The 144179-nt window shown below is 35.4% G+C and overlaps 3 protein-coding genes and 2 pseudogenes across 3 annotated transcripts; 3 read left to right on the top strand and 2 right to left on the bottom strand.

Moving 5' to 3' along the window:
* The first annotated feature begins 24403 nt into the window (after positions 1-24403).
* On the top strand, positions 24404-66458 carry LOC102661823 (translocase of chloroplast 120, chloroplastic-like; annotated as a pseudogene).
* An 87-nt stretch (positions 66459-66545) lies between these two features.
* LOC121172658 (translocase of chloroplast 120, chloroplastic) lies at positions 66546-67103 on the top strand. Its single transcript, XM_041009000.1, has one exon. The coding sequence runs from the start codon at positions 66546-66548 to the stop codon at positions 67011-67013; it is 468 nt and encodes a 155-aa protein (XP_040864934.1). The 3' UTR covers positions 67014-67103.
* A 4125-nt stretch (positions 67104-71228) lies between these two features.
* LOC100305609 (TRAPP complex subunit Trs120-like protein) lies at positions 71229-103442 on the bottom strand. Its single transcript, XM_006595430.3, has 10 exons — positions 102846-103442; positions 102062-102268; positions 101727-101909; positions 88357-88460; positions 88138-88197; positions 87462-87750; positions 80819-81114; positions 73179-74056; positions 71809-72762; positions 71229-71718 (listed from the first exon to the last, which is right to left on the bottom strand). The coding sequence occupies exons 1-10, from the start codon at positions 103254-103256 to the stop codon at positions 71498-71500; spliced, it is 3603 nt and encodes a 1200-aa protein (XP_006595493.1). The 5' UTR covers positions 103257-103442; the 3' UTR covers positions 71229-71497.
* A 23222-nt stretch (positions 103443-126664) lies between these two features.
* On the bottom strand, positions 126665-127609 carry LOC112999330 (uncharacterized). Its single transcript, XM_026125381.1, has 4 exons — positions 127490-127609; positions 127326-127403; positions 127070-127246; positions 126665-126949 (listed from the first exon to the last, which is right to left on the bottom strand). Exons 1-4 carry the CDS (start codon positions 127607-127609, stop codon positions 126665-126667), a joined length of 660 nt encoding a protein of 219 aa, XP_025981166.1.
* A 4726-nt stretch (positions 127610-132335) lies between these two features.
* LOC102661696 (aberrant root formation protein 4-like) lies at positions 132336-139273 on the top strand (annotated as a pseudogene).
* The last annotated feature ends 4906 nt before the right edge of the window (positions 139274-144179 follow it).

Here is a 144179-nt window from a genome sequence, read left to right as displayed (position 1 = left end):
TTTGTTTCATGTATTTTTATTCTCGTTTTCATTTGCTTTTTATGCCCCCTTTTGACGTGCTTAAGCCATTTATTTAAGTCATTTCTCGCCTAATCTAAAAATAAAATAAATTTCCACTGATCGTTTGAATTGTATCATCCATTAATTTCGGTTAAAATGAATTCCGACCGTTCGGTCGTGCTGTAACCACGTTGGAAATAAAAAAAGAGGTAAAATAATAATATAATAACCAAAAAAATATCTTTTAGTAAAATGAAGCACAAAAATCAATCGGACGTTTTCTCTTTGGGATTTCTCATTCTTAATTGAATTGACTAATAACTAAAGTGAAACTAAGGCTAAAATCAACTCGCCTAGTCAAACTCGTCCACAAAAAATAGGATTTGAAAGTTTTATCTCAGCTTTTCTTACCAAGTAAAATGGATCATTTTTAAGGTCCAACGCCTTAAAATGATCACCCTTCAAATAAAAAAGAATCGCTTGATCCACGCATAAGGAAGAACTACGTAGGTCTGAATTCCTCTTCGATGGAGGGTACGTAGGAGCAAGAGCCCCGCTTTTGTCGACCTCAAAAAATAAAAAGAAATAAAAGTTAAGGTAACACAATTTCCACAATTCTAAAAAATAGGCTGTTGTCCTTTGAGACAAACGTGAGAGGTGCTAATACCTTCCTCAAGCGTAAATACAACTCCCGAACTTAGAATTTTCATTTTGACCGGTTTCCTTCAGTTTTTCTGACATTTTCCACAAATAAACGTTGGTGGCGACTCCGCGCATCTTTCCTCCCTTGGAAAGTGCACCCGTGAGCCTCGCCTCGCTCGCCCGCAAAAGGGCACGTTGCGACAGATCCCATATGGTTGGAGCATTCTCGCAAAACACTGTGACCCTGACTGGTCTCCCTATGATATTACCTAGTGAGAGTGACTTGACTTGCTAGTGTGTGGTTTGTCTTGTCATGTACTTTTAGGCGCCCGATGAGGTTTTTCACTGACATGGTACCACATTGCATATAGGATTGAGTCTTAGTGTATATGTTGCATAATGCTTGTGTATTGATCGATATTGATTGACTTGGTGATATTGTGTGTTGATCATTGAGTAGGTGAATGTTGTAAAGATGAATGAGACGTGTTGTGTTATGATGTGATGTTGGGTGACAAAGTGGTAAAATGATGTGAGCTATGTTTAAGTAAGTTTTATTTTGTTTTTATGATATTTACACCTACATGTTGTCTCGTTACTCTTCATTGTGTTCGTGGGAGCAGATGAATAGGTGGATGACTATGAAGAACTTGATGCTAGAGGACAAAGGAACACAATGCTCTGATAGGATGTGACATTAGGGTATAGGTTCTATATTAATTGTACGAAGTTTTAGACGACCTTGTTTTCAGCCGAAGTGAATTTATTATTTATTTGGACAAGTTTTATTATGATGTTAGAAAGGTAAATGAGAGCCTTTTACCCTTTTGAAAGACTTGTATTTAAATATGTTTTAAAAACTTTTAATTAAGATTGATTTCTTATTTCTTTTATTATTAGTACATATATGTATGGGGTAGAGGGTGTCACAAAGGTGAAACTGGAAATAAAACATGGATGTCAACAATCCTTAATTTTGTAAATTATTTAGCTCAATCATGTGTTGGCAATAGACAAAGAAGCGATATAAATCGATTCATCTTTTGCCCCAACTTTTGCAAGCTAGTTACTTCCATACTTGACCTTGACTTGATGAACCTTTCCTTAAAAACATGTGCTTGGTTCAATCCCATAATCCAAGGAATAGAAATTTTGATTGTCAATACTTCGACAACATATCATAAAGATGAACGATTAGGGCATACTCATGCTATGCTTGACACATGTAGTTATGAGATTGACATGAGATGCCCGAAGAACCATCATTTCCTAGTTAACCATGCATTAGGTACCATGTTCACATGAATTTCAATCATTTTTTAAGAGAAATGAGTGTATAATCCCAACATGGTTGGTTTATAGCCATCATCATGGTACTCGACGCACGTAACCAAGAATGTGGTGTAAACTTTCATGCCTTATTGTGACTTTCTTATGTTTTTTTTTGTTTTTGTTTTTTGTTTTTTTTTTTGCAGAGGAAAATGCAAGAATCGTGCATGAGTGAACATAACATGTGAACTGTGAAAATAGAATGTATGCAGTTGGCAGAACAAAAGCATGCTAAATGAAGATCTATGATAATGCAATGACTTATGCAAAATGCAATGCATGAATATGATAAATGATAAATGCAAGAATGATATGTCCATTACGATGCCATGAAGAGATGCATGATGCAATCGAGGAACATGCCAGAGTAAGTTTGCTATGTGCCCCTAATTTAGGAACCTAGTGGAAATGATCCAAAAGTCCACTTCTAGTGACAACTCCTAAGGGTGGTTTCATGTAACTTTATTGGCTTCTAGAGATATCAACGACAATGCATCACTAAAAGAGGAAAACTATAGATAAGGCTTCACTGTTATCAAGCGAGTCGGAGACCCAACATGATCACAGATCGACCTCCACTCCTTATGGCTCACACAGACCCGGATATAGGGCCTAATATCTCAATGTGTGTGCGAGGTGTAGGTGTCATGTGTGCATAGAAAAAATATTTCTAACTATGAATGTAATTGATAGACAAACACACACCAAACACAACAACATGGCAAAGGTTATATACAAATATGGACAAAACAAAAGATAAAAGGAAAAATGGAACATAAATAAAGAAGAAGTCATGATAAAAAAACATTGCACACTGATCAAATGGCCTAACTCTCTAACAAGTCCCTAGTAGAGTCACCAACTGTCGCAACCTACCCTTCGGTGGAAGGGCGAGGCGAAAGGCCAAAGGTGTGTCTTCCTATGAAGAAAACGTGCGGAGTCGCCACCAACGTTTATTTGAGGAAAACGTTAGAAAAACCAAAAAGAAGAAGGTCTGTGGATTTTGAAAATGAGGGTTCGGGAGTTGTTTACGCATGGGGAAGGTATTAGCATCCCATGTGCGCGTCACAAGGGACGATAGCCTTTAATCGAGTGTGCGTAACGTAACTTCAAAATTATGTATTTTCCCTTTTTATGTTTCTTTATTTTTTTTGGGTCGACAAGGGTGTTTTCCCTTGCTCCTACGTATCCTCAAGTGCGATGAGGAATTCAGACCTACGTAGTTCTTTAAGTCTGAAAGTTTGTGTGTTAAATTGATTTTATGTTTTTTGAAAGATTGATTTTAATTGCGAACAAAAGTCGTTTAAGCTGTTGGACCTTGAAACGATGTTTAAATTTTGAAAAGTGGAGAGAGAAATTAAGGCGTTGGATCTTGAAACGATCTCAAGCGATATTTGATGAAATGAAGAAGTTTGTGAGTTGGTTTATTTTGTTTTTGCTTATTAACCTTCAATCTTTTTTAAAGATAACTTACGGTACTAATAATCAGTTAAAACTTACTTTACAAGAAGGAAATGAGATTACTGATGATAGAAGAAGGAGATGAAGATGCACAAAACAAGAAAGAGGACCCTTAAGGGTGCATAGATCGCATTCCAATGCTTGAAACAAAACTAACCAGATGACGAATGAAGAATGATGTAGAACTCGATTACGGTCGCAATTCGGTAACGCCTCGGCCTCGTTTTTCTCTTCTTTCTTCTTCTTCTTCTCTCTGATTTCTCTCAATTTCTCTCAATGTTGGACCTTGGAACCCTTTACTCAAACTCCCTCACGCCTATTTATAGCAAAAGATGGCATTAGCGGTCATGGCAGCTCGCCCAGGCGAGCTGGTTACTTCACCCCTAAGCTATTTGGGGGCTTAGGCGAGCCAGAGGCTAGCCTGGTGAGCCAGGGTTCAGAAACTCCCCTGAAATGACCCTTTTGCCCCTCCCTTTCGGTATCTTTCGCATTCTTGATCAAAACATTGAATGATCATTTGTTTCGCGCCGTACCTAGCATTCAACACCATAAGTCAACTAACAAGGATCAAAAGATCAACAAATGATAGTTCTCGAATGAAATTAGGGTATGAAACCTAGTGGGAGGATATAGTGCTACCTTCAAGCTCTCTGCATAGCACTATCATGCTTGCTTTTGGTCGGCCGTGACGGTTATAATCTCCTCAGCCAGGGTAGGGTACTTCATTTTCAAATGAGGCGTGGAGAATATGGCTCTAGGCTCGTTAAGTGTCTTTCTGCCGATCAAAGCGAAATATGATGTGTCTGCATCAAAAAGTAGATATCGTATGGTGAAGCTCCTAGAGAGCTTTCCTTGATCGAAGATGGTCATTAAGTTCACGGAGCCTCTGGTGTCTACTCTCTCGTCTGCAAAGTCGAGGAGTGGACCACCGTGAAGAGGGACAGTGTCGAGGGAAACCTCGAGTCTTTGGAAAGTTTTCCAATATAGGATATCAGTGGAATTGCCCAGGTCGATGAGGACCTTGGACACCATGAAGTTTGAAATGGTTATGGAGACAACTGCGGGGTCCTCCTAGTTGACAGGGTTGATACCCTTGAAGTCCCTATTCGTAAAGGAGATGGGAGGGAGACTTCATTGTGATGGTCCGTCAACAAAATTGATGTTAATGTCCCGAATGGCGTAGAGATGGTGCTTTTGGGACTAGTTGGACTATCCTCCATAGGAATATCTTCCCATAATTGTGTTGATTACACCTCTGATTTACTAGGTGGGTTCTTATTCTTATAGAGGTTGTCGCTCACACCATTATTACTGGTGTCTCTATCTTCCTCGGTCTTCTGCTCTATCTCTTCTTCTATCTACTTCGTGGTTCCTATGCTGCTCCTATTGGTTTCCTTTAGGTCTTGCTCCTTCTTGGTGGTTCTCCGGCCTCTTAACAAATCAAGCTAAGTACCTAGCTTGTGTAAGTTCTTCAATCTTATCCTTTAGGTCCCAACAGTCTTTTGTGTTATGACCAATACTGTGATGATACCTGCAGTATTTGGTTGCATCTAACCCCAGGCCGAGAGGTTTCGTCGGGTGTAGCCTGATGGGTACCTCCAAGTTGAAAGCTTCCTCCAGAATTGTAATGCGATTGGCCATTAGAGGTGTGTAACGCTCGTACCTTGGCCATTTTAGGAGAGACTGGCGCTTGTCTGGCTTGTGCCTCTTGTCCGACTTGTGTAAGTAAGTCTTGGTGCTTCCTTCTCACTTGTCACGCTTCTGTCTGGCTTGTCTGAGTTCATTCCTAAATCTGGACATTTCTTCCATCTAAATGTAGCCCTTGGCTCGTTCACGCAACTCATCCATGCTATCGCAGGTTTTTTTTCACAGACTCTCTGCAAACTTGTTGGGCTTTAGGGCGAGGAGCATGGAATGCAACACTACCTCTAGGTTAGGATTTTGGGTCTGGAAGGCTATGAACCTAAATCTATCCATGTATTTTCTTAGAGAATCATCGTCTACTTGTGGCAGACTGGCCAAGGTGGTTGAGGTCGCCGAGGTCATGCAATGAGATTTGCTAATCGCATGTTTCGCGCTGAAGCATTTGACAAGGGTATCAAAGCTATCTATGGATCTTGGTGGGAATCCACCATACTAGCTCAATGTCACCCCCTTGTGGGACATTGGGAAGACATGACATAGAATCGTGTCGTCATTAGTGTATAGGTTTGCCTGAGTCAAGAAGGCATCCAAGTACTCATCTGGATCTATGGTCCCATCATACGGCTCAAGGTTGAGTGGTTTCCACCCCAAGGGTATGTCAGCCTCCATAATGTGGTCGACAAAGGGATGCCGACAAGTAGTCGGCCCTGCTGGGTGGTGCATGTAGGAGAGACTTAAGTCATCTGCAGTGTTAATTGTGCATCGGGGGTGCCATTCCCTTTGGGTGTGCTCAAGCAATGTGTGAGCGGAGTGTTCTTCGCCCTAGGGGCGTTTGATACGAGCCTCTAGTTGATTGTGGTCAACCTTTAGCTTTCTCATCTCCTCCTTGTGGCATCGCTCCATTCCCGTAATGCGGTTTTGGAGTTGTTGTAGAGTATCTATGTTTGTCATAGTTGTTGAATGAGGATGGGAGTCTTCGAAAGGAGTCTCGCATTTGAGGCCAGACCGAGTGCTATCCATGGATGAACAAGAGATGGTTGATGAGAGACCGTGGGATATGTTTTATCGCGGCCCCGCAGTGGGCGCCTAATGTACTTGCCAAAATTCGGAGTTGACACACGTCAGGATAGACGTGGCTAAGGTGGGCTCCCAGACTTCACACGTAGCCTTTGAGAGGTACCTTTGTTAGGAGAATAGGAGGGGGGACCTGCAAAACAAAAGACTCTTACGCTCAAGTAACTATATGAGTTAGGAGATAAAGCAAGTATATGCTTAAATATAGGCTCGAGTGAAAGATAGAGAGATGTGCACAGGCTTGTTGCTCGTGTGCTAGTGTGTATGATGTGTTAAAGGTTCAATGGAACTTGGTATTTATAGGAGTGGGGCGTAGCTACGGATCCTTGTTTGTAGGGGTTGTTATAGCCTTTGCAGATAATTCCTGACTTATAGATAATAGTCAATAACTTGTAGATAATGTTAGAGATAAATTGTAGCTTAGAGATAAAAGGTAAAAGATAATTGTACCTTGTAGATAATGTGTGCCCTTGTAAATAATTAACTAACTACCAATAGATAAAGAGATTCAAATATATGTAAATATTAATAGGTTAGAGATAACCTGTCAGTTAAGGAGCCCAACTACTAAGGGTCGAGGGTTCATGCTCTTGTTGCAGGGCTGATGTGGAGGGTTGACACGTATCTCAGAGTGCCATGTAGGGTGTCACGTGTATTTTGTGTACCCTAGACAGTACAACCTCAAATACATGTGATGGCTTCCAGATGAATGTGGAATCTCTCTTGCATTTGTTTAGGGACTGTCATGATGTTAGCTTTTATTTGGGAGTTTTTCATTCGTAGGAAGCATGTGGCACCTTTTATTATTGTTTGGAGTAGGAATAGTGGTTAATCTAGAATGTTTCTAAAAATCATGAGGTACATGGAGTTCAATGGAATTCCTTATTTGGAATTTTGAACTTCCTATAGCGGAGTCCTAATAAAATAATCTTTAGTCAAGAAACTTGGTTTGCCATGGATGTGATTCATAAAGAGAACAATATAGTTGTGGCATATAAATCCAACATTTCTTTTTTTTGGAAGGTTTAGAATAATTCATTGTTTGACAACAAGTATCAGGGTATTAGTTGGGTCCCTTCTAGTGAAGATGAAGTAGTTCTTAACTATGATGGTGTTGTTATCCTTACGAGAAATCAAACTACTTGTGCGGGGGGTGGTTCATGACCAAACTGGAAGGTTCATTTGTGGGTTTGGGACCAAGCTGGAAGGTTGTTTTGTCCTAGAAGATGAATTGTGGAGTATTCTTCTGGGTTGAAAGATGGCCTTGGACATGAGGCTTCAGAAGAATTAGAGTCGATTCTAACTCCTTAAATGTTGTTAGGCTCTTGACAAGTACGTGTGGTAGACTTCATCCTTGTTACAAGTTAGTTATGGAGATCCCTGATGTTTATAGCTCTAGTGGGTGCATTAGTTGGAGTCATATATTTAGATAAGTGAATCAGGTCATTGACAAACTTACAAAGGAAGCTTTGGAGTCCTATAGGTTGTATCACATTTTTTATTTTGCACCAAATTTCATTTTAAATGTTCTTAGAGCTGATATGGCTCGTGTAATTTTCCGAAGGGGTTTCTAGGCCTCCCTTTTTCTCTAATTCATTAAAAAAAAGTCAACTTATTTTTCTTAAGCAAGTTGAAGTAGCTTATATAAATAAGTGAAAAACTACTAAAACAAGTGTGTGTATCAAATAAGTTTATATCTTCTAGCTTGTTTGTGTTAATTAAATATTGATATAGTTAATTCGCCAAAACAAATATTGATATAGTTAATAGTATCAATGTATTTTGAAAGGGAAGGAAGATACCATTAAAGGCCATACATATTTTTTGGTGATCTAAATTAGTCATTATTAAAAATGGTAGATATTTTACACAACAAAATAGTGAACAAAAAATAAATTGAGATTTCATGTTTAATTCATATTATATAAATCTGGTCCATATAATTATAATTATATGATGCAATCCTCCCTAGGAAGGGACCAGTCACTAGAGCCATGAGCAAGAGGCTCCAAGAGGATTGGGCTAGAGCTGCTGAAGAAGGCCCAAGGGTTCTCATGAACCTCAGGGTAGATTTCCGAGCCCATGGGCCAAGTTTGGGTCCAATTCTCTTTGTACATATTAGACTAGGATGTCATTATATTTGATCCTTGTATTTAGGGCCCCATATTGTAGGTAGGGTACCCTAGAAATATAGGAATTTTCAGCCCTTGTATTTTAGGGCACCTAGACTAGTTTTTATATTAGGGGTAGTTTTGTAATTTCACATGCACTAAGTGAATATTTGATGTGTGTGGTTGGAAATAAATTTAATTGAAATGGTAGAAGCTCAATCTAATTAAATTTTAGAGGGGGAGGTGAGCATTTGCTTACTACACCCCATTGCCACATCATATAGTCACACTTTGTGCATGTCCTTCATGCTTTACATGCCTCATGACACCTAAGCACACTTAGTGGAGAATCTTGGAATTGATCTTGGATTAGTGGGCTGAACCATAACTAAAATTCACTAATCATAATTAGTGAAATTTTGGCTCCAAAGTTTGGCTCCATAAATTCAATTTCAAATTCAAGTGAAATTTGAATTGAAATTCAAATTTCCCTCCAATTTTGTGTGACACTTAGGCTATAAATAGAGGTTATGTGTGTGCATTTTTTTCAACTTTGATCATTTGAATATTAACTTCAGATTTCAGAGCTCTTTTAGAGCACAAAATTTCATGCTCTTCTCTCCCTCTCCCTTCATTCATCTCATTCTTCCTCCAAGCTCTTATGCATGGCCTCCTATGGTGGTGAGCTTCTTCTAGACTCATCTTCTCCTTGAAGTGGCGTCTCCTCTCTCTCTTCCTTCTCCATTCCGCTGCCATTTATCTTCCAAGAAGCAAAGGAATCCATTGATGAAGAAGATCCTAGGCCTACAAGCTCCAATGGAGCTTACATCATTATATATTAATGGTCAAAACTAAAATTAGTTAGTATTAATAGACGATGTCTAGGGTGAATCACTTTCATAAGTGGTCCATCAAGCACCATTTTCAGGAGTCCCTAGATTAATCTAAGGCACACACTCTTACCATTCATCCTCCACACTAAAGCAGTTCCCTCTTTACTCCCACTTCTTGTCTAGCAACTTTTTCTCCCTTTCGGTGGCTCCTCCATTGTCTCCAGTGACTTGTCACCACACACCATCGCCATTCCCCTCCTATGACCATTGATCAATGCCCATCTAAAATCCTATGCTATGGAAATCAAATAAAAAATTGTTCATCAAATAAACAAATAAAAACAAATCTGAATATACAAAATCAATCTAATCACCAACAACATCAAACTCTAACAAGCAACATCAACATATCAAACGTGTGATGGGTTTGGGCGATTTCTTGACCTCAATGAGAAAGCAAGCCACAATTTAAAATTAGTCTCCTAAAAGTGCAGAAGGAAAGACAACAACACACACATCCAATGAAACCAGGAGTAACCATTTCATTCACCAATAAAAATAAACACATCGTCACCATAAGAACGTTAGCGATCGACGATATTTGATTTGAAAATTAAAATAGGAGAACTAATAAATGAACCAAATAGATCCACAATCAGAACAAGTTTTCAGCAACACAATTCCAAACCGAATGCACGAAACTTAAACACTAAACAATCAATGAAAGCACAAAGCAAAAGATTCTCCAATACTCAACGAGAATTCCCTTAAAATTCGTTCTGCAACAATGACTATGCTTCCAACTATTGGCGAGACTCTATTGTGGCAAAAATTTAGAGATGTTGATGTTGATCAACGATCTCACAAGCCTATAGAACGGTCATTCCCTTTGGGATTTTCATGGCACCCGATGGCACAACTGGGGTTTATGAACTGGATGCATATGTCGGTGAATGGTGTCCATGGAGGGTGCTCTGATTGTGCGGTGAAGGCTTTTGGATATCCAATCTCGGGTTCGGAAACGATGGTCTAAAGGAGGAAGATGTTAGGGTTTTGGGATGTGAGGAAGAGCCTTAAAGTGTGTCTCATGGTCGTGAGGAGGAACATTGATTTGGGGAAAAGGGGAGTGAAGAAGGTGGCATTTTTGGCGATGGTGTGTGGTGACAAGTCACTGGAGACAATAGAGGAGTTGCTAGAGTGGAAGGGAGAAATAGGTGCTGGAGAGGAAGTGAGAGTAAAGAGGGAAACGTTTTGATGTGGAGGTAGTAAGAGTGTATGCCTTAGATTAATCTAGGAACTCCTAAAATGGTGCTTAATGGACCACTTAAGAAAGTGATCCACCTTAAACATAGTCAATATTAATATGATCATTAGAAAATATCATGTGTATTATCTTTTAATCTCTACCATTGTAATATGATCTAATAATTAATATTTATTATTTTCATCTCTTAGAATAAGTGCCTTTCAAAAAAAATTCTTATAATAACTAATAATTTTCATATCATAAACTTTATATACAAAATAAAAAGAATGAATGTATATAAGTCAACCTTAATAAGTCAAATGAATTATTAAGATTAAAATTAATTAAATAATATTATTAATTAATTAAGTTAAATATAATGTTAACTTAATTTATAGGTGATAAGGTCAAAGTAAAAAAAAATCATATCAACTTCCTATTCTTATCAAGCAATTAAGGAGTACTAAGTAGGAGTACACTAATATTTTTACATGAATACAAAAAAATTTCTATAAGAAAAACATTTTTTTAAATGTCAAATTTTATAATTAAGATTAAGATAAAACAAATATAATGATAAAAATAAATAATTTAAAATGAATTATTAAGATTTAAAAAAATTGCATTTCAACGTTGAGAACTCGGGTCCCCAAAACCCGAATACTCAACGTGTTTTTTGCTTTTATTTAATTTTAATTTTTTTAAAAAAAATAGAAATATATATAAATAGAGGAAATTAATAAAATTGGAGAAGATTATAATGTAATTTTTTTAGTTACGATGTAGGTATTTTTAGCTAAATTTATGTGTCGTTGACGGTTTTGTTTTGTTATGTACGTTAATTAAAAAATGAGAAAATTAGTTAGTAGTATTAAAAAAAATTAAAAAACACAGTGAATAAATAATTAATACATCTTTCTTATATAATACACATAAAATTAAACAATGCGGTGACTGAAATGATAGACGAGAATAACGAAACATACTAAAAAATACAATTGCAACACAAATATGACAAAACTAATGATAGTCTAAAAAATGTTGTGCAGGAGGCATGTCTTCTCCCATTTGGGTTACTGCTTTGTTAAAAATAGCTAAAATTTGTAGAAGCACATGCTGTCTGAAGCTTTTGATGATGTCAAAGATGAAAGCTATTCAAGGTTGATCAAAGTCAAGATCAAGAATTCAAGAGAAACGATTAACAATTAGTCCATAGTATGTTAAAAGAATTCCTTAAAAGAGATTGCACAGGTTTGGCCTTATGTTAATTCCTCAAAACATCTTACAAAGTTTTTTAAAGTGAAACTCTGTTTCTGAAAATATGATTTTCTCTCTAGTAAATGATTACCAGAAGCTGCAATCGATTACCAGAAGCAAAGATAAGTTTTACGAACTTTTGAATTTGAATTTTAAACTGTGTAATCGATTACAGAGAGATCTCTGTAATCGATTACCAGAGACAAAACTGTTTTAAACAACTTCTAGAAATTTTGAATTTAAATTTTAAAACCTGTAATCGATTACAACAGTTGTGTAATCGATTACCAGTCACGAAATCTTGAATTTTCAATTTGAAGAGTCATAACTTCTAAAAACTAACTATGTAATCGATTACCACATATATGTAATCGATTATCAGTGAGGAAATTTTGAAATTAACTCCCAAAAGTCACAACTGTTCACAAGTTTTTGAAAGGCCACCAAAGGCCTATAAATAAGTGACTTGGGTTCGAATTTCTTTAGAGTTTTTCAGAACAATAATTGTCCTATCCTCTCAAAAGAAAGCCTTGGCCAAACACTTGCAAAATTGATCTATAAGGATTCTGATTAGATCTTCATCTTGTAACATTCTTCTCTTCAAGAGAGAAATAATCTTCTTACTCTGAAGCAAATGATTGTTGTTCAAGAGATTATGGATCTCTTGAGTTGTAAAGATTTCTGAACACAAGGGAAGGGTATCCCTGTGTGGTTCAGACATTGTAAAAGGATTTTACAAAACAGTGGAAATCTCAAGCGGGTTGCTTGAGGACTAGACGTAGGCACAAGGCGTGACCGAACCAGTATAAAAACTGAGTTTGCATTCTATCTTCCCTCAAACTTCTTTAATTTATTGCATTTTATTTTTGCTTTGAAGAAGTTTCATTTGAATTATTCTTTACTTAATTCATATTAAGTGTGCATATTCTAATTCAAGAGAGAATTAAAATTTAATTAGGGAAAGTTTTTAAACTTAATTCACCCCCCTCTTAAGTTATTGAGGCCACTTGTTTAACAAGTGGTATCAACTTAATTCTTGTACAAGGTTTAGAAACTTTAAGAATATGGCCTCATCAAACTTTTATTTCCCGAAGGAAACTCTATAAATAGGCCTCCTATTTTCAATGGCATGGGTTACCATTATTGGAAAACCCACATGCAAATTTTCATAGAGGGCACAGATTTAAATATCTGGGAAGCCATAGAAATTGGACCTTACATCCTTACTATGGTAGCAGAAAAACCTAGGGAACAATGGGATGAGGAGGAAAAGAAGTTAGTACAATATAATCTAAAAGCCAAAAATATAATTACATCTGCATTTGGAATGGATAATACTTTAGGGTACCAAATTGCAAAAGTACAAAAGATATGTGGGATACCTTACAAGTAACCCATGAAGGAACAACAAATGTGAAAAGTTCAAGGATAAATACCTTAACTTATGAATATGAGTTATTTAGAATGAATCCTAATGAAACTATACAGGACATGCAAAAGAGATTTACACACATAGTAAATCATCTTGCATCTTTAGGAAAAACATTTCCAAATGAGGATCATATTAATAAAGTTTTGAGATGTTTAGGCAGGGAATGGCAACCAAAGGTAACGGCCATTACTGAATCAAGGGATCTTTCTAACATGTCTCTTGCTACTTTGTTTGGAAAGTTACAGGAACATGAAATGGAATTAATGAGATTGAATCAGCATGAGAAGAATGATAAGAAAAAGAAAGGAATTGCTCTTAAAGCTTCATCTTCAATCCAAGAAGGAAGTGATAAAGAGGATTCAAATGAAATAGACGAAGATGATAATCTCAGTCTTTTTGTAAAAAGATTCAACAAATTTCTAAGAAACAGAGGAAATCAAAGAAGATCAAATTTCAAATCAAAGAAAAGGGTAGAAGATTCATCCTCTATTCCAAAATGTTATGAATGCAATCAACCAAGACATTTGAGGGTTGATTGCCCAATTTTCAAGAAAAGAATAGAGAGATCTGAAAAGAAAACTTTTAATGATAAGAAAGCTAAGAAGGCCTATATTACTTGGGATGACAATGATATGGACTCATCTGAAGATTCAGAAAATGAAGTTGTAAACCTAAGTCTAATGGCCAAGAATTATGAAAGCGATGAAGATGTAACATCTTATGACAACAACTTATCTATTTCATTTGATGAATTACAAGATGCATTCACTGATTTATATAAAGAATCAGTCAAACTTGCAAAACTAGTTTCATCTTCTAAGAAAACTATTTCAAACTTAGAAAAATAATTTTTAAAATTAAATGAAGAGTTAGAAATCTTAAGACTGAAGTTATAACTTTAAGATCAAATGACACAAATCATTCTTCTACCATAAAAATAATGCATGATAATATAGAAGCATCTAACTCATGTAATTGATGTAACAAGTACATAGAAGAAATCAAGGATTTGAAAAATTCTCTTGCCAAATTTTCTATTGGCAAAAATAATTTAGATATTATATTAGATAAGCAAAGATGTGTTTTTGATAAAGCGGGATTAGGATATAAAACTGATAAACAACAAAAATTTTATAAAAATTTCTTTGCATCTACACAAAAGTATAGTTCTCCTTTCTTAACCTGTTTTTATTGTGGAAAGAAAGGACATGGTACATCTACATGTTATTTTAAGAAAAATAGCAATAATATTAAAATGATATGGGTCCCAAAAGGATCTTTTATTAAAACTAACACACAAGGACCCAAGAAAGTTTGGGTACCTAAGTCACAAATATGATCATATAGGTTTCCTTGAAGAAAAGTTTGTGGAAGCAAAGCTTTCCAAGTTTATTTTGATGATGCCAAAGACTCAAGTCAAGAATCAAGAGTCAAGCAAGTATCAAGAATCAAAGACTTGTTCAATCAAGAATCAAGACTAAAGTGAAGATTCAAGACTCAAGATGTACAAGAACTTCAAGAAAAGCATTAAGATAAGTATAAAAAGATTTTTTCAAAAGAAAATATTGAATAGCACAATTTGTCCAAGAGAATTTTTCAAAGAATTTTTTTTTACCAAGAGTTTTATTCTCTGGTAATCGATTACCAGAAGGTAGTAATCGATTACTAGTAGCCAACATTCTTTTCAAACTGATTTATAAAGCAGTAATTGATTACCATGAGCATGTAATCAATTACTAATGTTTTAAAACGTTAGATTTCAAATTTCAAGAGTCACAACTTGTGACAAAACATTTTCAAACTTGTGTAATCGATTACACAATATATGTAATCGATTACCAGTGTTTCTAAACATTGGTTTTCAAATTTAAACATGAAGAGTTATATCTATTGATGTGTAATCGATTACACTATGATGGTAATCGATTACCAATCGATTACCAAAAGTCACAATTCTTAAAAGTGACTAGTTTCTGAAGATTTTTTCAAGAGTCACAACTTTTAAAGTGACTAGTTTTCAAAAAGAGTCACAACTTTTAAAGTGACTAGTTTTCAAGAGAGTCACAACTTTTAAAGTGACTAGTTTTGAAGAAATTGCCAAGAGTCACAACTTTTAACTTGTTTTTTCATGAGCCATCAAATGGCTATAAATATGTGACCATGACACGAATTTCAACTAACTTATTTTCATTCAATTATTCTCAACATCTTTCTAAAAGTTTTTATTCAATACTTTCTTTGTCAAGAAAAGTTCATTGGCCAAAAAACTTGTGCTATTCTTCTTCTTTATTCCTTCTCCCTTTTGCCAAAATAATTCAAAGAACTAACCGTCTGAGAATTCTTTTGATTCATTCCTTCTCCCTTTTGCCAAAAGAATTCAAAGAACTAACCGTTTGAGAATTCTTTTGATTCTTTCTTTCTCCCTCCTGCCAAAAGAATTCAAAGAACTAACCGTCTGAGAATTCTTTTGATTCCCCAAACAAAGAATTCAAAGAACTAACCGTCTGAGAATTCTTTGCCCAAACACTAAATTCAAAGAACAAACCGTCTGAGAATTCTATGTAAGAAGCGGGTAGCTTCTTGGCTGTTATAGTGAACACAAGGGAGGGTACATCCTTTGTGGTTCGCTTCAAGTAGAGGGTACATCTACTTGGTTGTTCAAAGAGAACAAGGGAGGGTACATCCTTTGTGGCTCTTTGCTTGTAAAGTATTTTACAAGGTTATTGGAAATCTCAAGAACCGTGGGTTGCTTGGAGACTGGACGTAGGCACACGTTGTGGCCGAACTAGTATAAATCTTGTGTTTGCTTTCTTCTTCCCTACACTCTTTACTTTTCCGTTGTGCACTTTTTATTTCCGCTTTACTTTTGTCTAAGTTATTGTTTCTATTCTTTAATTTCTCATAACTTAGTAGTAAAGCCTAATTGAATCTAGTAATATTAAGAAGGATAAATTTTAATTAGTCGAGACACATTACTAATTAATTCAACCCCCCCCCCCTTTTCTTAATTATTTTGAGGCCACTTGATCCAACAGAGTTGGTATATAGATAGCGGATGCTCTAAACACATGACGGGAGATGCATCAAAGTTCATTCATATCTCTCCCAAGAAAAGTGGACATGTGACTTATGGCGACAACAATAAAGGTAGAATTCATAGAGTCAAAAAAATAGGTACGAATTCATCTACCTCCATTGAAAATGTTCTACTTGTTGATGGTCTTAAGCACAGTTTGCTTAGTGTTAGTCAATTATGTGATAAAGGCTATCTAGTATCATTTGATTCTCATAACTGAGTTATTGAGAACAAACATGATAGAAATTTAAAGCATATAGGCTATAGAACAAATAATGTTTACATGATAAATTTAGATCAAACATCAAATCATGATCAATGTTTTCTTAGTAAAAATGATGATCCTTGGTTGTGGCATAGAAGAATTGCTCACATAAACATGGAACATTTAAATAAACTAATTTCTAAAGATTTAGTTATTGGTTTACCAAAACTTAAATTTGAAAAAGATAGATTATGTGATGTCTGTCAAAAAGGAAAACAAGGGTTTCTTTCAAATCATAGAATATTGTATCTACATTTTAACCCTTACAACTTTTACATATGGATCTCTTTGGTCCCTCTAGAACTATGAGTTTTGGAGGAAACTATTATGCTTTTTTTTATTGTTGATGATTACTCTAGATATATATGGACATTATTTCTCACTCACAAAAGAGATGTTTTTCATGCTTTCAAGAAACTTGCTAAAATTATTCAAAATAAGAAAAATCTCAAAATTGCATCTATTAGGAGTGATCATGGATGAGAATTTGAAAATAAAGATTTTGAATCATTTTGTGATAAACATGACATTGAACATAATTTTTCTGCACCTAGAACCCCTCAACAAAATGGAGTTGTTGAGAGGGAAAATAGATCTTTAGAAGAGATAGCCAGAACATTGCTTAATGATACATGTCTTCCAAAATATTTATGGGCTGAAGCTATAAATACTGCATGTTACATCATGAATAGAGCTTTAATTAGACCTATCTTGAAGAAAACTCCATATGAATTATATAACGGAAGAAAACCAAACATTTCACATTGATGAAACAAAAACAAATGCTGATCTTCCAAGAGAGTGGAGAACTTCTAGATATCATCCTCTTGACAACATTATTGGTGATATATCTAAAGGGGAAACAACTAGGCATTTTCTCAAAGATATTTGCAATAATATGGCTTTTGTTTCTTTGATTGAACCTAAAAATTTGAAAGAAGCCCTAATTGATGAACATTGGATCATAGCTATGCAAGAAGAGTTGAATCAATTTGAAAGGAATAAAGTTTGGGAATTAGTTGAGAAGCCTGATAATTACCCAGTTATAGGAATAAAATGGGTATTTAGAAACATATTAGATGAAAATGGGATAGTCATTAGAAATAAGGTTAGATTAGTAGCCAAAGGATACAATCAGGAAGAAGGAATAGATTATGAAGAAACATATGCTCCAGTTGCTAGATTAGAAGCCATTAGATTGTTATTAGCCTTTGCATCCATAATGGATTTTAAACTTTACCAAATGGATGTGAAGAGTGACTTTTTGAATGGCTTTATCCAAGAGGAAGTATATGTAGATCAACCCCCTGGTTTTGAAAACTCATAAAGCCTAATCATGTTTTTAAATTGAATAAGGCTTTATATGGCTTAAAACAAGCCCCTAGGGCTTGGTATGATCATTTGAGTAAATTCCTTTTAGAAAAGGATTTTTCAAGAGGTAAAGTTGATACTACTCTTTTTATTAAAAGGAAGTTGAATGATATATTATTAGTACAAATCTATGTTAATGATATTATTTTTGGATCCACTAATGATTCTCTATGCAAAGAATTCTCTCAAGATATGCAAAGTGAATTTGAAATGTCAATGATGGGTGAGTTGAATTTCTTTCTAGGGTTGCAAATCAAGCAAACCAAGAATGGAATATTTATCAATCAATCAAAATATTACAAAGACTTGATTCACAGATTTGGGATGGAAAATGTTAAACATATGGCTTCTCCAATGAGTACTACTTGCTACTTGGATAAAGATGAAACTGGTCAATCAATTAGCATTAAGAAATATCGAGGTATAATCGGATCTCTTCTTTATTTATCTGCTAGTAGACCTGATATAATGTTTAGTGTTTGTATGTGTGCTAGATTTCAAGCAAATCCCAAAGAATCACATCTTAGTGCAGTTAAGAGAATTATGAGATATCTATTAGGCACTATTAATATAGGATTATGGTATCCTAAACATTCCACTTACAATCTAATAGGATACTTTGATTCTGATTTTGCTGGTTCCAAAACCGATAGAAAGAGCACTAATGGAACTTGTCATTTCATTGGATCTGCTTTAGTTTCTTGGCATAGTAAGAAACAGAATAGTGTTGCTTTATCCACTAATGAGGTGGAATACATTTCTGCTGACAGTTGTTGTGCACAGATACTTTGGATGAAACACCAACTTTCTGATTATGGAATATTGCTTGATCATATTCCCATAAAATGTGATAACACAAGTGCTATAAATCTATCTAAGAATCCTGTTCAGCACTCAAGAACCAAGCATATAGAGATAAGACATCATTTCTTGAGAGATCATGTTCAAAAGGGAGATTGTGTACTAGAATTCGTTGATACAAAGAATCAGTTAGCTGATATCTTTACAAAACCTCTCCCTAAAGAAACCTTCTTTGCAATTAGGAGAGAATTAGGACTTTTAGATATTAATGACTTAGATAAATAGGTAACTCGATTGATTATTATCTTCTTTCTATATGATTGAGTTTGTTTCTGATGGTTAATTGTTATTTGTAGTTCAATGATTGTCTTTGATTGTCTTTTGTGTTTATGTTTTGATAGTCATGTTAATTGTTGTTTGTAGTTTAATAATTGTCTTTGATTGTATTTGTTTGTGTTTTTGATAATAATGTTAATGGTTGTTTGTAGTTCCATGATTGTTGATTGATTGTCTTTGTTTGTGCTTGATGATTGTAGTTAAGAAGTTTATGATGCTTGCCTTTTAATGTCTATTTTTTTTATCTTTGATTGTGATTGATATTAGTTACAATAAGTCTGTAGATTTTATGACTTAGCAATAGTTAGATTTTGTAGCAAAAGCCTTGTTTTAGGGACTGGTAATCGATTACCACTCCCTGTAGTCGATTACCATAGAACAACAGGCTGTAATCGACGACCAGTAAGCATAGTTAGTTATAAGATATGCCTGTAATCAATTACAAGAGGATTTAATCGATTATAGATCATCCCTGTCTATAAATACCTCGTTTTCTCTCTCTTTTACGCAAAACCCTCATTCCTCTCACTCTCTTGACGGCGCCCAAGCTCTCTCAAACATCAAATTGTCATATCTTCCTTGTTTCTTAACCAAATTGCTTCAAACAAAGCTCAATCTTCTTCTTTTTTTAAATCTCTACAAAGCCCACTAATTAAAATCAACTGAAACAATTTCAAATGGCAGAATCGTCAAAGAAACAAAAGGGATCATCCTCCACCACCACCGCTGCAGTCCACCGCCGCCATGGAACCTCCGAAAACCAACCAGCACCAATTCCTCCTTCTCTTTCATCTCCCCGGTCATCCACCTTGTTTTCCTCCGATGATCAGTGTCAGAGGTACTACTCTCAATTTTGCAATCGCGTTATTCTTGACCCTAAGTACATAGACCTTGAATTCTTTAATGGTGAAACATTTGATTGCTACCAAGTGTTTCAAAACTCTGAACTGATTGAATTCATGTCTCTCAAATTGCCTTATTTTCCTAAATTAGTTAAGGTCTTCTATAATAATTTTAAAATTCAGGATGACGTCCTTTATTCTGAGGTGCATAAAATTCCTATCATTGTTGATCAGTCCTTTTTTTATTCACTGACTAAACTTCCCAGTCAAGGTGTTCCTTTTGAGGGCACTCTTGTTGATGACTGGAAAATTGATTATTCAAGTCATGATGCTCGAAAAATGGTCTGCAATGACCATGCTGACATGACCGGCAAATTGCTTGCTGGGTCATTTACTTTTGAGTGTCGCATCATGCACTATATTATTTGTCGAATTTTGCTTCCTAGGTCCATTAACCTTGCCCAAGCCTCTAAGGAGGATTTAATCTTATTGTGGGCTCTTCAAACTGGTTATCAGATCGACTGGGCTCATCTTGTTCAGTACCAAATGCATAAGGCATTACGGGCCAATGCACCTCTGCCATATCCCTATCTTGTTACCTTATTTCTCCAGCATTTCAATGTCCCCTTGGATGATGAACCTTTTGCCAAAGTTAAACGTTCTTTCTCTATTGGTGCTGGTACTGTTACATCTTTTGGTTACCGAAAAGACATGGACGGTCACTGGGTGCGCAATCAAGACCTATCGCCTCCTATTCCCGATGAGCGTACATCGTCTCCACCACCGCAACATGATGTCTCTTCTTCTCTTCTGACTGAAGTCCTCATCAAGCTTCGCGATCTTTGAGCGTTTGTTGGTGATCGCTTTGATGCGATGGATTCTCATATCACACGGCTTGAAGACAATATGAGTTTCATCCAGCGTTCCTTCGATCCACCGACAGATTCTTAGTTGTTTTCTCATGTTTAGCGTCATTAGTTTTATGGATATTTTTAGCCTTGTATTTTGGCTTTAGATACTTGGTAGTTTGGTTCACCTTTGGATTTTTTGCTTGCTTTATGCTTGGCTATTTTAGTTTATGATTTATTTTTGTTTGGATATTTAGCCCTTGATTGGCTTTTGATTTGGTTTGGTTATTTAGACTTTGATTGCCTTGTAATTTGCTTGACTTATGCTGTAATTGATTAAGTTTGTGGATGGTTTAATCTACTTGCTCTGAATAAGTTTCTGGTTTTGTTCTTTTCTCCTATCGTTTTTGGCTTTTTTATGTTGCCAAAGGGGGAGAGAATAAGGGTAGAGTTTATCTAAAAACTAGGCCATAAATTCCAATTTAAGGGGGAGTAAGGATGAGAGCACGCATTACAAATTGTATATCGTTTATCTTGTTTTCAAATTGTTGTCATCATCAAAAATGGGGAGATTGTAGAAGCATATGCTGTATGAAGCTTTTGATGATGTTAAAGATGAAAGCTATTCAAGGTTGATCAAAGTCAAGATCAAGAATTCAAGAGAAATGATTAACAATTAGTCCATAGTATGTTAAAAGAATTCCTTAAAAGAGATTTCATAGGTTTGGCCTTAGGTTAATTCCTCAAAACATCTTACAAAGTTTTTTAAAATGAAACTCTGTTTCTAAAAATATGATTTTATCTCTGGTAATCGATTACCAAAAACTGCAATCGATTACCAGAAGCAAAGATGAGTTTTAAATAGTTTTACGAACTTTTTGAATTTGAATTTTGAATTGTGTAATCGATTACAAAGAGATTGTAATCGATTACCAGAGACAAAACTGTTTTAAACAACTTTTAGAAATTTTGAATTTAAATTTTAAAACTTGTAATTGATTACAACAGTTGTGTAATCGATTACCAGTCGCGAAATCTTGAATTTTCAATCTGAAGAGTCATAACTTCTCAAAACTAACTGTGTAATTGATTACCACATATATGTAATCGATTACTAGTGAGGAAATTTTGAATTAACTCCCAAAAGTCACAACTGTTCAAAAGTTTTTGAAAGGCCACCAAAGGCCTATAAATAGGTGACTTGGGTTCGAATTTCTTTAGAGTTTTTCAGAACAACAATTGTCCTATCCTCTCAAAAGAAAGCCTTGGCCAAACACTTGCAAAATTGATCTATAAGGATTCTGATTAGATCTTCATCTTGTAACATTCTTCTCTTCAAGAGAGAAATAATCTCCTTACTCTAAAGCAAATGATTGTTGTTCAAGAGATTGTGGGTCTCTTGAGTTGTAAAGATTTCTGAATACAAGGGAAGAGTATCCCTGTGTGGTTCAGACATTGTAAAAGGATTTTACAAAAAGTGGAAATCTCAAGCGGGTTTCTTAAGGATTGGACGTAGGCACAGGGCATGACCGAACCAGTATAAAAACTGAGTTTGCATTCTCTCTTCCCTCAAACTTCTTTAATTTATTGCATTTTATTTTTTCTTTGAAGAAGTTTCATTTGAATTGTTCTTTACTTAATTCATATTAAGTATGCATATTCTAATTCAAGAGAGAATTAAAATTTCATTAGGGAAAGTTTTTAAACTTAATTCATCCCCCCTCTTATGTTATTGAGGTCACTTGTTTAACAAAATTTCTATTGGGCAGAATCGTTTCCAGTAGTTGGATTCTACTAACACCTTTAGCATATCTTCTCCGTTTTTCAACTCTGTTATTTCATATTCGATTAATTTTTCTGAATACTTAGCATGACCTGGTTGTCTAAAGAACAATCGTCTGACCACCTGTAATTCGTGAATTCCATAAGGGGGAACTCCTAGAGATGCAACTTGCTTGATTATATCCTTGAGTTTGTCTATGCTACATCCCGAAAGAATGTCAAATCTTATTGGATTTGTTCCAGTGAAGGAGTAATCCAAAAACCCACCTTGGCGTGGTATTTTCCATTTCTCGTTGTACTACAACATTGCATCATGAGTAGGAGTAATAGTGGATTGAAGCAGGTTGAGTATACCATCCGATGTTCTATTGATGGTACATAATAATTCTATAGGGTCAACACATGAGTATTGCTCATTGCATATTAACATTGTGTAAACATCATCAACATTTTTCAATTGTAGAGATTGAAAAAAATATTGTTGACCTGCATCTATGAATGGTTGTCGATAGTAGATTTCATCCACTAATTTATCATTGGTTAGCTGAAGGGTGTTGTGCATTCTACTCTTGAGTGTCTCGGAAGAACAATCATTAGGAATTCGCATTGGTGTTGGAGTGAAATTTGAAAATAAACACCAGTTTCGTTGTGAGTGATTGAACCATTTGGAAAAATGAAGGCTAATCTCGAGTTAGCAATGGTCTAACTGCTTGTTTCTCTCAAGAATGGCATAGTATTAAGATTGAATTTGGTTTGTGAAGGTATGTTGTGTGAAATTGTGTGGTTGTATTGAGGGCGGTATATTATCTTACAACTACTTAAGCTTAATGGCAGAGCCTACTATTGCTTTTCCCTTTGGCGGAACAACACCCAAATATTACTCACACATTTCCTCCCAATCATAGTAGGTTGCACCAGTGATTGGCCTACTGTCCACCCTTATGCCAAGCTGTAGTGCTACATCCTCCAGTGTAATTGTACATTCTCCAACAGAAAGATGAAAAGTCTGTGCCTCTGGTCTCCATGATCAATTTTGAAGTGGCGTAATTTTGCCACATCAGCAAACTCAGTATGAGCAAGCAACAACTCAATTAAAGGGTGAGGAGCGGGCATCAAATGAGAATACAAAATGATTATTGCTACTTGTCCCTATAAAACAAAAGATACATTTTCATAATTGTCACGACAATAAAAGGTTATAATATCAATTAATTGGTACTTACCATGTTTCGTATCTTTGAAGCTCGACGTTAATCTTATTTCCATAACAATGTTGTTGCCTCTATTCTCCCTTTACACAAGCAAATGATAGAAAATTTAGTTGATGATATTCAAAAAGAATAGGTGAGTATAATAAGCTGTATGGAATAAGCCGTCTAAGATAGTTTTTATAAGTGGAGAAAAATTTGCGCGTGCCACTTTTCACTGTACTGTTCACTTTACTGTTCATGTTGGGAATTTTGCAGCGATACTATGCACGTCAGAATACTGTTCACATCATTATTCACGTCATTGTGCCCATCGAGAATCTTGCAGACACACTGTTCACGCCATTGTGCACGTCAGAACACTATTCATGTCAGTGTTCATGTCACTATGCGTGTCAGAACATTATTCACATCACTGTGCATGGCAGAATACTATTCACGTTACTGTAGATCAATTTTTAATCGCAAAAACTGTTGATGCACTGTTCACGTAATTTTGACTACAAAAATTGTCGGTGCACTATTCATGACATTGTGGAAGCAATCTGGACTGTTAAAATTGTCGGTACGATGACGACTGTTGGATCTATCCGTATCCACGACACTATAAATAGGTCTCCAAATGTATTCTTCTACACATAGAAAACACTTCACAACAGAAGTTTCAAATCACTCTCAGTCTCAAAACCAAATCACTCTGAGTCTCCAAACCAAATAACTCTCAGTCATCAAACTAAGTCACTCTCAGTCTCAAAACCAAATCACTCTCAATCTCGAAACCAAATCACTCTTAGTCTCCAAACCAAAACACTCTCAATCTCCAAACCTAATCACTCCCAGTTACCATGGCAAGCATAAACGAAAGTGTCCCTGCCCTAGTCTACTATGATGCCTATGTAGCCGACTGTGACGAGGGTGTTGAGTTTAAGGGCGAAAACAATGTACTTGTTTTAATGAGGAGAGGAACCACCTTGAATGCCTTGAAAACAAAAATCCAACGTAAGATGGGCCTAAACCGAGGTCAAACCATAACTGCAATCATTTATCGATACCCCATTTTTGTTGGGTCTAGCATGTTCAATTACCAGGCTGTTACCATCAGTGACGATGTGGATATTGATGGCATGTTCGATATCTATAACCAACATCAATGCTTAAGTAGCTTTCAGTTGCTTGTACAATACAAACAACAACCTTCTTCTACGCCAATGTCAAAACAACCGTTCAATCACCACAAATTCACGAAACACCATACATTGACTACCATACTCAAACCTACCATGAAGGCCAATCCTCTTACACACCAATCCCATACACGACCACAAATGGTTATTACGTCCCTCATTTTGAACCCACCAAATTCAATACCCACATTAGTTCATACACATAATTGCTTGGTGGATCATCAAACTACTGTGAGACGGCTCCCCAACTAAATGAGCCCTCCCAACTAAATGCCGACCCAATTACTGATATCCATGTTGCTCAGTCTGAAAGCAATGAAATGTCACATGAATATCATGCTCAAAATGGGGTGTCAGATGAAGTTGTTGGTGACTTTAGTGACGATGAAGACTAAATTTTGGCGGACAACAAAAACAACAACGACGATAATGACATACAGTTCCTTTTTCCAACAAACATCAACTCAAAATATCTATCGTCCATATCCAAATAGCACTGATTTTGGTGATAACCAAGTTCCTGACAACCCCAACTATGGGCTTTTTTTTAGACCAACAACAACAATCTGACTCGCACGATGACGAGTTGTATGATGGTCAGGGATTCCATTAATTGGAGGACCTGAAACACGTGGTAAAAATGTGACACATTAAGAACCATGTCACTTTCAAAGCCAAGAGGTGTGCAAAGGATACATGGGTCTTATGTTGCCCAGCTGAAGGATGCCAATGGAAACTTAGAGCGTCCGAAAGAAAAAATCTAAAAATTTGGGAAATTACAATGATAAAAAAGTCTCACACATGCGTCATGCCAACTATTTCACAAGATCACAATAAGATGGATTCAAAACTTGTAGGAAAAAATATCCTTGTGATGGTTGAAGAAAACGAGCAACTAATCATTCCTACATTCATCGCATTCGTAAGACAAGAGTTCGAATACACCATCACATATCGTAAAACATGGCTGGCAAAACAATGGGCCCTCGAGCAGGTATATGGTAATTGGGAAGAGTCATACAACATACTTCCCAAATACCTACAAGCTTTGCAACTTTTCATCCCTAGCACAATTGTCAGGATTCAAACTATTCCTGCACTAGACGAGTCCAACCAATCCCAAACAAGGTCATATTCCATCGAATTTTTTGGTCATTTAAGGCATGTATTGATGCGTTTTCATTTTATAAACCCATTGTGCAAATCGATGGAACATGGCTATATGGAAGATACAAAGGGATGTTGTTAATTGCAATTGCACAAGATGGTGCTAACAACATATTTCCATTGTCATTTGTCATTGTCGAGGGTGAGACAACAGATGGGTGGCACATTTTTTTGAAAAACTTGAGAACACATGTGACACCACAACATGGTATATGCTTAATCTCTGACAGACATGAGTCAATCAAAAGTGCATACAGATGACCTGACAGTGGGTGGACAGCAGACAACTCGTCACATGTGTTCTGTATTCGGCACATATGCCAAAACTACAAAAAAAAAACATTTCAAAAATGAGGACGAAAGAAAAAATGTCTTAAGTATGGGTAAGATATTTTGTTCATATTCTAACACACAATATTTAATTATTTAACATTAAACTAACATTCAGATTTACATTTTTTTTCAAACTACCGGGTATGCCATGACTCAACCAGAGTTTTTTCACCATTACCGGGAGTTACAAGAAGACAACCCGCACGACACAACATGGCTTGATCAAATACCAAGGAAGCAATGGACCTTGGCATGGGATGACAGAAAACGGTGGGGACACATGACCACTAATTTGGCAAAGTCACTAAACTCGGTGCTAAAAAAATCAAAATTTTCCAATCACAGCCTTGGTCAGAACCACGCATGAGAAGTTAAACAAATATTTTGTTGACCGTGGGACTCAAGCTTATGCAATGATCGCCTCCGGACAAGTTTACACACTTATTGCAGCCAAATTCATCACCAAAGAAGAAACTAAGTCCAACACTCACTTCCTTCAATATTAACCGCCAAAGATTTCAATTTCAAGTTGAGGAAAGAGTGAATAGGAGAGAGAGGTGTCGAATGGGGAAATTAACTGTCAGGCTGGATCAAAGAACATGTGATTATGGGAAACCTCAAAAGCTACACATGCCATGTGCACATGTCATTGCTGCATGTAAGCACAACAATATAGATTACTTGCAATACGTTAGTCCAGTGTATACATTGAATTATGTGTCAAGTGTATACAAAGTCTCGTTAGCATGCATGCATCATCATGATTACTGGCCACCATATGAAAGATCACAATTATGTGTCAATACAACCATGAGGAGAAACAAAAAAGGTTGACCAAAATCTACAAGAATACAAACAAATATAGATGAAAGAGAAAGAGGTCAATCAAAACGGTGTTCAATCTGCAGGCTAGTTGGTCATTCAAAAAATAAGTGTCCCCACCGTCCAAGAAGTTCAAGTCAAGCAAATTATTTTTTTTTTACTATCGATGTATTTCATTTCACATCATTTATAAATCAATAAAACATTCTTCAACTGTACAATTTAATACTAATATAGATCTTCAAAACAAATGTACACAGTAATATTTTAAACTAATTTTGTTTAACTTCATAATCTTCTCTAATTTTATTAAATTTTTTATTTATATATATTTTTAAAAACATTAAAAAAAAGAAGCAAAAACCACGTGGAGAATTCGGGTTTGAGGGACCCGAAATCTCAATGTTAAAACTAATTTTTTTTTTAAAATCATATTGTAATTTGGGGTCCCCAACCTGAATTTATACTGAATAGTAAAATGGAGAAGTTGTATATTTTGGTAAATTTGTTTTTGTATATTCGGGGGAAAAAATCATAAAAGGAGAGGCTTTTTGGTTTCGTGGAGCATCCGCTATCGATCTGTTGGACCAATGCTAGATCGTCACGCATTGTGTCATTTGCTAAATGGCAAACATGGCCCCCACACGTTTTTTTTTTCTTACTAAACTTTTTGCAATTGCTTTTTATAAGCTATGGTCTTTTATCTCGTATACTTTTAGTTTTTTATATATATTTTTATCAATTTTTTTTTCAAGTTTAATATAATCATTTATATTTTAAAGTGGGTAATAAAGTGGGTCAAAATAATGTATAAAAAATGAAATGTATAAAAAAAGTGGGTCAAAATAATCTTTCTAAAAATAATGATTGTTTTTTATTTTGAAACATGATTTTATTTTTTTTACTAATTTGAGACATAAAATTTGTTATATTAGATTCATTTACATAAAAAATAATATAATTCAATTGATATTCGAATAAAAACAAGATCATAAATATGATGAAAATCATATAAAAGATAAGTCTCATGAGTATCTTAGCAAGAATCTTACATTAAATATTTAAATTTTTTAGTTGTTTGTTAAATTCATCTTTCATGTGATTTTCATTTTGTTCAAGACATTTTTATGATTCAAATATCAGTTAGATTTTATAAATTTTATGTACAAGAATCTAATGGGTCAAAAAATATTTCAAAATTATGTTCCAAAATAAAATATAAAAAAATGCCATTGTTTTGAAAAAACAATTTTGACTCACTTTAAAAATATAACAAATTAAATTTAACTTTATAAAAAATGAAAGATCAAACTAAAAATATAATTCAAAACATAAAGAAATAAAACTATATTTTAATTTTTTAAAAGATTTTTCCAGATCATTAAAGTAAGTAACTAATGGGTTGAAGTAAATAAGTAAGGTTTTTTTTACCAAAAATAAATAAGGTTTTCATTTTTTTTATCTCTTTTTATTCTATTTTTAACTTTCTCTTTTTATTATAACATTTATCAACTAATAACTTTAAAAAAATTATATTTTTTTAAGATAAATTGAGAGGAGACTCTATTAAGGATGATTAATCATATTTTTCAATAAAGATTAGTGGTTTACAAAATCAATAAATACTTTACTCTAATCATATGATAACCTAAAAATTGGTCTAGTATATTTTTGGGCTACAATCAACTTTGAAATGATTTTTTAAAAAATAATAATAAAAAATTATAAAAGTGATAACATTTTTATTGAAAGTTTATCTTTCAAAGTCTTTTTTGAAATGCAAAATCATTCATTAAATTGTAATCGATCTTGTTTAATATTTATTTTTCAACCTATTTAATATTTATTGAGATATTGTTGATATTAAATAATACTTTATTAATTTTTATTTTGAATAACTTCTTTTTGCTAAGGCAACAGTTACATAAATGATTAACATTGTTGTATAATATATATATATATATATATATATATATATATATATATATATATATATATATATATATATATATATATATATATATTTAAACAGAATTAAAATATTAAAAAATAACATATCTAATTGAAATTAATGACCAATTATTTTTTAAGTAAAAATTAAAGAAAAATTAAGAGTCTTACAAAATATAAAAATAGTTTTTTCCATCAACTTCCAAACTTCATTTAGCAAGAAAAAAATACATCTTAATTATGCAGAAGAGCAACTAATAAAAGTTATATACATATTAATATTAAATAACTTTTTTTCTAGAAAGCCTAGAACAAAGGCCTAGACTGTCTTATATTTAGATTCACTTGATAAAATGTGTATTTTTCATTTTTTAATAAAAACACACTTAGGGATTATGTGTCGCAACCTACCCTTCGGCGGGAGGGCGACGCGTGACTCGCGGGATGCGTGTTCCACGAAAGGAATACGCGCGGAGTCGCCACCAACGTTTATTTGAGGAAAACGTCGGAAAAACCAGAAAAGACGCGATCTACGAACTTTTAAGTGAAAGGTTCGGGAGTTGTATTTACGCACGGGGAAGGTATTGGCACCCCACACGTCCGCCCCAAGGGACGGCAGCCTTTAATCGAATGTGCAAACATGACTTTGATTTTTACGTTCCCTTTTATGTCCTTATATCCTTTATACCCTTTTTATATTTTTTCTTTTTTGTGGTCGACAAGGGTGTTTCCCTTTGCTCCTACGTATTCCTCAATTTGGGATGAGAAAATCAGACCTACGTAGTTCTTTCTTATCAAGCGATTCTTTTTTACTTAAGTGGTGATCATTTTAAGGTGTTGGACCTTAAAAATGATCCATTTTACTTAGTGAGAAATTGAAATGACAAACTTCAAAAGCCTATTTTTGTGGACGAGCTTGACTAGGCGAGTTGATTTTAGCCTTAGTTTCACTTTAGTTATTAATCAATTCGATTAAGAATGAGAAATCCCAAAGAGAAAACGTCCGATTGATTTTTCGTTTTATTTTACTAAAAGATGTTTTTTGATTATTATATTATTTTTTACCCCTTTTTGATTTCCAACGTGGTTACGGCACGACCGAACGGTCGGAATTTATTTTAACCGAAGTTAACGGATAATACAATTCAAACGTTCGGTGGAAATTTATTTTATTTTTAAGTTAAGCAAGAAATGACTTAAGTAAAATGGCTTAAGCACGTCAACAGGGGGTATAAAAAGTAAACAAAACGAGAATAAAAATGCACGAAACACAATGTGGACCACTACGGGTACATAGAATGAATCGAAAAGCTTGGTTCGAGGTACTTACCCGTTGAAGATCGAAGAACGATGAAGAACGAATGAAGAACGTCGAAGAACGGTTGAAACCTTTGCGAAATTCTTCACGGAAAACGTTACGGAAACGTTTCGGAAGCGCCTCGGCTTAGATTTTCTTCACGGAAACGATTTTTCCAAGCAAATTCGAAAGAGAGGGAAGTGTCAAAGGGGCTGAACCCTTTTCTTCTTCACTTCCTCCCCTATTTATAGCAAAATAGGGGAGGTGGTTGCCGCCCAGCTCGCCCAGGCGAGCTCAGCTCGCCCAGGCGAGCCAGGTTGCTTCCTCCAGAAGCAATCGCCTTCTGGAGGAATATTCTGGAGGGCCCAAGTGGGCCTGGGTGCTATTTGCACCCCCATTTTTACTAAGTACACCCCCCTCTGCTGTTTTTCGGTGATTATTTTTTCGTAAAGTTACGGAAACTTACGAATTTCGTAACGATACTTGTTTTCTTTCCGTAATGTTACGGAACCTTGCGGATTACATAATCATCCCCTTTTTAACTTACGGAATGTTACGGAACCTCACTTAATTATGCAACGATGCTTCCATTTGATCTCCGGTGTGTCACGGAAACTTACGGATTGTGCATCAATATTTTTTTGTTTTTTTCGGCATGTCCTGGAATTTCACAAATCGCCTAATGATGGGTGCCAAGCACCTCACGAGGACCAAAGAATGGTCGCATGTCATCAAGCAAAGGTCCCCGGACGAAATTAGGGTATGACAGTTGCCCCTCTTTACTTGTCTTTTATTGGAGATAAAAGGAAAGTAAAGATAAGACACTAATTTCGTTCCTCTCGATTTGACGAGAGTCGCGGGTGACCATAAAATCTCCACATGCAAATGACTTGTTGTTCCCAGAATTTCACAAATTGCCTAATGATGGATGCCAAGCACCTCACAAGGACCAAAGAATGGTCGCATGTCATCAAGCAAAGGTCCCCGGACGATTGATTTCCGGTGTGTCACGGAAACTTACGGATTGTGCATCAATATTTTTTTTTGGTTTTTCGGCATGTCCTGGAATTTCACAAATTGCCTAATGATGGATGCCAAGCACCTCACAAGGACCAAAGAATGGTCGCATGTCATCAAGCAAAGGTCCCCGGACGAAAATCAGTGTATGACACTAATTTCGCTCCTCTCGGTTGACGAGAGTCGCGGGTGACCATGAAATTTCCGCATGTAAATGACTTATTGTTCCCGGAGGAACAAAAGGTGCAGAAGACTATGTCAGCCTCTGCATGCTATCAAGCGTTCTGTCTTACAGATAGCAAAAGAATGTTTATACGGATAACCACTCGGGTATTTCCGCGTATCATCGGGCCCGCCGCCTCTGGATGATACAAGGGTGCAGAATGACCAAACTTGGTCTCTGCTTGTCATCGGGCCCGCCGCCTCTGGATGACAAAAGGGTGCGGATAACCGTAAGGTATCTCCGCGTATCATCGGGCCCGCCGCCTCTGGATGATACAAGGGTGCAGAATGACCAAACTTGGTCTCTGCTTGTCATCGGGCCCGCCGCCTCTGGATGACAAAAGGGTGCGGATAACCGTAAGGTATCTCCGCGTATCATCGGGCCCGCCGCCTCTGGATGATACAAGGGTGCAGAATGACCAAACTTGGTCTCTGCTTGTCATCGGGCCCGCCGCCTCTGGATGACAAAAGGGTGCGGATAACCGTAAGGTATCTCCGCGTATCATCGGGCCCGCCGCCTCTGGATGATACAAGGGTGCAGAATGACCAAACTTGGTCTCTGCTTGTCATCGGGCCCGCCGCCTCTGGATGACAAAAGGGTGCGGATAACCGTAAGGTATCTCCGCGTATCATCGGGCCCGCCGCCTCTGGATGATACAAGGGTGCACGTCACATGACCTCAGGGTCAGTATGACAAAGATTATGGGGCGGCCGACAAAAGCAAGGCTCTTGCTCCTACGTATCCTCCAATGAGGAACTCAGACCTACGTAGTTCTGGATAACTTGTGAGACTTGAAAAGTCTCCATCGGAAGATGCTGACATCTCCGGAAAGGGCGCAGATGACCATATTGGTCTCTGCTCGTCAATCACACTTGGGGTCACTGAATGACGAGGTGCGGATAACCGTAAGGTGTCTCCGCGGGCTACCAGCTCTTGAGTCATGGCAACAAAAGGCGGTATGGTCGACAAAAGCGAGGCTCTTGCTCCTACGTATCCTCCAATGAGGAACTCAGACCTACGTAGTTCTGGATAACTTGTGAGACTTAAAAAAAGTCTCGGTGTTTTCTCCACTAAAATGCAAACATGCTTTAGCAAAGAGACAAATATTCCAACTGATTTAGAGCAGCATATGCTTTTTTGAGTGAAAAACAATGTGTCTACCGGGGAAGGAGAGTCTGCTGATGAAATCTCCCATAACCATTAATGAGATTTTGGATGTTAGCATTTCGTTTCTAAATGATCATTTAGAGGAAACACTGGGTTCGACAAAAATAGAAGAAATCCACTCAAAGTGTATCAATCTCGCACAGGTAAGTGTTTCATCCTAATTCCGAACCATAGATATGTCATGACTTGACTTTGCAAATTATTTCCTATCGAATCAAAAATTACATGCGTGATCATGGATCAAATAGGACTTCCCTTGGGAATGGGTTCTTTTGGTGGTTTCTTCTTTCGGCTTTTGTGTGTTTTTGGCTTTTGATTTTTCTGGCTTTTTCTTTTTCTGTTTTTTTTGTTTAGTGCGGGGCGAGGGAAAAAAAAAAAGTCGCTAGCGCACGGGATTTTGGTTGGTAATCAAAGGGAGAAGACTATTTTAGGTCGTGGTTCCCTTTCCTTCTTTTTTCGTTCATTTGGTGACAATTCTGTATTGTTCAGATATTGTCTGGTCCAAAGACCTCTCTGCACATTTCTTCTGGTTTCTTTGACCAGGAGCTTCCTTCTTTTTTACTTTCTCCCATTCTTTGGTTGGGAATTTTCTTTCTTTTCTTTTTTCTTTCTCCCACTCTTTGATTGGGAATTTCCTTTCTTTTTCTTTTTTATCTTTCTCCCACTCTTTGATTGGGAATTTCCTTTCCTTCCTTTTTTGCTTTCTCTTTGATTGGGAATTTCCTTTCCTTCCTTTTTTGCTTTCTCTTTGATTGGAAATTCCCTTTCCTTCTTTTTTTTTTTTTTTTGCTTCCGAGGGTAAGGTTTATGGTGAGTCAGGATTTTGGCTCAAGGCTTGTAGAATGGCTAGACATGATACATGTCAGGGTTTGGTTTGGTTCAAGGATAAAAAGGGATGCCCCACATTATTTCCATGACACAAATGCAAAAATGATGATTTGGAAATTTTATGCAAAACTGGTCATGCATGCACCTATGCGGACACTCAAGTGTCAAATTTTTATGGTCATGTGATGCTAGGGCTCAGGATTCATTTCCTCTATTTTAAATCAACCCAATGTTTCCAAAATATGTTCTTTTATCAATTTGTGCATTCATCCGAGTCCATTTCGGGCGTCTGGGAAAATCTTCACAGCATTCACCCTTCAGGTGTATACACATTTTTTCAAAAACTAGTTATGATCAGTGAATTTTTCCAAAGAAAAGTTGGAAGTCATCTCTTTTCAAAAGCATGTTGGTTTTTTAGCTAGATAACTTATTTTTTTCTTTTTTCTCCTTCTTTTTTTTATCATTATCATTTGTTTATTTCTTTTTCTTGTTTGTTTTTTTTTTTTTCATGAGGTATTTTGCTACCTAAACATGTGCATATTTTTGTGAGGTATTTTTGCTATATACATGCATATCCAAGGTATCTTGCTACCTAAACATACATATATATGTTTTGTGAGGTATTTTTGCTGTATACATGCATATCCAAGGTATCTTGCTACCTAAACATACATATATATATTTTGTGAGGTATCTTTTTGCTACATACATGCATATCCAAGGTATCTTGCTACCTAAACATACATATATATATTTTGTGAGGTATCTTTTTGCTACATACATGCATATCCAAGGTATCTTGCTACCTAAACATACATATATATATATATATATATATATATATATATATATATTTTGTGAAGTGTGTTTTTGTTTACATACATGCATATCTAAGGTATCTTTCTACCTAAACATACATATATATATTTTGTGAGGTATGACTACCTTCCGAGCTTGTGCTCGTTTTATTTAAATTCCTAGGATCATGAGCAACTAGGTGTGTCTTACTATGAAAAGTGATCAAATAACAAACATAGATTCAAAAGGTACTAGGTTGCCTCCTAGTAGCGCTTCTTTAACGTCTTTAGTTGGACGCGTTATGACTTGTCAGTCACTGACCTAGTACTTTGCTTACCTTTGGCTTTGGACTTGGTAGCCTGCTGGTCGGCCATGTTTCGTAGGCAACGCTCTAACCTTTTTGCGGATGAGCTGAGGTGAACTCTAGAGGTGGTGGCGGTGTGTCTATTGCCCGCTACCGGCCATCCCAATGCTGTTGTGGTGTTTCGCCCTGCGCCTGCCTAGGGATGCAGTACTTCTTGATGAAAGCTCGATCAGTAGGGGGCCTGATGCCCTTGCTGGAGGTTACAGGTACTCTGTAGAACTGACAGAGACCCGTAATTAGAGCTTGACAACTCCAAGACCCTGTTGGCCTTCTTCGGGTCCACTAGGTGTCTTGCGGGCACAATCCCTGCAAACAATAGATGACATCAGAAATCAGTTGGGGGAGGTGCATACTTACCTATGCCACGACGACATGAACTTGCTGGGGGGAACGGGCGCCCTGTAGGGCCGACCAAGGCCCGTAACCAGAGCTGGAAACCCCAGGGCCCTGTTGGACTTCTTCAGGTCCACTGGGTGTCTTTGTGGGTGCGATCCCTGCAAACAATAGATGGTATCAGAAATCAGTTGAACCATATGCATACTTACCCATGTCGGGACGACACAGACCAACTGATACTTTTGCAGGGGGAGATTGGCATTGCGGTCGCTGGGCAGAATGTTGCTAAGTAGCAATGTCATCTATATCTGTGTAAGAGTGGTCATGTTGGTGCGCATGATCCGCACTCGTCTCTTTGCAGCGGCACGGGTGAAATCTTGCCCCGGTATGCATAGTAGCTGTGTGATAGCCTCCCTCTCTGGTTGTGCTCGCACAATTGGTCCTCCTCCAATATCAGGGGGTGGCCCAGGAACCGTTAAAAGGAAACTACTGGCCCCTTGACCGGGAGTGAAAGTCTCGGTTAAGCATTTAAGGGCAGAGGACCTTAAATCCTCTTAAGGTGTGGATGTGGAGCACACTGAAAATGAGGACACATAGCCCTCTAAAGGTGAGGGCGTGCAGCCCTCTCAAGGCGAGGATGTGTAGTCCTTTGGAGGTGAGGGCGTGCAGCCCTCTGTTGGCGAGGATATGTAGTCCTCTTCAAGGTGAGGGAATGCAGCCCTTTGTTGGCGAGGACGTGTAGTCCTCTCAAGGTGAGGGCGTGCAGCCCTCTGTTGGCGAGGACGTGTATTCCTCTAAAGGTGAGGGCGTGTAGCCCTACGAAGGTGAGGACATGCAGTCCTCTGATGGCGAGGGCGTGTAGCCCTCTTAAGGTGAGGGTACTAGTACCCAAGGTGAGGACGTGTAGCCCACTCAAGGCGAGGACATGTAGTCCTCTGGAGGTGAGGGCGTGCAGCCCTCCGATGGTGAGGACGTGTAGTCCTCTCAAGGCGAGGACGTGTAGTCCTCTCAACGGTGAGGGTAACTAGTACCCAAGGGTCCACCCTTATGAGAAAGCAAGAGATCGACTCATCGAGAGAGCCGGTCATCCCAAATTCAAAAGATTTGGACATTTAGATGTAGGGAATCTATGTAGTCAACATGATTTTTAGGGATGCAGATGCATGCAACCTTTGTTGTGAAATTTGGTAAATGCGGACTTCATATGAAACAATGGAATGTAATGGAAAGTTGTACAATGTTCATGACATTCTTTCCCTATTTTGTGATTTTGATTTTGATTTGAGTTTTTGGAAAACACAGATTGACTGTCCTTTTGAAAGAGGTGATAATTCATGCGACCTTATCCTATCTTTTGCAAATCTCTCCGGGAACTCCCTCAAAGTGTATGTTCTTTTTTATTTAGTCACTTGACCATTTTGGAGTGACGGCAATGGAGCCATTTGATGTTTAATCAATCCATCGAAACCCTAGGGTTTGTCCCCCCTTTTTTGTTGAAAACATCGATGGGTGAGAACTTTTGATCGGCCCCTATGTTAACTTGAGGCTCATGCACGGTGCCCCTCATTGCCCCAGTGTAAGGCTTTGAGGTACCAATCGTTGCCTTTCGTCATGACCTTGTAGGAGGGAACCTATTGGGTGAGAACTTCTAATCTGCCCCTAGGTTCGCTTGAGGTTTTTGCATGGTGCCTTTTGTTGCCCCAGTGTAGGGCTTAGAGGTACCAAGTGTTGTCTTGTTTTCACGACCTCGTAGTGAGGAAGAATGAAAGAAGCAGTTGATTCTTGCAAAAAGAATTTTCCAAGGACGAGAAATAGTTGAAGGATTTTTTTTTTTTTTTTAGTTGATGGATTAAGTCAAATGTTTTGATGTCTTGATGATGCTAAAGGATCAAGTGCTTCTAAGTTTTATTCAAGACCAGAATCCAAGAAAATCAAGATATATGATCAAGTTGATTTCTAGAATCTTTTGGAAGAAGTTTCCAAATTGAAAAAAACAAAAGGTTTGACCAAAGAATTCTATCATTTCAAATTGAGATTTGCTCTCCGGTAATCAGTAGTTGAAAATGTTTTAATTGAAGTTTTTAAAACCTATAATCGATTACATAAGTCTTGTAATTGATTACCAGAGGGGATTTTCAGAAAATAATTTCCAAGAGACATATCTATTCAAATGTTTTATGAACGGCCATTCAAATGTTTTAAAGAGAGTTTTCATTGCCCAAACAGTTTTATCCTCTCGAAAGATCAAGAGTTTTTCTGAACTGAAATGTCTTATCCTCTCAAAAGATTCCTTGGTCAACCACTTGCATATTCAATAAGGAATTTTTGATTGATCTTCATTTTACAATCTACCTCTTTTAAGAGAGATCTCTTCTTCTCTTCTTCTTATTTCTGAAAAGGGATTAAGAGACCGTGGGTCTCTTGTTGTAGAGGATTCCTGAACACAAGGGAAGGGTTATCCCTGTGTGCATTGTTAATTCGAAAAGAGAGATTGATAGTTCAATTGGGGAATAGTCTTTGCATCTTAATTCAACCCCCCTTTTTCTTAAGGTAACTGAGGCCATTTGTCCAACATCCTATTCTTGATAACTCACTTCTCTCTAAAAAGACAAAATGAGGTCACATGAACGTCTATATTTTTACTTGAAAACACAGTCAATCAAATGCCTTTTTATTTTTTATTTTGAAACTTATTTGTTTTGAACTTTGCTCGTTGTTTTACGGCACCCCCACCAACGTGCAAGATGAGTAATCTCTGATTGAACGGTCTTGGAAGTCAACACTCAGGAGCGCAGGTTGCTTGAGCAAACAGACCAATGGCTTACACCCACATTCCGGTGAAAGTTGAAAATCCTGGTGAGTCATTAGAGACATCTAACAACAGCTTTCAAAATTGCCCCATGTGTGGCATCTCTTGTCAATGTCAGGATTTACACACGATTCTCCTCAAATTTCAGCCAGCATCAATTAGACCTCGCACCCTACACTTCAGAGCCCTACAATGCTCAATGGAACGCCCCGGGGCTTCTCCGTGACAAGCACACGTTGCGTTCGAGTCGTATTCTCGGAGAAATGGAGGTTGATGAACCTTGGCTAGGGTTATGGCTACCATTGAATTATCAAGTAGATATGGGATCAAGTTTAGCATATGACAACGGAATTTGGGGTGAACCCTACAAGCTTTTTGCTGCAAAATTCCTTTTTGTTGGTGTTTTTTTTTTTTTTGGTTTGTGCTAAAGGTGGTCTTCGTCATTGGAAGTGCGGTAGACAGACTTTGTGGTTGATTTAGGGATGGCCTTTGTGGATAACTGGGTGGTGGGTAAGGAGGAGGTTTGTTATTGGCTGAGTAATGACATTGTTGGGTTGGTGGGAAACTTGGCCGTATAGGAATGGCAGTCACAGCATGGGTTTCTCCCTCTTTCTCACCCTCTTCATTCGCCCCAGTTTTCTCAGTCGTCCTAGTAGAATGATCAAATTTGCCTCTTTTCAGATCCACTTCGATCTTTTTGCTGGCGAAGACCAAATCTGTAAAACTTGAAGGTGTGTAACCCACCATTTTTTCATAGTAGAACACCGGTCACGTGTCTACTATCATTGTGATAATCTCTTTCTCTGTTTTTGGGGGTGCTACTTGAGTTGCCAAGTCTCTCCATCTTTGGGCGTATTCTTTGAAAGATTCGTGCCCCCTTTTTGCACACTTTTTGTAGTTGCATCCTATCCGGAGCCATATCAGAATTGTATTGACACTGCTTAATGAAGGCAACCATTAGGTCCTTCCAAGAATGGACTCAAGAAGGTTCCTAAGTTAGTATACCAGGCAACAGTTGTCCTAGTAAGACTTTCTCAGGAAAAATGTATCAGCAGTTTCTCATCTTTTGCGTATGCCCCCATCTTCCGACAGTACATATTTAGATGGTTCTTGGAGCGAGTAGTCCCCTTGTACTTGCCAAAGTCCGACACCTTGAACTTGGGAATGACCATGTTTGGGTATTAGGAACAACTCTTCTAGGTTAGCAAAGGCATAATCTTCACCTCCTTCAATGGCCCTGAGCCTTTCCTCTAGATGATCCAACTTTCCCATTCCTGCCATAGTCATGAGGGTTTTTAACCGCTGTGGAATGCAAGAGGTGCAGTTGTGGGTGATACTGAGGGCCCTCCAAAGGGTTTTGTAGGGGTATACCACCAACTGCTTGCCCTTCAGTGGTATATCCGAGCCAAGGCTCGAAGTCGGCTAGATTGTGATGGGGAATTTCATGGGTCTCTTCCACGGTTTAAGAGATATGTGCATGATCAGTTTGGGGTTGCTGGATTTCAATGGGTATAGGAGTGGAGTTATTGACATTCTTATTGGGAGTGTACGCCACATTGGGTGGCGTATAGTTGAGAGGCAAGCCATATGACGGGAGGGCGTGCTCGTTTTGAATTTGCACATCATGGGGGCCGCCCGTACTTCCTAAATCTTTGCCTACCATATTTGAGGTTGGATGATTCATTTGCTTGAGGCCGGATGGGGACGTCGGGTTCACCTTAGCAACAACGCTGGTAGCGGCAATTGCAACTGCATTGGCTTCCATTATCTTCTTCACGCTCATCATGGCCTCCATCATTGTGGCCATTTTCTCTTTAATGGCCTCCATGTCGGCCTTCATCTTCTCTTGTATCTCCTCTACTTCACCCATTACTCTAGCTCTAGCACGAGTTCGGTAAGGGCATCGTAAAGCGTGTCCCTTTCTTTTTTATAACAATGATTAAGTTCATTTTATTTTATTTTTCAAGGAAAGAATGCAACGAGCAATGCAACCAATGAAAAGCATGGATGTATGCGAATGATGTACAGTTGAAGATTGCGAATTTTTACGCAGGATATGGGGTTGAATCAATTTAGATTTTCAACATGGTCCATGACATCTTTGTCAAGGTGAAACTGGAAGTAACAAGGACATCAATAATCCTAAATATGTTTGGCAGTAGACGAAGCAGTGATGTGACTCGATTCATCTTTTGCCCCAATTTTGCAAGACGGTTACTTCCATATTTCAACTTGACTTGATGAACCTTTTTGTAAAAATATGAGCTTGGTTCAACCCTATAATCCAAGGAATGGCAATTCTGATCGCCAATACTTCAACAACATCTCATAGGGATGAATGACTCGGGCATACTTTAAGCTATGCATGGAAAATGTAATTATGAAATTGAGATGCCCGAAGAAACACCATTTCCTAGTTAACCATGCATTAGGTACCATGTTCACTCATTTTGTTTTTTAAGTGAAACGGGTTTATGATCCTAACATGGTTGGCTCATGGTGCCTAACACATGCAACTAAGAATGTAGTGTGAAGTTTCACGCTTCCCCCTTTTTGTTTTTGTTTTGTAGAGGAAAACGCAAGGATGAGCAAACATGAAAACAAATGGTATGCAATTTTGCAGATCAAAAAGTTTGTTGAACGCATATGCATGATGATGCCATGACTCATGCAAAATGTGAGGCTGGAATATGATGCAGGATATGTCCATTATGATGTTATGAAGAGATGCTTATGCGATGCATGATATGAATGCATTTTACGAACACGAGAGCTCGGAAAATTATCTCTTCTTACTTGCGCTTTTGGGGGCGCAGTGCCCCATGTGTACAATTAAGAAGGTGATATGGACCTTCCGGCTTCCCGTGACAAAGGACGAGACCAACATACAATGCATGCTAGAGATAAAATGCGGGAGTGACTTGATTCGCACTGATTTTTGGAGTAAAAACGTGGGATAAACTCATTTTATTCAAAAAGTTATAACTAGTCAAGATCTGAGCGACAATACAAACTTCCTAGCGGTTTCTAATCATATAGTCCATTAAGTCTATCATATGTTGACAATAGCTGAGAAGTCCGTGGATCTTCTTGGGGGCGGAGTAGGTGTCCGCCATTGCTTTGGCCTTGGCTAGCAATCGGGGAAGTTCTTGACTCCTGTTCAAAGTAAGAGCAAATCGGTCAGTCCACATTGTTGCCTCTTGGTGCCATGAATCAATTACCCTCTCCCTTGCTTCGCTTTCTGCTGATATCTTGGCGTACTCATCCTCTAGCCTTTGCTCGTGAGTCGCCGCTAGATTTAGCTTCTCTTTGCACTCATCGATGACGGCCCACATATTCCCTTCAGTCTCGCTTAACTGTTGGGACAAATTTCTTTTCGACCTAAGGTAAGCCTTTAGCTCGTCCTTCAAGATCATGCCTTTGACCCGTGATGATTCCTTTCACCTCTTCGGAGCTTGAGCTTACTATTGCTGCCCTATAAAGCCCCTCAAAACTTTGCTGGCACGTGTTCTTCCTTTCGGGCCTTCTTGGTTTCTCGTTCCAAGGCTTCAGCGGTGGCCATATTGACGTCCCTTAGTTCATCATACTCTTTTCAGACTTTGATGGCTATGGACTTGAACTTCTCTTCGACTACTCGGGCTCTTTCAAGCTCTGCCTTTAGGGCTTGTACCTCATCACTTTCTTCCGAAGCTTTAACCTCATCGTCCCTCACAGTCTTTAGATTTGGGAGCCAATCCAATCCTTGTGTTCGGACTCTCAACCACTTATGATAGCCGCCGATGATCCCATTACTGCTTCCCCTAAGCTCTCTGTCCTTTCTTCACGCCGCATCCCATGCCTTGCGAACTCCTTGGAGTACCCTCGCGTTGTGGTCACTGAAACCTCGTGCGATGAAAGTCGTGATGCTTTCGTCGGATGGCACTCCTCTCATGGGACATCCTTCGCATGAAGATAGAATCCTGATTCTTCCTTCCTTCTAGCGAGGGAACCATTTAACAGACGCCCCTCCATGCTAGCCAAGAGTTGGTGCACAACAAACAATTCTTGCGCCGCTCTTTTCACATCCCCGGTCGAACGTGTCATACATGGCCAAAAATGGCGACGACCGGGCTTTCCTTGCCATGATGAAAGGCGAGGAAAGCGTCAATCGCTGCTAGGTCCACTAACCCTTCCATATTTGGAAAGAGGACAACTCCAAAGATCAAAAGCGCCAAGATGTCAATAAAAGAAAGCCCATTCACCTTGATTTGCCAAGGCCTTTGCCCTTTCCTCCAAACACTTCCTTGGTACTCCGACTACTCCATTTCTGTTTTGCTTTACACGGTCCAACTCTTGTGCTGAGGTTTTCACTACCTTGGCAACTCTTGTCGTGGAGGGATAGAACCCAGAGAAAAGATATGGCTTCCTTCCTCCCAGTGGGCATCCCAGGATTTCTTCAAACTCTTTCAAGTCGGCACTAGCTAGAAGTCCTCAAATGTGAAGCACCTTAGGGGCTGGTCATAATACTGGGAAAGGGATGCAACCGGTTCCATGGAGACTTCTACTCTAGCTAGGTCCCAAATCTTACCATAGGCTTTGCGGAAGGCTTGCCGTTGAAGTTGACCCATTAATTGCCCCAACTTTCGTAAACTGGTGACCTCTAAGCTCTTGATTTTGACTTGATAAAACCTCTTTTTAAACGAAGGCTTTTGACTTGATCCCATGTTTTACTAAAGTGAAATAAAATCTAGTGCAATCAAAACTCCGACATCTATCATGGGTGGAATGGATGAATGCATGAAGAAATGCATATGACACAGATGCAATTTACGAATACGGGAGCCCGAGAAACTGTCTCCTTCTTAGATACAACGTCTAGGGGTAGCAAAGTACCCCAACGTATGTATTTAAAACGGTGACACGGACCCTTCGTTGGTTTGCTAAAGTGAGGGGATCAAAGACGAAACCTACGCATGATGCATATGCGAAAGGCACAACACGGGGATGTACATAGTACGACAATATTCACAAACAAATATAAGCAAAAGGGTATATGATACTTATGCATGGCAGTGTGAAAAATGGCACGCAACGTGTTTGCTCCGTGCCCCTATTTAAGGGACCTATAAGGGAAAGAACTAACTAGGCTTTTAGTAATAATCCCCAAGGTAGTCATATCTCTCTTGATGGTTTCTAGAGGTATCATTCTCTTCGAAGAACATATTGCAGCAGTAGGGACTACTAGCAACAATAAGTTTTCAAAGAGAAAAGCTCTAGATGAGGGTTCACTGTAATCAAGCAAGTCGGAGACCTAGCATGATCACAGATTCACCTCCACTCCTTATGTTCCCATGAACCCGGGTATAGGGCCCTTTTTCACACACAGTGTGTGCAAATAGTGTTGGTGTTTGTGTGCATCAAATGAATAAATATTTACCACATGCATACATTTTAAAACGCACTAAAAGCAACAAAGAGTTTATATACACAAGTACATAATGAAGGAAAACAACAAAGGAGTAAGTCATGGTAAAGCATTTGCACAAGATTAAATGGCCTAACTCTCTAAAAATAGTCCCCAGTGGAGTCGCCAACTGTCGCAACCTACCCTTCGGCGGGAGGGCGACGCGTGACTCGCGGGATGCGTGTTCCACGAAAGGAATACGCGCGGAGTCGCCACCAACGTTTATTTGAGGAAAACGTCGAAAAAACCAGAAAAGACGCGATCTACGAACTTTTAAGTGAAAGGTTCGGGAGTTGTATTTACGCACGGGGAAGGTATTGGCACCCCACACGTCCGCCCCAAGGGACGGCAACCTTTAATCGAATGTGCAAACATGACTTTGATTTTTACGTTCCCTTTTATGTCCTTATATCCTTTATACCCTTTTTATATTTTTTCTTTTTTGTGGTCGACAAGGGTGTTTCCCTTTGCTCCTACGTATTCCTCAATTTGGGATGAGAAAATCAGACCTACGTAGTTCTTTCTTATCAAGCGATTCTTTTTTACTTAAGTGGTGATCATTTTAAGGTGTTGGACCTTAAAAATGATCCATTTTACTTAGTGAGAAATTGAAATGACAAACTTCAAAAGCCTATTTTTGTGGACGAGCTTGACTAGGCGAGTTGATTTTAGCCTTAGTTTCACTTTAGTTATTAATCAATTCGATTAAGAATGAGAAATCCCAAAGAGAAAACGTCCGATTGATTTTTCGTTTTATTTTACTAAAAGATGTTTTTTGATTATTATATTATTTTTTACCCCTTTTTGATTTCCAACGTGGTTACGGCACGACCGAACGGTCGGAATTTATTTTAACCGAAGTTAACGGATAATACAATTCAAACGTTCGGTGGAAATTTATTTTATTTTTAAGTTAAGCAAGAAATGACTTAAGTAAAATGGCTTAAGCACGTCAACAGGGGGTATAAAAAGTAAACAAAACGAGAATAAAAATGCACGAAACACAATGTGGACCACTACGGGTACATAGAATGAATCGAAAAGCTTGGTTCGAGGTACTTACCCGTTGAAGATCGAAGAACGATGAAGAACGAATGAAGAACGTCGAAGAACGGTTGAAACCTTTGCGAAATTCTTCACGGAAAACGTTACGGAAACGTTTCGGAAGCGCCTCGGCTTAGATTTTCTTCACGGAAACGATTTTTCCAAGCAAATTCGAAAGAGAGAGAAGTGCCAAAGGGGCTGAACCCTTTTCTTCTTCACTTCCTCCCCTATTTATAGCAAAATAGGGGAGGTGGTTGCCGCCCAGCTCGCCCAGGCGAGCTCAGCTCGCCCAGGCGAGCCAGGTTGCTTCCTCCAGAAGCAACCGCCTTCTGGAGGAATATTCTGGAGGGCCCAAGTGGGCCTGGGTGCTATTTGCACCCCCATTTTTACTAAGTACACCCCCCTCTGCTGTTTTTTGGTGATTCTTTTTTCGTAAAGTTACGGAAACTTACGAATTTCGTAACGATACTTGTTTTCTTTCCGTAATGTTACGGAACCTTGCGGATTACATAATCATCCCCTTTTTAACTTACGGAATGTTACGGAACCTCACTTAATTATGCAACGATGCTTCCATTTGATTTCCGGTGTGTCACGGAAACTTACGGATTCTGCATCAATATTTTTTTGTTTTTTTCGGCATGTCCTGGAATTTCACAAATCGCCTAATGATGGGTGCCAAGCACCTCACGAGGACCAAAGAATGGTCGCATGTCATCAAGCAAAGGTCCCCGGACGAAATTAGGGTATGACATTATGTTAAAATATTTATTGACAATGTGAATGACCTAAACAAAGTAAAATATTTAATTTAAATAATATTTAGTATTGAAAATATTTTTAATTTTAAATTTAAATTTTTTACAAGCATCATAAAAATACTCGTTGGTTCTTGTCTAAAGTAAATACTAGTAACTGATTAACTATGATTAGATTGATGATTCCTATCATTTTTAAATAATAATAATAACCATGTCTTCGTGTCTCATGGATTGGGTTCATCAAATTTTAATATCCTTCGCTGGCCTCCACCAATGCACAACACGTAATAATTGAATATATTTAATTTTAATTATTGATATTAAAAGAAAACGTCATTGTCCAGTGAGGCTTATCCTTTTGCCACGGTGCTATTTAAATAGGACCGGTCTTCGTCTTCCAATTTATTGCACGGCTATTTACATGAGTTTAAGTTTTTTTCCCATGAATTATATATATAAAATTTTATATTAATTTAAATTTTTTTGTTATTTTATTCATATAAATTAAAATTAATATAATATAAATATTTTAAAATATATTAAAATATGAATTATTTAATTATTTTTTTATTATTGTTCAATTTTAATAAAATTTGATACTGATGATTTTTATAATATTTAGATATAATTTAATGATTAGATCAATAAAATTCACATCTTATGATTTATAAAGATAGTGTAATAATTATCAAAGTTATACGGGTGTAATTTATTAAAATATTTTAAATTCAAGTTAAAATCTTATTTAATCAAAAAATATCTATAAGATTTACAAAAGAAAATCAAATATTTTAAAGATTTAATTTACATCAAGATTATCACCACCATTGTCGTCACCATCACCATAATTATGATTGCTGCCATGATCACCATCATCACCACCAACATGATCGTTGTCGGTGGCGATGGTGGCAATGAGAACAATCATGTTGGTGGTGACGGTGGTTGATGATCATGATGGCAGTTGTGATGGTAGTCATGACAGTTGTGACGAAAACGATCAAGATGATGGTGGTAATCATGGTTATGATAGGTTTGAGATATTTTAGGAAATAATTAAATTTTTAAGATATTTGATTTTTTGTTTGCTAAATCTTATGAAAATTTTATGCTTAAATGAAGTTTTAATTTGAATTTAAAATGTTTTAATCTTGACCTTTCATAGGTATATTTTTTTAATGATGTAATCTTGTACCAATATTTTCACAGTCAGAATAAAATTAGATTCAAATCTATTAAGCAAAAGTCTTAAATTTAAATTTTGTGAATAAAAAATATGAATGAAAGATCCACCAAAGTGACCAATTCTAGATATCCTAATAAAGATTAATCATCAACAAAGTCAATAAATACTTTATGTTAGCCTTGAAGAGTTGAAACTCTCGTAACTTAGTTTTTAAAATTATTAAGTCTCAATTCTGCATCAATATAATCGACTATATGTTGATATAATAGACTAGATCGATCATATGAACTTTTAGAATTGGGATTGATTCATATTTAGTGGACTATTTTTAGTATCTAATCGACTACATCAGATTTCATGAGTTTTCACTTTTGTAAACAGTTGACTACAAAGGACTTTGTGTGTGACACTTTTTCTCTCGTACTTTACATTGTGATATTCAATCAGAGCTTTAGAACCTCTAAGTGTTATCACCACTTTGATCCTTATTTGAAAACATTATTTTACATTGGATGCAATGGATCTTTGCAAAGAATCATGAAGGGAAGTTAATACTACAAATGAAATGTTTTCAAACTTTCACATTTTTCACATATCGTGTGAAATCTTTCCTTAATTTGCATTTCTGATTTTCATTTTCATTGAGTAGGTTTCTCAATGGTGTGCATGTAGTGGATTTTTTTATATATATGTAGATTTAGTTCTTGATAGGTTTTTAAGAGTTTAGGCATTTGTGGTGTGAATTTGCTTGTAAGTTTGGTTGTAACTCAAAGATTATAGTGGAAAGGTCCTAGTGGGCTACTATGGATCAACTAGATGTAAATTTCCTAAAAATCGAACTAGTATAAATTATGTGTATTTTTTTCTCTATCCCTTCAACTCTTTATTGCTTATTGGTTAAGGTTCTTAACACTTGATTTTTGATATTTGCTTGGTATCTTTGTTTAAACCATAATATGTGTTAAAAGAAAACATAAGGATGTTTACAATGTATCTTACTCTCTTGCATTAATTGGATTAACGAAAAAGATTTTGATAAAAACTTTGATTTGAGTCTAAAATTATTTTAAAACCAATTCATCCCCTCTCCTCTCTTAATTTATGGTTTCATGCGCCATTATTTCTAATCATCAGCCACCCCAGGAGTCATGCACAAGACCTACACAACTAGCCATTCCATCTATACTTCTAACCGAACCATCATAATTTAGAGTCACCCATCTATCACTAGGAGCTCTCCAATGGATAAGAGCCCCAATCCTTATGGGCTTACTGTGGACACAGACAACAACAAAAACCGTACTGTACTCCTCATGTTTTTGCAAGACAATACTCTATGGCCTAAATGGCCTCACAAAGGATGAATCATGCTCGTGTTTATTCCTCCAAACGACATAAAATAACACCCGTAGCCCATAACTCATCCCATTCCGATCCCCATTACGACCAAAATCCACAATCATATATCCTTCATTCAGTTTTCAAAACGAAAACAAAAGAAGTTCCTCTTCTTCCAATGCTTCACAAGATGAAACGAAGTAGTTAATGCTAAAGGACAGTCACGTAGGGCATGCATCACCACAATGAGTACAATAAGGACTTCCCAATCCCCACCTAGCCATAAGCTGATGAGTCAAATGAATGCCCATGATTAAGCGGCCAAATAAACACCCGAAATCGTTGACGGACTTTCAGCTTCCATATAATATTCAATTCTTCAGTCCCTTGCATAAGATGAAATCGATTAAGCCTTTGAAGGACAGTCATGTAGAAGCAATCTTAGGGGCTTTTAAGTTTTATGTATTCATTTGTACTTGTTGCTAGGTATTTCTTATACCTAGCTGTTATTATAATTTAATATATATATATATATATATATATATATATATATATATATATATATATATATATATATATATATATATATATATATATATATATATATATATAATCATTGTAAGTTATGTTAAATAAAATTATCATAAATAAATAAAAAAAACATCTTAAGTACTCATTGATTGTTAATTTATGCCATGAATGATTGTTATTTATTTTTGTTTTAAATATGATACGTTATATTTGTATTCTCTTCACGTATTTTAAGGATCGTCTTTTTTTACCGTACGTTTTAAGGATCGTTTGTTAAACGTAGACTTTTTTTTACTGAGTTTTTTAAGGACCGTCTCTTAAACGTAGATTGTTAATATGAAAATTAAGAATTCACAAGAATAATTTTAATAGCCATACTTTTTTTTACTGCATAACAGTACTAAATAGTTAGTATATGTAGTTTGAATGTATGATATATTATATATTTATCTATATCATATGTCGATATACCATATTTTTTTATAACTAAAACAATCTTTACTACAAAAGCAATTCGACATCGCAACAAAGCTTTTAATGTTCCCCCTTTAAAAGACTACAATTCATGCCGGGCAAAGTACGATTATTGAATCGTAAATTTAAACTTAATTATAATCAACATATAGAATTTAAGTTAAATCCAATTATATATATATATATATATATGTTGCATAAGTAAATATTTGTAAAGACAAATATTACAAGAAAAGAAATTAAATTTTAATTTTTTACTAAATTTAAAACCTTTTTCGAGTACAACAACAATTATCCTTTGATAAAGTAAAACTTAAGAAAATAAATATAAGATTTTTGCAAGACTAATAAGACGATTATTTCAAATCTTTATATAGCATATAAAGATTTCTAAAAGTAAAGACCAAATTCAAATCCTAGGTCAGTTCAAATAACAAAAGATAAAATAAAAGGAATAAGACACAAAAATTTATACGGATTTGTTTCAACCATCGAGACTACGTTTAATTCATGAAAAATCATCAAATTCTACTACTAACTTTAACAGGTTACAAGTATTTATCATTGTTACTTCTGGCTCCTTAACTCAAGCTCTACACCAAACTTGTTACAACTAGTATTCTTTTTTGCTTGCTCTAACACAGGATCAAAAGATTTGTTGGCTTGATTGCATAACGACTAACACTATCGTCTTACAGATGGATAAATAGTTTCATTACTAAGTCTTTTCTCTCAAGATAAAACAAAGTGTTTGAGAGCTTGTCTAAACTTTACAAGAATTTTCATGGAGAGTTTTTACATAAAGAAGTTGAATAATGAACATTTCAATTCATACTTCATGTCTTCAAAGTTTCTAGTATTTATGGGTCTCATTCAATCAAGTATTTGTTGTCTCTAAATAGACATATTTACTCCTTAAGCGTGTGTTTGAAGGATGTGGATATTGGGGCATTAAATGCACATACTTCTTCACACTGAGAAATCTCCTTCATTGTTAGTGTGTTGAATACTACAACAGAAAATTACTTCCTTTTGCATTAGAGCAAGTCTGTGCAACGGAGTGCTCCTTTTGATGGCGATTATCGAATTTCAAAGCTTGGTTTCATTCAATCAAGTATTCATTGTCTCTAAACAGACATATTTACTCTCTTAAGCTTGCGTTTGAAGGATTTGGTCGTTGTTGGGACATTAAATGCACATATTTCTTCATGCTGAGAAATCACCTTCATTGCTAGTGTGTTGAACACTACAATAGAAAACTACTTCCTTTTACGTTAGAGCATGTCTCTACAACAGAGTGCTCCTTTTGATGGCGATTAACGAATTTCAAAGCTTGGCTTCATTTATTCTTCATAGGTTTTGACAAATCCTAGGAGAATGCCTCTATAAAATAGATCTCAAATATAGAGTATTAAAAGAAGTCTTAAATGTCATCTTTAATGTCATATTGAATTATGATTTCATCTTACTATCGTATAAAACATCAAATACAAAATACATGAAATATGTTTTGTTAGCGCATAAGACACAATTTTTAACCTTTGTACTTATTTACATTTAATCAAAATTAGTAAAGATTCTAATTTATCTTAAGACATAAATATCTTTTGACTTAATAACGTTGCTTATCAATATACTCGAAACTGATATCATATTGATCTTTTATTAATCAAAATATCGAATTAATGCTATTAGTTTCCACTTTTGATTATTATTTTAATCATGTTGATTTAAAAACTTGTTTTGATGTCTGAATGTGAACTAAAAGTCAAATTTTGTATATCTCTAAATAAAGGGATTACTTTTTAGTTAAAAAATAAATAAATAGAAAGATTAATCTCAATAATAAATAAAAATAAAGGGATTACAAAATAAAATGTATTATTAATTATTTATAAAAATAATAAAGAGGGTTTCATATTTTTTTTTCTTAATTACACTTTAAATTCCTTAATTGTAATAAATATGTTATTTGTTTCCTTCAGTCATTTTTAAGTGAGTTTAATCTCATAAATTTTTTAAGTGTTATAATTAGGTTTTTTTATATCGTTTTTCTCCTACTTAAAATTTTTAAAATCTCATTCTTTATATTTTTTAAAAACCGTGCATTCTTCTTTTACTTATAACTCACTAATCAAAATTTTAATTTTGTAAAAAAAAATAACAACATTTATAAAATTTTAAAACTATATAATCTATAAAAAAAACCCTAAACTATTTGCATAGAAAATAAAATGTTAAAAATTTTATATTTAAAGAAATTGATGAGAGAATGTTTGAAAAAACTGAAAGAAGAAACAAATTATACAATATTATTTTATCATGCACAAATTATACAATATAAACGAGAAGGAGTAAAATGAAGTAAATATATTTTAAACTCCTTATACGCATATTATAGAGTTTTTTTACCCAAATAATACAAATAAATTAATTATTTATCCAAATAATACATCCCAAAAAATATTTATCCCAAGAATTGATTTCATAAAGTGATTTTTTTTTCAAAAGACAATTTTTTTAAAAATAATTAACTGGTTTTTTGTTTTATTTTTTTTATTTTACTAATTTATATATATATATATATATATATATATATATATATATATTAATTTATAAAAAAATATAACTTATTTAGAATAGTATTTAAGAAAAATGTATATAATTAAATAATCAATACAAATATAATTTAGTTAAATATTTATAAAAATATAAATGCAGATATTTAAATACTAAATATAAATAATTTAGTTACATATTTATAAAAAAAATTATTTTGTTTTCTACTTGGGTTTTTAAATTTCTAAATTATTGAATTAAATTATTTTATTTATACTGATTAATTGAGTTCAAATATAAACAAATATAAAGTAGATTTGCATTTTAGGATTCAGCCATCTCTCCCCAAATGAAAAATAGAATTATTTTGTTTATGTTATATCATATAAACAAGAAAAGCAAAAAATCAAGCTTAAAAAAACTTATTTTTATCTTATTTCTTTTTTTTAAAATTTTATTTATATTCATTATTATATTCTATATTCTTCTATTTTTTAGTTTCTTTTTTTTTCTACTGTCTTTACCATTCAAATTATACATAAAAGTCTAATCAAATATATCATAGTATTTAAGTTTAAATTTTAATAAAGTACAATAATGTCCACTAACAATGACAAGTTTAAAAATTAGAATAAAAAAGAAAATGACAAGTTAATGTAATATAAAATTATAAAAATTTAAGATGTAAAAATATAAATGAATATAAAAGAGTAAATTATATGTATTATAAGTAAAAATTAATAATAATTGATAAAATAATTTATATCTATTTGAAATGTGTTTTTATTTAATTTAAAAATATTGTATATTAAATAATAAATAAATAAATAAAGGTTGAAACTAGTTTTCAACACCGATTCTTAATTCGTTTTGACCGATTTTACACCGGTTTGACTGATTCTAAAATCCTTTGATATACTAGAGTATCTGAATCAATCATCAGACTAATTCCTAATTGAATCGATCAAATTGATCGGTATGATCTGATTTTAAAAATATTGTTTCTCTTTAAAATTAATTCAATTTGTGAACACTCATGCGTATAGTTTAAAATTCTAGTTCTCACACCACAAAAGTACTATGCGAAAAGTAGTTGCCTAATTTCGTGGGTGTGGGGTGGGGCACATGCGTTTCCTTTTGTCTTCGGGAGAGAGTCTTTCTTAGTTGAAAGGGTCCAATGTAGGAATTAGGTAGGAGATAAAGGGATCAATCTCGAATTCTCATTCTTTCTATCGAAACCCTTGTGTGGAGTCCACTTTTGACAAGTATTAGGGGTGCAAGCTGGTGACTTTGGATGGAGTTTGACGAAACTCGTAATTCAATTCAATTAAATTTGCATGGTTGGTTTGAATTAATTTTCTAAAAAAAAAAAGAAATTCAACTCATATTAACTCATTTGTAAACGATTTAGGTTTGATTGAATCAATTGATTAAAATATTTAATTTTATCTTTTAAAAAAATGTAATATTTTTTATAAATTAAATTTTTTATTAAATGAATCAGACACAATATAATTTGTTGTTAGATTTTTATTAATTTTTTTTTTGTTATGCTACCACATCTCACTCTAATGACTCCTATCGATCTATTTATAAGGAATGAGAAATTAAGCACATCATATTCGAGATAAAGAGTTTCAATAAGTATAATAAGGATGAGTTTTAAAGGTTTTTTCTACAAAAACCAATGAGATATTAGGCGGCTTATTCTTTGTAAATAGATTTAAAATATTTTTAGAAGCTCATCTGAAATGACTTCAATCAATAAAGTCTTTGTCGCTTTGATCCTAAAGATTTAGGTTGTATTGATGTTTACTCGATTGAGATCGATAAGTCTATGTAATCAATAATAATAATATTTGATTTTTCTACAATTTAAAAAAATATATTATATATTAAATATATTAATAATAATAATAATTTAATAAAATTAACGGGTTAACAGGTTAGCGGGGTTCAGCGGGGTTCAGATATTAAAACTCGTAACTCAATCTAAAACTTAACAGGTTTGATTAGTTTAATTTCGGTCTAACCCAAATACAAAAGTTATCCAACTCAAACTATTTGGATGAATGTAGATTAATCTAGGTTCACAGGTAACCAAACCCACTTATACCCCTAACTAGTATCAATATTCTGCATTATCAAAGGCGTTTGAAAAAATAAATAAATAAAAAATCCTTAAGCAGCCATTTAAATCGGATCTGCTAGCAGTGCCTTAAAGAATTAAAAATATTGAATAAAAGTATAGTATACCGTTTAATACGTTAAGAAGTTGTAAAATTAAACTTGTTTATATTTGTACATAAAGACTTTTACTTCATTGATATTTATTTTAAAAAAGAATTATATTTTGATTGTTGACGAGAGAATACATATTCTTAGAACACCTCTTGGAGTTTCTTTTGGGATTCTTACACTTAAGAATTACTTTTTATGCAGTTTCATTAATGAATAAAATTGACGTGACCATTTATATATATATATATATATATATATATATATATAAAAATATAAATAGTTGTTTATATATGCAATTGTTTTTATTCATGCATGCTTAGTAATTCTGTAACAATTGTAAGACTCATTTTAAGTTTTTAAGAATTACATTATTGAGAAAAAAAAAACTTGTTGAAGTTTTTAAATGTTGTATTATGTAGAGTCTAGTAAACGTGAGTTAGGCAATATATGTTTAAATAAAAGTTGCGAACGTGTTTTAAAAAAATTAATTGTATATTCTCGAATTGCAAAGCAAAAAATGGAAAAGAAAGAATTTATTGTTTTGAGAGTAAAAAAACTTTTGAATTCTCCTAATTAGTATACAAACATGCACTTCAGGATTGTTCCGTTGGAGATATTTTAGTCTAAAAATTAAAAACATTTACATTAAACGAATAATTGATAATAAATTAAATAACATTACGTGGCTATATTTGGAAATCTACGTGTTTTAAAGAATATGTCTGTACATGCCTTAATGGCCAATTTAAATGCTAGTGACGATAAGTAATTGCTTGCTAAATTCTTTTTGACCAATTCCTAAACAGACAGTGATTTTAAAGGGTTCCGATCAGAGATGTTATATTGAAACACCTGTTTGGGGACCCAATAATTCACTCATACGCTTGTCCAAAATTAATTTGTAATTTTGCAACAGCAAATACTTTTCTAGTCAAATTAATGCATTATTTCTAGGTTATGACAAGACTAATTAAGTAAAGTTGAAAATATAGCATATGCTCCAAACATTACCAAACCCAATTTCATGTTACTAGCCAATCATAAAAATGGCTTAACCTTTTCTACTACCTCAATATAGGGTGAAGGTTTTGGACACAGAGAGACCATAGATTACAAGATAATAGCGAGACAAATAGTTGTAATCACAAACTTTACGCACTGTTTGAAAGAGCCCTAATTTTCCAAAGTGTGTGTGTGGATTTGACGATGGACTTTGGAAGTGTCTAATTCAAGTGTACGCGTGATAATGGAAATGCCCCCACTCAAGGATGTGATTGCCTTATCCAAACTAGGACCATCTCTGGATCTATTCATATTTTCATTTTAAAGACTATATACATTATAATTACATACTTGTTTTTGTACCCATTTTGATGTATATGCTTTTTGAGGTGCACTTTGTCGCTGAAAATGATTGTGTAGATCAAAGCAAAATGGTATATCTATATTATCAATATGGAACAATTATGAAGAGGGGAATTTGGCTACTTGTGGGGTAAAAAAATGACGTACATATATGTTCTTATAATGCAAGACCAAATATAATTGAAGTTGCAATATTAGCAAGATGCCCCAACGTCCTATCCTATCCATGCCTTGCACACCAAAACAAATTGTTTTTGGGAGTTAAATAGAGATAAAGATAATTTTATTAGTTGAATAGTCATAATAATATGTTGCATTTATTTCTTATAAAATAATTAAAAAAAAGATTATTTATTTAACCAACCAATTGACTCAAATAGTGCATATCTAATTTTCTTGAAGTAGAATTTCATATTTGAATTTTGTATACCGTAAAGGCCATGATTGGCCGCAGACCCATTATACTACAAATATTAATATTTGCTAATGTGAGTTGGTATAAGTATTTAGTTAAAGATGCACAATTTACTTAGAATGTGAGAATGAATTTCCTTTATGTCACTAAATTAAATTTTATTTGGTGGGTAATCTTTCTCAAAGAGACTTCAAATGTTGTTCGGGGGCTAATTGGGTTAGCTGAGGATAGAAAAAATTATTTGCTTGTGTGGTAATATTTTCAATATGTCATTAGTGTTCTACTGATAGTATGAATTTTAACGTTCCTTCCTTCTCTTCCCACCAATTCATGTCCCCCCCCCTCCTCTTAATTTTCAGTTGCCTCCAAATTAGGCTTTCCTCAACTCTAGGACCACAAATGCACTTATGAGCACTCTATCGTTTTCTTTCCGGACCACTTAACCACTACTCTAGTATCTTCTAGCCCTTGACCCCTAGCTCCAACTTTTTTCTTAGGTTTATTCACATAAGGGTGCTACATATTTAGCATGGATAAAACCGGTAATCGAAAATTGATCATGCGTAGCTCAAAAACACAAAGATGAAAACGATGGCCTCCACCTATAAAACACTATGATATACCACTGTATATTTTATTTTATTTTTTGGTTAAGCTAAAGTTCATTAGACTTTTTAAATTAACAACATAACCAAAGACCGAAATTGATAATTAATCAATTGTATTTTCTTGTGTATTAACCTTCTTATATAATGAGCCCTACTGAAAATACTACTACAAGACATTTTTAAAATATTTATAGTATACTTTAAACTTAATTTTATAAATATTTTATAAAAACATAAAGATTTGTTTAATAATAATTGTGTATTTAAAATATTCAATCATAAAAAGTGTCTATTTAAGTGTCTATTTAAAAAGAAAAAGAATACTTCAACACCCAATATAGTAATTGATACTTAATGATAAAGTTATAAAAATAAAAAATATAATTATTATAGGTTATTACATGATGTGTTAAGAAAAAAGATAGAAAAAATGATGGGTGTTAAATAACACTATTAGAAAATATGCTTTCAACATCGGTTTTTAATCGATGTTGAAAGTACTGATGTTGAATGTATTATCGTTAACATTAGTTTTAAAAAATCGATGTTAACGTTAAATTTACAACATTGGTTATTTAAATAATCGATGTTGATAATAAGAATTACACTCAAAAAAATGTATTAATATTAACAGTTAACATCGATTTTTGGAAAAATTGATGTTAACGTAACTTAACATCGTTTTTTTTTTACAGAAAACCGATGTTAACATATGTGTTAATGTTGACAGTTAACATCAGTTTTTTTGAAAAAATCGATGTTAATGTAACTTAACATCGGGTTTTTTTTTTTTTTTTTTTCAGAAAACCGATGTTAACGTATGTGTTAATGTTGACAGTTAACATCGGTTTTTTTACAAATAATCGATGTTGTTTCCAGGAATTTTTTTAAAAATAATCTCTCTGTTTTTACAAAAAAAAATCAAAATTTAACTTGTAAATTTAAAATCAGACCAAATCAGACCACACAGCATATATGATTTGCATTCTACTTTTAAATAGGTTTTAGCAGAAAACTAGCTATTAAATTATTAATTGTAAAAAAATCAATTGATAACTATGAATAACTATCAACAAAGTTTATTCAATGTTAAAATGAAACAACAATTGTAAAAAATGTAATGCAAAGTACGGTAAACTAATTAAGTAACCTAAAGTTATATAGTTCCCTAACATCCTATGTTTGATTTCTAACTTTTAGATAATACTGTGCTCACTGGATGCGAAGCGTCTTGAATCTCTCTACTTCCAATGGTCTAATATCATTAAAATACTGCATGATCAAATAAAAGATAAATTAATAATGTAATAAAAATGATAAGAAAATCAACTTTGTTTGAAATAAACAATTACCGTTTTCCAATTATTCCTGAAAGTTTCTGAGATTATCGTGGACATCTAGTGCATGACGTAATAGCCGCACTCAGTGCTTCCTTTTTGTCTATTACACTAAATACATAATGAAAATTGGATATTAATTAAACATTAACTATAATTAGTGTACATACACATAAGCAGTATATATAAGTAGGAGTTTTATTTAAATTACGTATCTTAACAACAATCCACCTAGTAACATCCTTGGATTTAGGGTTTGGAGTATCGTCAAGTCCTTTCAAAGCACTGTTGACGACCATTTGCCAATGTCAGCTGCAATGGAGACGAATATGGGTTATTGTAATAGTATAGATTATTTAAATTCACTTGTTGTGTTTAACTTACCCATTCAGGTAGACTCCAAGGTAGACATCGCGTTTTAAACTTTGCATCCAACTCTTGATGTAACTTTCTGATTCAAATTGCGATTGCCCAGATCTCTAAATGGACTGTGGCTCGAGGAATCCATACACATCAGAATTCCCCGCTCGCATACTTGCCCCGATCTCTGATATGACTTGTTTATGTACTATGTTAGTAGTATATTGCTCTAATTCATATTGATTTATGTAGTCATTTGGACCAAGGGATCATTCAACATTAGGATTTACTTGCTTATTATCTAGAATAGAATATATCTAATACATGATGTTTCTATTAATAATATAGCTTATCAGTCACACTAAAAGAATAGAACAACATTGCTAGTTACCTCAAACTTGAAAAGTGCAATTGATGAATGGACAACCCAAAAGAAAGCAAACCACCAAGGTAGAGGTACTCCCTACGCCTTGCAACTAAATCTGCCGCAGAGAAGCAACCAAAAGCCAAAAAATAGAAAATAAATATTAGAACTTGTCATATATAGCTTAATGTCTATGGTTAACTTTCTGATTTAATGTCTATGGTTAACTTGGTAACTGTCATAATTAAGTGAGTGTGCAGTTGAGTCTTTGAAACAAACTCAATCACATTGAGTTGGGTCCTTAGAAAACTGAACCTAGTAGGAGACATGGGTTTAGTCAAAGCATATGCCCATTGGTCAATGGTAGGAATATAATGTAAGATAACCTGCAGAGAATTTTGAGTTCAACTAAGAGGTAATTTGCTGAATTAAAGGAATGGTACTACCAGTAATTATAGAATAACGAAACTTGAAACTTTTGGAAAAATTGGTGGTTGAATCTTAAATCCTATTTTTCACCTACTTAGAGGCACTTTTTGGAAAAATCGATTGACCAAATGCCCTTCGGGATTTGCATAGGGGTTCCTCCTTCAATTTCGAGCATTTTAACATATTATGGGCCTCAAACGAATATTCCTATCAAAAGTTACAGTCGTTTAAAGTTTACTTGCACAAACCCTAACTAAAGTAAGGTAGTCTAAAGCATGGGGATTAACTATGGAATATGGGGGTGGTGAAAAACAGCCATATAGGGTTTAACTTAACAAAGCTCATTTCAAGAAATTGCAGAGAAGGAATTACCTGACTGAAATTGCAGTGTTGGTGTTAGTGTTGAATGTTGAAGTCGGACTCCAATGGAACGCAACGGTCATGAACCCCAACGACGGTCACGAACCCCAGCGACGACGATGGTGTGGAGGAGACCACAGTGACAGGTCTTCGCGGTGAAGGAGAAAGAGGCTTTTGTTTCTGAGACTGAGCTAGCGCACGGGGGGAGAACCTTCTGGGTTTTAATTTATCTATAACCCAACATTGGTTTTATAAAGAAAATCGATGTTAACATCAACTGGTTAACATCGATTTTTAAAAAACCGATGTTAATCGTGCGATGTTAAATTTATATTTTATAGTAGTGTAAGTATTTAAAAAAAATTAAATGTTCAAATATCATAGCTCATATAAAAATCAAAAATATTTTTTAGACAGCCAATGTCATTTACATTCACATAAAAAGAAAAAAATATAATAAATAATATCATATAATAAGAAAATACAAAGAATATCAATAAAATATTTACATTAAAATAAAGTGTTCATATATAAATCCTTTATAAAAATCTCAGCTTAAATGTATAAGTTAATTAAAATAATTTTTTAAGTGTTAAGTGAACACTTCAGTGTCTATATATTGTGTGTTATATAGAAGTGTCAGGGGAGGTGTTTGAACACGTGACTAGCATTCCCACTCCCCAAATGAGGACTGTCAACGTTTGATAGACCTGACACACTGCTATAAGGAAAGGTAATTATATGGGTACATTTTTTTCCCCCAACTAGATGCAAACACTCTATTAATAATGCATAATTTTCTTTATTGTTTTTCTTATAACATTGTATTTTTTTATATAAAAAATTTAGATAAATTGAATATTGGGATTCACTATAAGGATAAATCTTAAGAATTAATAAGCATGCTTAAAGAAATATTTATAAATCACTTAATAAAAAATTTACATTAACAGTGAAAATCAAACATATATCTTCACAGAATATATAGTTTTTTTTTATCAACTGAATCAATTTATTATCTGCATATCTATATGCATGTAATATTTCTACGCTGATGTTTATGCATAATTATTTTAAGAATTATAAGATTAACTTAACGATAAATGACAAAAGGAAAGAAAAATAGTGTGGATTTAATTCATCCTTGACAAAAAAACTAACATCTAACAACATTTTGTGGATTAAAAAAAATAAAAAAAGCATAATCTTCCTGCTGCAAGTACAACGAATTGTGAGTCACATGCTCCAACCGAAGGCGCGTGAGAAAGCATAGGACATTTTTGGGTGAAGCTACATAAACATAGAACAGTAACACCAACCAGAATAAGTAAGAGGGACCGTGTGTCCCCACCAAGGCAATGTGAGTGATATGATATATCAGGAAAAACAAAATAAAAGCATCACCCAAACGCATACTTGAAAGGAATCATATCATAGCACTAGCAAGCATGCATGCGGTTCATGGTTCTCTGTTTTAATTTCTTCCTTTAAAATTTACTTTAACTGTTTTGGTTACTATATGCCCATTTTTGGCTCTCTTGTTCTATCTGCAATTTTATGTATTGTCATACCAATCTCATGTGCATTTTTGGTTTGGTATGTTGTTGGTTACTTGATTAAGGAAACTCAGCAGTCACAAAAATCAACCAAATGCAATAAGTGTTATTATTGCAAGTGTGATAAAATAATATATAAAAACAAAAAAAAATGTTAGCATATTATAATAGAAGAAAAGGGTTTGTCAATAGGGCAAAGGGCATTGTACAAAAGAAAATGTAAATGTAGAAAAAATTGACAATTAAGGCCATGAAAGAACACTGGCAATGGCAATTCAATTTTGCATTGAGCTTGTTTGTTTACTATGACAAGGAAAGAATATTGGCATAGTTGTTATGGCTAGCTTTTGTATTTTAGAGAAAATTAATGACAAGATTCTTTGATGACTATTCGAGTATTCATGGACATACTTGTGTATGTGATTAGGAAATACAAAGTGTCTGTTTAAACTATTATGACCTTTCGATCATTCTTATGACAAAAATTTATCTTTTGATTCTTGACTATCGGTAGTATTCATGTGAACAGTCAATGTTGAAAGGGAGAGCAGGGAGTATGAAATGGAGCCAAGTGGCAAAAGTAAAGTGATATCATAAATTATAATAATTCATGTTAGAAAAAGTAAGCAGTATTAGGTTAAAACAGGATAAACATTATACTAGAAACTTCTCCATTAATTTATATAAAAGCTACTAAGGACTAGAAAAGGAACAAAATGATGGCTATGGAAACCGTTTGAATCCTCTATACTCTTGGTTATACTAATTAGTTAAAATGCACACAGCTAGGGCCAATTGGGCACTCAATCATTTTCAAGTGCTTGCCAAAGTACCATATTTTTCTAGGTCACTATCCTTATGTCCATTTAGATAAAAGTGTCATGTTCCCCCTTCTCCCAACCGATAACACCAAAAGGGTGACCTAATTCTCAATGCCATTTGCCCCCTACAACCTAGGTCACCTCTCCTTGACCACAAATTCAACCTCACATCACATGTCTATGTTATATGAGAAAATAATAGAGAGAGAGAGAGAGAGAGAAGAGAATTGTAACTGTTTACAAATGCATCCTATGTAAACATCAACGGATAATCTGAACAAAAAAAATAAAAAAAGTATAACAAAATAATCACACATAACAATAAGCTTTTTGGGTCAAAATTTTAGTATCATAACATAAGTGTTTTTTTATATGATGTTATAGATATAAAATATTTATGATTAGCTAATCAATCTTAATAAAGTCTCTATTTGCAATCATATTTTTTTAATCGTAAAATTCAAATTCAAGACATTACATAAGATATTTGAACTCAATTTCACTCACTTAGAACAATATAATGTTATTGAACTTTATTACTCAAGTTACTAAGGTGAAAAATACAATTTTGATGGAAAAACAGTATTTAAATACACTTATGACAATATACTTAAGCTTTGTCTTTTACATGATTCAAATACCTAGTTTTTCTCAATCTTTTCCAATTTTCAATCAATTCTAACAATAAACTCCAGTAGCCATTATTAAACACTTGGGCTTAAACCATTGAGGCCCAATTAGTTAATCCAGCCCGTAACATCTAAAAAAAAGTTGAAGGAACTTGGAATATTTCTGTCCTTTTTATTTTAGACAATAGGAATAATTCTGTTTAAGTAATAGTTTAAAATCCACTGTCATTGTCCAATAAGTACAGGCTTCAAAGCTATGAAAACACGAACAGTTCATTCAATCACATACCTTGATATCAACGTTGATATAGTCATGCATGAAGAGAAGACGATTAATTCTATGGAACACTTTTACTGGACCTTTCAACAACTTGAAAAGCATAAAGTAAATTTAAAAATGAAACATTTTATTTACTCATAAAATAAAAGAAAAGTTTTTAGATTTTTTTAACTATTAACTATTATATCTTTTTTCTCTAAATAAAACTATGGGTGAAGAGTTGTTGCTCATTAATTGTTATTTATGGAATCAATAAAAAGATTAATAATTATTTATAATATTTTAATTAAAATTTATTTTCAAATATAATTTTATAATATTTTTTTTGTGGTATATTAGTATATAAAAAAAATTTGAGACCTTTTTTTGGAGCCTAAAACCCTTACTTAAGCTGCTTAAGTCTTAAGCCCTTAAGCCCGACCTTGCACTTCGAAGATATTAGTTGTGCAAATCCACCATAACATTAGAATATGAAAGTGGGTAAACATCAATTTTAAATTGCTATACATGTTAGAATGCCATGAGTTATAACGTTACAGTCACATATGATTTCTTTGTTGAGTGCTGATGGAGACTAAATTCAGTACATAATTTTAAAGTCACAAAGAACAGAAAACTTTTTTCACATGCTACACATTGAAATTTAAACCATGTCCATTAATTATTATGCTTTTAGTTATGCTTGGTTAATAATGTTTACTCCACCCAAAACTTTTCTACCCAAGAATATCCTGACGGTTAAATCATAATGATAATTATATTTCTTCAAAGTAATGATTAGCAACTAAGAAAGCAATTCATAGATTAATTAGGTCAGATAAAAAAACCTTGCACAATTACAAATGTTCTCTATCGATAATATTAATTAATAATAAAGCTCCATGCATGGAGTACCTTATCGATCATTATTAGCTTTAACATCAACATCATTATTTATGCTTTTAAACAAGGGCATATTGCTTCTAGAATCCCAAAATCTTCACTGGAAAAGAAAGGAAAAAAAATCAAGGTACAAAGTTTAGTGATGTGGAAATGTGAGCTTAATTATAACAGTTATGTATGGTGAGAGTAGGTTAGAAATGCTCGCCATCTTCACCCGATCTCTACAAAAAGTAGGAGAATCTTATTTTATTAGTTTAATTAAACTTTTAATCCCTATAATCAATTAGTCTATAAAAAAAGAAGTTAGACATATATAGAAGTTTTGATATGAAATAAGTTGTTAAGTAAGCTAATAAGTCAATTTAGGTTTTCAACTAGGACCGATCAAATCTAAAAGTTAAGCTTATGATAAATAATAAGTCAGACTTGAGTCTACAATTTTTTAAGTAGATCAAACCTATTTAAATCATTTTAAAATTATTTTGCCCAATCTATTTCCACCCTTATTCTCTAAGTAACAACTAAAATAAAAACACAAAACTACCTCTAGAGACTAGAATTAATCCTCATCCTTTGAACTTTTAATTGATAATCTAATTTGCCTAATTTAAACGTGGAATGAGAAAATCTAATTTGCCTAGTTATACCCCAACAAATTCGACCGAACCCGAATATCAACTTCATGACCCAAAATGTACGTCAAAATGGTATCTTTTCACTTTCAGTTTTTCTTTTCGCCCAGCTCAATCTAACTCCTGTAGTAAGTTATGGCCTAATAGCGATCTATGGAAAAGTTCCAATAATATAGCAATATTATTGTTGGACTTTTACTTCCTGCACATCCCCTGACCTGAACGGACACAAATATCCTACCTCCACCCAATCCCACTGTCGATCGAAACACCACTGCCCACAACCACCGAGCACCATCGCTGATGACCCTTATGCAGAAAATAAAAATGAAGACGAAGTAAAAAACGAGAGAGGTATAAAACTTGACCCTATTCTAGAAAGATCTTTCTAAAATTCAGAATTTTTTTACTCTTCTAAAGACCTTTCCAAAATACACTTTTTTAAAAAATATTCGGAATGATCTTCTGGAAATTTAAACGTATAATTTTAGAAACACCTTTTCAAAATACACTTTTTTTTTTACTCTTCCCAGAAGGCCTATCCAAAAGTATATTTTCATACTTCCAAAAAGATCTTTATTGAAATGTAACGCTCTCTGATATTCATTTCTTCATCTTGTTTGGTTGGCTTTCTACTTTAGCTAACCATATACTGCAAGTTTACATCTTTCGAGTTTACTTCTAAATTCAGTTCAATTGTATATGATTTTCCTCTCGTACTTATTTTTTTTTATAATTTTAAAATAATCTTAATTGCCTTAATTAAAACAACATATATGTTAAAAGATATATTTGTTCTAATTATCTTAATTACTATATTTATATAATTTATGAATTAAAAAAATAAAAAATTCTCTGAAATTTTCCTACACAATTTCATAAAATTTTTCACTCAAACTTGCTTACTTTTATTATATTTACTTTTACTATAATGATAAAGATAAAAATATGATTTATATAATAAAAAAAAATTAACCCTTTATATAATTTTATACCAACGAAATCAAGTGTCTTTAGAAATCATATATTTGATTTAAATTTCAGTATAATTCATTTGGAAACACAATCGAATGTAAAAAAAATCGAATTCAAAATTAGAAATATAAAAGAAATTAGTCTTTATTTTCATCAGATTCCAAATAAATCATGAATCTTTTAAATAAAATATATATTCAGATTTAAACTGAAGATTTTATTTTGTTTTATATTGTAGTTATAAATTATCAAATTAATGGGTGGGGATAATCCTGGGCACACCTCTGTCACACTCTCTTTCTCTAATCCCATTATAATTATGTTGGATAAGATATTTAAGTTAATTTTTATTTTTTTTTATTAGTTGGAAAATTTAGTTGACTGTTTGATAAACAAGTTTTTTTTAGTAATTTTTAACATTTTTTAAAATACTACTTGAAGTTGCATTTTTTAAAATTCTAGCTTTCAGCTTTTATATCTTCTTTCATTTTCATCCTCAATATATTTATCCAATTTCTTAGTTATCCTTTTTAAATAAGTCATGATTGTATTATTTTTCTGTCCTTTTATATTGTTCAACTACTTTAAAATTAAACTAATTTTATCGAACACTTATAATTTAATAAGTTGGTTTTTCAGTTATTAACTTACAACTTTCACCTACTTTTGTCAAACATAACCTATAACTTAGATGTTAAAAATATTTCTTCTATTACCTGATGTCTATTGATTAATTTTTTTTGTTCAACATATATATGTGTGTGTGAGTGTGTGCATATATAGAGAGAGATAGATAGATAAATAGATAAATGATAGATCAAATTACATCACTATAATTTTGATTACATCATTTTTATAAGTTAATATAGAATGCAATTTTTATTGATGCAACCGTTAAATTATATCTACATATTATCAAGATTGTTTGTATCAAATTTTATCAAAATTGAACAATAACAAGAAGACAATCAAATGATTCATATTTTAATAGATTTTAAAACATTTATATTATATCGATTTTAATTTATATGAAAAATTTTAGATTAACAAATAAAATAAAAATAATAAAATAGAAAATTTAAAATATAAGAGTAATAAAATATTAATATTTCATTATATGAAGTTTTTAATCTAACCATTAATTTTAAGAAAATATTATGTAGTTTATATATAAAGGGCACCAAATCCAGTTTACATCTATTGATTAATGTTTCTTTTGTTTTTATGCTAAATCCATATCCAATCAACACCACGGACCTGCTTCTCATTATTATTATTTTTTCCATTGTGAACATTATAATTGTTGTTAATTGAAACGTTCATTGTTATTGTTGTTGGACCTTGGAATTGTGAATAGTAATAATCAATCTTAACGTTCCTTGGCTTTTTCAGGAGGCAATAAAGCCACGAAATAAGCATGATGAGACGCATTAGAAACTTGAGATGATCAGGGTGAAGTTCTTACGGTTGGCTCATAGGCCAGGGAAAACACCCCACAATAATGTTATTGTATCTCAAGTTTTATATAGATTAGGGCTAGCCGAGAATCTAAGAGGTACAAGGAATTGTAATGTTGGTAATTAATGGTGCTTTTAGCTTTTATCATGCTAGTGCAATGGCTAAGCAGCTTGAAGCGCAGCAGCAACAGGAGATCATGACAAGGATCACTTGATTTCTCTTGCAAAATAATGCTCATTGGAAAGACAGGAGTTGGCAAAAGTGCTACCATCAATTCTATATTTGATGAGGTTAATAAGGCCAACACAAGTGCTTTTCACATGGGAACCGACAAGGTTCATCGAGTTGTGGGAACAGTGGAGGTATCAAGGTGCGTGAAATTGACACGCCTGGACTTCTACCTTCCTGGTCAGATCAGCCAGCGAAGAAATGAGAAGATCTTGCACTCCGTGAAGCGGTTCGTCGAGAAAACAACACCACCTGATGTTGTGTTGTATCTTGATAGGTTAGACCTTTTTATTTATGGACTAGTTTTTGTTAGAAAGTTAGTTTGTTAGCTCAGCAAATCGAACCTGTGACCTTTTTTTTTCTTTTCTTCTTTTTTAACTATCTAATCCATCTTATATCTCTCTCATGGGTTAGACATGAATATGCCGTGGAAGAAGGATTTCAGCAGTGATGACATGCCACTCTTGCACACAATCACAAAAATTCTTGGGCCATCCTTTTGGTCCAATGCCATTGTGGTTCTGACTCATGCAGCATCGTCATCTTCTTACAGCTATGACTTGTTTGTTACGCTGGGTTCTCATGTTGTCCATGAAACCATTCGTCGGGCAGTCGGTGACAACAAGGATCTCAGGAATCCTGTGGTGTTGGTGGAAAACAACATGAGAGTGTTGCCAAATGGCCAGGTTTGGAGACCTAATTTGTTACTTGTATGCTTCGGGTCTAAAATTCTGGCTGAGACAAAAGCTCTTCTATTTGAGGATAGTAGACCTAGACCTACGAAGAAGCCTTCTTTACCTTTTCTCTTGTCAAGCCTTCTCAAAATAAGACCACAATTGAAGTCATCATCAGCAAAAGATTTGACGAGTCTAACAACACCTTAATATCCTGTCGCAATGTGCGACGATAAAAAAAAAATAAAAAGATAGTTTTCCAAAAAAGAAAAACTAGGAAAGCATCATCAATATTTATTTAAGAAAAACGTTGGAAAAATAAAAAAGAATAAAGAATATTTTACGATTTGAGAAAAAAGATTCGAAAATAGTTTACACATGCGGAAGGTATTAGCATCTCACACGCCTACCATGAAGACGACAGTCTTTAATCGAGTGTGCTAAAAATAAAATGACTTTTTAATTATTTATCTTTCCTTGAGAACATGAATTATGTTTGTTATATTTTTGTTTATTTAGAAAAAGAAAACAAATTTTTATTTTTAGAAAAAAAGGATGTTTTTTTAGTTTTTTAGGTCGACAAGGAATTTTCTCTCACTCCTACATATCCTCAGGTGCAATGAGAAAATCATATTTACGTAGTTCTTTAGGTAGAAAATAACTTGTGTGTTGAGTTGATTTTATCTTTCTTTTTCTAAAGGTTTGTTTTAATTGCATGAAAAATAGTTGTTAAGACGTTGGATCTTGAAACAACATTGAATTTTAAGAAAATAGCGGAGATAATCGCTTAAGGCATTGGACCTTGAAACAATCTCAAGTAATATGTAATTTTTGTGGAGAAAAAAAAGGAGAATTGAGTCATCATTTGTTTGAGTATTTTTTTACCTTTTTAGAAAAGATTTTAGTTTTGCGATAAACTTTGTGAAGTCAAGTAAAAATAAATAAGTGACGAATATTTATAATACATTACAAACTAACCAGACAATGATAAATTAGAAATAAAAAATAGAGCCAAACCGATAAAAAAGGTGGTGTAAATAACAATTTTTTCTTTATTTGGGCTATGCCCAAAAGGAATGGGGTGTGCATGTAAATGGAGGTGTGACTAGTGATATTTATTTTATATACGATTATTTCGGGGGGGGGGGGGGGGGTGGATGGGGGGACGAGCCAGACCCAAAATGGAAAAAGGCATATATTAAAAATGGTGGTGTAAGTAACAATTTTTATTTTGTTTTAGGCTTATGAAACTAGGCCTGATTCAACTCTTTTTTTTTTCAGTTTTTATTTATTTTTTTATTCTTAAAAAATTGCGCAACAAACGTTAACAAAATAATTCTAAGAACCTCGTCGGCGGTCAAGGAGTTCACTGGCAAGATGAAACGAATCAAACAGTAGACCAAAAGAAAGAACGAAAATAAAAGAAAGAGGAGAAGATAGGAAAGGAAGAGTGAAGGAGAAAAAGAAAATGGAAATAAAGAGATCAGAGTGAAGGAATAAGGGAAACTTAGAGATCCCGCTATTGTCTGTGTAATCATGTGCAATGTGATGTTCAAACCTTCTTCTTTTATAGTATTCCTTCTCCTTCTGTTATCCTTACTATTTTCCTTATTATTATTATTATTTTTATTCTTCCTTTCCTTTTTTTGTTTTTTTTTTCTTGTATATGTTTTCTTTCTTTACTTTTTTTTCTTTTTTCTCGTTTTTCGTTTTGTTCTTACTCTCCTTTTTTTTTCCTTCCTTTCCTTTTTCTTTTTCCCATTTCTTTTTTATTCTTCCTTTCCTTTTTTTTTGTTTTCTTTCTTTCCTTTTTTTTATTTTCTTTTTCTGTTCTTTCTTTCCTTTTCTATTTTCTTTTTTCTGTTATTATTATATATTTTACTTTCTTTTTTTGAAAAAATTATCCCGACAAAATTAGGGTTTGATATATTCCTTGCCAAAAATATTGAATGCATGATTTTACATTGTGGTTGCGATCGCGTTGTGAGCTAGAAAACCTTTACGTTGCGAAAAAAATGTGGTTGATGCAGTCATGATGTGATTGTGAAATGTCAAAATACCTTGACATTGTGGTTGTGAACCGCAATTTGAAACGATGATTGAATGTAGAAAGATTGTTCATTTTCAAGGACACAAACCTATTCAAGCTAGTTATGAGTGGTGGTGCAATGGTCAACACAAAGTGGTGACATTGCTTATGGGGAAAGTTTTGAGGCTCGATTGAGAGACAAAGAATACCCTCTTAGTGGTTCCCTTGTCTACGCTTGAGGTTCATGTTATGAATTATTGGCATGGAGATTTTGCTGTTGACTGCAAGGTGCAATCTCAAGTCCCAGTTGGACGACATACAAACTTTGTTATGGAGAAGGAAAGATAAGCATTTGGCTTATTAGTTCAGAACATGCTCATCAAATTGCTTTGATTGGTTTCATCCCTCTCCTAAGGAAGCTAGGTGGTTATTTGCAACAATTGATGTTTGGACAATCATGATGATATGTTAGTATGTGTTGAGTTTATTTTAGCATGATAATAGGGAGTTACCTCAATTTGGGCATCTTTCATAAAATGAGTGATGAGATGATACTGAATTTTTGTTTTTTTATACTCAAGTTCATTTATTTGATCATAGTACTAGTAGTAGTTTTCTCTATCAGTTATTTCCTTTGGGTGCTTTTGTTATATTATGATGTTGAACTTCAAGAATTATATCTTTTTTTAGGTTTAAATATGTTCTTATTCCTAATATATATTTTACATTTGTTTTCTAATAATTTTTTTTTTGCATTTACTCCTCATATTTGAAAAAAATTATTTTAGGTTTTTGTCGTCAATTAGAGTAATGATGTGTTTGTTAAATATTTAATAACGTGATCTGATCTGTGGCGACTCAAAATTATTAGTATTTGTTTCAAAAATAAATTAAAAATGATTTTCTCTCTCCTATTACACCCTTCTTTTTCGCTACTTTTCTTCCAACCTCTTCTCCTTCTTCCTCCTCCATGAAACTAAGGAAATCACTACATCACTATGCAATCCTTCCTGCACCAAGAACCCTCCCAAACTACCACAAGCCACAATCACAAACTCACCCCAAAACTATGACACCAGATCAACACAAAATAGAGTGTGTTCAAGGAAATGGTTGGATTGTTGATTTGCATCTCAAATATAGGTTGTTGTTGATCTGGGTTTCATATCTAGGTTGCACATTCTTGGGTTTAGGGTGTGGTGGGGTTTGGGTTGAGGTTGGGTGGTGACGAGGTGGTCGCAACATGAATCAAATCGCAAAAATTGGTTCGTCGAGAAAGAGCACGATGGGGTCATGGATAATGTCGATTTTAATGGAGACGTAATGGCATTCGCCTCAAAGACACCACAGACGCTCTCATCACCGATGAGCCAAAGTTCCGCATTTGCTAGCACCATCAAAATCATTGTGCAACGCAGTCATCCCTCTCTATGATTACTTGTTTGCATTGCATATTAAGGTTCGGAGTGTAAGTTTGGAGGAATGAAATCTTGGATGTTGGGAGAATGAGAGTGTTTATGAGTTTTTTTTTTAATTAATTTGAGATCAATTTCTTTTTTTTAAGCCAACATCTGTTATGGAAGAGTAAGGCTGAAGGAGAAGAAGGTAGGTGAAAGGTTGATGCGACAACTCAGAAAGGGATTCTCAAATTTTGATTTTTTTTTATCTTTAATTGATTATGACTATTTTTAACCGTAAAAAATTGTAATTTTTAATTTGAAACAAATATTGACAATTTTTGAATCCCCACAAATCGCGTTATTAAATATTTAACGGATACATTATCACTCTAACGACAGGAACCTAAATCAAAATTTTTCAAATGTTAGAAAACAAATACAAAGAAAAAAATTATTAGAAAACAAACGCAAAATCCAACTATATATTAAAGATAAGAAACAATACTTAAATCTTTTTATTATTATCTCCTAGTTAATATAATACTCAAAGTATCTCGTGAATTCTTCTCTTCTTTCTTTGAATGTTATCACTTGTACCTTTAATATTTCTATATCATCCCATCCAAATTAACACTGGTTTACTAACCAATGAAATCGAGTTATATTTTTTTTTTAATCAGATATTTATTAGGGATCAAAAATATATAAGTGTAATATAAACATAAATCTTTCTATTACATCTTACTAATCTTTTTATTTGTTAAATATAAACATTAAATGGTTTTTATCCTTTCAAAACATTGAATATGTTTATTTTAAATATTTATTATATAAAGTATTGAAGATTTGCTCCTGATGATGTGAAATTGTAATACAGTTTGCAGGCCTATCTCTCACTATTGATCAATTTGTTAATAATGACTGCTTGTTATTGTGTAAATAATTAACTACCAAAAGCTGTGTTAGGAATACGTACAACCAAAAAAACATAGAAACTAGAAAAAGTATCAGTATTGGCAAAAATAAACAAAAGTTACAAAATTTCCAAACCCTCTATCTTAACTCTTATCATAGTACATTCGATTTGATATACAGATAAATTTCCGATGAATTCTTAATTTAGAAAGTACACTTCAAAGAAATTTCAAGCACAAGACCCCTAGAAGCGTCACCTTGTGTAACTCAAGTGCATCATTCATTCTAGATAATCAAGGGTGAATCCGCAAAACTTTAGAAGTTTCACATCAGATTTATGGACCAAAACTTCATGCAGTCCCAAGAACACGAACATGATATGGTGGTCCGCGACAGAAAATTGGCTCAGCAGCTGAAGTGGTCTTTGCGCGAGCTCGAAGAATGTCATTTGCATCATCAATCACTGCTGCAGCAAGTAATGTATACTCTCCGGGGACAAGAAAATGTAGGCAGAAAGAGTGTTTAATTTGTTGAAGTGGGGGAATTTCCATAGTAATATCACTCAGAACACCTGAAAAAGATTGATTAAGGCAAGACAATATTAGATACCGATTTGAATGCATGCTGGTTAAAAAAAGCAAGCAAAATTTTAAAAAGTTACCAGTCCATAGAACAGTTGCTTTGGTACCATCTACACAATTTTCCCCAGCTACATCTCTGCATGTAATATTAAGACTCATTTTGATCATATCCTTGGTGTTATTACGAACCAGAACTTCCATTGGTGTCATTTCATGTGCAACCACAGAACCTTTGGAACCAGGAGATTCAACTAAATCAGAATCTTTTTCAGAATAAGGTTTTCCCGATTCAGAACCATCTCTATCAAGCCTGAAGCCAAATGTCAATGGATCCGGCAGTAAAACATCCATGACTGAAGTTTGGAGAGCTGCCTGGATAGCTTCCTTGATATTTAACTCTCCGGAGCTATTGCGTCCTGAATGCCACTGAACCTTAATCCTGGATATAAGGTTCTTGATACAAGCATTGAGTTCAGCTTTGGTGTTCTTTTCTGAGAAGGACGTATTTCTTCCTCCACCATTCCCATCTGCCTGCAAGTCCTTCATAAAAAAGGAGTCATCAAGAACAGGTAATTTAAAATGCTCAAGAGGCACTAGAACCCTTGCTGAGCAATCTCTATCAATTCTTGTTTTAGGGTAGACATATTCTGTAGCACCCTGATCAGCAACACGATTGTCCTCATTGCTAGATTTCTCCAGTTTGACAGAGACATTGATTTCAAACACAACATCAGTTGGATTAGATAACTCAAGTTCAAGGAATCGCAGTCCCCAACTTCCTCTGAAAGGATCTATTTTCACCAATCTGTCAATTTTTGTCTCTGAGTCAACATGTCCTTCAGGAGACTCATTTTTTGCGACATCCAACTTTGGAAGAGTTTCCCCAACATGAGCAGGAAACTCCATTGAAAGAAGCTGAGCCTTCACGAAAGACAAACCCTGCAAAACACAAATCTGCAGGGGTACAACAAGGCGTCTGCCAGGGGGCACAGTAGATCCATTTGTTGAAGTATCTTCAGAGGTTTTCATTGGACCTGAAATAAATGTGAGAAGAGCATTGGTATCAAATATAAAAGAACCAGGCTCATGAAGCTACCAAATGAGAAATAACACCAAGAAAATCATTAAAAAGCATATATCTGCATAAAACTTAATCCAAATGTGCCATGAGATGGGAGCTGCACAAGGAACCTGACCAAGACCACATATTTTGATTGCTAATTACAGGAAAACATGCAAGTGAACAATGATATTGGTGAAATGATGAAGTCATGGATAAATCGAAAGAGGGACAAGTTATGCTGGCTAACTTAATTAAATGTTGGAATCCAGAAATAAAAAGGTTTGATGTGAATGTACTCCAGTGTAAGGACTACATAGTGAACTGTTAAGTTCATCATGAAGAAAGCAAGAAACACTACTGATTGAAATTTGTATCTTAAGACAATACCAGCATAGTGGATCAACAGTGATGGGCTGCTTCCATCTTTGGAATGCCTCATATTGTTCCCAGAGACAGTCTTCCCTGCACCAGCATCAGCATCCACCAAGCCAACCTGCCAGGCTCTCAAAGTCACAGGGAATGTAACTTCTGCTCCAGGCCTTAGAGGGAGGCAAGATTTTAAAGTCTCAGAAGAATATGAAATTACGGAATCTTGATTTTTCCCTGACAGGGAAATATGGGCCTGCTCAATTGGAACAGTACCTGCATTAGCCAGGCGTATCCACACATCACGAATTTCACCTTCATACAAAATGATGGCACCATCACCTCCAACAACATGTGATACCAACAATGGAAGTGGTGGTACTACAGAAATATTAGGAACAGACACATTCTTCAACTTAGGAGATCCACAGCATCGAAAAGGGTCAGAAAGGACCAGCCCTTGTGAGACCCCAAGAAGCAGATTGTCAACCTCTTTAAACAGATGTTCAGTAATAACTCCAAAACAATGAACAATGCACCCAGGAATTGAAACTGGCCCCACTGATGTTGGAATGCCAGATAAGGTGATCACTTTTGAAGAATTTGGTAGAAGGCTTACACTCACAGGGAAAGCATCAAAATTTCCAGAATGCACAGATAGATAGATGCTATCAACCCTAAGATCAAAGCCACATGGGTTTGCCAATTCCACCAAGACCTCAACAGGCTCTCCAACAATCCAAATAAGCTCTTGCTTCTTGATATTGTCAGGCTCTCCTTTACTGAATGGTGTATAAATGAAAGGGCCTGAAGGAGCAGCACCGGCCCACCAGTCTTCTCTAGCAGTACTACGCTTTATTATGTCCATTTGTGTTGGGTGGAGAGGAAAGGAATGCAGCCTGAAAGCAATAAATAATCAAATTGCTACTTCGGTTAGTTCTCCAAATTTATGTGATTGATGAAATTAGAATTTGAAAAACTTAATAATGCTCCAAAGCTGGGAGAGATGATAAGGATTCCCCACAGGAGAAATTCCATCTCTGGGGACTCCACAAACAAAAGGAGCTGAAAACCCCACATTTTGATATTTTTTTTTTGAAGGGCCACAAAATATTATATATATATAAATTCAAAGAAACATAGCAGCACCAGAGGTACTGCTGGTGGTTGATACATCTGAAAACATAGGAAAATAAAAGCCCATCAAAACAAAACTGAGAAAACTCAGATACACCCTTCCCATACATAACTAAAGAAATTCATTTAGCCAAAGTATTGCACTATATTGGACGACCAGTAGTTAAAGGAGTCATTAAAGTGCCTGTCTCTGGTTTTCAGCCAAGACCACAACAGGAATAGGGAATCTTCCATCACTTTTGTAGGATCGAAACTCTTGCCTTGGAAGACCAAAGAATTCCTATGCTGCCATATTGTGGAAGTTAAAGCAATCCACCAACAACGCCGGCGAGTTTGGTTAATGGCAGTTCCAAAACCATCACAGAATTGAATGAAATGATCTGCTGGGGATGCTGCTAGGGGACCAGCCATCTTAATCCAACTCATAGACTCCCACCATAATACAGTAGTGACTTTACAATGGAAAAACAGGTGACCAGCCTCCTCTTGATGAGATCTACATAAAGGGCATGTTTGATCTTGGATGGATACATTTCTTTTTAAAAGATTGTATCTAGTGGGTAACCTGTTTTTTAAAATTCTCCAAGCGAAAACTGCAGCTCTAGGGGGAATGTTAAGTCTCCAAAACAAGTTGTAGATATTTGGCTGAGGAATATCTCTGTTAACAGAGATTAGCAGTCTGTAGGCTGACTTAGAAGAGTAAATCCCCGAAGGATCTGCTGACCAACGCAAGGAATCCTTCACATGAGGTTGGATCTGGACATTACTGATCAGCTCCATGAATGTCACAGCTTCTGTATGTTCATGATCAAAGAGGTTTCTTCTCCATTTTAAATCCCAGCGCCATGTACCATGGGATAAGCTACCCATATCGCAAATCTTACTATTCTGCTGTCTACTGATGAGGAACATCTGGTTAAACTGCTGATCCAGGTTAGAACCAGTCCCCAACCATTTGTCCTTCCAGAAATTAATTAAACTCCCGTCCCCTACCTTCCACTCCATGTGCTGGATAATAGGGCTAAATTCAGGCTGCTTAACTAACTTTCTGAGGTCCTTCCACCATTGAGAATGCCAAAGCCTGTCTCTGCCATTGATTAGATTTGTCCAGCCCCCGTACTTGGATGATAAAGTTCGAACCCAAAGCTGATCTTGGTTAGAAGATAAATCCCAAATCCATCTTCCCAACAAGGCTGCATTGAATCTATTAATATCCTTGATCCCAAGGCCTCCAAACTCCTTGGGGAGGCATATATTGTTCCAGTTTACCCACGCTATTTTCTTATGTTCAGAATCCCCCCCCCCCCCCCCCCTAGAAAGTTCCTTTGCAAGGAAATCACTCTTCGAGCCACCTTATGGGGAATTTTGAAAAAAGACAGGAGATATATAGGAAGAGCATTGAGGACAGAATTAATCAAAGAGACCTTCCCAGCCATAGATAAAAATCTCTGATTCCACTTGGACATCTTTGATTCGAATTTTTTGATGAGAGGTTCCCACACCATCCAGCTAGAATGCTTAGCCCCTAAAGGAATCCCCAGATACAGAAAAGGGGTCTCCATGGTTCTGCAATTAAGGAACCGAGCTGCCTCTTGAACCCAATTGGAGTGAGCCCCGAAAATTCCAACACTGCTTTTGGAGAAGTTAATCTTCAGCCCTGATGCCAATTCAAATCCTCTGAGCATTGTCTTCATAGCAATTACGTTGTCCCAAGTAGCTTCTCCCACAAAAATGGTATCATCCGCATATTGCAGAATATTTATTGGGACCTTCTGCTTCCCTACCAGGTAGCTGCTGTAAAGGCCTTTGTTCAGAGCTGTCCTCATCATACCATTCAAACCCTCAGCCACAATGTTAAAGAGTAACGGGGCTAAAGGGTCCCCTTGCCTCAATCCCCTTGATGGAGCAAATTCTTTTGAGGGACTGCCATTTATAAGAATGGAAATAGTAGCTGATTGGTTGCAAGCCTTAATCCATCTCCTCCATTTGAGGCAGAATCCCATTCGCTCCATCATATAATCCAAAAAGGACCATGAAACAGTGTCATAGGCCTTTGCAAAATCCACTTTAAACACCAGGGCTGGCTTCTTACTTCTTTTAGCTTCCTCCAGGACTTCATTAAGGATTAAAATTCCATGAAGGATGTGTCTATCCTTTATGAACGCAGTTTGTCTCTCATCAATGAGGGCAGGCATCACTCTCCTTAACCTGTTAGCCAGTAATTTAGCTATGATCTTATACATACACCCAATGAGGGAAATGGGCCTGTAATCATCAAAGGACTGGGGATGATTTGTTTTTGGAATTAAAGCCAGGAAGGATGCATTACTACCCTTAGGAAAGCTACCATTAGCATGAAACTCATCCACAAACCTCCCAAAATCCGGTTTTAGGACCCCCCAAAACTCCTTAATGAAATTAAAATTGAAACCATCGGGCCCAGGACATCTATCTCCACAGCAGCTCCATACAGCCTCCTTAATTTCAGGTTCTGAAAAAGGTGCAGTCAAATCCTCCCTTTGAGTTGAATTAATTGTGTTGAATTGGACCCCATCCAAGGTAGGTCTATCCACTTTTTCCTCTGTGAATCTGGCATTAAAGAATTTAACAGCTTCTTGTTTAATCAAGTTTGGTTGCTGGACCCATGTATCTTCAACAAAGATACCTTGAATTGCGTTGTAGTGTCTCCTGAAGTTGATGGATTTGTGAAAAAATGCAGTGTTGCTATCCCCCTCCTTGAGCCATTTAATTCTAGATTTTTGCCTCAGAATTGATTCATGAGCAAGAGAAACCTCCCACAATTCCTGCTGAGTGGATTTCATTGCCTTGACTTCATCAACCCCCAAAGTTCTGACCTGTGCTATAGAATCAAACTGATGCAGCTGCTGCTTCAATTGTTCCACTTTGTTCTTATGACTATCCCCATACTGAAGACTCCATCTTTTTAAACTGGATTTTAGAGTTTTCAGCTTGTTTTTCAAAACGATACTCCCCCAGCCAGATTGCATTTCCCCACACCACACTTGCTTAACCAGAGCTTTATATTGATTATTTTTCATCCAGCAATCCATGACTCTGAAAGGCCTGGGACCCCAATCCAACATATCAGTTTTCAAAAGGATTGGACAGTGGTCCGAATAGTCTCTATTAAGCACATGTTGAGAGGAATCAGGCCATTTAGTGAACCACTGAGCAGATACCAGACATCTATCAAGTCTGCTCCTTGCAGAACCATTTGGTCTACACCAAGTGAAAATACTGCCATAGCTTTTAATTTCGTGAAGGTCTGTATCAGCTATCCACTCATTGAAGCCATCCCTGTCATGAACACCCACAAACCTCTGGGAGGAATCAATTCTTTCATCCATACTTCTTATACTATTGAAATCCCCCAGGAAACACCAAGCAGCCTCAGGATTAGAGGCTTTTAGCTGCTTCAAATGATCCCACAATTCTCTCTTCCCAGCTATATCACACGGAGCATACACATTCACTATGTTCACCAGCATGTTGTCCTTAATCCATCTTCCTGTCAACAACATAAAATTCATACCCTTCACCCTCCTAACAACTTCAAAGGCTAGAGAATTCCACAAGCAAAGTAGACCTCCAGCAGTGTTAATTGAAGGAACAAAATCCCAGGATACATTAGCATCTCCCCAAATAGACTGACAAGCATTCTTAGTAACAGACTCTTTCTTAGTTTCCTGCAAACAGACTAAATCCACCTTATGTTTTATATTGAGCTTACGGATAGCAGCCCACTTCACCCCCCTCCCCAAGCCTCTACAATTATATGATAGGATTATCATTAGCACAGCTGTCATGTCCCTTCTCTGCTACCAAGTCAGAATCTCTCTGCTCCATGTCAACCAAGCTTCCCAGGAGTTGCTGAAAATCCTCCCCGCAAGTCAACCCCATTTGGTTTAGGAGTTCACATTGTCTCACGAAGGCTGCTTCCTCTTGATTCTTTGACGATGCAGAGTTATTGTGAGTGACTAACTCCTAATGGGCTTTTTTCTTTTTACACCACATTCTTCTGGAATAAACCTGCAGGCCACTAGATAACATCTGCTGTTTCTGATGGGGGCTATGAGAAACCGTTTGTTGGGCCACAGGAGTGCAAGGCCCATTAAGGTGGTGGGTCTGTTTGTGAAAAGATTCAAAAGGTGGGGTGTGAGAACCGTTGATGTGGTAATTATTTTTTAATTTTCGGCCAGGGCTGGGGATATCTCCCTCCTCAAAAGGGCCATCTGTAGATGCTTTGGGGGAAGATGTGGAAACTGTCTTGGACAAATGAGGAAGGTTTTGACATTCGAGTACTGGGTCCGCTACATAATCGTGAATGGTTGCAGGATGTGTTGGCTGGGGAGCTATGGCCAATTCAAAAAGCTTCCTACTTGGACTAACAACAGAACCCGAGGGAGATAAAGTGGTCAACACCCTGTCAGGTAGGTCATTACCCACAGGGTCCATGTCGCGCGAACACCCAACGGGCAATGGTGATGATCGCGCAACCCGGCAGTCCGCGATAGTGTCGCCGGCAGATATCCCAGCGTCCCTGGGCGGAAATGTCCCCGACGGCCACGAGATGACGGAATCCATGTCATCGTCTGCTACGTTGGAAGGCACTTCTTCAGACGAACTCCAGAAGTTCCTCCCGTGGCGGTTATCGCCTAACTCCCCTCCGCCGTTTTCTTCAACTATATCAATGCGGTGTCTGACTCCGTCAATGAGGACATGCGCAACGTGCTGGATGAGCGGCGGTCGCGGCGTCCTTACCAGGATCCTGGCACGGTCTAGGCGCTGCATGTGTTCCACGTCGTCATCGACGTCAACAAAGTCACCCACTGCGGCCACCATCCTACGCATGAAGTCCGTCTTCCACGCGAGGAGAGGGATACCCCAAACTCGAAGCCAGACGAGTCTGGTTTCGGCCCTCAGTTGAGGAGTCCACTTCGTCAAGGAGTAAAACAGAGAGGAGGACTGTTCTTTCTCCTGTCGAATAATATCCACCGCTTTTTTCTCTGATAGACCAAAGAGAATGGCCATATCATCGCCCATGTAACTAGCCGAAATGCCTGAACCCACATTCCACACCATTTCCTCTTCCAATCTTTCAAAAATCGCTATGTTCTTCAGCCTTCCGACCCAGGCGTTTTGGTAACGAGCCTTATCTTCCACATATATGGGCAGCGAAAACGTGGAGCAGGTGCTAATGTTATTACCGAATTGGTTGACTTCCTTTGTCGAAGAATTTGACTTCCTTCCCAGCGCCATCACTGTCTCTGCATATGATTTTGTGGTTGATGTCCCCACTACACCTTTGCGAGAAGCTTCGTCCGTACATGGCGGTCCGTCCTTGCCTGTCTTTGCCCCCATAGGCTTCTGTTTAGTGTGAACCTTCATCATCTCTCCACGTCCATATTTGGGAGTATTAGCATGAAGTTTTACCCCCCGGATGAAGCTATTGTCGAGAACTTTCTCTACATTTCGCACGTCTGTTACACCTCTGAGACGCACAAAACCATATCTCTTCCCCTCCTTGTTCCTCCGATTGGGGATGAAGACCTCTTTAACTTCCCCCCACTGACTGAAGTGGCTCCATAGCTCCATCTTGGTTACCTCCTCTGGGAAATTGGTGAAATAAAAGGAGGTAATCTCTGCATCATCCCTCCAGTTTCTCCGGTGATTCTGCTGCCGACGTCCGTTCCCGCCATGTGTCTGTTTGGCCGCACCTCTATGCTTCCTATGGCTCACAGTTTGCCACTCGTATACGTTAGCTCTTGTAGGCGCTTCGTCATTCTTAACGAATCGGTCGTTGGCAAGGTTCCTCTGTCTCACAGAATCACTCACTCTCGGTGTTTCCCTCCGATTGGTGTTCTCCCTCACCCTGACTGTCTCTCTCTCACTCACATTCCCTCTCTCTCCCCCTCTGTCTAACCTTCTCTCTCCAATTCTGTCTCTCACTCTCTCTCTCTCTCTTTCTCTCCCTCTCATTTTTTATATATCAAGGTTTTCTACCCCACATTTTGATATATTGTTTTTTCTAATGCTCTAACAAACAGTTTAGTTATTTCATTTAAGAAAACAACTTGATCCAGTTGTTAGCTCTCAAAAACACCTATTTTATATGAAAATGTAAACAAAACAAAAAATACATTGACATGGGAATATTCAACAGTGTATGGTTATATCAGAAGACTAGTTTCAAAAGTTGGATGAGTCAAAATACAGTAAAAAGGAATGAAGTTCACGTTTTGATAGGTAATATTCAGAAAAAAAGGTAGTTATAAGTCACTTCTGCCAGTAAACATCACTCATCATTAACTCTAGTTCATTTTGTATAAGTACAAATGAACTGGCATTAAAAGGATTATGATACAATATGGCTTAGTCATGATATACCCCACCTAATGCTAAAAGACTTGGTGGTTGTTGTCGTCGTCATTGTTGTCGTTGTTGTTGTATGACTTAAACATGATACGAGTTGTGGTAAAAGAAATCTTTAACCAAGTAAGTACCTCACAAAGGGTAAAGCAGGATCAGCACAACGAGTCCCTGGTGGCAGCCTCTCAGAAGAATTTGAAAGTGCATTAGCAAGGCCATTTTGCCCAGCAGGTGTTATTAGAGGATAGTAAGATCTAAGAAGTCGTGCTGCTGCACTCCAAGCAGTAAGAGGATCACCAGCACGGACGGCAGAGAGCAGAATTTCTCTTAATACAACCATCTGGAGGGTACTCCATTGAGACTCAAATAGTGAGACTGCTGATTGGTGATATGTTTTCCCACTATCAGCATTATTTGATACAATTCCCTTCTGCAAAGAAGCAACAGTTTAGATGACAACTTCATAAATATAAGAGTTTGTAAATAAAAAAAGTTCTTTAAACTATCAAATTTGTTTGAGTCTCTGATTTCAGCCAATGCTTTTCATATTAGACTTATAACTTTTGATAATTTGTGCCATCCACTAAAATCATTAAATACAAGATACCAATAGGGCACAGTCAGTGTACACAAGATACAGAGTGAGTCACATCTGCAACAGAATGACACAACTTATATAATATATATACACACAACTAAGCAAGTTAGCATCTTTCCTTCTGCAGTCCATAAACATAAGGAAAATATTCCATAGTTTCTGTTAGAATGTGTTAGGATCCAATTGCAAGGCATGGGACTAGTGTCCCACTCCCACATTGGATGGAAGAGATTCTAGTATGAGGTTTATAGGGCACTGGGCTCTCCAACTACAACGGCTAACTTTTAGTATGACAAGGTTCTAACAAAATTGGTATCACAGCTTTCCACCATGTATTTCAGCTGCAAATGAGCTGCTCAGGTGGTGATGATACTAGTATTGTAGTGTTCAGCTGGTACTGGTAGAAGCGCTAGTGCATAGCCATCCTGCGTGGGTGCCAACGTTAAGATGGCAGATGGCATAAGGCCAAAATTCTGCCATATAAACATACCATTGTGGCCCATGGTCCCGCCATTTAACAACATCGATGGGCACTAGGGCTATGGAGCATGGACCCTCTAGGTGTGACTTGAGTCCCACCATGGACTATGTGAATCCAGTGTGGGGTTCACAAGGCTTTGGGTTCTCCAGCCACAACAGCTAGCTTTTATGGTGTGGTTCTCCCAAGGTTCTTATCAGAATGTTGGGAGTTAGGAAAGAAGGGAAAGGAAAAATGTTAGGGACAGTTAGAGTAGGTAGTGAGGTAGTTAGAGGGGATCAATTAGATAAATGGGGAAAAGAAGGCACACGGAGAATTAGCATGTTAGTAAGAAAGGAAAATGTGCTGGAGAAGAATTTTTCTCCTTGTTTCTTTTCAATTTCATTCAATCAATAAAATCACTCTTTGGGTTTCCAACTGAAATGATCCTCCATAGAGAAAACTAAATTGTATGGAAGCACAGATGTTGAAATTAAAAAAAAAAAAAAAAAGGTTAACACCATATAATTGACTAGCTAGCTACATCAGAAATAGATAATTCAAAATCAGATAATTCCTTTCATATCTTCCATTTTTAGACCTAACAAGTAACAATCTCACCATATAATTTCAAAGAAATGTTATAGATGAGCTTCCATTGAGAGGTTAGACATTTACTCTCCTAAGAATAAATGCAACAACACACAAAACTATACTTGCTTTAACTACAAATGACATAGATTAAAACATTGGTCTAAAGGAGACAATGAAACTTAAATACAGGATTATATTTAGTTTCATTTAAAGAAAAATATGACAGGATTCAGGGATGCACAAAATGTTTTTCTATTCTTATCCTGACTTGTAATTTTTTCATTCCTCACCATCACAGCAGAAACCCAAGAATAATAGTGCCAACATCATTTTTGTAGTACATGTGGCATTTTGAGTATTAATATGAGCAATGGCTCCAAGAGTTGACAAGAAAACATTATGAGCAGTAACAACCAAAACTAGAGGTATGGTTAGAATTAAGTATGAAGTTAAAACCAACAAGTGAAAGGAATCGACAGTCGGCAGCATTTTAAGCAAAGAAAATCAAATAAGAGATAAGCAGTTACGGCAAGAGGAATTCTGCCTCTATCATCATAGCAACCAATAATTTCTAGTTTCAATGCAAACACGCCAAATCAATCAAAACTTTCTGCTCAATGCATAAATTGATTATGTATCCAAATTCCTAAGTAACAAAAGCACAAGCATGGATTATATATATTTATTCGAGAAAATGAGAGAAAGAAAGAGAGAAAACTAGAGAGAAAGGAAACTAGAAAGCTGCTTGGCCAGAATCTTTTCTCTTACAAAGAAGACATCAATTTCCATGTGTTTTGTAAGACTGTGAAACACAGGATTGTGAGCAACAGACACAGCACTCTAGTTATCACAAAAGATTACAGGAGTAGTGCATGGAACTTGCAACTCTGTTAGGAGAGCATGAATCCATGTTAACTCAGTGGAAGTTTGAGCTAAATTGCGATACTCAGCTTCAGTACTGGACCTGGCAGTGACCTATTGTTTGCGAGACCACCAAGATATTAAGTTTGGACCAAGAAATATGGCAGCCCCTGAGGTGGAACACCTGTCATCCACATCGGATGTCCAGTCAGCATCACAGAACGTGCGAAGAGCCAAGGGCTTTGTAACAGAAGTAGGCTGAAGAAGTAGTCCATGAAACAAAGTATCCATGAGATACCTCAAGATTCTTTTCACCAATGCCCAGTGAGAATCTAGAGGTGCAGCCATAAATTGACAAACTTTATTGACAGCAAAACTGAGTTCAGGTCTAGTAAGAGTAACATATTGTAAGACACCAACTACAGATCTGTATAGAGTTGGATCATGAAAGATATCAACACCATATTGAGATAACTTGCAATTAGAGACCATGAAGGAAGAAATAGAATGAACTTCAGCCATGTGAGTTTTGTGGAGTATATCACAAATATATATACTTTGAGTCGTCAATATGGAGTTATAGGGTAGATACTTGATCTCTAGACCCAAAAAATAATCCTAATGACCAAAGTTGCTTGAGAGAGAATGCAGTGTATAGTTTGGTTGTGAGCTGCTGAATTATAGAAGCAGAGCTATCCGTGATGATGGTATCATCCACATAGACTAAAAGATACACAATATGCATCTGTTGCCTGTAGATGAAAAGGGAAGAATCACATTTGTGCCCAACAAATCCAAGCTGCAGCAGAGTAGATTTCAGTCTGTCAAACCATTGTCTTGGGGGCTATTTCAAGCCATAGAGAGCTTTGTTGAGCTTGCAGACTAGGGACCTATCTGCAACTTCAAAACCATTGCCTTGTTGTTCCAAGTTTTGTTGTTCAGCAAAGCATCATACTCTTGTTGCATGGCAGCAAGCCAATCTGCATTTTTCAGGGCCTGTTTCACAATTTTGGGCTCAGAATGGTAAGAAATAAAGAAGGGTGTAGTCTAGGATTGTGAATTCCAGACTTGGACCTTGTTTGCATAGGGTGTGTATTAACTGGTATAGAATTATGTGCTGAAACAGACTCAGAAGAGGATGCACTAGGGGTAGTGGACTCTGAAGTTTGAGGATGAACAGAGGTAGGCTCAGAGGAAGTGGATGGATGAATCACAGAAAGAGAGGTTGTGGGGGAATGAGTTGGAATAGGGGAAAAGCTAGGGGAAACAAGAGGTACAGAAGGAGAATGAGAAGGAGACAGTTGAGAGGATTGAGGGGTAGGAATAACAGAAGGTGGAGATAGGTTGGGATTAAGGCTAAAGTAAGAATCAAGATTCTTAATGGGGTTAGAAGAGGGAAACAAGTTAGAATAAGGGAACCCCAATTCATTAAACAGAACATCTTTGGAAATATAGATCTTGTCAAATGAAGACAAACATTTGTAACCTTTGTGGGAGGATGAATACCCCAAAAATAAACACTCCTGAGATCGAAAATTTAGTTTGTGTGTGTGGTAAGGCCTCAGCAAGGGAAAACAGACACAGCCAAAGGTTTTAAGGAAATGAAAATCAAGATCCTTGTTAAAAAGAGTAACAAAAGGAATGGCAAAGTTGAGGGAAGCAGTGGAAAGTCTGCTAATCAGATAGACAGTAGTAGTAAAGGTATAATCCCAAAACTGTAAGGGTAAAGAAGCATGATGCAACAATTTAAGGCTCAAATCAACTATATGTCTGTGTCTGTGTTTTCTTTCAATCACACCATTTTTGATGATGAGTGTGGGTACAGATGAGTCTGTGGGAGATGCCATAGGAGGTTAAGAGAATAGAGAAAGGTCATATTCACCCCCCCACCCCCCCCCCCCCCATCAGATCAGAGTGAATACTCTTGATTTTAGTGTTAAGTTGCAGTTCAACCATGGATTTAAAAGCTTGAAAAACAGAAAGAGTTTCAGCCTTAGACTTGATAGGAAATATCCAAGTGTACCTGGAAAAAACATCAATAAAGGAGACATAATATTTATAACCAGCATATGAAGTCAAATGAGAAGGTCCCCACAAATCTATGAAAATAAGCTCCAAAGGAGAGTAAACAGAAACAAAAGTATGGGATGGTAATCTCTGACATTTTCCCAAACATCAAGAAGAACAAAAACCTGAGAAATTTTTAATTGATGGAGAAATGTTACAATGATTGAAGACAAGTTTCATTACATGACCATTAGGGTGACATAATCTAGCATGCCAAAGGCTAGCAGTACTAGAAGAAGAAACAGGAGAATTGAAAACTACACTAGAGTTATTATTAACAGTAGCAGCTGGACTAGACAAGCCAGTATCTGAAATTGAGGTTGAGGTAGACAACAACAGAGGAGAGTTGTCTTGAAGCTTGAGATTATGAAAGGAGTAAAGACCATCAGCACCAACAACTCCTTAAAGAAGGACTTTATTGGTCTCCTAAGATTTCACAAGACACAAGTGAGGATGAAATTCAAAGAAAACAGAGTTATCTTTAGCAAACTGACTCGCACTTAACAAATTTTTCGAAATTGAAGGAACATGTAATAACTTGTGAAGTTTAAATGTTATGTGAGCATCATTGGGGGACACAAAAGAAGAGGATCCAGCACTATAGATACTCAAACCTTCACCATTGCTTATGAAAATTTGATCCGGTCCATCAGAGTGAACTGCTTGATATTCTGTGATTCACCAGTCACATGAAAGTTGGCTCTAGAGTCTGGAATCCAGGTAGAGCTAGTAGGACCATTCCCATGAGAAGAGGAATTTGTGAGCATAGCACTAGGTTGATTGGAGGCTGGAACAGCAACCTTGGGAATTAGGATTAATCTAGGTATTGGAAGCTCTGACTGAACCAGTGTGGTAGAAGTGTGGTAGGATCAAAGAAGGTGAGTAATTCATAAGGCTGAAAACTCATATCAGACCTAAAGTGACAAACATTGGCAGTGTGTCCATACTTAAGGCAAATTTGACACTAAATGTTGGCAAATCGACCAACACCACGACCTCTGTCAGAGCCACCACCACCATGTCTGGCACCACGGTCAAGAAAACTGCCACGACCACCGCCACGGCCATACGAACTCCGAGAACCACCAGGATCACCGGATTTATATGAATTTTGATGTGAATAGCCTTGAGCGTAATTCAAGGACAGAGAACTTAGCACTTGTGCATCTTTATTGTAGCGAGCAAGACGAGTTTCATGACCGTAGAGTAAAGCTTCGATCTCAACGATGGACAGGGTACACTTCTTACTCTCAATTACAGAGATTACCAGCGCATAATCGGACGGGAGTCCTTCAAGAAGTGCATCGACATACTCCTCATCAACATAGCCTTTAATTTTACGCAAATACTCGTCGATTGATTTACTGTTAAGCGAAACCGTGCGCATCGCAGTTCGAAGCTGTCGAGCACGAGATTTCGTATGAAGACTGAAGTACTCATGAATCTTCTCCCAAACTTGATAGGAGTGATTCGATCCAAGAACACGCAACAGAACAGATTTCGAGAGAGTAGATTGAAGCCAAACAAGGAGCGTTTGGTCCTGAACTTCCCAAGCTTCATACTTAGGATTCACGCAATCAGCAATGCAATCATCCTCCATGAGATAGTGAGGTAGAACAACAGGATTGACGATGAAACACTATAATTTATGTGACTTGATAACCGGTTCTACATGTTGTTGCCAGTGGAGATAGTTTGAGTCATCAAGATTCTTGGTGATAGAGTTTGGGAACGACTAAGAAACAAGATTCAAAGGAGTGGAAACCATGGATGCACCTATCTGAAACTTGCAAAGGAACGATAACTACAAAAAAATGACTCTAGATACCATATTCGAGAAAATGAGAGAAAGAAAGAAAGAAAACTAGAGAGAAAAGTAACTGATATAATTGTGATCTGAAAAGTTAGTTAGAGTTAGTTACAACAAAGGTATATATAGACCTCTGACCCTCTGAACTAACACTAACAGACTCTGACTTCCTAATACTAGTGAGGTGCTGTTAGCAAAAGCTAACAGCCTTACAAACATATAATCTGCTCTCTAACACTAGAGGGGTACTGTTAGAAAAAGCTAACAGCCCTTACAATCATTCTACAAAACTGTTTTCACAGTTATACAAGTACATAGTCTAATAATATTTAGGCATATTAATTGTCAAACAAAATTAGGTGTTCTAATTGGTCAGGCTTGTGAACTCACACTGTGCAAAGAATGATCAGAGATTGATGATCTACTTTGAACATGATAAGCTTTTGTGGTCATTGCCAAAACCTGCATAGCACTAATTGCAGCAAATCTATTTTCTTGCTGCAGATATAACTGTGCAACCTGCCTTGAGAAGAATGCAGCTTTTCTCTGGTATCCAAGACTTCCATATAGACGAGCTATTTCAATATATAATATTAGCCTATCACTTGCATCAATTAAAGATTTAGCACCATCTGCAGCAGTGGTCAACAACTCCACCACCTCCTTAGCTAGCTCTCTCCTGTTGATTGAGAGAATTCAGATAAATTATTTTAAAATGATAGAAAACATATTGCTTAATGAAATACTGCACCACAAATTTCTTTAAAATTTGCGAACACAATGGTAAAGATATTCAGATGTATAATATCAACTGTTTTGGTTAATCAGAAGCATTGCTTTTGCAAATTTAATTTATGAAGCATAAACTGAAATATTGGTCTAACTTATGGAAGCCAAACAAGTGAAATGCAAAATTCATGACGGCATGGACATAGTGCATAATCTTTATTTGAGAATACCAATGCATAACCATTATTTGAGAATACCAAAGTCGGCTGAACTTCGTATTCACAATGCATCAACATAATACATTTATCACATAGTAAAAGCCCAGCAAAGAATGTACCTGCAAAGAAACCTTGCTAATTTCAAAGTGGCCTCAAGTTCAAAAGTTAGGGGAGAAACCCTGCACAAGAAGATTAAATAACACTTAGAATTGACAACTAGTAATTGGAATAATCTGCAAGAGGTATACATATAGCCAAGTAATATAATTAGAGAAAGCACAATTATGGAATGGGCATTAAGAGATCAGTTAATGGAAGCTCAAAGCAGAGCTTTTTACCGTTGAGCATTATCGTGTGACTTCTTGTAATTCAAGATGACACTATTATAACGATATCTAACTTCATCTTCCAGGACTGAATCTTTCTGGCCCATACGGTCAATCTGGTAATGATAAAATAAATAAATATATGAATAACTATATAGATATGAATGTAGACAAAAGTCACTTTTCGATAAACTGAGTGAGAGTGAGAGAGAAAATGAAAAAGATAACAACAACAACAACAACAACGCCTTATCCCACTAGGTGGGGTCGGCTACATGGATCAACTTCCGCCATAATGTTCTATCAAGTACCATACTTCTATCCAAATCATTAAGTTCGAGATCCTTTTTGATAACCTCTCTTATAGTCTTTTTGGGTCTTCCTCTGCCTCGAATTGTTTGCCTTCGCTCCATCTAGTCTACTCTCCTCACTACAGAGTCTACCGGTCTTCTCTCTACATGCCCAAACCACCTAAGTCTATTTTCCACCATCTTTTCTACAATAGGCGCTACTCCAACCCTCTCTCTAATAGCTTCGTTTCTAATTTTATCCTGTCGAGTCTTACCACACATCCACCGCAACATCCTCATCTCCGCTACACCTACTTTATTCTCATGTTGGCTCTTGACCGCCCAACATTCTGTTCCGTACAAAATCGCCGGTCTTACCGCAGTCCGATAAAACTTTCCCTTTAGCTTGATCGGTACCTTTGCATCACATAACACCCCCGATGCTTTTCTCCATTTCATCCATCCTGCTTGAATGCGATGATTCACATCCCCTTCAATTTCTCCATCATCCTGTATTACAGACCCAAGATATTTAAACCTTGTGACTTGAGGGATAATATGGTCTCCTATTTTCACCTCTGAGTTAGAAACCCTCCTTCTTTTGTTGAACTTACATTCCATATACTCCGATTTGCTTCTGCTTAGGCGAAAGCCATGTGTTTCTAGAGCTCGTCTCCAAGTTTCCAAAATGAAAAAGATAAAACTGATATTACTGCTCAGAAGGAAAAAACCCACAGAGTTAGATACAACAGAGACATTTAAAGAGTTCTGACTTGAGAAACTAACCACAACTAACTCCAACTACCTCTAACTAACTTCTAACAAAATGTAAACTAACTCTAACTATCTCTAACTAACTTCTAACAGAATGTAACTACTTGGGTGCAGTTTAGTGAAAACTAACAGCCCTTACAGCATATACACTACTGTCTAATATGAAACAAAACTGTTTACACAGTTATGTATTTACATACTCCAATAACCCCCTCAAACTCAAGGGGAAGAGTTTTCAGAGAAAACACTCTTCACATTGAGTTTGCCGCGAAGAACTTCGAACCTTGAGGCAGAGAAAGGCTTAGTCAGAATGTCAGCCCACTGATCCAGAACTGGAACATGAACAATAGTGAGCTGCTTGGCCAAAATTTTTTCTCTGACAAAAAACACATCAATTTCCATGTGTTTAGTTCTGCTATGAAAGACTGGATTATGAGCAAGGGAGATTGCACTCTGATTATCACAAAAAATAATAGGAGTAGTGAAAGAGACTTGTAACTCTATCAACAAAGCATAAATCCAGGTTAACTCAGTGGAAGTTTGAGCTATGCTGCAATATTCAGCTTCTATGCTGGACCTGGCAATAACTTTTTGTTTGCGAGACCACCAAGATACCAAATTTGGACCAAGAAAGATGGCAGCTCCTGAGGTTGAGCGCCTATCATCCACATCAGATGCCCAGTCAGCATTACAGAATGCTCTAATATTCAAGGGCTTTGCAATAGAGGTGGGCTGAAGTAGCAGACCATGAGACAAGGTCCCTTTGAGGTATCTTAAGATTCTTTTCACCACTGTCCAGTGAGAATCTAGAGGAGCAACCATAAATTGACAAACTTTGTTCACAACAAAACTGATTTCAGGTCTAGTAAGGGTAGCATATTGCAATGCACCAACAACAGACCTGTATAAAGTAGGATCATGAAAAGCATCAGCCCCATGTCTAGACAGTTTGCAGTTAGAGACCATTGGAGAAGAAATGGAGTGAGCCTCAGCCATATTAGTTTTATGAAGTAAATCTCGAATGTATTTGCTCTGAGTCATTAAGATAGACTTGTTGAACAAATACTTGATTTCTAGACCCAAGAAGAAATCTAAATGACCAAGCTGTTTAAGAGAAAAAGCAGTATTAAGTTTGTCTGTAAGCTGCTGAATCAAAGAGGTTGAGCTGCCTGTCAAAATTATATCATCCACATAAACCAACAAATAAACAGTATGCAATTGATGCCGATAGATAAACAAAGAGGAATCACTCTTGCTGCTAACAAAACCAAGTTGTAGTAAAGTGAACTTAAGTCTATCAAACCACTGCCTGGGAGCCTGTTTTGAACCATAAATGGCTTTATTGAATTTACAGACGAGTGACCTGTCAATAACTTCAAATCCAGGAGGTTGTTTCATAAAAACAGTTTCTTCAAGAAACCTATTTAAAAAGGCATTATTCACATCAAGCTGAAACAATTTCCACCCATAGGACAGAGCAAGAGTAAGGATAATTCTAATCGTGACAGGCTTGATCACAGGTGAAAAGGTTTTAATGAAAATCAAAGCCATGCCCTTGATGGAACCCCTTAGCTACTAACCTAGCTTTGAATCTGTTAACAGAACCATCAGCATTTTCCTTAACCCGGTACACCCATTTACAGCCAGTAGCCTGCCTATTAGGAGGTAATGGTACCAATTTCCAAGTATTGTTCTTCATCAAGGCATCATATTCTTGTTGCATAGCAAAGAGCCAGCCATTATTTGCTAGAGCTTGTTTCACAGTCTTAGGCTCAGAATGAGTGAGAAACAGTGAAGGGTGGAGTCTAGGATTGTGAATACCAGATTTAGATCTTGTTTGCATGGGGTGAGTGTTAATTGGGAGAGAGGTAGATGGAGTAACAATGTCAGACATGGATGTAAAAATGGTAGTGAACTCAGAATTTCGATGTTCAACAGAAATGAATGCAGAAGAAATAGATGTTAGAGGTACAAACACAATAGTGATGGGAGAATGAGTGGGCAAAGGTGAAAAACCAGGAGGAATGAGAGGAACAAAACCTGAATTAGTGAGTGGTATAGTTGCAACACAAGGTCGAGATAGGTTAGGAATGAGACTAAAGTAGGAATCCAGACTTTTTGTGGAATTTAAGGATAAAGGAAAAAGATCAAAATAAGGAAATCTTAACTCATTAAACAAGACATCCTTAGAGATGTAAATCCTTCCAAAAGGTGACAAGCACTTGTAGCCTTTGTGAGAAGAAGAGTAACCCAGAAAACTCTTGAGACCTAAAATTAAGTTTGTGTGTATGATATGGTCTTAGCAAAGGAAAACAAGCACACCTAAAGGTTTTGAGAAAGTGAAAAAGATCAAAATAAGAAAATTTTAACTCATTAAACAAGACATCCTTAGAGATGTAAATCCTTCCAGAAGGTGACAAGCACTTGTAGCCTTTGTGAGAAGAAGAGTAACCCAGAAACAAGCACTCTTGAGACCTAAAATTAAGTTTGTGTGTATGATATGGTCTTAGCAAAGGAAAACAAGCACACCCAAAGGTTTTGAGAAAATGATAATCAGGCTCTTTATTGAACAAGGCAACAAAAGGAACAACAAATTTAAGAGTAGTGGTAGGTAGTCTATTAATTAGGTAAACAACTGTTGTAAAAGCATAGTCCCAAAACTGTAGAGGTAAAGAAGCATGATGCAGCAAGGTTAAACCCAAATCAACTGTGTCTGTGTTTTCTCTCAACCACAACATTTTGATGATGAGTGTGAGGACAAATTAGTCTATGGGAGATGCCAACGGAGGCTAGGAGATTAGAGAATGGTCTGTATTCACCTCCCCAGTCTGACTGAATACTCTTTATCTTGGTATTAAGTTGTAACTCAACCATAGATTTGAAATTTTTGAAAACAACAATGGTTTCAACTTTAGACTTTATGGGAAAAATCCATGTGTACCTAAAGAAAGCATCAATGAAGGAAACATAATATGTATAACCAGCATATGAGGTGACATGTGAAGGTCCCTATAAGTCAGTGAAAATAAGTTCTAAAGGTGAATATAAAGAAGTGGAATTGTGAGAAGGTAGTCTATGATTTTTACCCATACAACAAGAGGAACAAAATTCTGTGAAGTTTTTATTCAAATGGGAAATGTTACAATGATTAAGAACAATTTTCATGACATGATCATTTGGATGTCCTAACCTAGCATGCCAAAGGTTGGCAACATTTGTAGAAGAAACAACATATTTTGAGCCTATATTAGAGCTACTATTGACATTTGCAGTTGAATGAGAGAGGTCAGCATTTGTAACAGAAGTGGACATCAGCCATGATGGACTGCCTTGAAGTTGAAGATTGTTAAATGTATAGAGGCCATCAGCACCCACAAATCCTTGAAGGAGGACCTTATGTGTCTCCTGAGATTTGACAAGACAAACATAAGGATGGAATTCGAAAAACACTAAGTTATCTTTGGCAAATTGACTCACACTTAACAGATTCTTTCAGCTTATTTAATATCAAGGCTTGTTAGAGAATCAGCTATGATTCATACTTATACAAATATGTATCGATTTAGTACCTCTGGTACTTATTAATGAATATATTATATTTTTGGCTGATCAAAAAAAAAAAAAGAAGGGACATGTAACAGTTTGTGAAGTTTAAAAGTTATACCAGTATCAGTAGGAGAAATAAAAGTGGAGGAACCAGTTTTAGAGATACTTAAACCTTCACCAGTGCCTATAAAGATCTGATCTGAGCCATCAAAATGGGTGAACTGCTTAATGTTCTGAGAATCACCAGTAACATGAAAACTAGCTCCAGAATTTGGTATCCAAGTGGAGCCAGCTGGAGCAATACCATGAGAGGCTGAGTTTGTGAGCATGGCATTGGGCTGATTATGACCTGAGCATGTTGACTTAAAATTGGGATTAACCCAAGTGTTGGAGGTTCTAGGAGGACCAGCTGAATAAGGAATGGACTGCATCGTAGTAGGATCAAAAAGAGTGAGGGACTCATGTGGTTGAAAGCTAACATCGGTCCTGAAATGACAAACATTTGCAGTATGCCCATATTTGAGACAAATTTGGCACTGACAGTTAGCAAAACGACCACCACTGCAGCCTCTACCAGAGCCACCACCCCTACGTCCAGAACCTCGATCAGAAAAGGCACCACGGCCACCACCGCAGCCATACGAGTCTCGATAACCACCAGTTTTTTAGGTGTTTGGATGTGAGTAGCCTTTAGTGTAGTTTAGCGACGCAGAATTGGCCGTTCGAGCATCTCGATTGTAGCGTGTAAGACAAGTCTCATGGCCATAAAGAAGAGCTTCAATTTCTGCAATAGAGGGAGTACGCTTCTTACTCTCGATAACAGAGATGACTAGCGCATAATTTGATGGTAACCCTTCAAGGAGCGCATCAACATACTCCTCGTGACAAACCAGAACGCCCACATCAGCTAATTCATCAACGTAGCCTTTGATTTTGCGCAAGTATTCCTCAATTGATTTTCCATCAAGGCTGGCAACGCGCATGGCAAATCGAAGTTGTCGTGCACGAGATTTGGTGTGGAGGCTAAAGTACTCATGGATTTTGTCCCAAACTTGATACGAGTGATTAGAACCAAGAACTCTCGACAGTACGGACTTTGAAAGTGTAGATTGTAGCCAAACAAGAAGCGTTTGGTCTTGAACCTCCTAGGTTTCATATTCTGGATTAACTCGATCAGCGATGCGATCGTCTTCGGTGAGGTAACGCGGAGGAACGACGGGATTAACCACAAATTGCTGCAGCTTGTGCGATTTGATCACTGGCTCTACATTTTTTTTTTTTATCAGCAAAAGTATTATATATTGATAAAAGTACCAGAGGTACTAAAACATACAAAAGGTAGACCCATACTCATGGTTCCCACAATAAAACTACAGAAGTTTGAAGAGGAACCATAGTATAGCTACAATAAGTAAGAAACTGCTACACCTCCTACTGTGAGATACTGAAAATTAAAACAAAAATCCCTCTCTGATATAAGTTGCCCATTGGTTGAAGTGAAGATTGAAATCTTTGTCCAAATTTATGAGCCATGTCCACACTAAATATACTGCCTCGTCTACAATCTTACTACCATTAAAAGAATCATTGGAAAAAATAATTTTGTTCCTCATCTTCCATATAGACCAGACCACAGCCATCCACCAACTTTGCCACCTACTTCTTCTTAACCCTTCCATTTGAACAAAGGAGTGCTGAAGGAAATGCTGAGCTGGAATGGAAGGGAAGACTGTAGTGATACTCAGCCATGATATAGTCTCCCACCAAATAGGCCAAATCTTTGTGCAGTGAAAAAATAGGTGGGACACCTCCTCGTCCCTATCACCACAAAAAGGACATAAAGCATCCGAGATCTGAACTTGCCTTCTTCGTAGATTACATTTTGTTGGTAATCTATCTTGAAGTAATCTCCACCCGAACACAGCTATCTTGCTAGGAATCTTCAAGTTCCATAATTCTACAAAGGCTTGGTCCTTACTTGCAGCTGCTCCCCCTTCCCTTAGCATGAGATAAGCAGACTGAGATGAGTAGATACCTGAAGGGTGACCGGTCCAAACCCAACCATCTTCACCTTGATGCATAATAATCTGCCCTTCTACCTCTCCAAGGAAGTTGACTGCCAAATCTACTTCGCTGTCAAACAGATCTCGCCTCCAAGAAAAGTGCCACTCCCACCCATGATCTTTATGTTGCCCCATCTGCCTTATAGTGTGATGTTGCTGCAATGAAATAAGGTACAGCCTAGGGTACTTTTCAGCCAAAGACACCTCCTGGTTTATCCATCTATCCTCCCAAAAGTTAATTCTATGTCCAGCACCAACCTTCCATCTGAATCCTTCTTGAATGCTCCTTCCTTGATATGATTGACAAACAACCCTTTTTAAGTCCCTCCACCATAATGACTGGCAGGCAGCCCTATCCCCCTCCTCCAAACCCCTCCACCCTCCATATTTGGATTCCACTACTTTGATCCACAACTCCTGATGATGGTTTAAGAGATGCCACTTCCAATTGCCTAGCAAGGCAATATTAAAAGCTTTGACATCCTTAATACCAAGCCCTCCTCTATCTTTTGGTAAGCAAACCTTTTCCCAACTTATCCAAGCTATCTTCTTTTGATCATGTTCCCCTCCCCAAAGAAATCTACGCTGAATCTTTACTAATTTGGCAGCCACCGATTGAGGAATCCTGAAAAAAGAAAGGAAAAAAATAGGGATGGAAGTTAGCACAGATTGGATCAATGTCACTCGTCCCCCGAATGAGATATGCCTTTTCTTCCAATTTGAGAGCTTTCTCTCAAATTTGTGAATAATGGAATCCCACATTCTACCCCGCCTCGGATTGGCCCCAATGGGAATACCCAAGTACACAAAAGGAAAAGCCATCAAGCTACCATTCAGATATTTGGCCGCGAGGTGCTTCCATTGAGCTAATACTCCAAAGGCACCAAACGCACTCTTAGCAAAATTAATCTTCAGTCCTGATACCAGCTCAAAAGACCTTAGCATGACTTTTATAGCTTCGACATTCTCCATACAAGCTTCACCAAAAAAAATGGTGTCATCCGCATACTGCAAGATGCTGATAGGCACAAATTTAGCACCAACCAAATAGCCTTTGAACTGATTCTCCTCCTCTGCCCTCCTCATCAACCCATTCAAGCCTTCAGCAACAATATTAAAGAGAAAGGGAGCTAAAGGATCCCCTTGGCGAAGGCCCCTTTGAGGAAGAAATTCAGAAGTCGGACTTCCATTCACCAAAACAGAAATAGAGGCGGATTTGACACATCCTTCAATCCACTTAACCCAGAGCGGACTGAAACCTGTTCTCCTCAGGATATAAAACAAAAAACTCCAAGATACCGAATCATATGCCTTTTCAAAGTCAACCTTGAAAACTAGGCATGATCGATTGCTTCTCTTAGCTTCATCAATAACCTCATTTGCTATGACTACACTATGTAGAAGTTGTCTTCCCTCAATGAAGGCAGATTGAGACTCATTAATGATAGACAGCATCACCTTCTTCAATCTCTTGGCCAGCAATTTAGCAACTATCTTATACATGCACCCAATAAGAGATATGGGCCTGTAGTCGTTTAGAAATTGGGGATCATGCACCTTTGGGATTAACGCTAGGAAAGACGCGTTAGAACCCTTAGGGAACGCACCATTTAAATGAAACTCATCTAAAAAACGAAGCACATCTGGCTTCAGCAGCTCCCAAAATTGCTTTATAAATTTGAAATTGAATCCATCTGGCCCTGGGCTTCTTTGGCTCCCACAGTCCCAAATAGCTTCCTTGACTTCCTCCTCCTGGAAAGGGGCCACCAGAAAATTGTTTTGCTGCTGACTAATAGTCTGAAAAGCTACACCATCCAAAGTAGGTCTACTGAAATCAGATTCAAGAAATCTTTGATGGAAAAAATTCCTAACTTCCTCCTTCACCTTCTGCGGCTCGTCACACCAATCCCCGTCAATTCTGACCCCTTTAATATAATTTTTCCTGCGATGAGCGATCATGAGATGAAAGTAACGAGAATTGCAATCGCCCTCCTTAATCCACCTAGCCCTTGCTTTTTGTCTCAGCAGCGATTCATGAGCAGTTGCTGCTACCCAAAGAGCTTCTTGCAAGTTCTTTCTCTTGATACCCTCTTGAGAAGACAGCTGTCTCTGACTTGAGATTTCCTCCAGCTTATTTAATTCAGATTCGATCATTTTAATTTTTTTGAACGTGTCTCCATACTCCTCCTTGTTCCACAACTTCACCCTCATCTTTAACTTCTTAAATTTTTCCTTGAGCACAAAACCACCCCAGCCTGGTTGCAATTGCGAATTCCAGCATTGATGAACCACTTTCTTAAAGGAGATATCCGAGAGCCAACAATCTAAAACCCTAAAAGGTTGTGGGCCCTAATCAACAGCCTTTGAGCGAAGAAAAATAGGGCAATGATCTAAAAATTTCCTCGCAAGTGTAGATTGGACACTTGCCGGCCATCTAATCAACCATTCCGAGGAAACCAAGCACCTATCCAGCCTACTCCTAGAGGCACCATTTGGTCTGATCCAAGTGAAATTCCTGTCCAACCAAGGAACCTCGAGCAACTCCAAATCATGAATCCAATCATTGAATTCGTTGATGCTGCTGTCAATGATAGACCTTTGGCTGGAACCAAATCTTTCCTCAGGAACTCTAATTGAGTTAAAGTCACCCAAAATACACCATAACACCCCTGCTGCTGTATCTTTTAATTGTTTAACTGCCTCCCATAACAATCTCTTACCATGAATGTCGCATGGTGAGTAAATCGTTATAATGTTTATCTGCTGAGCTTCTCTTATCAATTCCCCTTGCAAAAAAATAAAACCAGTACCGATAACTTTTCTCTGGAGTCTGAAAGCTTTATCACACCACATACACAGAATACCCCCTGCTGAATTAATAGCAGGTTGCATCTCCCAAGACACCTCTGCATCCCCCCAAATTGCTTGACACATGGCTTTGTCTATGAGCTCCTTCTTCGTTTCTTGAAGACAAATCAAATCAGGGTCCTCCATTTTTCTTAACCTTCTTATTGCTGCCCACTTTATTCCCCTCCCCAGTCCCCTTACATTATATGAGAGAATATTCATTAAAAATTTGTGCTGACACCCCTCTTCTCTGCCTCTGAACCATCTCTCTCTTCCATCTTCATAAGTTGATCAATGATGACTTGCTGCTCCTCCATCCCTGAGACTCCCAATTGCTTTGCCTTGCTCCATATATTCAGTGCCTCTTGATATTGTTGATTAAGCGGTTCTGTGTTGGTACCTACTTCTCCATTATTATGATTTATATCATTACCCTGTGTTACTTCCGCGAAATCTAATTCCTTCTGCTGAGCCCCTTCTTGCGTGCATTGTAATTCCCCATGCCGGACTCCATCTTGTGTGCATAAAGTCATTGGGTTAGGTCCTATGATATCAGTCATGGGTATTGGGACATGATGACCCTCAAAGGCTTGCTTTTTACCCCTCCTTTTTCTAGAATACACCATCCAGCTGCTTTCCGTTAATGCTTTATTATTTTGAGACTTAAGGCCCATGCTACCATCAGACTCTAGGGGGGTATGCTGCATAAGTTGCTTGTTAACGAAGCTGTGGCCCATGTCTTGATTTGGGCCTTTATCTGCCCCACCTATCTGCCCCGCAAGTGACCCACCCTCCTTAAATTCCGAAATTTGAAAAAAAGTGGAGTTACCGCCACGTGGTGTCCAAGTGTCCTCATTTAGAAACCCATTAGACCCTTCCCCTTTGCTACTAACTCCTTGACCCTCCCCCCTTTCTCCATTTCCATTATCGTGAAAATTCTGAGACCCTATGACTTTGTTAGGGGGACCTCGACCCTGATGGCGTCTGCTGTCGGCTGCCCCAGGGCCTTTGTCAGTGACCGTTGAAGCCTTCTGAGGTAAGCCGAGCTTGCTTCCACCCAACTGATGGGCAAAAGCGCCGAGAGACTGCCAGTAATCCGCATTATCCAGTGGGTCTTCCTGATCTTTGTGACCACTGGGTAATGCGATTACCCGATGGTCTTCAAGAGGCAGGTTCTCCGGCAACCTCTCCGACTGAGACGGCGATGCTTCGACAGTGTTCATCCTCTCAGAAATTGCAGTGGCGCGGTCGTCAAAGGAGTCGTCGGAGTCTATATCCTCCGACGATCCCCCCACGCTTCGAATCGAGCCACAGCGTTTACACCAACCTCCCCCGCACTCCTCCACTACGTATACCTTGAAGGTTTCTTCTTCCATGACCACATCGATGGTATGTTGTATATTCGGCGCCCGTGAGGTCTTAATAAGCAGCCGAGCTCGGTCTAACCGCCTTCTATCCTCCGCCTCGTCATCCATGTCGACGAACTCCCCCACGGCCGCCATGATCTGCCGGAAGTATTTCGGGCTCCACACTTGGATTGGTACCCCCCACACATAAACCCAAGTAAGTCTGCTTTCCACTCGCACTTTCGAATTCCATTTTTCCAGTGACTGGAATAAGGGTGAGCCTCCCTCTGAAACTGCGTTCATCACTTGCTTTGCGACCTCGTCCTTAATCCCATGAAGGAGAACCTTATCGTCTCCTATGTAGCTGGGCTTTAAATCCAACCCCGTCAGCCACCATAGTTCATCCTCTACTTTCTCGAACAAGGTTGGATTTTGTAAACTCCCTACCCAAGCATTTTCCAACCATTTAGAGTCTTCCTTTCCTATCTCTATGTGGACCAACGAGAAAGAAGATCCACAGTTATTATCGTGGGTGTTAACAACCGTTTGACGCTTCGGAACCCAGATATTTCGAGTCAACGCATCCAAGTAAGATGTTGGGTTTGACTGATGAGCGTATCTGGCGCGGTCATCCACTGAGCTAAACTTCTCTTGATGGCTCTGTTGCCTTCCACCCCCGTCTTCGTTCCTCCGTAGCTGCTCCCTTTCATACTTAGGGATGTTCACAAAAAGCTTCAACCCTCCAATAACAACCTTATCAAGTTGCTTTGCAGTGTACTGCGCATCTCGTAACCCCTTAAACCTAACAAAACCATACCTCCTACCCGTCTTGTTTCTGCGTTTTGCTATAAACACTTCTCTAACATCCCCCCACTTCTTGAAATGATACCATAGATCCTTTTCTGTTATGTCATCTCCGAATCGGGTGAAGTAGAAAGACGTGATTTCGTGGTTGTCTCTCCAATTTGACGGGGCGTTGTGTTGCGAGGCTTTTCCAATGTTTCCTGTGTACTCCCTTCGGGTTGCAACCCTATGGCGGTCACTAGCACTCTGATGTTCCTTGCCTCTAAACCTATCTCTCCCCTCCCCAGTGTTTCTCTCTCTAACCATCTCTCCCTCCAAATAATCAATTCACTGGCTCTACATGTTGACGCCAGTGCAGATAATTGGAGTCATCAAGTTTCTCTGCAACTGAACTGGGAAATGATTGAGAAACAGAATTGGAAGGAGCGGAAGCCATGGACACACAGTAGGAAGCTTCGCAGAAGAACAAGCTTACGAAAAAATGGCTCTAGATACCATTTTCGATAAGCTGAGTGAGAGTGAGAGAGAAAATGAAAAAGATAAAACTGATATTATTGCCCAGAAGGTAAAAACCCACAGAGTTAGATACAACAGAGGTATTTAAAGAGTTCTGACTTGAGAAACTAACCACAACCAACTCTAACTAACTCTAACTAATTCTAACTAACTTCTAACAGAATGTAAACTAACTCTAACTACCTCTAACTAACTTCTAACAAAATGTAACTACTTGGGTGCAGTTTAGTGAAAACTAACAGCCCTTACAACATATACACTGCTGTCTAATATGAAACAAAACTGTTTACACAGTTATGTATTTACATACTCCAATAGTCACATTGTCCACTTATCAGGATAAGTCATGGTCATCATATATATACACTCCAGTTCTTTCCCTTGCTGCCACTACCTCATTTTATAAAAAAAGCCTATTGAAATATTTATTTTTATAGTGAAGAAGGCCATAGTTACCATGTGTGCCATGCAGTAGCAGCTCCTATAAAACAAAAGTAACACCTAATTTTCCCTTTAGATTCAAGAGAACTGCAACTGTCTAAAGAATGAACCAATAACCAAATTATATCTGGCATTCAAAATTTCCAAGTTCAACTAATTTTGGCCTTAGCCTCAAACCCTTACAATATAACCAGAATCCCAAGCAAAACAAAATGTGGAAAAGATTAATGATTTTCTTCTGCACATGTAATCTTTGTCTTTCAAGGACTAAGATAAATATCTTGTTTAATTGGAGTACTAAATGAAGAAAGAGATTTTAGTCATTAGATCCTTTTTCTTTGGCACTATGACCTACTAGTAGTTGATAATTTATAATTTCTAAATAGTTACAAAATGAATACTTCTGTTCTTCAAACATTGCATGCAAGTAGATACAAAATAAAGTACTAGTAACAAGCAGTTAACTCGAGTAGGTAGATAAATAATGAACCATTACCATAGCACATGGTCTTCAATCAGTTTTCAAATTGCAAAATTATTAAACTAATCACAGAAAGTTAAGTTTCAATTTACAAACAACAATCATTAAAAGTACAATCAACAAAACCCAACTGAAGGAAGTGCATGAATTGCATGTACCTCTCAGTACTAGACTGAGTCCCACAAAAGACACAACACATGGATTGCATAACCATACAGGCCATAAGATTAAATATTAAATTAAAAAATAATGAAAACAGTAGAAGAGAAAATACCAGCAAGGCACAAACACTACCCTCCAATGCTCCAGCATACCAGAAGTAATCACCGGTTAACCTCGAAAGTTCCAATGCAGTAGAATAATGAGCATTGGCATCAACTGGGGACCCTGCCAGCAAACAGTAATCACCAATGGTCTTCTGGGCTCGCCCAAGCCTTCTCTTTTTGGCCTTGATAACCTGCATTCCAACCAACACACTCAAACAAGAAGCTGACCAAACTCAACCACAGCAAAAACAACAAATCAAAAACCAAAAGCAGATAATTTTTGCATAACACCTCTAAAAATGCAAAAAATTAAAATAAAATCAGGACACCTAAACATGAACACCTCCTCTGAGCTGAGACTAGCTTGAGAATCTAAAGGTGTCTTGAGAATGGTTCCAGAAGATTCCGCCTGAAGCACCCATTTTTCAAACTCCATAAGCAACGATGCAGCGACCTCTTGCATCATAGTGTTCAAGTGGAACTCCAAAGTCGGACGATCCGCAGGAGGAAACAACCTCAAATTCCCCCCTTTCTTACTTCCATCCTCAAGCTGCAAAACCAAAGAAGAAGAAAACTATCAGACTATTACATTTCGATTGCCAAAACTGAGAAATTAAAGAAAAAAACTATAAGACTGCTTCTTTTTTATCCATTTCCTCACTAAATTACCAAAAACAGAGAAATTAAAGAGAGAAAAAACCTATAGTCAACACACATTTTTGTTGATCGTTTACTTCACTAATTCCAAAAACAGAGAAATTAAAAATAAAAACTAAAAGACAGTTTCTTTTCGATCCCCTTCTTCAATAAATTGAAAAAAAAAACAGAAAAATAAAGAGAAAAAAGCTTACAAAACTTTTTGTTGATCGATTTCTTCACTAAATTACCAAAAATAGAACAATTAATTCTCTTTAAAAAAACTATAAGATTGCTTCGTTTTTCATACTGAATGGCCAAAACAGAGGAATTACATAAACAAATCCTATAAGACTGTTTTGTTTTGTTTTAGTTCATTCCTTTACTAGTAAATTAAAAAGAGAAACCTATTATTTGTTTCATTTCATCAATGTCTTCTTCACTAAATTGCCAAAAAAATAGGAAATTGAATTAAAAAACTGAAGGATTACCTGAGAATCGTCAGGGCAGAAGGCAAAACAGCGATCGACGAGGGAGGAGGGGAACGACTTGCAGGCATTAGCGAAGACGTCAACGACGGCGTCGAGATCGGGGGAGGAGGGGCAGTGAACGACACCGACGACGGCGAGGGTTTTGCGGTGCGACTGGAAGTCCTCCCATGGACTCGGCGGCGCGCCGCCGAGGACGAACTTAAAGAGGAGGGAGCCGGAGTCCCAGGGCTGGACGGCGAAGGGAGACTTCTGGTGCTCGGTGTAGAAGGAGCTGATCGCGGAGAGCGGAATCGTGTGCAGCGGGAGCAGCATAGAGTAGTAGTCCCGCATCACATTCGACGGCACCGTTCCGATTGGAACCACCGCAACCTGGATCATCGCCGATCCCTCGATACTCACTTCCGGTTCCATCGCGGTCACGGTGGTCGTTAGTGGTTACTTCCCGTTACTGAAACCAAACTTCACTAACTCGCCCTACTCGTTGATTTTACCTATCTTGAAAAATGAGAAATGACCGAAATGTCCCTCACTTGAACGTTAAATTACCGTTTTGCCCTCGCCTTGTTCTTATGGTGTTTCCACGACGGCGAGCACCACGTGAAGAAGGCACCAAAAGTGCGTCGTCGAGGAGTTGAGGAATTAAGAGTGCAGAAGACAGTGATAGGTGTCGTGCGTGAAAAATAAAATTTTTATTTTTAGTTTACACGTGTCATGTTATTAATTCTGTTTAGGATTTTATCACTGTTTCTAGTTTCTTTTTTTCTTAATGTCAATTTTAATTCATTGAGTTTTATTTTTCTTTGGTTTTGGTATATCAAGGAGGAGAGTGTAATGAATTAGGATTTTGAAGGATTTTTAAAACACTTTTAATGAAAAAAAAAAGTCTTCAGGTATTTAATTAAAAATTTTAAATATCATTAATAAATTTTGTTATTTTTAATTAGGATTATTTAAAAAAATTAAAAATATAACAAAATTTAATGAAATTCAATTAAGATTTTTTAATAACTTAAAAAGAAATATTAAAAAATATAAAGATTTTCAATTTTTAATTTGAATTTTGATGAATTTTATGTGATTTTTTAATAAAAATAGACATCAAACAATTTGAAAAAATATTGAAACTTTCCTAGATTCTTATTTTTTTTCTCTTATTACAAATATTTCATTTTTTCTTTTGAAGACAATATACACATTCTTGTGTATTCAACTGGGTGTTAAAAGTGAAGGATGATGATTGGTTCGTGCGTAGCAGCAGTTGAAGTCATGATTTTTTTTTTCGTTCAATTGACTGTGAGCGGTGGTGAGATTGTTTTGACATTAACCGTGACTTAGTGGGGGAGTGTGAAGAAATTAACTTCACAGTGGGCATTTTGCAATAGACAAATATATTAGATAAAGCGTTGGAACTTACAAAAGTGTTCAAGAACGGCTACTCAACCATAACAAAAACAGCAGTTTGGCCTTGCCATCTAATACTCCTCTTCCAGCAACTGTAAATAATTAGCTATAGCCGAAAAGGAAAATGCATCTTATTAGGAACATCAAACACAGTGGGCATTTTAATTTATATTATTCTACTTTGTTGATATTGAGTGCGGGGTGTGCGCAACTGTATGAGTTTCTTGTTTGGACTTCTTTGTAATGCTTTCGGGGGCTACTTGCACTAGGCATATTGCTTGTGACTCCGACATTAAAATAAAATTCCAAAAATATTTTTAAAGATTTTTTATATAGATTAAATAATTTGTATGAGTTATATCAAAATTAATTATTATAAAATTTATTATTTAAATTTACATGCATCTTAAATATACATTAGAAATTTTAGTATTATATATAGTAATATTATTTATTTTATAATATAATTGGTCTATTGGCACATCATGCTAATAACATGAAAGTTATAGGTTTGACTTCTGCTTGAACCATTAATTTTAAACTAATTCGTAAAATATATTTTTAAAAAAATAATTTAAAAAAAACATTTACGGATTAGCTAATGAGATTCATACGGATTAGTTGATCCGTAACCCTTTTATGAAAGGGCAAAATGGGAAGATTGCAAAATTGTTGGGTGTACCAAAGGGGGTTGTTGTCACATTTTATGGACCCAATGCAAAATAATAAATAAAAAGTCTCTTATATATAATTATTTTAAAATAAATATTTATTATAAAAATAAAATAGATATGTAATCTCATTAAAATTATATTATTATTAAATAACATAGATCTAATAAATTTTACATTTTTCTTTAATCAACTCTTGTTTTATCATCGGCAAACTATCTTCTCAACTTAGTTGCCTTGTTTATCACTTATAAAACAAAGTACACACTTTATCATAAAAAATGGTTTCTACCATTATTTCGTGATACAAAATCATTATTAGTAACATCAACATCAATGTTTTCCAACATATATTTCTCAATAGATAAAATTGCTAAACCAGACTACCTTCCTTGTGACATTGACGACCTCAAGTAAGTTTTTATTCATTTTAGTTTTGAAAAAATTCTCTCAACTAATGCTACGAGGCACAGTTAATAAAATTCTATAAACAATTAAAATATTTGGATAACAATATGTCGCTTTAACAAACTCAAGAATTTCAAAGGTTGAAACTAAGTTACCAGGTAAAGTCACTTGTAATACTTTCAATTTAAAGAAAAAAAAATCATCTAAATCAACATCTAATACATCACCATGAGAAAAGGTAGAGTGAATATTAATATAACATTCGCTTGATTCATTGTCATCTAATGACTTTAACTTCTTTGAAGTACACAAAATCTAAGATACTTTCAAAATATTTTAATTGTTCAAATCCATTCTTTAAAGAAGTAATTCTCATATCCACAACAACTAGAAAATAAATAAATCATTAGCTGACAGAATTTCTTCATCATGATTATTCTCATCAAATTATTTTTTTCCTAATAACACGATGTTTTGTTGGAAAGATAGGCTCCACATCCATATCAAGTGCAACACTTTTAGTAGCATTCATACTAGATGTGAAACCATCATCTCTATACTTTTCAAAAAACAATAATACACTTTCTAATTATTTTACGGTAGTATCAATGCACATAGACTTAGATTGTAATTTCTTGATCACCATATTAATTGCAAATAAGATGTAATACCAAATAAACAACCAAGCAAAAACTCAAAATTCTCAAGTGCATTAACCAAACTCCCTGCTTCACTCTTTGACTTGGCAACATCACAAGATTTATGTAATAGCTTTAATATTTTTAAACCAAGAACATTTTCAAGCAAAACTTTCTATCTTTTTGGAGAGCTAAAAAATAATGAATATATGCATTGAACAACTCCAAAAAATGAAACATCTTTAACACAATAACGTGTCATATCACTAATAGTAAGATTAAGACTATGACAATACAAGGCATATATAATGCTCTTGGATTTATTTCAAGAAAATGCTTTTGAACTCCTTGGTGTTTTCCTTTCATATTAGAATCATTATCAGAGCCCTCACCCCTTACATCCTCAACATTAAGATCAAGAGATTCCAACACATCTTATAAATCATTAAAAAGTCTTACTCCATATGTGTCATCCACTTTTAAAAATTCTAAAAACTACTCTTCAATTTCTATTTTATTTGACATATTTACACATTGTACTATTAGAGTCATATGTTCTTGGTGACTCACATCAAGGGTGCAATCAAGAATTACAAAAAAATATTTTGTTTCTTTAATGATCTTTATGATGGAACTTCTAACACCTTGGGCCAAAAGGGAGATCAACCCATTTTGAATTTTATGCCCAAGATAATGATAATGAATTTCAAGATTTTGAATGTGTCCAACATGATCTTGCATTATCACGTCAAATTTTACAATCATTTCAATTAATCCTAAAAAATTACCATTTTTATCTTGATATAATTTTTCATTTGATCCTCGAAAAACCAAATTATGTTTAGCAAGACATTTCATAGCTACAAATATTCTAACTAAAACTTGTCTCCAACGTTCTTTCTCTTTCATAACCTCATGCTACAAGTCTTTATCAATTGTTTGATTTTTATCCAATATTTCTCTTAATTCATTCCAAATATTCATGTTATTCATATGCTCAAAACTATTCTCATGTTGTTTAAGTCTCTCACTAATATGCCTCCAATCTCTAAAGCCTTCATTTGCTAACAAAATTTTGTTATTTTCATATTTGAACAACGTACAGCAAAAACAATATACTTTGTCAACATGTTTAGAGTAAACCAACCATTTTCTATCACTAGTCTCACCATTTCTCAACTTTCAAGAATAATAACCATATGAAAAATGTATAGAAGTGTTATCCAAAGGAACAACGAGATTCATTTCTCTTATAGGCCCTTTTTCAATTAAAGTGTCCCTTGCTTTATTATCAAGATTATCCCAATTTCTAAGATCATAAATATCTAATGGGGGAATTGATTGTTCTTCATCAATGCCAAAAATTTCATTATTAGATACATTTGACAAATCATTAGGCTCAGTTGAATCATTAACTTCATCATTATTAGCCTCACATGATTTTCACTATTCAAATATTCATTTGATTGATCTAAATTTTCACGAGAACCTACATTTTTTAGAATAAATTTATCAATAGCTTCTCGTTGTGATTTTATCAACTCTTTCTCTTGTTTTCTCTTTTTTCTTTTTCACTTTCAGATAAATGTTTTTTTAGCCAACATCTTATAAAAGATAAATCAAATAGTTAGTTAACAAAAAAAAAAGAACAATAACGCCTGGATGGAAGTAGAAGTCAGAGTTGAATACTCTCTCACACGTTGTTAATTCCAAAAGCTAAATTCAAATACTATAGACATGATATAAAATTAGTCAGAAAAATTAACGATATTAATGCGAGAAAAGTTATAAATGGACTTGAAAGAAAAAAAAGATAAGTCTCACATAAGCAATATTCTTATTTCGACTATCAAGTGTTATGTTTTGCATAGGCTCCTCATATTATATATTCACAGGACAAGAATATTACGTTCATAAATATTCTCTTAGACTACAACTATGAAAAAGTGAAAGAAAAAAAAAGGTTGGTCCTTTTGTCCTATTTTTTAATCTTAAATTCTAAATTAAGGTGATACAAGATGTATTTCACTTTAAATATTAAGCCACAACAACAATATCAAATCACGACAAGTAGCAACTAAAACAATACTGATGCATCATTTGATCAATCCAACACATTGTATCCAAGTCAACCTAATATATATATATATATATATATATATATATATATATATATATATATATATATATATATATATATATATAGACACATACATACACGCATTGGAATAACATTATTTATAGAGTGAATGAATAGAAAATAACCTTCGAATTTCAAGCCTTGCGAGTTCAATAATCAACTCGACAATCTGTAATCGTTAAGTGCAGCACTGGCAGTGACGTCGTTCTTGACTCTCTCTACAATTTGATCCTTCCCTCCTTAACTTTTTGGCCTAAGTTCAGAAAGGAAATCACAATCCAAAGCACAATATAAATGTCATTGACAATGATAGTAACTACTCATACTCAATATGATATTAATAATCAGTGTATTACTCTTCCTTTTTTTATTGGGTTCTCCTTTTTGTAGTTCCTTGCTTTACATACCTTTTATTAGAAAAACAAATATCATTGTTTCCACAAAGGTAGAAATTGGTGCACGCTATTGAATAATTTGGTGGAAATTCAATGTTCAATTGCTTGTAACCTTTAAATTTGAGGCTGGAATTTTGGAACTACCGTTGGATGCACTATATCAAGAAATGGAGAAGAAGTTGAAAGGGTGAATGGTGTGTGAACAATTTTTTTTGTTGTTGATTGATTATTGTGTGAATTGGTAGACCATATTAAAAATGATTTTTTTTAAATATTACAGCAAAATAAAAATTTGGGCCCCTCAAATTTATGGGCCCAGTGCAAGTGCACCTTTGAACATAGTTCAAGGCCGAGCCTCTATGCCACTTTAGGTCTTCATAATATATTTTGATCTTTCACCTTGTTAAAAAAGTGTATTAGCGTTTGTTTACCTTTGTGGTCATTGGGTCATGCGTGTTACGATTTGTTGAAGTCTTTTATCAAGCAGGTGGTGGGTATCTTAACCAAGCTACAAAGTGTATATTTTGAAACTAACTGTTGTTCCTAATAATTAAGCAGTAGCAGTGAATATTATCATTTAGTCTATAGGTAGGAATTAATGATTGGTGCTTACTTGTGAGTTGTTTGTTAATTTTTTGTATCATATGGTGTTTGAGGATTACGGGATTATATATCCACTTAGTTTAGACTATAGGGATTTTGAAGGTTTGTTGGAATTTTGTGAGTGAGAAAAGGATTTGTCATTCATCAATTATCTTTTTTTATTAACTCTTATAATTTTAAATGTTTTTTTTAAATTTACAAAGTTCTTTAAAATCTTGCAAATCCATAAAGTCCTAACAAATCTTATGAATTTCATATGTTATAAATTCATTAAAATTCAAACTATAAAATTCTAATCATAAAAGTCTTTTAAAAAAAATTAAAAGTCATTACATTCCTACAAAGTCTTTTAAAATCCACAAGATCTTTTTATGCTAAAATAATCTTTTAAATGATAAAAATAAGTCTTGTGATATTCAATCAAGACAAGTAGGATTTTTTAAGAAGTTCAATAAAATCCATAGGATTAAGGGATTATGTATCTACTTAGTTTAGACTATAGGGATATTGAAGGTTCGTTGGGTTCTTGTGTGTGAGAGAAGGATTCATCGTTCATCAATCATCTTTTCTATAAACTCTTATAATTTTAAATGTTTTTTTTTAAATTTACAAGAGTTCTTTAGAATCTTGTAAATTCATAAAGTCCTTTCAAATATTATGAATTTCATATGTTATAAATTCATTAAAATACAAACTATAAAATTCTAAAAGTCACTACATTCCTACAAAGTCTTTTAAAATTCACCGGATCTTTTTAGGCTAAAATAGTCTTTATGTTTTTAGTTTTTTGGCTTAATGTCATTTTGGAATTATTTCAAAATTTAAAACATTAATGAAGTGTTAATGTTTATAACGAAAAACGAAAAAAATGACCAAAATGAAACTTTCAAAAATATAAAAGATTAAACTAATTTTTTTTTAAATTTAACGTACCAAAATTAAACTTTCAAAAACATAAAAGAACAAAATAAAGATTTTAAAACTTAATGTAAAACAATAAAACTAAAATATAATGGACCAAAAGTGACATTTAGGGAGGTATATTCAATTAAGATTTCAAAAGATTTTAAAAGACTTTTTTTATGAAAAAGTCTTATGGTAGTCAATCAAGATTTTAAAATGATAAAAATAAGTCTTGTGATATTCAATCAAGAAAAATTAGATTTTTTAAGAAGTTCAATAAAATCCATAGGTATTTAATTAAGATTTGCTACAACTTAAAGAAAATCTTGTAGTATTTAAAAATATACAAATTTCAATAGATTTTATGAGATTTTTTTTAGCAAAAAACATAAATATCACACTCATCAAACAATTTCACCTAAACTCTTAGGATTTTTCAAGACTTTTTTTTCCCCATATGCCAAGTTTTCCTTTCTCTTAAGTTTTTCTTGTTGGAATTTTAGGGAATCCTTATAAAATACCAATAACCACCAGAAACACATTATGTTAGATTATCAAGAAGAGTTCTAGAAATACCTGGGTCCATAATGATTGATCAAACAAACATAGCAAAATCTAGAGAACAGTCACGTACAATTGGTTTAATGACCTTCCTTAAACAAATTTTCTTATTCCTTATGGGACCTTCATTTTCTCTTTAGATGGGGAGAGGAGAAATTGTTTCTTGATTTGGTGTATTAGAGACCATAACCGTACCTTAGGTTTTAAACATATTAGGGTTCTCATTATCCCCTAATGAATCAAACTGGTTTTCGCTCATTAAGCTCATATCAATTTTCTATTGATAGTCTAATAGGCTCACCAAATTAGATCACTTATATTGAACCCATAAAAAATATAAATAATTAATATAAATATTATAATATAATATGTAGCCCACATTAATTAATTAATTAGGAATTATAAAATTCCTAACAATCTTCCACTTGAACTTCATATTAACTTTAGACATTTATATCACAAAATTCTTTAGGCGTGCAACCATATATTATTTACTTTTAGACTTCTCTAAAATAATTTGGTTCATCTTATATAACAACAAGGAACCACTTCGGTTTTTATCACAATCTAATGTGACTAAGCCACAATGATCATCATTGTCACTTATAATTGATGACATAGATCAAATATGGATAAGTGGCATGAAAATAACATGTAATGTGATCTTATCCATGTTCATTTCCAATTAGTCCAAACCTTATTCTTTATAGATATCAATCCAAATGCAACAAATATCCCATATAAAACATAACACAAGTTTATAATAAGATGATAAACATTAATTTTATTTCTATAGAAAATCCAAACAATGAAATGTCTGTAAACCATAAGATATAGAACATAAGCAAGACTTTCACTAAACTAATGTACTATCAGGAATTACACCCATACGAGCAATATGCTCATGAAAAACTTTAAGTGTCAAACCTTTAGTAAGTGAATCAGCTAGCATGAAATGAGTCCCTATGTGTTCTATACAAATGTGTATTTTCTGAATTCCTTATTTAACAACCAAATACTTTATGTCAACAAAATTTTGTTTGGTTGAATCCTAAATAAGACCACTAAGATATTGTCCCAATAAACACTCAATGGCTTCTTAGTGTTGGCAACAACAAACAAGCTAGTTACAATAATTTAGCAATCATAAATTCTAGTATGATGTCTCATAGCAAAAATATTAACTCCACCAATTTGGTTAAATGTGGATCCTTATGTGGAGTGATTGCTATTAAGACATTCCATAAAATCAAAGCTAAAACACCCAATGATCTCTAAACTTCTAGACTTTTGATATGAAAACATGTAGTTTCTTGTTCTCTTCAATTAGTGCATTATGCGCTTTACTACTTTCTAGTGTTGCAGACCAAGATTACTCATATATCACCTTAGGACTGATGTAGCTTCATGTGGAGCTTATAGGCCTTGGATCTTCTTCATCAATGGAGTCCTTTGCTTCTTGAAGATCATGACAGCGGAATGGAGAAGGAAGAAAGATGATTGGAGATGCCATTTCAAGGAGAAGATGAGTCAAAAAGAAGTTCACCATCATAGGAAGCCATGGATAAGAGCTTGAAGGTAGGAGAAGATGAGTGGAGGGAGAGGGAGAGAAGGGCATGAAATTTAATGCCTCAAATGAGGTCTGAACTTTGAAGTGTAATTCTCAAATGATCAAAGTTGAAAAAAATGCACACACATGACCTCTATTTATAGCCTAAGTGTCACACAAAATTGGAGGGAAATTTGAATTCCACTTCTATTCAAATTTCACTTGGATTTGAAATTGAATTTGTGGAGCCAAATTTTGGAGCCAAAATTTCACTAATTATGATTAGTGAATTTTAGTTATGGTTCAGTCCACTAATCCAAGATCAAGTCCAAGATTCTTCACTAAGTGTACTTAGGTGTCATGAGGCATGTAAAGCATGAAGGACATGCACAAAGTGTGACTATATGATGTGGCAATGGGATGTAACAAGCAAATGCTCACTTCCCCCTCTAAAATTTAATTGGATTGAGCTTCTCCCAATTTAATTAAATTTATTTTCCAACACACATCAAATATTCACTTAATTCATGTGAAATTACAAAACTACCCATAATACAAAAACTAGTCTAGGTGCCCTAAAATACAAGGGCTAAAAAATCATACATTTCTAGGATACCCTATCTACATTATGGAGCCCTAAATACAAGGCCCAAAAATAATGAAACCTTAATATAATATGTACAAAGATAAGTGGGCTCATACTTAGCCCATGGGCCCAAAATCTATCCTAAGGCTCATGAGAACCCTAAGGCCTTTTCTTGCGTCTCTAGCCCAATCTACTTGGAGTCTTCTATCCAATACCCTTGCGGGGTAGGATTTCATCATTCCCTTCCCCTTGAAAAGGATTTGACCTCAAATCCCGAGGTTCTTGAAACTATGAGCTTTTTTCCTCAACACCTGTAAAAAGAACAAAAACATACATATTAGTGGTGTTTGGGAAGTTGAAGTAAGGTAAGGTCTGAAAATCCATTTTCTGGGCATCTTCTCATGAAGGAACATGGTTCCTCACAAACTCAATGAGTGGTGCTACAAGTATAGAAAAATATGGGACAAACCTTTTGCAAAAGTTTGTTAAGTCATGGAAGCCCCAAATTTTCCTTATACTTGTTGGAGGGGACCACTCAGGAATGACCTTTATTCTCTTAGAGTTCATGGGAACCCCATGATCACTATTTAAAAAATTAAGAAAAGTAATGCAATAAAACATACATTTTTCTGTATTTTCATGTTGATTATTCCTACCAAAAAGTATGACAAACCTAAGGTGTCCCATATAAGTACCTAAGTTTGTATTGAAACTAAAAATAAGAACAAACCTACCTAATGAGTCCCTATGTACACAAATCATGAAGATGTTGGGTGCATGAGTGATTTTACAAAAGAGGGTTGCACCACTCAAAACATTCATCATACCACCTATTTTAGGGATTTGGTGCCTAATAATACCTATTTTGGGCACCAACAAAACACAAGAATTTAAGCTTTTGCGAACCAAACCCCCATCCAACAACTCCTTTACTTGAGGAATAAACTCAAGCCCAAGAGGTGTGGCAATGCTAACAAGTGTCTTTTTACAAAGGAGAAAATGTGGAGGTTGTCTAAGAGGGGAAATTTCTTTAATATTTGTCTTTATTTCAAAATGTATTTCCTTCTTAGCTAACCTCTTGGAGGATTACCCCCTTACACTTCTCCTTAACCATTAAAGGTTGTCCTTCTTCTTGGGGTAGATTTATTCACTAAATTCTTCCCCTTTTACTTCTTCACTTTCACTAGAGGAAGGTGAAGTAGTAGCCTCATCTTGGCTACTATAAATGTCTTGGCCCCTCATAATCATGATTTTCTTGGTAGGGCATTGAGATTTAATGTGTCCTCTTCCAAGACATTTAAAGCACTTCATGGAGCTAGTCTTCTCTTGCATACTAGCCTTAAGGGGTTGTTTTTCTATTGTCTTCCCCTTATCATCTTTGGGCTTAGAAGGCGTCACCCCTAAGATGCTTGACCTTGGTCTTTCTTTGGATAAGAGTGAGAACCATAAGATTTTGAAGTAGACTTCCTTTTAAGTTGTTGCTCTACCTTTATTTCCTAATCTAAGTTAGCCTTTACATTGTTCTTCCCATGAAAGTATGGGAGGTTAATGTTAGCCTCTTGAGGCTTTCTTTCCTTTTCTCTCCTATGGGAGTGAGGTCTAAGATGTGACCTATTCCTTCCTTCATAATAGTCACAAAGTTCTTCACTTAGGCTCTTGCAAGAGTTATGACTACTATAGGAGGCATGCTTTTCTTTTCTTAACTCTTTTAGTATTTTCCTTCTTTATTTCTCTCTAATTTTCTCTCTTTCATCTTGACTTATTTCTTCCACTCTTTTTTTTTCCTTTTTCTTTTCTCTCTTGTTTTTCTTTTCACAACTTAAGGGATCTCAACTCATCTAATATTTTATACAAGGGGTCCTTAGGAGTAGAAGCCTCACCATTAACACTAGATGAAGAATGAAAACTCATGTTGGTTCCTAAGTTGTGGTTCTTTCTTGTTGGGGGTTTGAAAACAAAAGGTAAAAAAAAACTATGGTTGAAACTAGCCAAGATAAACACTAAAAGAGGTGTGAAGGATAAGGTAAAAACTAGTTAGTAAAAGGCAAGCTATCTAGGCGGTTTGACAATGAAAGGTAAAGGAAATAAGCTATGAAAGTAAGCAAGAAATTAAAGTGCAAGAAATGTAAACTAGGTGGATCCTAAGAGTGTTTGGATGACCTCATTTAAGGTTTCTAACAAAACACTCACTATCCTAAGGGAAAATTGCCTAAAATTATTACACACAAATGGAAGTAGGGTGACCTATCGGAGGCTCCCAAATTACTTCCAATGAAAGGCCTTTTTGTTACAAAATTTGAAAGCAAAGCAAATTGCCAATTACAAAATTACAAAAATAAAGTCTTCAATTTTGGTGGCTATTCTCTCTGTGGTGTTTCACTCAATTTGGAGTGCTTCTTAATCCAATAGCTCATAAGGTGGTTGGTCCCTTGCTTCTTGACTCAAATTCATCAAGGGATGACACCAATCCTCCTTTCCAATTCCCTATGTGGTAACTCACAAACAAGGAAACAAAGAGAGAAGCAATAACCAAAGACAAAAAAATGAAATGAAAGTTAAACTAATAGAGTTTTAACAAGACAAATTTTCAAGGATTATTCAACAATTAAAGCAATGAAAAGCACATAAAAGCAAGCTAGAACTCAAAGAGAAACTTAGAATGGCTCTGGAGTAGAGTAAAATAAACTAAAAAAAAGACTCAAGAAACCTCTAGTTTTGGCACTTGTTTTCACACTAATTTTTAATTAAAATTTAAGAACTAAGATTGGTATAAAATAGGCACCAATTATAGAACAAATTTTGAGCCAAAACAACAAGCACACTTCCCTTTCACTTTTTTTTTCCTTGACATTGATTTTTCTGCCAACTTGTGTGATTTTTACTATTTTTTCCTTTTATCCAAATCACTTGTTTCTTTTTTTTTATATTTTTTTCCAGATGTCTAGAAAATTCAGTAAAAATTTCAACTCAAAATTCATAGTGACTAATTCTCAGTAATTTATACAAGTTTGTATGTTCAAGCTGCCAACACCAGCGATTTCAACTTAGAAATCAAGAGTAGTGTTTATGTTGCTTAAGGCTTGGATAGTTACAATTTGTGTTTGCTTATGCTCAATTATCTTGAATAACACAATTCAAGAGAGCTTAAGACTTATTTTGATTCACAAATCCTGCCACAACTCAGCACCACAACTCAACTTCATCATAAGCATCATGTAGGAAACTTAGAAAACAAAAAAAAGTTCAACAACAAGATTACTTCTAGGAATTGATTTAGAACATGTTCTGAACTAAATAACATGCATGAATTAGACTCAAAATTAAAAATATAGACTAAGAATGACAAGAATACATGAACAAATGTATCTAGAATTCAATCAACAAAATAAAAATTCAACACAAACTTAGAACATAATGTGACAATTACTATGACTAAACATGACTCTAAGATAACATGGATTAAGTGATTTACACTTAGATTTTTGTGTTTTTTTTTTTCTAATCAATATTTTGGAAGAAAATTTAGATCTAAAGGTTTAGCACAAAAATATTATGAATGAAAAATGATAGAACCTAAAATCAACACAAAAACACGATTCAAGAGTAGATCTATAAAATTTGAACCATAGAAATGTAAGAACAAGTGTAGATCTAAGATTTAATCGGTTTATTTTTTTTGAATCTACTCTAAATAGCACCAAACCACAAGACAATGGAGGATATACATGGAGAATAAGATGAATAACAAGGAATTAAAGTGAATTGACCGAACAAAAAGATAGAGGAAGCAAAAGAACATCATCTAGATGAAGATGCTCTTGATACCACATGATGTAGCTCCATGTGGAGCTTATAGGCCTTGGATCTTCTTCATCAATGGAGTCATTTGCTTCTTGAAGATCATGGCAGCGGAATGGAGAAGGAAGAAAGATGATTGGAGACACCACTTCAAGGAAAAGATGAGTCAAGAAGAAGTTCACCACCAGAAGAAGCCATGGATAAGAGCTTGAAGATAGCAGAAGATGAGTGGAGGGAGAGGGAGAGAAGGGGCACGAAATTTTGTGTCTCAAATTAGGTCTAAACTTTGAAGTGTAATTCTCAAATGATCAAAGATGAAAAAAATGCACACACATGACCTCTATTTATAGTACAAGTGTCACACAAAATTGGAGGAAAATTTGAATTTCACTTCTATTCAAACTTCACTTGGATTTGAAATTGAATTTGTAGAGCCAAATTTTGGAGCCAAAATTTAACTAATTATGATTAGTGAATTTTAGTTATGGTTCCGCCCACTAATCCAAGATCAAGTCAAAGATTCTCCACTAAGTGTACTTAGGTGTCATGAGGCATATAAAGCATGAAGGACATGCACAAAGTGTGACTATATGATGTGGCAATGGGGTGTAGCAAGCAAATGCTCACTTCCCCCTCTAAAATTTAATTGGATTAGGCTTCTCCCAATTCAATCAAATTTATTTTCCAACACACAATCAAATATTCACTTAATGCATGTGAAATTACAAAACTACCCCTAATACAAAAACTAGTCTAGGTGCCCTAAAATACAAGGGCTGAAAAATCATACATTTCTAGGGTACCCTACCTACATTGTGGAGCTCTAAATACAAGGTCCAAAAATAATGAAACCTTAATCTAATATGTACAAAGATAAGTGGGCTCATACTTAGCCCATGGGCCCGAAATCTACTCTAAGGTTCATGAGAACCCTAAGGCTTTCTCTTGCATCTCTGGCCCAATCTACTTGGAGTCTTCTATCCAATGCCCTTGTGGGGTAGGATTACATCAAGGACTCCCACTAAAAATTATTTCAGGAGAATAAAAAATAAGCTTAAGCATACACGATAAAGTGCAATATAACTATTTTGCAATAATAAATTGTATGATGCTAGTAGGATGTCATCAACATATAACACCAAAATAATAAATTTACTCCCACTGAACTTTTAGTATATGCAATCATCAACCAAATTTACCTCAACACCATAAGAGATAATCTTGATGAATTTTGTAATACCATATATGAGAGACTTTTTTAAAAGCATAAATGGATTTCTTTAGTTTGCATACCATAGACTTTAGATCATCTAAAACAAGGTTTTTTGGTTGCAACGTATAAATTTTTTCATCAATGTTTCCATTTAGAAACCTAATCTTTACATCCATTGCAATGTTGTCTTATCTTTTAATAATGTTAGGAATATCATCATTATTTAATTACCATACCCGTTTCTTGAACAATGGTAAGTACAAAGACTTATCTATTGTCAATAACATGTTATTCTTTAAAGACAACACTCTTTATGTTTCACTCCCCTCTAAACTCAATTTCCTCAAGGAGTCTTGCATTCCCGCTCAAACATGATATTAAAGTGGAATTGTAAAAATTATACATGCGAGAGTTTTAAATGTAACAAAAAAAATAGTAACTAATTATCTTTAAGTCCAACTTACATTCATGCAGCCTATAAGGCATTGCTTTGGCTGGACATCCCCAAATGTGCATATGCCTGATGTTAGGATTTTCATGGCTCACACCTATAGGGGTTATTAGTGACTACCTTAATTGGTATCCTAAAAAGATATAAATTGTATTATTTAATGTTTTTCCCTAAAACGACTTTGGTAGAAAAGAATCAAACTTTTTATATATATGTACAAGTCTAGTTTCATCATTCTGCAACTTTATTCATGCTATGTTTACCTAACATTATATGATGTAGAACAATTTCAAAATTATTGAAGAAAACACATAGGGGAATCCAAACGTTGCATCATATGTCATATCTACCATAGTATTCCCCACAGTCAGATTTGAAAACCTTAATTTTCTTCCTAGTTGAAGTTCAACTTTAACTTTCAAAGACTAAATGTCTAGAGGCCAAAACTTCTCATAATTTAAATATAGAGGAATCATCTATGAATATAATAAAATACATTTGTTCATTCCATGAATCCATAAGGAATAAAACACAAATATATGTATGTATTAGTTTTGAGACATCCTTAGTTCTTTTAGCACCTGAATTCCATTTTGTTTGTTTATTTTCCCTTTATATACTCAATGTAGACTATAAGCTCCAACAATATAAAGGATTCAGAATTTCCTATAACACAAGCATCCAAATTCTCTATTAAGATATATGACTTAAGTGTTTATGTTATAAAGTGACAAAATTCTCATTTAATTTTAAGTTTTGTACCACCCAAAATTGTTTATAATAGGAACACTCATTATCCATAAAAGAACTCATAACTTGCAACATTTGAATAACGAGAGAAACTAACTTTATTATTTCTAATTGAACAAGAATAACTCAATTTGTCCAAATTAGAAATAAAGTTTGGTTTAATGAACAACTCAATATATGTCTCAACCAAATTCAAATGAAATTTGATCTTTTAAAGCAACATAAAAGTTTCTATAGCTTCAACTGCAACTTTATGTCATCGCCCACATAAATGAGTCTTTCATTATCACTTGGCGGATGACTCCATAGGTAGCATTGTATAGACATGCTTAGTTGAGTAGTAGAACCAAAATTTACCCACTAGCATCCTTCAGTATAAAATTAAATTAACTTTAAAATAAACAAAAATGAGAAGTTTATAATTTTTCGCACACTAAATAGTGTAATTAGGACATCTTTTTATAATTTTTTATGCCTCATCCTACAAAAATAAAAAGAAAATTTCTTATCTTGTTTTCTTGTTTCTTCTCTAGAAAATAAATAAATAAATAAATATGCAATATCCTCAACTCTCAACTGACTCTTTTCAAACTCTAAATTTTATACATGCAGCTTTGGGATTCAAATAATATGAGTAATTTAAATCGTAGTAGTAGTAGTAGCAACAACAACAATTAAAGAAAAGAACAATGAACATACAATGCACAAATGATCTTTATTGTAAATTTCAAGATCCAAACAAAATACCTAGCACACCATTAATCCTCAATTTTTGGATTGAAAAAGATTAATTACAAGTGGTACTCTCAACGCATTGATCAAACATTGGTGATAAGTCCTGTCAGGTTATCTTTGGACACTCCATTGCTCACATGGACAACTTAATATAACGATTACTCTGGTTAAATAATGATTGCTTTTTAACATTTCATTATTCACATGAAAATTAATCTGATAATAATTCCTGTCAAATAATGATTGTCTTTGGACATTTCATTATTCACATGAATAATCACACTATTTATCATCACCACATGTTTATCATCACAAACATGTAATTATGCTGCCAAATTGTGTCTTTCTTTGGGCCGAGCACAATTCATATGAATAATTTCATGCAACATCTATGTAAATTCAATCAAATCAACTTATGCAACAGAGGTTACTTGGGCAACATGTTGTTTCAATCAATTTAACAAAAAATACAAGATAATTTAATATAATAAATTGGAGGTTTTAAAAGTACACAATTTTCACATATAATCAAGTATGTTATATAAAAATATATATAACAAGTCGTGTAAACATTTTACAAAACAGACCCATCACAAAATACCTAGCACAACATTAATTTTTAGTCTTTGGACAGATAAATTAATTTTTAATTGATACTCTCAATGTAATGATCAAATATTGACAATAAATTCTGTCAAATAATAACATTTCTTTGGACCGACTATTATCCACATGAAAACATCTTATAATTGTCACACATTTATCATCACAAGTATACTATTATTTGGTCAAATTGCGTCTTTCTTTGGACCGGACACAATTCGCATATATAATTTCATAATAATATCCACATAATTTTAATCAAATTAATTTTCACAATAGGGATTATTTTAGCAATATATCGTGTCAATAAATTTAATCAAAAAAATTACTTGATATGCAAATAAATGGGAAAGATATGTTACTATTAATTTTACACCTAATCATGATAGCAAAAAAAGATATATAAAACATTAATTACAACAAGTACATACCATATCCTTAAATTATATTTAACATTATCATTGATTTATACTTAAAATACAACAAGTAAAATCACATCCATAAATAACACTATCACAAATTCAAGAAAGGAATTAAAAAAATAAATGAATAATGTATTAATTCCTGAAAGAAAACTTTACGGATAACCAAAGAAAAAAAAATATGTGAAAAATAAATAATATAATTCACAAAAAAAATTGCCTTATTTCCTTAATCCCGTAAAGACATTGGAAAGCCAAGATGGTCATGGACAATGAACTCTTCAAGAGCGACACGAGCATCCCAGAAAACATAGAACACTAAGGACATAAGCATAAAAAAATAGGTGGTGATTGGTGCCATCTTAATTTGATGAAATTGAGGAATGAGGAACTTCCTTTAACTTTGATGTGGATGCAAGAGTAGAGTGAAATTACTCTAACATGTTTAAATGCTTCAAAATAATGGGTAAAGTACATTGTTAACAAGAGGTCATCAACGAAAATTTCCAGCGCGAATGCTAGAGCCATCACATCCAAAATCCAAAAGTGGTCAAAAAACAAAAAGAAAAAAGACACAGCACACACCAAAAGCAATAGCTTTACTTCAAGCTACACCTTCTTGCTTATTATTGCTTAAGTGCCACCATGCATTTGGTTTTTATATTTATCCCGAATAAAATCCCAAAATAAAAGTAGGGTTCATGTATCAAAGCAACATAGGTATAAGACAAACCAAACAACTTTAATTTCAAATAATCTAACAGTAACCTGGCTCGGATACCAATTGTTGGAATTTTAGGGTATTCTTATAAAATATCGATAACCACAGGTTCCTGGATCGGAACCAGACTCTGATACCACTTGTTGGAATTTTAAGAGATCCTTATAAAATACCAATAACCACCAGGAATACATTACGTCAGATTATCAAGAAGAGTTTTAGGAATATCTAGATTCATAATGATTGATAAAAAAACTCAGCGAAATCTAGAGAACAGTCACAAACAATTGGTTTAATGACCTTCCTCAACCAAATCTCCTTATTCCTTATGGGACCTTCATTTTATCTTTAGATGGGAAGAGGAAAAAATGTTTCTTGATTTGATGTATTGGAGACCATAAGTGTGCCTCAAGTTTTAAACCTATTAGGGTTCTCATTATCCCCTAATGGGCCAAACTGATTTCCGCTCATTATGCTCATATCAATTTTCTGTTGATAGTCTAATAGGCTCACCGATCACTTATATTTAGCCCATAAAAATGTAAATAATTAATATAAATGTTATAATATAATATCTAACCCACATAGAGGTGTTCGCAGGCCAGTTCAAACCGGTTTTGATCAAATTTAGGATCCAACCTAATCAAATTTGATCGATTTGGTTTTCACAATTTTTATAACCCAACCTAACCCATTCATGAACGGTTTGGTTTGATTCAGGTCAACAGATTACCCATTTAAATTTGTTTTTTTTTCTTAGAGCTACTATTTTATATCATAATTCTTTCAAATATCCAATACAATTAACACAATATTATCAAATGTCTGAAAGTAGTAAAATTGATTCATTTAACACCATCAACATAATATTCTAAAATAGACTAATACATATTAAAACAAAATATTCTTCAACGAGATTCAATAATCTGAAACACAACTATTTTCTATATACTAATTTCTTGCAACTAGATTAGCTACAATCACATTTGTTGCAATCAAATTTGTTGAAACAAATGAACAAAATATGATTCGTTAATATTATAAACATGGTAGAAAAAATAAATATGAAAAAAAGGTGAAACAAATAATAATAAACCTGAAAGTAATACTTTAAGAAGTTTCAACACTAGTAGTCCCAATACTCACAGTATTTAAAGTCAAACCGAACAACGTAACTCTAAAAATTTAAGCATAACCCTGTTAGCACAAAAATTAATTGATATTTTATATAAATATAAAAAATGAAATAAGACATTACAAACCTGATTCAATCTTTTCTGCTTCATTTATTTCAACTTGCAAATCATTAACATTTTGCTTAGTAGATCTAAGCCAATTTTGGGCACAAATGAGAGCTTTAATAGTAGTAGAACTCAAGGAACTATGAAATGAATATAGAATTCTACCTCCTGTACTAATTACAGACTCAAATGATACAATAGATACAAGAATAGCCAATATATCTCTGGCCATATAGGAAATAATATAATATTTGAATGCTTTCAATTTCCACCAATTCAAAATGTCAAACTTAGCGTGGTCATCTTCAACATCATCCTCTAAATACCTATCTAACTCATTTTTTTGCACCACACCCTGTTTTTTCTTTATTTTCATTCTAAATTCATCATCCTAATAATCACCTTTATCACCTTTGTCATCATTATGTTGTGAGACCATATTTGAAGTCAATTATACTAGAATTGGCTGAATTGCTACTAGAATGAGAAATGAGATGCTCTAGTACATATTGTTGAATCAGTTTGTGAATGAGGTCTTTCAATTTTTTCATCATGTCCATGCTTTTCTCAACACCGTACATATGATTAAAATAAAATTGAATGAACTCACATTTATAATGGGGATAAAGAAAAATAGCAACAAGCAAAAGGTAGTTAATTCCACCATTTTTTCAATATTTGTTAAACTTTAACTGCATATTTCTTGTCATCCTTTGTATCACTAAGTTATCACTATGCCTCCACTTATTTAGTGATTTTCGAATACTAACCAACTTCTTAAAAAAAGTGTTAGCAGTAATATGCAATGACCCAGAAAAAGATAGAGTTGCATCATAGAAAGCCTTCAAAAAGCTAATAAAAACACGAGCACATTGTCAATCAATCTCTTTGGGACATCCTTCCCCTTCATTAGATATGAGATTTAACACATATGCATCTTCAACATACTCATAATGATAAAATGCATGCTCATATTTTTTAGCAACATCTAACATCAAATAAGTAGAGTTCCACCTAGTGGGTACATCAAGTATTAACATGACCTTAATGAATACACTTACTTCTTCAGCACACCTCTTAAAACTTGCAAATCTACTTGGAGAAGACTTCACAAACTTACATGTAGCTCTTATTTTTCTAATGGATAGGTCAATTTCTTTCAATCCATCACTAACAATTAAATTCAAAATATGAGCAGAACATCGCTTATGCATGAACTATCCATTCAACAAAGTATGCCCATTCCAAAATTCAATGTTCTAGCTAAATATGAAATAACCAAGTTATTAGAACTTGCATTATCCAATGTTACACAACAAACTTTTGAAATCTCCATTTCTTTTAAACAATTCTCTAGGGTTATCCTTATGGTTTCACCTTTATGGTAACAAAATTTCAATATTTTTTTATTCAACTCCCACCTTTGTCAATGTAATGAGTTGTCACTTACATGTAATTCATATTTTGAATTGACGTTCAAGTATCCATAGTAAGTGAAACCATTTGTTTATTTGCAGACAACACATACTTCAACTTCTCATTTTCATTATTAAACACATGCATGCAATATCTAGCAATAGTGACACGAGAAGGAATTTTAAATTTAGGATGAGCATCTTCCATGAACTTCCTAAACCCTTCATTTTAAACAAACTTAAAGGCAAGTTCATCAATAATTATCACCTTCATTTCAAAAACAATTGTCTTTTGCTTTTTATCAACATGTCTGTGTGGGTTTTTATTACATTGTTGGAACACATGTCTTCTCAAGTTAAAGGTTCAATATATAGAACAAGTTGCTGCATATGATGCATTACAGTACTTACAATAAGCCCTACCGGGTTCGTGTAAATTAGAAAAAATAACCAAATTTTATATGGGCATCAAACAGATCAACAACAAATATGAATCTCAATAATCTAACCGTAATAGTTTTAATAATATTTATAAAAATAAGTGACACATACAACACACAATCAAAAAATGAATGGTATATAAAAAGAGTTGTTGATTATGTTGGTTGGTGAAGAAAATTAGAGAGTCGAAAGTGAAAGTAAAGAAGCATGAAACATGGTTTGTTGTGAAGTAAATGAATTGTTACATGCTGACTGAGAAACAAAGTGGCATGACAACATAACACGGGTTCTCCTTTCAGTCCAGGTTGGATGATTTTTATAATTATTCAAAAATTAGGTTAAATTCAAATTTTATCCCTATATATGAAAAAAAGAGTTTTTGATTTTATCCCAACACGAGAAAATCTTTTAAAATTAGTTCTTGTTATATATAAAGAAAAAATAAGATAATAATTAGATCAATTTTATGAGTTATTTTTTAACGAAAGTATTTTTTATTTTAAAAAAAAATCAACTACATTTTTTTATGGATTTTTCTTATCTCTTTCTATCCTTTCCATTTTTTTAAAGTTTAATTTCAATATATTTTTTTAAATTTATCAATTGTTAAAATTAATCTTATATCACAATATAAGTTATTTATAATAAATTTTAATTATATAATTTTTTTTTATCACAACGTGTTGTTGGCTTCTTGTGGGGACGAAGTGATTTATTCCCCAACTTATTAAATTGTTACTATTTTATTAAAAGTACTCGAGGAAATAATGTATCACCACACCTTTTGTCTAATTATTTTTTTAGTTTTTAATATATATATATATATATATATATATATATATATATATATATATATATATATAAAATAAAATTTATATTTTAATTACGAGTTCATGGATCGACTCAATAGGTTAATGAATCTATAAATTTAAACCTGTAACTCAACCCGCACATGAATGATTTTAATCGATTCGATTCAATTTTGACCCAATCCAAATCATTCGGATCGGTTTGGATCAGTTCGAATTTGTGGATGACTCATATTCATGCATAAATCTACATTAATTAATTACTTAGTTAATTATGAATTATAAAATTCCTAACATTTATTTCACCCATCACTCATTAACAATCCCTTGAGATAGATCAATTAGTGTTAACATGAAAAAATCCAAAGCCTGAACAACCTTGAGAAAATTTTTAAACTATGAGTAATAAAAGTTGAATAACATGCATGTGCATCACTAAGATCAATCACAAGGTGATTTTGAATTTTATTTTTTAATCTAATAGGACTATTGAATAGGATAGACATTGATCCGACTTGAAACTAGTTTCTTCTTTACTTTTTGGATTCAATTTGTAAATCCAACTCTTGCCTTGCTTGTGTTTGTTTGAGTTTTTAGCAACAATGAAATATTTTGCTTATAAAAAAAATATTATATAAGAAGACATGAAATTAGCTATTAAATATTGTTTTTTATTAGTTTTACTTTTCTTTATCTTTTTCACTAACTTTTTATAATTTTCAATATTTTCTAATTTTTTTAAATGTTTTATAATCTTATAAATCTATAAAAAAATTAAATCTTATGAATTTATTATATTGTATAAATTCATTAAAATTTAAATTAAATTCTAAGCCATGTCCAAGATTCCCCACCACGTTGGAATTCGCATCGAAGCTGTGGTGGATTTTGTGGTCATTAAAGCCGACAAGGGTACTTGTTAGTTCCTTTGATATAGTGCTAGGATTTTGGATCAAATCGAAGAACTAGAAATGTAGAAGAGAATCCAAAACAAGAAGAGATTCTAATATTATTGAGGAAGAATGCAGAGGATTACAAGGATATTGGAAATTTCCAAAACGTACCTGAGCCTTCACAACAACTTGCTATATATAGCCAATTGTTACTAACTACCTCCTAACAAACTTCCCACTTGGAAATCCTAACAGAATTAACTACCTAATGACACGTGTCACTACAAACTAACTCCCTCAGCCTCCTATTATCATCTAATTTGCAATCTAATTGCAGATTGCAGTAATGATCCTGCATTAATTCCTCCCTCTCAAGCAAATCCTTGACCTCAAGGATTGAATTCTAGAAACTTTTTCTTTAGATCATAGTAAAATTCCCATGTGGCATCCTCTGGAAGCTGATGTTTCCACTTTATGAGCACTTTTGTCGCCGCCTTGTTGCCTCTTTTACTGTCATCCTATCGAGTATAACCTCAAGCTCCTTGTGACTGATTTCTTCATCAGTACTTGGACAATTAACAGATGTTGATGCCTCCCCTATAAACTTCTTGAGTTGGGAGATATGGAAAACATTGTGGATAAAAGAATTAGGCGGAAGTTGTACCTTGTAAGCCACTACACCAATCTGATCAAGGACAAGATAAGGACTATAGTATTTAGGGGCCAATTTAGCATTGCTTCTGAAAGCTATAGAGACCTGTCTATAAGGATGTAGCTTTACATAAACCAAATCTCCAATCTACAACTTTCGATTAGATCTATGTTTATCTGCTAGTAGTTTCATCCTGTCCTGAGCCCTTCTCAAGTGAAACTTCACCAATTTAAGCATTTCCTCCCTCTTCTGCAAACTTTTATCAACCAAGTCAACCTTAGATTCACCAAGCAGATAGGGAAGGTAAGCAGGTGGGACTTGTCCATACACTATTTCATAGGGGTTGGCTTTAATTGAACTGTGGTAGGTTGTGCTGTACCACCACTCAGCTAAGGGCAGCCTCTTAGACCATTGTTTAGGATTGTCAGAATACATACATCTCAAGTAAGTTTCCAAGCACCTATTAACCACTTCAGACTACCCATCTGTTTGTGGATGATAGGCAGTAGACAGCTGGACTTGCACGCCTTGGTAGGCCATAAACTCTTGCCAAAATCGGCTAACAAAGATAGAATCCATGTCACTTGTAATAGAGTCAAGAAACCCATGCAATTTTAAGACATTGTCCATGAAACATTGAACTACATCAGCATCAGAATAAGGATGATGAAGAGCCATGAAGTGTGTAGCCTTACTCAGTCTATCCACCACCACAAAAGTAAATTGTTTGCCCCCTGAGTCAAGAAGTCCTTCAATGAAATCCATTGTAATGTGTTGCCATACATGCTCAGGTATAGGTAAAGGTTGCAGCAGTCCAAGATATGCAGCAGAGTCATATTTGCACCTTTGACAAGTACTGCACTAATGAATGAACATCTTAACATCCTTGGATATTCCTTTCCAAAAGACAACTGCCTTGACCCCTTGCAAGGTTGCATCTATACCAGAGTGGCCTCCACAAGCTGAAGAATGTAACCACTTCAGAATATCTTTCCTTAATTCCAAATCTTTACCAATTACTAACCTTCTTTTCCTCATCAATTCCCCCCTTACCCAGGAAAAGTGTTTATGGGAGTTTGAATCACTTTGCAACTCAGAAATTAGCTTTTGAACATCTAGATCAGACTGCCAAGAAGCTTTAATTCTGATGAGCATATCTGATTCAAGTTGAACCACAAAAACAACATTACACTCAACTAAAATTCCTCGAAACAATGCATCAGCCACCAAATTTTCTTGACCCTGCTTGTATTCTATGCAAAAATAAAATTCCATGAGTTTTACTAACCATTTCTATTGGAATGCTATAGCTAACCTCTAATCCAAAATATACTTGAGGCTCCTATGATCAGTTCTGATTACAAACTTCTTAGGTAACAAATAATGTCTCCACTTTTGCACTGCAAAGACAATAGCTAGCAATTCCTTCTCATAAGTGGATAGGGACTGTTGCTGCACATTCAAGCTCCTGCTGATGAAGGCTATGGGATGATTGTCCTGCATCAAGATAGCTCCAATACTTGTACCTGAGGCATCTGTTTCTACTACAAATACCTTATCAAAATTAGGTAGAGCAAGGACAGGTGTTGAGACTAATAGATCCTTCAATTTCTAGAAGGCTAACTTAGCTTCTTGAGTCCAGCAGAAGTTATCCTTCTTAAGCATGTCATTATGGGGCTTTGCCACACTTCCATACCGAAACACAAACCTTCTATAGTACCCTGCAAGCCCAAGAAATCCCCTCAGCTGCTTCAAGGATTGGGGCAGAGGCCAATGTTTAACTGTTTCAACTTTTGCTAGATCAGTTGCAACACCCTCACCTGAAATGAAATGACCCGGATATTCCACTCTAGCTACAACAAAGTAGCATTTAGACCTCTTTGCAAACAATGAATTAGACCTCATTGTAGAAAAGACAGTATGTAAGTGAGACACATGGTCTTCTAATGACTTACTATAGATGAGAATATCATAAAAAATACAAGCAGAAACTTCCTTAGATATTCTTGAAACACAGCATTCATAAGACCTTGAAATGTAGTTGGTGCATTTGTTAAACCAAAGGGCAAAACTAGGTATTCAAAGTGACCTGCATGAGTCTTAAATGTTTTTTTGTGCACATCATTTCATCCATTCTCACCTGGTTGTAGCCAGATCTTAGGTCTACCTTAGAGAACCACTTGGAACCATGAAACTCATCTAGAAGATCATTCACAAGAGGGATTGGGAATCTATTCTTCACTGTAGCCTTATTCAACTCCCTATAATCCACACAAAGCCTCCAGCTGCCATCTTTTTCCCCCACTAATACAACTGGGCTAGAATAGGGACTGTTACTGTTTTGTATTATGCCTGAGTGCAGATACTCCTTGACCAGACCATCAATGATGTCTTTCTAGTGTTTAGCATATCTATATGGCCTTTTATTTACAGGAACAACGCTTGAGACTAGAGGAATCTTGTGATCATGGGCAGGCCTAACAGAAGGTAGATTGGCAGGTTCCTGGAAAATATCATCAAAACTGCATAACAATTCTGCAACACTAGTAGGCACGGCAGATGCAGGTGCATGAGTAGTAAGTGAATTCAACAATAAGTCTTTTTCTCCCTTACACAACTACAACATAGAAATGTGCACACCCGAAGAAAGTGCCTTGCGTAATTGCTGCTTCTTCACTGTTTTCAGCTTAGCATTAGAAGCCCCTCTCAGCACATGTCTCCTTCCTTGCATAACAAACTATATAGTCAGCTTACCAAAGTTCCAAGTAATGTCACCCAAAGTTACCAACCACTCCACCCCAAGCACTAAATCACAACAACCTAGGGGCAACAACATTATACCATATGAGAAACTGGTATTCTGAATCATCCATGTAAAACTCTTAACCACATTCGAAATTTGTACCTTATTTCCATCAACCACAACTACATTTAAAGAGGGAATCACTTCAATTCTGCATCCTAATTTCTTGGCCACATGTGCATCCAAGAAGTTGTGTGTACTGCCACTGTCAATAAGGATATGAAGGGGTTTCTTTTTGTAATAACCAGTGACTCGTATTGTTCTGAAACTAGTAGTTCCAGTTAGAGCATTTACTGATATTAGTGGTTCACTAGCTGAAGAGACATTCAACTCCTCCCTCACTCACAACATCTTCCCCTTCTGAATCTAAATTATCATCAACCTTCATAACATGTATCTGCAATTTCTTGTGTGTCAAACTATGCTCTGGTGTAAAGGGCTCATCAAAAAAATAGTAAAACCCCTTTGCTCTTCTTCCACTCATATAGGTAGATGTAAGATTTCTTGTAGTTTATGTTTTGGGCTTAGATGTTTCAGTAGGGTTACAAGGGAGGTTTCGAGAAGTGACTGGTCTTGGCTGATTTTAAAAATAGTTTTCGTTGGGGGTTAGCCATAATAGCAGATTCATACATTTTGGCTAAAGAAAAGCCTTCCTAATTGAATCTGGATGGAACATCCTCGCCATCATTTGCACATCCTGTTTGAGCCCTCCCAAGAAACAACTCAATTGATGTTCCTCAGCCAGTTCCACTCTTAAGATAATTGCATCAAATTGTTCATGAAATTCAATCACGGATCCTTTCTGCCTTAACCTCATCAACTTCGCCATAGGATCCTCACAGACTTCACCAAATCTATCCAATAAAATTTGGGAATAATCCTTCCAAGAAGGCAAATTTCTCAATCCCACTGTTCTAACATAAGCACTATGCCATTGCAATGCTTTTCCCTTGAAATGTACCACAACCAACCTAACTTTGAAATCTTTTGGAGTATTATCCACCAAAAAAAAAGTCTCACACTGAACCAACCAATTCTTAATCCCATCGCCATTAAACCTAGGGAAATCCAGTCTTGCAAGACGTGTATAACAAGAATAGGTAAAAGATTTCCCACCGCGCGTCGCAATTCCCGTGTTGAAAGAAGGTGAATGCCCCACTGCCTATTGTTGTAGAAGTTCATTGATGTCTTCACAGAGCATTTGCCATAACAAACTCACAAGTTTCAAGAACCTCTCATCCAACTTCAAGCTTAAACGTTCTTCTGCTTCGCGAAAAAGGGACTGATTTCTGGTGTTTTCTGCCATTTCGAGATGAATCTGGAAGGTGCCAAGCTGATACCAATTGATATAGTGCTAGGATTTTGGATCAAATCAAAGAACTAGAAATGAAGTAATGATCCTGCATCATCCTTCCTCAGATTAAAAAGCAACTGATTCAAGACTCGCCCTCAACTCGGACACCAACTCAACCACCTTATGTACGTGCTCACTGTCCCCCCTCTCATTTTGATTTTTCATCTCTTTCTCAGTATAGAACTTCAAGTTCAATCTTGCTCATGTGTGTGTTAGAACTAAAGAAAATCAGAATCAGAAAACATCTTTTTTCGTTTTTAGCCTCATGTTTGTTGAGAACGAAATTGGGTCATTTCGGAATTCTGAAACTCAGAACAATCTTCGAAGAATTCTTGAGTGTTGGAAATAATCCAAGTCCCACATTGGCTAAAATTAATCCCACATTAGAATATATAAGTGAGGGCCAACCTTCACCCCTTGAGCTAGCTTTTGGGGTTGAGTTAGGCCCAAACTCACATTCTAAGATGGTATTAGAGCAGGTTCTGATCACGCTTCCGCTAGTCCTCGCTTTGTGGTGACAAACACCCACCATTTGTTGTTCACGCCCCGAGCCTGGAAGTGCTTGGCGTGATGGGGTGTGTTGGAAATAATCCAAGTCCCACATCGACTAACAATACAACCATATTAGACTTTATAAGTGAGAGGCAACCCTCACCCCTTGAGCTAGCTTTTAGGGTTGAGTTAGGCCTCTCAAATTCACTTTCTAAGATGGTATCAGAGCCAGTTCTAATCCTGGGGCCACGCTTCCGCTAGTCCTCACTTTGTGGTGACAAACACCCACCATTTGTTGTTCACGCCCCGAGCCTAGGAAGTGCTTGGCGTGAGGAGGTGTGTTGGAAATAATTCAAGTTCAACATCGGCTAAAAGTAATCCCACATTAGAATATATAAGTGAGGAGCAATGATAAAATATATGATACGATATTCTATCAATATTCTTAGCCTAGCTAATCAGTTTCTATTTGATAGAATATATTATCAGAATATATGATAAGATATTCTATCATTATTCTTAGCCTAATTTTATGCTTGTAATCCTTTATATAAGCTAATGATGCTTAATAAAAGGGGAGAGGAAAATATTATTTCCCTCACCCAAGCCAATTGGTTTTAAGATGAAATCTAACATGGTATCAGAATAGATTCTGATCATGCTTCCACTAGCCCTTGCTTGTGGTGACAAGCACTCATCATTTGTTGTTCACGTGTGTTAGAAATAATTCAAGTACCACATCGGCTAAAAATACAACCATATAAGACTTTATAAGTGAGGGGCAACCCTCACCCCTTGAGCTAGCTTTTGGAGTTGACTTAGACCCAAACTCACATTCTAAGATGATATCAGAGAAGGTTCTGCCCCTGGTATGGTGGATAGTTCCGCTCTTCCGCTAGCCCTCGCTCTGTGGTGGCGAGCCTTGGCTCGAAGGGGCGTGTTGCGAGTCCCACATCGGGTGGTTAACAATCATAAGTTCCTGGGACCTCGTCGAAGTCCCACATCGGCTGCCTCACTCCTTGGAGTGCAGCTTATATACCTGTTGGACAACTTCACTTAATGCCAATTGGTTTTAAGATGAAATATAACATATTATAAACTCTAAGATTGAGTCATGCTCTAACATAAGATCAATCACTTCTTTTTCTTTTGGTTACTTGGTAGTTGGCTGGGTAGTTGGCTGAGGCTGGAGATTTTCATGAGTTTGAAAACACAGTTTCAGAGCTTGTCAAGTTTCTTGATTCTTTGTTGGATGCTGCCGTGACTGACCCAGATAGTGAAATGCAGAGAATGATGCATTTGAAGCTATCTCTGAGATCCATAGATATATTTGTTCTCCTTCTACTGACCAGGTGGGTTAGCTTTAACTTTTCAATCATGTTACACATTCAGGATTTTTAAGTGTTCCATAATATAGACTTAGAAATTGGAAGGAAAAAAAATTGTATGTAAACAGGATTCCTTGCAGTTGGCGACTTGGAACCATAGGATGAAGATCATGACTCATATTTAAGCTCGGTATATCGGACTTGAAACACGCATATGAGATTTGTGTCATCCAATCTTCATCTAATGGTTACAATGTGTTGAGTGTGTGGATGCGTGGAAAAATTAACTGCACAGAATCCGGTTCCAGTGGTGGCATCTAGTTTGACTTTATACAATAACCTTTTATGGGACTAGAAATGAGAGATTAATGATTTTATGCTAAAACATGTTATTATTTAGATCAATAATCTTTCAAGCTCAAAGTTTAGTGTAAACAAGAGATATTGATAGCAAAACTAAGTGATGTATTGATTGTTTGGTGATGTGACAGGAAGTTGTTGATGCCCTTTCCTTTGAACTGCCAAAGGCTGTTTCAAAGTTTGTGGGGATTTCAAGTAGAATTTGGACTTGACAATTAGCATCATCGATCAGTTTATTGTGAAATGTGTTTCAAGGGATATGCTCTCAATTCTCTGCAATGTGAGTTTGCCTTTATTTCAAGTAAGTGCATATTAGTACTTCAAAGATACACACAATATCATCTTAATCCTCCATTAACCAGTGAGCTACACTTGGATGGACACTGCCCCAAAACTGATGTGATAGACACAGCCAACCAGAAATTGCCAGAAAATATTATAAAAAATAAATTAAAAAAGAAAAATAATATTTCTTCTCTCACATTTTCTCTGGTCCAAACATCTCGTATTTCTCTCTCACGCAGCTCACGGCTAGCCATCCATCTCCTTCTTTCGTTGCCATATGGTTCTTTCGCACCTAATGGTGGCCTCCCTCTGAAATTAGTCATTCATAGATATACCTAACAATTTGGTCTTCCTGAACTGTTTTGAGATGAATTTATTTTTGTTGGTACATTTTGGGGGGAGGATAATGGAGTCCGGGGGGGGGCGCATGTTGATGGTCCTACAATAATTTTGATTTTTGGAGTACTAGCTCACGTGATATATATCATGCCTTAATCGTTTGCCCATGAAGTTATAGTACTGCATTTAAGAGTGTTTGCTTTTATCTGAATTGCAGCTTTGATTAGTTTATTTCTTGTCCAGAGATCATTAAGAATTCTTGTTTTTGATATCTTGGTAGGTTATCAACCTTGAGATTGTTTTACAAAATTTTGGAATTCAGTGTAATAGCGGTTTAAGAAATCAATTTTGGAAAACTGGTTAAAAAAACTAATTTTGGAAAACTTTAATTGATTTATGCAGTAGATACATGGAATTATTTTTGGAAGTAAAACCATTCTCAATATTTCAACATAAATAATTTATTACTTCCATAGGTAGTTGCTTGGTCAGGAAAACTGTCATTTCATGTTATTCTATAATTTTCAAATTATCCAAGCTTTTAGCTCAACATAACCTACATACTATAGCCACAGAGTTGAAAAGCAGAAGTTGAAAAGAGAAAGAGAAAAGAACTTAGAAACCCTTGCCAATGGTGGTGTCCAAGACATCAAGAAGATCACCCTACCTGAAAATTTAATCTGAAATGAGGTGCATGCTGCATGGGAAGCTCACCTTCTGCAGATGACCCAATTTGGGTTTGGTCAAATTGCAGTTCCTCACACTTTCCAAGCAGAGACATGAAACATGACTGAAGAGAGGGAGAAGCAAATCTATACTTTATTTTAATTTTTGGTTCTATGCCGAGTCTCAAACTTGACTGGCTATGGTTTTTTATTTAATTTATTAATTTAATGATTATGTTTAGTATTTTAATGTGCTGGCAATTTTTCATTGGCTGTGTCTACCACGTCAGTTTTGGAGTAGTGTCCAGCCAAGTCTTTATCATAACCAGAGGCATCAAATTGGTCCTTCAGTGATAATTAACGGTTTCATCCTTTTAGGGACCAATTTGATGTCACTGTAAGAACCAAGTTAATAGCATAAATTGACGATTAAGGGCTGATTTGATGTATTTCTAAATGGAGGACCAACCTGATAACATGTATATCTTTGATGATCAAAATAGACATATTCTGCTCTCTTTAACAGAGGCTGCATGTTGTTTGTATCTTTGAATATCAGCTTACCACTTTGGTGGAGTTGAAGTAGGTTATTTGATTGAGTGAAATCATGCATGTAATGTTTAGTTACAATTAGATTATGTGGTACCTTTTGTTTATGCCCCCCTCCCCCCGTTAGCAATACTATTGTATTGACTATTGGATGCTTGTTGAACAAATCTCAAATTCTCAATATAGAATCCAATTAGTCAATAATGCAGAAGGCACAGGTTCCATAGAAACCTCCATATTTAGAGATATACCTAAATATCATTCCACATGATATATCCTTGGCTTGAGATACATTTCCTTCCACATTTATGACAATCCATCACTTAACCTTCACACAATGGCGGATGTACATAGGTAACTATGGGGGCAATGGCAATTGTCCCCACAAAGAAAGTTTTTTACATGAATATATTAAATAATTATTGTTTTTGTCCCAATAAAAAATAGATGTTGCTCCCATAAAATATTTTTTAAAAAGAAGAATGTAAAATATTATAAAAAATAAAAGAGAAAATAAATTGATATTGATTTTACCCACTTTATTCTTTTAAATTTGTAGAAGCATAAGTATTTTATTTTTTTAATCAGGAGATTGTGTGTTTTGAGAAAACTTATAATATTTTTCGTCTGAAAATATTATACACTATTTCTTTGGCCACACTAAAGAAATTTTCTGTATCTGCTACTGCCTTCACACCTCCTACGCAGTTGTATTTCTCACTTCATGCTAGACCTTGGTCCTGGCTTACTCTCAAATATTCACTTTTTGATGGTTCTATCCTAAAGAAAACTCAAATTTTCTCATAATCATATCATGGTTGTCATGCAAAGCACTACAAGTCAGTGACAGTGTGACATTTAATTTATTTATTTTTGGTTAATATATTGATCATATGCTTCTGTTAGTTTAATTGAACAGACATTAGGTTACTCAAGTAAGATCACCTAGGCTGCCAGTTACATTGTCCCTCCTTTATCAGGGCTCTCAAAGGGTAATGCATTGCAGTGGCCTTTTTAATCAATGGGTAGAATATAAAACTGTATTCTCTATTCAGCAAAAGAAAGATGGCAGCAATTGCCTTGTTAATTTGGGTGTAGTTTGGGTGAAGTGGCATGATCTGGACGAGAAAGAATTATATTGCTTTCTTTTGGTGAAAATTATATTTCTCTGAATGATGTTGAAGTAATTTTTGGATTTTGAGTGATGAGAAAGCATTGATGAAATCCAATTTTTTATGCAGTGAGTACTAAATGATTCATATTTTAAGACTGAACTTTTATATCTAATCACCAATAAAATTAAATAAAATAAATACTCTTAAGGTTCTTAGCTTCAGCTTGCTATTAAATCACCTAGTCTTGTTAGCTACTAGTTGCATTTCATATTTTATTAGGCTCATTTTTTATAGCATGGAGACCAATGAAGAAGAATCTATCTTACCACTTGAGCTATTATGTTAAAATTTAAGGTTATCTTTGTTGATGAAATGCAAAACCTAAATGCTAGTTTGGGCTGAGCAGATGTGTCTCACTTTATGTCCGTCAATGATTTGAAGCCACATTGCTTGAAGTTTTGTTTCATACTTATTTTGTCTTTTTCAGTCTTTATTTCCATTCAGAGGCGTCAGTTTGAGCAAGTAAAAGTAGCTGTTTCTATAATTCTTAATGTATTGAAGGCTGTCTTTGGGGTCAGAAGAAGCAGAACTTGAGACAGAGCTGTTGAGATTGCAAATTCTATATCTGAAGTTTGCAATAAATTGGTCCGTCAATTTTAAAACAATATCTTTTTCTTTGTTAGAAAAGCTTCCTGATTTATTTTCAATTATTTTGCTGATGGTTTTTTTTTTCTTTCCACTTTTACAATAGGAGAGGGGCGCAAAGGAGAAACTCTGAGCTCTTCTTGGTCTATACGTCCTGCAATGCATGGTAGATGTCTCTGTACTGCATTAAAACTTTATGATTATTCTTATTTGTATTTCTTTGCTAACTATTTTTTAGTAAAAATGGATTACCTTCGGTATTACAACTGTTACAAATTTCTTCATATTGTGGTTTATCATATCTCAGTATAGTAACAACTTATGATGTAGAGACTGTGGCTGGATCTGTGTTTGGAGGTAGTACTCTCAAGTTACTGAGTGTCTTCTGTTAATTTATATCAATGATAATGTAAGCACTATTTAGACTGCTTTATGTTCTTCTTTTACCCCCACCCGTTCAATTTTCCAGAAGATAAAGATCATTGTAATTGAATCCTTGCCTTTTCATTTATGCATTTCCCTTTCACTAAACCATCGAGCTCCATTTTTTTTTCCAGTGGATTAGGGGCATGACTTAGAGGAGGTTGCTCAAACTGCTAAAGAGAATTTGATTGCCATCAAGGATGAACTTCGTAATAACCAAACAAAAAGGTGGCAAGCAATAGGAACATTGAAGCATGTACTTTCCTTAGTAAAGCTACCATGGGAGTTAAAGAAACATGCTATCAAGTATCAACTTCTTGCTTTGCATCACAGACGAAGGTGCCTCCTGAAACTACAACGAGGAACATTCTGAATGGTCATCTTATTTGCCAAGTCTTTTCTCGGCTTTGCAGGTTGTATTCCCTGCAATTTGTGTCTTCTGTTTGTTTATCATCGCTCAATCTCTCTTTTTCAACGAAGAAGGAAAATGTTGATATATATATATATATATATTTCTCTTGTGGTTACTCATTAACTTTTCAGGTTGTAAAAATGGTTATCGTGTATGCCCCAGAGCCAGAACATAGAAAAAAAATCCTTTGCTGTGCTAAAAGGAGTGGGTTTCGAGTATCAGTAGCACCTCTTTTATAGTTATATATGCAATATGTGACGAGCATTTTCTGAAATTGAGATATATGATGTTTGTTAAACCACTTAATATCTTGGTAGTATTTTTCTTGAGATTTTTATTAGTACTATGTTCTGTTACTCAAACTAGGTACCTATGAAGCATGGACACACCAGTCCCTTGCCGTGTCTAGTGTCCGACACTAGTCCGTGTCGACACGACACCCGTACTACGTTCTATATTTTGGACATTACAGGTGTCCACGTGTCCGTGCCGTGTCCGGTGTCCGTGTCGGTGTTGGTGCTTCATAGCTAGGTACTTGCTGATATTCCAAATTCTCAAAGATTTGACATTTTGAAAGCATTGATTACAAATACTGACTCTTCCTCGATGGTAATCCCCTAAGTTACAATTTGTTTAGCTTTGTTCTTTATTTTGCTGTCAAAAGTTAAATCATCTAATGGGTGTCTTGCATCTCTTTGAAGATCGCTATTTTCATCGATCTTGCCAGGAAGGAAATGCACACAGCAATCTGCAGTAGTAGATCAATAGTAAAAGATGCCCCACCGATAGATAACAAATCATTTCTGGATACATCGTTTTGGAATACCGGGATCCTTGAGTTGGTGGAGTTGGTTCAAAGACCTCCACAGGGTGGACCTCCTTCCCTGCCTGAGCAGAGTGATGCGGTATTCTTCCTATTTCATGCGTTCTTTATAAATTTATCTATCTAGTTTTCTTGATATTTGAAGAAGAATTTGGCATTATTGTAGTTTCTTTGAGTTATGAACTGATTAAAAAAGTAATGGCATTATGTATTATGATCTACGGGTGTTGTCAGCCCTTGACCTATACAGATTTGTTTTGATGACAGAATCTGCAGGTATGTAGTAGCATCAACTAATCATCACTAAAACTAATTAAAAAAATGGGGAAAATTACATAACTAAAAAAATATATCCGATTTCAAGCAGTGGTTATTGAGTTAATGAACTACTTGAATGGTTGATTGTTCCTAAACAGGAATGCTTTTACCTAGAATTTTGATTTTGTAATTTTCCCTGAAAAATGTGAGATTATGTTACATCTTTGTTTGTGGTTGCCAAACATGATCTAAATTGAAGTCTAATTCGGAAGATTTCACAATTTCATTGGTGGTAACAGAAAAGACAAACTACACTAGAGTGCTGTCAAGGAACAGTTTACTGAAGGCCTACAATGAATGGTTGCTTCCTTTGCGTACCTTAGTGACAGGCATAATGGCAGAGAGCAAGAGTGATTATGATTAGTTTGCTGTTGACACTGCATTGAACTTGTAGAAGAGAAGCTAAAGCAATCCACATAAGTTGCCCCATTAGCAAAAGGATTTTTGAAAAGAAGATGGTAAATGTTGTTTTAAGATCATCTAAAGCAAGGTTATTGAATTGCAATTCAAATCGTGAATCGTCCAGCCAGTTTTTGAATGGTGATTTATAAACTGTGTCGAATATTATGATTTAGAGACAATGAAAATAGCTTTTCCAATATAAATAATGTATAGTTTAAACTAGAAAATAACCATGAGTATCATGAAACAAATTCATAAGGGGCAATGAAGTTTGAACTTGATTTTATGCAAATTATTTAGGGGGTGTTTGCTTTCACGGGCATTGGCATTAAAAACCACATAAAAAAGGATGAAAATACACAGAAGCAACAAATGGTAGCTTCTCTCAGACGTGGATCAAGTTGGACGTGATGAGTTATCAAACACATTTAAATTTATGAATTTTATAAAATATTTTTGTAAACCGGCTCGAGTAAGATAATTTCCACCTATGGTCTATCAAAAAGATTGCCCACTTCATTTTTATGCATATAGTCTAGCTGCACGGATTTTGGCATTATGATTGTGTATTACATCACTTCTAATTTTTTGCATCCCTTGTATTGTTTCTCAATGGTTGAATCATCTTGATCGTTTGACTTTTTGTAATTTTACTGATTCTTGTATTATTTTTTTACCCACATTTCAATTTGTTGATCAATTTAAGTTGTATAATCTGTGTTCTTTTCATTACTCCCTACTATAGCAGTTTTATTCTAATAGTATTATTATTTATCGAGGTGATGTGGTTTTGTACTATGATATTGATCGATTTTGAAAATTGTTCCTCTTTTATTGACTCGAGAAGTATAGAGATGGGGATGGAACTTGTAAAAGCTACTACCTAATACTTAAGATGGTATCCCTACAGATTAATAATGTATCAAATATGGGAACTCATAATATTCAACGAGGTAGGAGCATGACTCAAAACATCTTTTTGTCGGATCTTGGCTATAGAAGGAATCTATTTAACCTTTTAATTGGATATTGAATCCTATAAACACATTGGGACAATCATTGATGTTGAATTTATTTCTTCAATCTAGTTATTCGTAGTAAATTTAGTCTAATCATTTTACTTCTCCACTAGTTTGTAAATTTTTTTTACCAAATAAATTTAAAATCTTAAACGGGTGAAATTATTTTCTTAAAATTATAAATTAATTCACATTTTATCTATTTTAGTGACAGATTTTTGCATTAAACAAAATGTTATGTGTGTTACTTGTCCAATCTTCAAGTGTCAACTATAAGCATGTACGTTGAACATCTTTCACAACAAAAAGGGCACTCTTGTAAAAAACTGTAAAATTATATTATTCATACAATATATTTTTACAATACTTTTTATGGCACTAACTTTTGTCTCTGCCTTACATTATTTATCTTATCTCACACTTTTTTCCTTTCTTTTTATCCTTCTAATGATTAAATAAATTTGTGTACAATTTTATTGTACAAATATGATTTATAAAAAAATATATACACCAAGAATGCTACTAGGTGCACCCAGCACTTGTAGTGAAAAGGTCATAATGCCCCTCAGTTATTTTTTTAAAAAATAACCCTCGACTCTCTCTCTCCCGCCCCACATTTTTGCTTCTTCTTCCTGCGATTTTTTGCTTCTTCTTCCTCAGAGGTTTCTGCTTCTTCTTCATTCTTTGCGCTTCTTCTTCTTCACGTCCCCATCAATCAGCAGCACTTACAAGCCCTAATGAACCTCAGAGGATTTCTTCTTCTTCTTTGTTGAGGAGGTTGTTGCCATTGTTGTCGTGATTAGGAGGTTGTCGTGGTGCATTGAGGAGGCTTCCGCGAAGAGCAGCGCCGCCATCCACCATCGAGGGAGCTTCGTCACCGTCCACCGTCGAGGTAAGCGTCGTGACCCTGTGCTTTTTCCACCATTGTTGCCGGTGATAGCGTAGAAGGTGATCTGAAAGTTCTTGTGTGTTTTACGGATCAAGTGATTCGTAAGCATGTTAAGGATCAAGTTGATCCGGAACATACTTTACGGATCAGGTGATCCGTAAAACTAACAGCTTCATTTTAATTTAAGAATTGCCAAATATTTGATACATTGTGAGTTTTTTTTTTCTAAATTAGGAATTTTGGTTATTAGGATCACCTGTGAATGTATGCTAAATATTTGATAAATAGTGTCATTTTGGAGAATATCAACTGTTTCAATTTGATTTATTGCAAATATGTAATTGCCTTTTATGTAATTGTCACTTAGAACTGAATGTGGTATCGAAAAACTGATTCAAACGCCCAGACAACCTCAGCAAATTAAGTTCAAAAGTAACATGATTAGAACAATCATGTCTGCATAAAACATTTTTAGTGAAATGTGGATAAATAGATAATTTTTTATATAAAAAAACAGCAAACAAAATATATATTATCAAGGTACCATGGGTACCCAAAAGCTGTTACAAATCCCTATCCATGTGAAATGCATTCCTTGTTAGATTTATTGATACCTGAAAACAGTATAAAGAAGCTCACATGCTATAGTCACATGTAAGTATGCCTTGGTATTTATAATAGCTATTCAACTTGCTAACTAAGAATGCTGAAGGGATAAAATAGTTAGTTAAGAATTATAGATTTTATGTTTGGCTTATGCCAAGAATTAGGGCATAGAATTAGAGTTCTAAATTCAATTACAATTCTATAGCTTAGATATTACATTAATTATAAATACCATTAAAATTTTATTTAACACTCTATTATATGGAGTTGGCTTGGGTTTGGGAGAAATTGATCCCAATACTATATCCATAACAACTTTTTATTTGCCATTCACCATCCATGCCCTGAAAAATAACTAAAACAGAATCAACTTCTTAAAGAACTTAAACTTGATCAAGTTAAAGCAATTGATATATTAGCATGAAATAATGTTTCTCAGGGTAGCAGAACTGTAACATCCCAATTTTTCGTAAATAAATTAAAAAAGCTTTTTAGTAAAAATAAATAAATAAATAAATATAGAGCAAATAATAGGCTGAGTATTCTAGGTATAAATAGTTATGTTAAGTTCGCTGCCTCCTTTTGGCCTCATTTTCGTTTTTCCTCTTCTCCTCTCAAAACCCTTTCTTTTTCCCGCAGCCCACCAAACCTGTCTCAGTAAAACGACGATCTCGAACTCGTTCACCGTTGGATCGTCGTGAAATTTGAGTATCATGTTTGCAACCCAATTCCGAACATTCTCACCGTTGGGAATTTTAAAATCATATCTGAGCTTAGAGAAAATCCCTTCGCATTGTAGCATTTTAATTTCCCGCAGAAACCCAAAACTGTCTCGGTAAAACTATGATCCTGGTTTCGTTAGCCGTTGGATTTTCATGAAATTTGGATATGTTGTTCGAAATTCAATTCCGCACGCTTCCACCGTTGGGATTTGCGAGAAAATATTCGTGGAGGAAGAAAAAGGAATCGCATGAAGACAGTACAAGTGGAAGTTTCAATCTCTTCTCCGTCTCTCTGACGTTTGGAAATTCTATCGGAACAGTCAGAGGAATAATTGAAAGAATTTCAGGGAACCGCTAGAGATGTTGCTATCGCTGGCTGAAGACACGTGAGTCCGCTCAGAGGTAAGGAATGAGTTATTCACAATTGGGGATTAGTGAGAACATGTGTAGGGATCCTTAGAGAATTAAATTGGGATTTTATTTTGGGATGTTTGTTAAATTACAATTTTTTCCTTTATGATTATAAATAAAATATTGATGTCCTAATGAAGATTGCCCGATAAATTGTGCTCTTGATATTTGTATGTTTCGACATATGATTTTGATATAATTGTGTAATATTATTTGAGGGGTTTTAGTCCTCATGTTGTGATGGTCTTATATATAAATTGTTATATTGAGGATATGAAATGATGATTCAAATTGTGAGTATGTGATGAATTGTAGAATAACATGTTGCTTTGAGATTATAATATTGTTATTGAGATTGAGTATAAGTGTAAAGTTGAACATGTGTTAATTTGTGAGATACGTGTAAACATGTGATGGTGGATTGTCACACTATGAGATGTGAAATTACTTGTATTGTAAGCTATGAATTGTACAATAACCCGACCAGTGTTATCTTGAGAAAAGCGTTGATGCGCAGTGTTAAAGAGAAAATGTAGGTTTCCTATTTAGGAACCAGTGTTAAATCGTAGCGCAATTGTGTTGAACGTGTTTAAAACACTAGTGTAAGGTCGTGGGTGTTGTATAATTCATGAGCAGTGTCTGCATGCAAAAATTATTTTAGGGGTTGGACCTGAATCAGGAGGGAGAGGCCCTGACGGACTCTTCGGAGTGTAGGCCTTGGGGGTCACCGGGTTTGAGTGCTCCTTTAAGCCTATGCTGATCTCATATGGTTGGAGCATTCTCGCAAAACATCGTGACCCTGACTGGTCTCCCTATGATCTTACTTAGTGAGAGTGACCTGACAAACCCATGGTGTGGTGTGTCTTGTTATGTACTCCTAAGCGCCCCAGGGTGGTTTTTCACTGACATGGTACCACATTGCATATAGGATTAAGTCTTAGCATAACTATTGCATATGCTTGCTAATTGATGTGTTATTATATCTTGATCGAAGTGTGGGATTCTTGTATAATGTGATTGATAATTGAAAAGTGAATTTTGAATGACGAAGTGGTGAAGTTACGTGAGCTATGTTTAAGCAAGTGGTATCTCATTTATATAATATGTATATTTAATTGTCTTGTTTCTCTATTAGCTAGGAATGTGATAACTCACTCCCTGTGTGTTGTTGTGTTTGGATCCTGTGATGATCTTGAACTTGTGTTCGGGGGAGCAGATGAATAGGTGGATGACTATGAAGAACCTCATGCTAGAGGACACGGGAACACAACGCTCTGATAGGATGTGACATTAGGATATAGGTTCTATATTAATTATATGAAGCTTAGACGACCTTGTTGAGTCGAGAATACTTTATTATTTATTTGGACAAGTT

The sequence above is a fragment of the Glycine max genome, chromosome 14 (assembly GCF_000004515.6).
Source record: "Glycine max cultivar Williams 82 chromosome 14, Glycine_max_v4.0, whole genome shotgun sequence".
NCBI lineage: Eukaryota > Viridiplantae > Streptophyta > Magnoliopsida > Fabales > Fabaceae > Glycine > Glycine max.
The sequence above is the reverse complement of the archived record's forward strand: the minus strand, read 5'-3'. Positions and strand labels throughout refer to the sequence as shown.

Excerpts from the sequence above, each read along its gene's own strand:
- LOC121172658 (XM_041009000.1), top strand. The coding sequence starts at position 66,546 with ATGAATATGCCGTGGAAGAAGGATTTCAGCAGTGATGACATGCCACTC.
- LOC100305609 (XM_006595430.3), bottom strand. The coding sequence starts at position 103,256 with ATGGAACCGGAAGTGAGTATCGAGGGATCGGCGATGATCCAGGTTGCG. Across the intron at positions 102,269-102,845 it reads TCTGCCCTGACGATTCTCAG|CTTGAGGATGGAAGTAAGAA; the intron begins GTAATCCTTCAG and ends TTGGTTTTGCAG. Across the intron at positions 87,751-88,137 it reads TTAGCAAGGTTTCTTTGCAG|GAGAGAGCTAGCTAAGGAGG; the intron begins GTACATTCTTTG and ends CTCAATCAACAG.
- LOC112999330 (XM_026125381.1), bottom strand. The coding sequence starts at position 127,609 with ATGGATTTCATTGAAGGACTTCTTGACTCAGGGGGCAAACAATTTACT. Across the intron at positions 127,404-127,489 it reads ATCCTTATTCTGATGCTGAT|CCGATTTTGGCAAGAGTTTA; the intron begins GTAGTTCAATGT and ends TATCTTTGTTAG. Across the intron at positions 127,247-127,325 it reads TATCATCCACAAACAGATGG|AGGCTGCCCTTAGCTGAGTG; the intron begins GTAGTCTGAAGT and ends CAATGGTCTAAG.